At 41.5% G+C, this 144,179-nt stretch overlaps 1 protein-coding gene across 1 annotated transcript; it reads right to left on the reverse strand.

The window, feature by feature from the left end:
* Positions 1 to 38,899: 38,899 nt before the first annotated feature.
* Positions 38,900 to 121,503, reverse strand: FAR2 (fatty acyl-CoA reductase 2; the record flags this gene model as incomplete). Its single annotated transcript, XM_082308808.1, has 11 exons — positions 38,900 to 39,130; positions 40,693 to 40,820; positions 43,271 to 43,400; positions 48,427 to 48,598; positions 54,974 to 55,041; positions 57,340 to 57,458; positions 62,919 to 62,963; positions 63,875 to 64,052; positions 69,704 to 69,883; positions 72,569 to 72,744; positions 121,315 to 121,503. The coding sequence occupies 11 exons, from the start codon at positions 121,501 to 121,503 to the stop codon at positions 38,968 to 38,970; spliced, it is 1,548 nt and encodes a 515-aa protein (XP_082164934.1). The 3' UTR covers positions 38,900 to 38,967.
* Between the last annotated feature and the right edge of the window lie 22,676 nt (positions 121,504 to 144,179).

Genomic DNA, 144,179 nt, shown 5'->3' on the forward strand with positions numbered 1-144,179 from the left:
CTGCTAATGAGCCCTAAAGATGGGCCTTTACACTCCTATTTTATTTTTTTTTCCTTGAGGGGTTTTGATAGTATTTTTGAGACGTAATAGTTTGTAATTCATAAGGAAAAAAAAAATATATAGTCTCATTTTTACCCTGGCAGTTGGCCAATAATTAATATCAGATCAGCCTAATACTATACCTGCTTCAAAAGAAAGTGTGCAAACTTATTCTGGAATAACTGTTAGCTACTGCATCATTGTAATTGAAGCTCCATAATAAAGTTGCTTTTATGATCAAACATATGCCACATTGGCCTTGCAATGTGTGGATTAGGAGTGAAACTTGATTTCTGTATCTGATTATGATTTGACAGAAGAGGTTTACATATTTATTATTTAAGTACCTTTTAACTAAATCTCAGCTGTCCTATTCCTTAACGGCTCCCTTGCTCTAGCTTTGCTTCCTCCCCCCTGCCCCCCCCCCCCCCCAAAAAAAAACCCAAAAACCAACCGTATGGGGGAAGCAAGATTTTGATAAAATCACATCTTGATTGTGATAAAATCCAAGTCTGTAATGTTTCAGGGGCTATATCTGCCTAATCTTTGTTCTGGTTTGGCATAGTTTGGCCCAACATGTGACTTGAATGAAGTTTTAAGTTTAAAATGTGGGTGAGAGGAGAGTTAGCTACTGAGCTGCCTTTTCCTTGTGTGAAAGCATATTTAAAATGCTGCCCTAGCAATTGGTGATAAAGTGGGCTCTTGACTTATGCTGTCTTCCTTTTAGATGCAAACCATTCTGAATTTACATCTCTGCATCATAAAGAGGAGCAAAGTTGTGGTGCAGAGAAACATGAGACGGATCACTTGAATCTTGTTCTTGAAGAGTGTAAGTATAAAAAGGCTTCTAAATTGTCATACGAAGTATTTTTACATAGCGGGCATTAACATTCTCCTCTTTTTGTACAGTGAAGAAAATGAGGGAAAATATGGATATGCTGCTTCTGAACCAGCAAAGTCAGCTGCAGGTCCTGCAAGAAATTCAGAAACAACTGAATATACTCCTCCCAGGCAATGATCTCATTAATTCAAACGTCTATAGCTTAGGACTTCTGCTAGGGCGGCAGGCAGCTGCAGCAGCGTCTCTGTCTTTTCCTCTTCTTAATCCCAGCCGTCTCCTCCCTGAAAATGTCAGTCTCTTATCCCAGTCATCTGCTCCTGGAACTCTACCTACCTCTCAGCTCCCAGTCTCTCAATATCCTGCAGCTTCTACTTGATCAGCTTTGTGCTGTGAATGTGTCCAATGTAAACAAACGTGACTACTGTTTTGTATTGTTTTCTCACTCAGACATGTTATCTCTGTGTTGTAATGTTGAAATTGTAGTACCCGTGAAGATGCTGACCATACACTCAGACTTGGAAAGATAAATGCCTCAGATGCATCAGCAAACAGCAGTTGATAAAATCCACTGCCCATTCATTCATTGCAGCATGCAGACATTCTGGCCAGTAATGTATTTTGTCAAGGCAGCTCAAGATATCTTTATCACCCGGGTGTAGTTAAGTGCAACATCCATATATAAGATAATGCATAGAACTTAAGCATATTTTTTCTACTGATATGTCTTTAATATGTACTTGGGCAACTGGACTTCTCCTAATGAGCTGAAGTTAATGATAAAATCATCAGGGATGCTTTAAACAAGTCCTATTAAGTCTGATTTATATAGAGGTAAGCAACATGCTTATGTAAGGGTGTTCAATTCAACTGCACCTCTATTCCCACAATCCATTTGCAAAAGCTTCCTTCATTCAGTAAGGCTTTAAATTAGGTGACCTTAGCTGATTCTTAGGCCAGCATCACTACTAAAACTACAAAAAATATTTTCTACTTTTTGTTTAAAACAAACAAACAAACCCAAAAAACCCAACAAAACAACAAAATACCACCATTCAGGTCTACCTTACTTACTAGAGTTTATGAGGAAAATTGGTTTATAGGACACTTGTTCTTTTGTTCTAAGGTGAACTCAGTTGGGTCTGGTTTTAGATATTCTCTCATATCCTATTTGGATTATGACATGTTGACTGTTGTGTATTAGTTCATTGGGGGTAGGACTGGAGTAAATAATTACCATTTGAGGAGGAACACTGGGAAGCTCAGGTGCAGCGTCTTGTGAAGTCTGGGGAGGGGGAGGGGAAACTATTTTGATTCCCCCTCACCCTGTTCCTGCAGGACTCTGACAGAGCCTTTTAGGGCTAGTAAGTGCAGAGTTTTAAGTAGTGTTAGTCGTTTCTACCTCCTCGTTTCTGTCAGTGACACAGGCTAGTAGCAGTGTCAGAGCCTTTGAGCTTCAAAAGTGCAAAAAAGCTAACTATGACTTACCTTTGAACAGCTGCTGGGATAAAGAAACTTTGGGGCTTGCACCTATGCCAAACAGTCTTTCTCCTGAGCTGATGTTGTGTTTGTGGGTTGTTGGTTTTGTGGGTTTTTTTAATGATGTCTTGTTAAAAGGATGCACTGTTAGTAATTAATAATATATGATGTAGATTTTAAGAATGGGAAACACTACTGCTCTTAACAAGTCATCCTCTTGGTGACAGTGCAATGATGTCAGATTCTGGCCCAAAGATAAAACTCTGTGGGATCAGGTATGACTCTCCTTCTGTGTGTGTGTGAATACAGACTGAAAGTCACACGCAGTTTTTTATTATGTAGGATGTTGTTATTAGTCTTAACTCACTAGGATATTTGTTTAAGACAAATTGAGAGGCCTTTAAGGGCACTCCTTCAGTGTGAACTTGTACTGAAATGTTTGGGGTTTATTTCCCATCAGTTGAGCGTATCAGAGTCGTGTGGCTCGAGACTCAAGAGCTCCAATAAGAGTTGCTAACATTCTATGGAAACTCTGGGGTACTGTTCATAATTTCTTGGATGTTTAATTTCATTTTGCTTAGAAGCAGAATCCTCTCTTCAAAGCAATGGTTGAAGTTTGTATTTTAGTGTTTTTTAAGATGTTCAGTATTAAAATGTTGCATTTTTGTTAGAAACGAATCTTTGCTGAGCTTCTGTCCTTTATAAAAGAGCAGCAGTGTTTAGACTCTGATACCTGTAGTTCAGTTAGTCTAATGTATGTGCCTTCCCTGGCTCCTTCTGCTTTTCTCCTTCTATCTTCCCTTTTCCCTGCATCTAGGCATCTCCTTACATTTCTGTCTTTGGAAACTCTCGAAAAAGAAAACATAGCTAAGTCTTCCACTTCTGCAACTTAGACCAGGTAGGAAGAATCTCTGAGGGCTTAGGTAGGATTTTTGCCTGTCAGGAGGGAGTTTGTATATGTGTTTCTGTCTGTAGCTGGCAGGGTCAGGAGCAGTTTGTAGCAAACCTAAGGTGAGCTACATCCTTTTGCGTTGGTGTTTTCCAATGTGTTTGTTGGGTCCCATCTGAACGTGAGGATAAAGTCCTGAAATACCTCCGAACTGCAGGTGTGCCGGGGACTGGAGGAAGTGTTGATACAGAGGAGCACAGGAAACCATCATACTTCCTATTTTCGAGTTACCTCTCTCTCCTTCCACATAAGTGAGAGTGGATGCCAGACGTCTTTCTCCTCCTATCCTCCCAGGCACTTGGGTAGTTCTGAAAAGCACCTCTGATGCTAAAAAATATGCCTGTTACTCGGTGGGGTGGGGCTTGGGGGCTTCTTGCCCATGTTGGAAGGTATCTAGAATGCTTCTTGCCTCCTTTTCTTCCATGCAGTGCTCTGGCAATGATGTAAAAGGGTGTGTGGGGCAGTATGTGATAGATTGCCAGGGATACTGGAGAGCTTTGCAGTGTCCAGGAGTATGCAAGAGGATACCACAGGTGCTCTCCTGGTGAACTTTGAGTCTGTGGTCTGTGCAGGTGTATTTGATGTTGTGGACTGGACAGTGTGTAGATGAGTGAAAGGTAATCTGGAGGAGATGTGAGCTTCTCTGACAGCTGTCAAGTCCTAGGATTGGAAGTTTAGTATCTTAAATCATGTCCATCTGCTTCTCTAAGGCATGTTAAAAAAACCAACCAAACAAACAACCAAACATGTGTGTGCAAGGAAAGGGCTGGAATTCATTCCATACTCAAAATGTTGGAGTTCTGCAGGCAGGAAAATACAGTCCTTTTTACAGTCTGCTTTCCCAAGGAGAAGTCTATTAAAACATCCTGGTTTTAGCCATGTGAAGGAAGTGGGAGTCTAAGATCGCGTTTATCTATTTCCGTTCCATTTTCAGTTATCATAGCTCGGGAGTTTGGCACCAGTAGGAAATGTATTTGTAAATACAAGTGCTCTCACTGCTTTAGCGCTGCTCTTCTGTCAATAGCTTGCTCAAGGCCTGTTAGAGCTGGGGATTTGTATTTTCCTCCACCTCAGTCTTCTGTGATGAACTTGTGTGACTCTGCTCCAATCTTACCACTCCGGTCCTGCAATGATTTTTTGTTTCCCTTAAACTTTTGAGTTTTTCATTTAGAAAAAAAAAAAAAAATCTGGTAGTTGCACAACATCAAGCAACAAACTGGTACAAATCAAAATTCAGTGCCTAGAAGGGGGCAGTGCTGTTTCCAGTAAAGTATCAGAGCAGAGCTGCCATGCGTGTGAAGTCCTTAAAGAGTCAGTGGGCCCTGAAAGAGAGGTGTTGTGCTGGAGTTTAGAGACACCCTTCTCTTTTGTCTAGAACTCCTCCTTGGTGAAGTCCAGTGCTGTATCACCAATGTCACTAGTACCTGCAAGAAGGAGTGTGATCACTGGTCAGGTCTGTGCTGAGTGCGTAATCCCGCTGTACGGTCACGGGCAGTATGGGTACTGTCGTCAGTGCAGCAGAGAGCAGTACCTAGCTGATCGAAAGGTGTCTCTGGCCCTGTTCTGTGCAGGAAAGTATAACATAGGTAGAGGAGGTGACAAGAAGAATGAGAGACTGTGGGTAGGGTTGTAACAGATGCAGAAAGATAAGGCCAAGAAAAGTACCAAATATTGATACTTTAAAAAAATCCAACTAATTATGGGAAACAACATCTTTCTATTTGTCTGGTCATCTGGCGGCTTTCTTCACTGTGGGACAGCTCAAGAACAATCTCTGCTCTCTGGTGCTTCTTCTGGACTATTATTCTGGGACTATTGTGGGCCTTTTCTTTATTAAGTCCCGTTTGTAGAGTACCGGTAACATAATCCTTCAATCCCATTATCGGTTTCCCTACCAGCAAGTGGACTTGCCACGCCTCCTGCAATCTTAGCATGTTGCCTTCCTCCAGATATTTGCAAATTGCAGTCTTGGGTAAGTAAAGGTGATAGCAAGATCCTCAAACATGCCAGATTCTCTCTGGATGCAGAGTTACCTACTGAATCTGAATCTGAATTCTCTCAGTGCCAGGAGGCACACAAGGCGCGAACATCGTTCTTCCACTTCGATCGGTCTGGAGTGCTCTGGAGTCAAGGGCCACAGCGCAGTCTTCTGTCGGTTTCCCCCTCAGGACACGACCGATCCAGCTCCATCTCCTCCTCCTCACTTCGTTACCGATTTTCTCCATCCCCGCCATTTCTGATGCTCGTTGTTTCTGCAACTTTTTTTTTTTTTTTTTTCCTGGGAGGAGGTAGTTGGCCTCCTGCCCAACCCCCATGACTTGGAGGGCCAGTGGTTTTTCTGTCAGGGTGGCCTTCCCTTAGGCTGCGTTGGTTCACGGCACCTTCTTCAATTTTATCCGGTGCACCCTCCAGAGAGGGATCCCCTATCCACCACCCAGGGGACACGCCTTCTAGCCGTGCAGCCCCAGCCGAAGGCAGAGTTACCTAACAAGGGAAAAAATAGTTGGTTTAGCCCCAATGGTAACAGTTTTCTGTGATAAATTAATAAGTTGTGGAGTAAATTCTTAATAACAGCACTCTCACTGATTTCATTCCTGTAATCTGTTACTAAGATCAGTGGATAACTTTCACCAGCATTACACAATCCCTTGGTGACTTATCTGCAAATCAGAAATAACATTAACACTAACCTCACATCATTGCATGTCTACATTTTATTTGTATTATTCAGATGGGATATTTTTCACCATACTTAGTATCATGCTCACTAATAGTTCTCTGATGAAGGCAATGTTTTTGATAGGTGACTTGCAGATTTTTGCATCATCTGAAGAAGACAGCTTTGTTAGTCCATGTGAACTACGCTCCAAGACAGACATGCCAAAGTAGGTACCAGATAATCTTGAGGGCCTTCTTCAGTCTTATTTTCTCTAAGATTCCTCAAGAACTGCAACACCTTTGTCTTCGTCAGTGTCTGTCTTCAGGGGTTCTTAGAGGGGTTTTGTTGTGGGGTTTTGGGTTTTTTTCTTGAGTTACCAGACTTGATTTCGCCCTTACGAATGGGATGCAGGATATGCATAAAAACTCCACTAAATTTGGCAGAATCTTATCAGCATTAAACTATTGTAGGAGGAAGGTGATGCCTGTTTTATTATGTAACTTATTATTCTTTATAGACATTCTAGCTAGGTGTTACAGTGCTTTACTGCTGTTCCTACTACAGCAAAACTAGCAACCCTTTTTTTCTGAACTCTACTTAATAAAAATAGTAGTTCTTGTTTTGAAGAGAAAGCCATTCTTTACAGATTTGTAAAAAATCATGACAAATGAAGCAAATCTGGGAAAACATGCATATTCCCTGTGTGCACAAGGCAAAGAAGGGAAGTGAGGGAATAGGAGAAGGTAGCATAGGCAGAGCAGCCTCAAGAAGCTTCAGCTGTATTGGGAGAAACAGAAGAGAAGATGTATATTGCATCCAGACAGCTGAAGAAGGAAAGTAAAATGACTGTAAAGTATTACTGGCTGGGCAAGTACATACATTATACCTGCACTGATAGCGCCGTGTGGGTAGCCTCTCTTCTTGATTCCTGCAGGAGAGTTCAAGCTGTAGGAGGCAGCACTATAAGAAAGCCCTGGTGCTTTCAGCCTACATCTGCTTCCCTATTCCTGGCAGCCCCTTCCTGGTTCCCTTAGCTGAGCAAACAACCTTAATGCCTGGCCCATCTCTTGGGGTGCCACCAGTCCTCCCACTTGCCCCTCGTGTCCTTCCCCCGTGACGTGGCAGCCTGGATGGCAGCCCACAGGTACCTCTCTGTTGGTGCTCGCTTGGAAACACACTTCAGTGGGCAAAGCTCTTGATGATGAGATTGGGAACTGAAATGAGTGCAGAGCTCTGTGGTTTAACCGTGTCTCAGCCTGGGTATTAAAAAGCATGCAGAAAACACTTCCAGTGGAGGATAAGTAATCACAGTTTTCAATGTTCATTGCAACATGAAAATCACATCCTTTCTTCCTCAGGACTGTACAGAAAATCCTGACGATCTAACTTGTGAGGGTGCTAGGCATGAAGCATGTAGAGTGGAGAGTTAATTGAAAAAAAAAAAAAAATTAGGTGTTATAGTAGGCTATTGGCAGGATTTTATGCGTTTAGTTAGTGCTTGGATGCATCTGGTTTTGTTTTTTCCTGTTGACTTGGTTTCTGTACTTGGAGACCTACTGTTCTCTGAATAGAGTTCTCTGGCAGGTGAAGAATTATTATTTGTAAATACTAACAGAGTGAAGACATCTTTTATTTGTCTCCAGGTGTGTAGAACTTGTTAAAAATACTCTGTAGCTCCCCTTTCAATAATAAGGCTTAATTATTATCATTTAAGTATCTTCGAATGCAGACTTTAAAAATTCTAATTTCACTACTCTGAGGGCAAATATTGAAGTGCTATTTAAAAGACTTCCAAACAGACATATCTTTTTTTTTCCCCCTTTTTGTTGAAGTTTACATATTAATATAAATCAAAACTGTTAAACAATTTAATTTAAATTAATTCCTGTGGGAATGCCAAGAGGTTTCAAAATCTGGCTGATTTCTTCTAGCGTGTCTCCCTGATGGCTCAGCAATTGTTCTGGGATTTTGAGGCCCTCTAGCTCAGAGATCCATATTCAGATGTTCTTGTGAATTATGTCGGCCTCTTCCAGTCTGTGCAAATTTATTTTTAGATCCTCCTTCCCTGGTTATATTATCTTTCTTCCCACATCACTCGGATTCCCTTCTTGGCTCCCCAAGGCAACTTTGGGGTCCTTATCTTCACTTACAAGGTAATAAGGAATTTTAATTCTTATTTACTGCTGAAGCCTATGGTTGCAGCAACTGGAGGGGAGGGAAGGTGAGCATGTGCTTGGATACAGATAGAGATCTTCGTGCAATTATCACAGCATAGAGGCAACTGGAGTGGGTTAATGCATTGCCTTGTCCCTCTCCTAGGAGGCAATTAGGTGCCAAATCCCACCTGGAAGGTAGTGAAAGCTAGGTGCATCCTTGGTTGAAGACCTGGGCTTCCTTCTAATCTAGCTGCTGCTATGCTTTAGGAGGCTTTGCACCATTTTGTATCAGCACAGCTGAAGTGGTACAGCTTCCTGGAGGGGAAAAGTCTGTACTGAGGCTATGTTTGAGCTGTCAGATGGCCTACATTGCTATTCAGCTGCTGAACAAGCTCCTTAAATCCCTGTTGCTCATTCTGAGAACTTGCCTTGCAAGGATTTCTTGACAGGCCTTTTTGTATGAGGCAGCTGAAGTCAGTGACAGAAGATTTCCATTTTTGCTGGTAGCATTCACACAGGATCCCAAATGGTGTAAAGTATGCTCCATTTTGCCACTTCAGCTCTGCCCTTCAGCAGGGTTGCATGTGCATAGCCGTGGCATGCTCCGAACAAAGCGACTTGTGGTGGTCAAGCTCCTGCTCATTGAGTAAATGGCTACAGGTTTTGCTTTTGCCCCGTTTGTGGAAGTACTCAGTGCCCATATTCATTACTCTGGTTTACCATTAGTTTAGCTGATCCCTCTCTTCCACTTCTCATCAGTTCCAAACCCACCTCCTCTCTCACTTGCTTGTTGCTGTGTTTGCCTTGTAGTATTTAGTCTGTAAGGTTCCCAGAACATGTTTAAACAACTCCAAATAAATAATTGTTGACCATAATAACATCCTCTGATAAGGTTTTGGGGGCTGTTTTCTTCATCTTTTGTTCACATGAAATTAGTCCTGTTATTTCTCCTTTTTATATACAGTTATGAATCTATGCATGATGAAATCTTTAAAAAGTAATAAGAACTGCAAGATAAAAATTCATTCATTTACAGTAGCCTCTTGGAATCAGGCACAACTGAAAGAAACGAGAACAAATAAATCAATAATCCAATAGCAAGGATTGTCCCTTGTAGTATTGCCATGAAAGCAAATAGATCTTTTCCCAAAGAGCAATTAATATTTTAGCAACTGAAATTAGCATAGAAGCAGAGCTGAAGGAACTGCAAGCTTCAGTGAGAGAAGTTTGGATAGTCATTGGGAATCTCGAGCCTTAAACAAGCAGAGTAAATATCATCCCTGATAATAATCTTTCATCTGCAACACATTCCTCTTGCTTGTGCATGGTGGGGAGTGTTTTGGTTTTGTATCTGTGTGGTTTTTGTTCTTTTTTCTTCTTTTTTTTAATTTTTTTTTTTTTTTTAAGAATAGGTGGACCTTGAGAGTTTTAGTTAGGTCACATAAAAATCTAATTACCTATCACAGTCAGTCAGGTTTCACTTCCTGCACTTCTTTCATCTCTGAAGCCCAGCTGTTTATTGGCATCCATTGACTAAAGAAAAAAAAAAAAAAAAACTGCTTTCAGGCCTTTTCTACGAATAAAAAAGCAAAACAACACATAAATTCTGGTTTTATTCTTTTCTGCTTATCTTTAGAGATATTTACCATTTCCACCATGTTGCTTCACTCAAGTCTCATCTCTGAAGACACTGTTGTACTTTGTGTCTGTACTTTGTGTTGTACTTTGTGTTTTGTCACCTTTCCTGTGCATTAATGTTTCTACTTAAATGATCCCAGTACACATTTCATGGTCAGTGGAGTGCCTGAATACTTAGGGCTCAGGTGTTTCAAAAAGCAAAGCTATTTGAAAAACTCATTGTTTTGCCTGTGTTTTAACAAGGGCAAATCCTCAAGAACTTCTCCTTGAATATTTCCAGTGTTCCCATGTTGTGGAGCAGGAGCCTCCAATGTTTCCCTTGCAGCTCCGTGGCCCTGTCTCCTTGTCTAACACCTGATTCCAGTTTCCTTCCCCATCTACTCATTTTCTGTCCCCACTGCCCTTTTTTTTTCTGTCTTGGTCACCCCGTTTCCCTTGCAGGTTCTGAATTTCAGATGTCTTGCCTGACAGCTATCAGTTGTTCAACTTTCAATCACAGTTTATTTCCTTGCTGTTCGAGCTTCACAACATCAGTACTGCCACCTCCAAAGGCTTAGACTGAGAGGTGAGTGAGACATGGGCCTTTTGGGAAAGACAGCAGCCTAACTAGGCAGAGGTGGTAAGACTGCTAGAAGGAGGTTAGCGGAGCAGGGAAAACAGCAGGGTGCTGTTTAGACTCGGCTGCAGCAGTGGATAGCCTAGAGGACAGGTTATGATATGGTTATGCTCACCAGCAGCATCTTCAGCCTGAAGGACTGGTGGCATGTGCTGGCAGTGTGGTGAGACTCCCTCATCAAGTCCCCAAAATGACACTGATGATAAGAACTTTGCCAACCCTGGCAGCAATGAAGGATACCAGCTTTTTGGGCCCTTTCAACACAAATGTAGCCAGTAGATCCAGGGAAGTCATTATTCCTTTATTACTTTGCACTTGTTAGACTGCATCTGGCATGCTGCATCCAGTTTGGGGGCCCCTACTACAAGTATATTAACAAACTTCTGTGAGTATAAGGGGGGGTCCAGAAAGGTGCTCAGCAAGTGACCTGTGAGGAGAGGTGGAGGGAACTGGGCTTCTTGAACCAGGGGAAGGGATGGCTTTGGGAAAGACGTAGGAGAGACCTAATAGCACCCTCCCACTACCTACAGGGTATTGAGCAGATGAAGCGAGAGACAATGGTCAAAAATTGATACAGGGGATGTTTCTACTGTATGCAATGAAAATAATATCTCACTGGGATGATAACAAAGCATAGGAACAGGTTGCCCAGAGAGGTAGTGAAGTCTCCATCCTTCGAGGTTTTCAGGACCTCACTCAACAAAGCTCTGAGTAACCTTGTCTGAATTCAGTGTTGACCCTGCTTTGAGTAGGAGCTTGGACTAGAAACCTCCTGAGGTCCCTTCCAACCTGAATGATTTTGTGAGTCTGTGAAACAGAATGGGAACTCCTCACCTGATAGCTATGGTATATCCATTATCATAGTATCTTGAGAACCTCTGTAAAATAGACTTGGAGAAGACATTGTCCAAACTCTAGGAGAGGAGCTGTTGCAGCGATCTATTAAGCGAGTACTGGCACAGCCATTACTGGGGCTGGGATCCTTATCCCAGAGGGTCATTGCCCAGACCTGGGCAGGGATGTGATGATTCTGGGGCTATTGTTGGAAATGCTGTGGGCTACAGAAAATTCCTGACTGATCCAGCCACCCCAAGGAGTACTGTGCCCCTTCTGTCTTCTCCTGTGTTGGGCGATGGTGCACTGCTAGCCCTAGAGGCTGAACACGTTTAGGGAGCATTAAGTGTCTGGGTAATTCAACAGCACAGATCCTGGGGACGCACCTACTCTTAGAGGTAAGAAACTCCTAAGGTGTTCTGAAACGCAATTCAAAAAGACCTCTGGGACAGTGCTTTCTAGCTGGGTCCTGGTGGCTCATTCCATTTGTGAATAAAGGATTGTGGAGGGAGCCACAGTCCTTATCTCCCAGTCTCACAAGCCCACCTTTGCTGTGACAGCCTTTTCTGCCCTGTGGAATCATGTCTGATCCTTTCAGATTTTCTCTCTGTTTACGTACAAAACGGTGCCACGATAGGGCTATATGATGGGTATATCCTGCAGCGGAGTGAATGGTGCTAAAGTCCCTTCTGCTTTTAGTAGTAGCCGCTCCTTGGTGCTGCTCTAAACTAAGGTTATTGTTTTGTCCAGCTTCTGGTTTTCAGGGCATTTTCCTTTATTTGTCAGGATTAAGTCTGATTTGTGTAGGATGTGACTTGTTTTATGGCAGTCTTAGGTGCTGCTCAGTTTCCCAGCTTTTCCGGGTCCCATTCTGCAGTGGCTAATTCCCTGTGTGCTTTAAAGGATCTACGTATCCCATTCGGGGTTGCAGATACTACTTTGCAATAAAACTGAATTATTTTCCCTGGACTTCATAGTCTCCGATATAGATGGTAATGAGCTTGTTGCATTGAACACTATTGATTGTCAGTAGACCTTTATGCAGCATCCTAATATAGACTCCTGGAGCAGCTCAAATAAATCACATTGTAGAAGGGTCTGTTCTTCCTTGCGGGGAAAAAAAGAACCTTCAACATGTCTGAAGTTGGTGAAATGATTAATATTCCCAGTATCTAAACGAATCGAGCCTATAGGTATTGCAGTAATAAGTGTCACAGAAAAACAGATAAAGAAATGAATTATTTTGTTGGCTTAGCAGAATTTGAACTGTGTGGCATGATAGCTTGAAAGACCGCACATAGGTAATAGAGGCGCAAAAAAAAATCTTGAAGAGTTTTCTCATTCATCCATCAAGTTCACAGAAGAAACCAGTGGTTCTTTGTGCAAAAATAGTACCCAAGTAATTAAAAAGCCTGTCATAATGCATCATTTGGATAGAAAGCTTTGATATAGCATTTTATAATTTTAAGTTCTTGAGTTTGGAAAATTAACGATGTTCATTTGTATAAAATCCTTTCAAAACTATCTGAAATTAGCCTAATAATTAGGCTATATTAGATATATATATAATACATTAGATATCCATGTAATTATTTCTAATTTGAAAGACATAATTTTCACTAACTTAAGTAGTAGCTCTGTGTTCCAATTTAACAGGAATATTCTGAGTTCTAACTAACCCTGCCCTCCGCAGTGCTTGCAGCCTTCCCACCTTGTGGTCAGCTGCGGTTTTAAAGAATATACTCTGTATCCCATCATTCAAATCATTAATGAATCTGTTGAATCCTTAATTTCCCAGGTTAACATTGAATTGCAAATAAGTATTGTGATTTGTGACAGGTTTTGCCTTCATTTTATAGTATTCTCGCCTCAGCTTATTCATGAGAATAATCATGTGAGATAGTATCAAAAACCTTTTAAAGCATAGACTGTATGCCATCTTCAACTCCTCTGTTTTTAACAATGCCTCTCACTCTTTTGTAAGAGAAAATTTGATATGACATAATTTGGTTTTGCAAAACCAATACTGTCTATTATTCTTTTCCTTTTTAACTGCTATGTGACTGCTAAGTCTTGTTTCAGTGTTGTTCTTGTATTGAAGTCAGGCTCACTAAAAATTAGTTCCCAGGTTTTTCCTTTTCCTTTCGTTTTTCCTTCGGTCTGTCTTTTACAATCTTGCCCATCTTTCCTGAGCTCTCCATGACATCTACCAGCCTACCTCAGCTTGCTCAAGCCTACAGGTGATATTAAAGAATCTAACCTAAGTACTCTGTAACCTCTTCTCTATCTGCTCTAACCTGAGTTCTTACCCTTTTGTTGCTGATATTGTGTTGATTGTGTAGTTTCTGCAGTTCTTTCTAGCAAAGACACTTGATTTCTTCTGTTGATGCTTCCCCCATCTTGCTGAACAGAGAATCAGCTCTTCCTATAGTCTTGTCTTCCAATCAATAATATTATAGAATGCTTTCACACTATTCCACTTTCTAGTTACATTACCTTTTGTTGCTTGGCCATACTTGCAGTTGCTTTTTTTTTTTTAACATTATTTTACATAATCGGACCTATTTGTCACCTCCTGTGTGGTTCCTGCTTGTGATTTCAGACCAGTGGGGAAATTTGTGGCTCGTCATATTTATTCTCTTCATCTTTTGTCCTTCCTCTAGTTTGAGATAGTGCATACTTGTGCACTTAATGTCGTCTAAGAAACTGCTAATCTTCCCACTGCCTGTTCTCCAAGGATTTACTTGCCTTGGGATCTTACTGTCAGTTCTTTGAGACTGCAAGTATCTAATTTCTGGAAATACACTGTCCTTATTTTATCATTCTTCCTCTTTCCATTTGTTCAGGCACATTTCCAAATATCACCCAGAAGCTCTTATAATGGTTATAGTGTAGGCTTAAGAAGGGCAAATAGTACAGTCTTGTGGTGAGGGAAATGCAACCAATTTCATATGCCTTGGAAAGTGGCAAAAAAAAAATTCCAGGTAATTTTATGGTACAACGCTTAAAGACAGCATACAACTGTCTGTCTAGCAAATACAGCATCTAATAGCCAACTTCTGATACTTCACATGAAGACAGAAAATCTTTCCATGCTCTAGTGGTTTAGCAATCGTTATAGAAAGATGGAAATGAAATAATGTGCACTGGATTCTTTTCTTTAGATACATTTGCATTTTAAATATTTACTTAAAATATTTCCTGTGTTATTTCTCTGTATGAAAATACTGATGTGTGCTACATGTGCTATTTCCCCATATCCTTATTTGTATATTCATTAGCATGCAGCCAAGTATTCAAATGATAGCATCTTTAAATATATTCCTCAGGCATTTACACTATGTTATTATATTTAGAGTCACTCTACAGAGCATTTATAACACGTGTAAAATGTTTTCCTTATATGTATTTTATAGGGACCTTTTTAAAACTAATACACAATTTTTTCAGTGGCAATTTTTTTCCTTCTCCAGATATCTTTCTTAGTCTGTTTTCTATATGATCTGTAAGTATAAATTAAAAACAAAAAAAAGTTAGGAAAGAAGATAGGTGGCTGTCGTGGTTTAACCCCAGTTGGCAACGAAGCACCACACAGCCGCTTGCTCACCTTCCTGCCCCTGGTGGGACAGGGAGAGAATTGGGGAGAAAAAAAAAAGTAAAAGCCATGGGTTGAGATAAAGACAGTCTAACAGGACAGCAGAGGAAGGAAAAAAAAAAAAAAAAAAAAGATAAAAGAATATACAAAACAAGTGATGCAGGAGGCAATTGCTCACCACCTGCTGACCAATGCCCAGGCAGTCCCCGGGCAGCAATCGCTGCCCCCCTGGCCAGCTCCCCCCCAGTTTCCATACCATATGACATCATGCCCAGTATATAATACCCCCTTGGCCAGTCTGGGTCAGCTGTCCCGGCTGTGCTCCCTCCCAGCTTCTTGTGCACCTGGTAGAGCATGGGAAGCTGAAAAATCCTTGGTTAGTATAAACACTACTTAGCAGCAACTTAAAACATCAGTGTGTTCTCAAGGCTATTCTCATCCTAAACCCAAAACACAGCACTATACCAGCTACTAGGAAGAAAATTAACTCTATCCCAGCTGAAACCGCTGCGGTAGCAAAATAACCATTTCTACTAAACACACCTAAATTCTTTTCCCTTGCATTTTAAAACCACCAAAGGAAGTCAACATAATCATCTCTCATTGTTTTTAGATTCAAATAGATTGTTTCTATAATGGCCAATACTAGCATTGCCTGATATGTTCACAAACGTATGCAAAATCTCTCTTATAAATGTGAAATATAGCCAGACTAAGAAATACAGAACTGTCAAATCTTAGCTTTTTAAATACGTATTACCACAGATTGACAGAATAAACACCAACTTGTTAGTAATTTTGATGCTTCTGCAGGTGCCAGGCTCTGAGCTGTCAACCTTGGGGTGTTCTCGCCTGCTCTTTGCACAGTATACCCTCCTTTTACCATCCCAAACTGGACAGACTAACTTCTCAGAAAGCTGCTTTCTGTCCAGCTCTTCTTAAATGTTTTCAAAATGCTTTAGAGAAAACCAAAAGTAGTCCAGCTGCCTTTTGGTAAGGAAAAGCTACAGGAAAACAGCCCATCATGATTAATTTCCTTGCCCTTTTTATTTTGGCTTTTCTCAGTGTTCAGATCACTGGCTCCCAAGGATAAAAATTGAGATTGGTTTGAATTCCCAAGGTCTAGAATTTTGAATAAGGAAATTACAATTCTTTTTAAAATGTTTCATGCTTCACCCTCCCACCTCACTTCATAGCTTTTTTTGTTAAACACTTTTAAGTCCTTAAAGATATAAAACGGTGTTACTCATTTTTTAAAGTGCTCTTTTTTTTTTTCCACATGCAGTGCCACAAAGCCTCTGAGGCTTAGAAATAGCAAAACTAATACTTCCATAGCAGAAAAATGTAGTCTTATTTCATTCAAAAATTAAGATGCTTAAGACTAGGGAGTTCAGTGTGTAATCACTACTATACAAGGCAACATTATCTTTAAGTTAGGAATTACATCAAAATCAAACAATGTGAAATATTATCAATAAATTTCGATAATTCTGCAAGCCAAGTGATACATAAATTTCTGCAGAAATAAATACACACTACTTTTTAAAAATCAGCTAGGCCTTTTAAATGATGATCATTGCCTATTCTGTTGGCATTGTTCACGTTTTTGTGACAATGGTGATTTAGATTTTTGTTCACAGAGAACATTTTTGAAAAGTTCCTTCCACGAGCTATACGCAGCTTTTTAAAAGAAGAAAAAGAAGAATTAAAAAAAAAAAAAAAAGCACAATCACCAAATAAGTCTTGCCATAGACTGAATAAATCATGCCAAATTTTAAGATTCTGGAAGGCGTAAAGGACTGTCACATCAAAGACTTGATTCAGTTCACTCATTTCTCCTTTGCAGTAAGAGGAGGATGGTGAGCAGCCTTTGCTTTGGTGGATGCACCTTTTGTATAGCTCAGAAACATAATCCATTCACTGCTGAAGTTGGTGGGAATTCTGCTATTAAAGTGTAACGGCATTAAGTGTACATGGGCTTCTGATTACTTAGCTGCAATCTGGAGGAAAAAATAGCTTAAAAAAAATTAAATCTGAGTACCTTTCATTAGAAAGTTTGAAAGATCATTTTATATGTTTGCTTTTTATAGTAATCCTCTTTTCTGCTGAGCAAGAGCATGTCTCGGAATATTACTGGGATTAAAAGAGGGCTCGTGCTTAACTCATTTTGTAAGAATGATATTCTCTAGTCCTTATCCCACAGCAGTTCTCTGTATCACTAATGCTCATCAATCATTCTCTGTGTCAGCTGCTGCCCTTTTCTACCTTACCACAGGAAAAGACAACACGGCATTTTCCTATTCCATGGCTTTCCCGGGCACCAATTCGGCCACATCATCCATTTGCCGTGTAGCTAAGAGCTAATGTAGGAAATGAGCGTAACTCAATGTGGGAGTTTATGGAAATGTTTTTCTGGTGGTTCTGTTGTTTTGTTTTTTTAATGAAGTCTCTAAGCAATTTGCTTTTACCCACTCACATTCATTCTTGCATGGATTTCATTCACACATACTCTCACACGCATGTACTCACAAACACCAAAATACATGTGTCCAGGTGTGGCCTGGCCACAATCACATGTGCAGCATGGAGGCAAAGGGATGGCGGATAGCAAGTTCTCGTCATGTGTCTCGGGTTCTTCTTGAGGAGAAGTGAGGAATGGACTTTCAACTTGCCTTTTGTCCCCTGTGGCAGTGGATGTTGTCTGGGATCTTTTCTCTCGTTATTTTGTCTTGCTCCTCATAAGTCATAGGCAAAATTCCTGAATTTCACCGTTCTTCTGTTTCCTTATGATATTTGATGGATCCAGTCCTGTTCTCTGTTTTCGTGTTACCTTATCTGTAGGCAAAGTTTTTCCTCTTCTTTTTGCTGTCATTTGCATGAGAGCACACAGATGGCACTCTTTTATCAAAACACACTGAATGTAAAAGAGAAGGAGTTTTAAGGAAGCAAAAAGTGACCTAAATTTAAACAAATACAGGCATTTTTTCAAGTAATTTTTTCTAGAAGCAGAATCATGGCTTGTTACCATGCATATTTCTTTCTTTTCGTGAGATGGCGGCAGTATTAGCATGTAGCCTCAGGAGTGATGGAGTGATGTCAGTACAGAGACTTAAATCTTCTACTAAAGGGAACAACAGTTCTTGATGTAGTGATGAGATGTGCCCACTCTTATCTATTTATCTACATCATGTTGGTCTTCTTTGTGAACCTGGCTGGTTCCAACAAGTTCCTTCTTGCAGCTGCTTTGTGGGCAATACAATAGGATGATGAATATCATGAATTATATATATATTATTAAATACCAAGAATATCATGGTAAAGCAGGTGGATTTCTTTCTCAACACCATTAAATAGCCGGGTGCTGGAGGCAGGAGAATTGGGGTGAGTCCTAAGACATGTGGGACTCCTCCTTAAGGCATATAAATCTGTTAAAATCCTACAGCTGCTGGACAAGATAAACATCTACTGATCTGGTAACCAAGAAGCTGAGAAAAACCATGATGTCCTGGCATATAGAAAGAGTCTTCTAAGTGGGAGAGTTGTTAGATTAGTGATCACAATGTTCCAGTTGATTATCTGGACAACTAAACTGTGCAGCCTAGGTTCAGCATCCTGAACAGTGGCCTCCTCAGTCACCTTTCTCAGTGCAGGGCCATGTTCACAACCTGGTCCATTTTTCTTCCAAGGCTTTTTCCTGCCCTGAAATGTTTGCCAGTTATAAACTAGACCTGCCCCTTTCCACTTCCATGAGCAAGTTGGGTGTCATTCAGATAACCGGAACAGAGCAGAGTGTGGAAGTGTTCCCACTCCCTTCCCTCCCCTCCGTTCATCACGGTAAGTGTTTCTGGAGGAGAATAAGAAGATGGGGGTGTCCTCCCTTTGCTCCACAGCAATGGCACAGGCCTAGCTGGGAAAAGCAGCTGCTTATTTGGGACAGCTATCTAAGAGACTTGGGCTGACCAGCGTTTACTGTCCGGTGGAGGAAGCCAGTTACCAAGATCACCTTCAAGACAGAACCTGCTGAGAACTCCACACAGAAAACCTAGACCCTTTGCTGAACCACTGGCAGCAGAAAATGACAGCAGCAGCCAAACTGTCATGTATGTCAGGACAGCCAGGAGAGTCTACCCTCCACACAAGTTGCTGTGATCACAAATGCGGGTTAAGTAGGCTCTGTGACATAGACGCTTGAAGAGGGGAGCTGGAAATTCATGCATTGCAGTTCCTCTGCTTCCATTCAAGTCCGATGTCTTGGCAGGTCGCTGTAGGGCTTGAAGTGGGTGATTTCTAGACACGCTGAAATTTAGACATGGAACTGCCAATCTAACGTCCCTGCTCAGCAAATGCCTCAACTGGAAAACGCCTAAGCTCTGTAGGAAACCCATTAGGGAGTTACTGAAAAGAATGAATAAATAATAGCACAGTCTCATCACTCTGAGGTACCTGAAGCACTGAACCACCACATTTTGAACACCACCTCCGTTCTTCCCACTTTCCTTCCTTGCTTTTCCTGTGAATCCCTGCTGGTGGCATAATGAAACAGCCTTTCTTTAGGAATGAAATGCTATCCTATCCCACCCCTCGTTGAGATCAGTTGACAGGAGGTCATGTAAAGTGAGTTCATTCTTGAAATGTCATTACAGTGTCTTTCTTTGGGATTAATTCAGTCTTTAAAATAAATAATGATATTGGGTGGTCCTCGGCATTGCTGAACTCCATCAGTTGCTTCTAACGTGCTTTATCAGTTCAGTAGGCATGGAGTAGAAGCAGCAGAGCAAGAGATGACAGCATGTTCTAAGAACAATTAAAACACTGCAAATTTTCTGCCTAGGGGTGGATGATAAATTATGTACATCCACTTACCATATTTGCCATAATTCAATTGATGATAATTCAGCGTTTTCTTAGTGATTAGAGAAGAAGAGATGGGCTTTGCCCTGGATCAGTGTTCTTCTGGCAGTGGACTTGTGTGCTTACTGAGGTTTCCACCCGCAGGTAACAAAAAACTCTTTTCCTTGCACCTTCACTTCACTGATCTATGGGCAAGGTTTAATGCCACCCACTGCTGTTTATTACCATCTTAAAAGGATTTCTATGTTCAGACTGATTTTTTTTTCCTGGTTTCTTTACATTAAACTATTTCTATATTTTTTCATGCAATATTTTTATTCCATTATTTTGACTCTTCTAGTCAATAATTAATATTTCTAAGTAATATTGTTTAAAACTTAGTTCTTTGGAATACTTTTGTGTTTTTTCTTATTTTTTCCTTAGAACTTGTTCCTCAAACATCTATGGTTCTGAATTTATGTCAGTGAATAAGTAGAATTAGTGCCCAGGTAAGGAACATTTGCTTCCAGCTTTGCTAGGGCTAAGGATTTAAGGATTGTTCCCTCTTGCTTAGCTGAATGAGAAGTTGTGGACTTCATGGATAAATCATTTAACCAATTCTCTTTGCCAGGAGGAACAGGTAAATATTCTTCATGTTGTAACAAAATGAATTTTTGTTCTCTGTGAGGGAAACGATTCTCCTATATATGAGATGGATTAAATGTAATTTCTACAGTATTAGGTACATTAATTAAATTAATGTACCTAATGTAATTTCTACAGTATTAGGTACATTAATTAAATTAATGAAAAAATAATAGTGCAACCATGTATATGTGGACACTTAAGGCAGGAAAATAGAAAATTCATATAGAATATAAATAGGCATATAGAATATAAATTAGAATATCACATATTAGTCATATATAATTATTATTATATATCATATATAATTATTATTATATATCATATATCGTTATTATATAGCATATATTAGTCATATAGAATAAAATATAAAATTCATATAGAATATATAATAGTCGTATAGAAAATTCTGTGTGTAAAATAAGGATCCAAGGCATATGACTTCGATGATATTTTTATAGTGGTGACCGAACTAAGAGTCGTCTAACAGTTTCCATAAGTTTTACCAGAGTAATGTGGGGTTAGAATGGGTAATTTCTGCAGGGAAATTTGATTTTTTTTATTTGGAACACTGCAGGCTAAATGATGCTATAAAAAGTAATTAACGTACAAAGATCTTGCAGTTGTGCCACATAAAAAAAATAGAAAAGGTTTAGGTTGCCAAAATTGGTGTGCTGAAGTGAATTCCACTGTTATCTAGGGATAAATGTGTAATTAATTGTTTCATTTTGTAATGACACATATGAAATTTTTCATGAAAATGTGTAACTTAATTGCGCAGTTGAAAGGTGCGCTTCTGACAATGGCAAAATGCCCGTACAATGTGAGATGTAACGCCTGGTTCCCCAGGGTTGTGCCATTCAGCCAGGGCAAGTTTCATGCCCCCAGTCAAGGCTGCCCTGGCAGGAAAGTAAACATTCAGTTGTAGCATCCTCCGTCAGTACTGAGTGTGCGGTTCCGTGCTGTCTCAGGTTTGGAGATTGTCCAAGCCTGTAAAGTCATGTTACTTTGCAAATTCCATCTTGTAAGAATGATACTTAAATATGCAGTGCTGATGTGCTGAAGAAAGTATTGTTCAGTCATTTTTTGCTAATGACGGAGATGACCGGATCTTGCAATATTTGTGTGTCTCAGAGCCCAGTTAGGAAAATCTCATCCGTCTTCCCATTGAGAATGCTATTTCTGTCTCTCTCTGAATTTACCATGAGATCTAAAACTTTGCTCTGATATTTTAAGTGTGACTGGTGTAAAAAGGTGTGGGTAGTGAGTATCTTAACCTCTAACTTATGTTCCTGCATTTTTTTTTTTTGTGTAACTGTCTTGGTTCTTTACTTGATCATGGAAGACTGCCAGTGTGCACAGAGTCAGAAGGTTCATGGCCATTTTTGTTGCCAAGAAGTAAGTAAAAATTGTATATGTGTCTAGTTTAGTAAAACTTTTCAACGGTTCAGTTCCATATTTATCATAGAACATAGCACTTCCAAATAAAATGCCAATTGCTATAATAAAACAAATCCTGACAAACAACTTACCAGCAGAGAATTGCTGCTTTACATACCAAAACACATTTCCTATTTTGTATTGTTCATTAGCTGATTTTATACTGCTTTCTAAGGCTAAAGAATATCTTGATTAGAAGAAATACTAATAGAAGCTAGTTTTAATGCATATTAGATCTAGTGAATTCTTTTGCTTTCTTTCATGTTCTTTATGTTGAGTCAGTAATCATGCAAATGAAGCCTAGGAGAAATATTTTTTCAAAAAATTCTTTCTAGAAATATTAGACTCACCTTAATGCCAAAGATTAAAAAATAAATAACAGCAATGTAGCTATTGCTTTTATTATCCCGCCACCGGGATTGTCTTTTATGAAACGTCGAAGCTCACATTCTCTCTCCCACTTTTCTCCTTCCTTTTGCTATTACTCATTAAAGCTTTTCAGAATCTTGCTGATGGAGAGATTGCTTGGTCATGAATCAGGAAAATACCATCCCTTTCTTAGTTTCATGTTGTTATCTCTCACTTTCACTTTTTTCTAAATAAATCCTAACTTACAGAACTTTAAGAATTCCCTTTCTCATGGTTTGATTTTTAAGCATCAGCTGCTTCCATCCTAATCTTCAGCATCTTTCCATTCTCTTTTGTCCACTGATGTACAGACCATCTGATTGCTTTTCGACCTAACGGTATATTTTGCGCTGTTACCACTGACCCTCAGAAGCAGCATTCGTAACTGAAACCTAGTAATGGAATATTAAGTAGGATAAAATAAGTAGGATGTTGCTTTTGCTGAAGTTCTCACTGGAATAAATTAAAACAAAACAATGATAAACTGTACTAAGTTTGAACAAATCAACTGGTTTTATTTCTGATAAAATGGCTTGCTTTACCTAATGGTATTGAACCTGTTAAATGTTTGGCTGATAATTCCACAGTTCTTTTCATTTACCTGGTGGGCCTCAACTTTCACTCATACTTTGAGAATGGCTATTCATTGTTTCATATTTATTGTAGTATTAGGCTACCAACCTAGAACTAAGCTTGTTGTAGTTTGGCTGTACATTTTACTTTACCTTTACCTTTACCTTTACCTTTACCTTTACCTTTACCTTTACCTTTACCTTTACCTTTACCTTTACCTTTACTTTACTTTACTTTACTTTACTTTACTTTACTTTACTTTACTTTACTTTACTTTACTTTACTTTACTTTACTTTACTTTACTTTACTTTGTCTGTTTGTTTGTTTGTATCCATCTCGTCCCAGTGGTAAGCCAAAACCTACATGAATTGACTTAGATCAAATAGATTTAAGCAAAATCCAGACTGGCACTTGATTGCCTTATTAGTAAGTATTCTCCCAGAGCCTTTAGACTTTGATAGTTTTGATCATAGGCTAGAAGTCCTAGTTCGGGGTTCAGTTTTACTTTGTCCATCTCTGCAAACAGTATTTCAGAGCAGGTAAGACTGCAGCCAGTGTAACATCAGAGAAGTTCTCAGAACCTCTGAGGAGCAGGCTCCATCCATGAAGGAATTAAGCACAGTGTGATCTATTGATTTTCAGGCTCTCTGATGGGAAAGCCTTTTGATCCCTCAAACATTGTAATGTCATACTACTTTATATCAATAACTTACGCTGGTAAGGGAGATGCTGGATCACAGAGAGATAGGTAATAATACAGAATAAGGTGACACAGTAAAAAGACTAAAATGTTTTTCTGTCTTTTATTTACCAAAATAATATAAACAGGACCAAAAATGATTGCAGTATAAAGGTAAATGGTTGGAAGTGCAGTATTTTGATTTGAAGGGGAGGGTTAGTTATCCCCTGGTTATGCATTATGAGCATATTTTAGAAAATAGGAAGCTTGTGTTAAAAACTGAAGGTTGGAAAGAATATTTTGATAAAAAGATTTTTCTTGCTAAGACTTGAAGTTAAAACCTTCTGAAAGAGAAATTGCGTCAATTCCTGAAAAAAAAAAAAATCCTCTAAGGTTTCAGTTTCTGTTCTGCTATGGCTTGTACAAGTTCCTTAATTCAAATTCACATATATTTCAGCAAACTAAAGGAAAAAGGAAATGGAATACATTTTACAAGTGGTTAAAAACACAGACTTGGGAAAGATTTTAACCTTATTTCCGATGTCATTTAGGCATATGTTTTGACTCTTGCCTTCCACGGACACGGAACGACCTGGGTCTTTTTCTCGGGAGGGCTCTAAGTGACTGTGTAGGGCTCCACAAAGGGAGGGCCCGTGCGCGGTGGGTACAAAAGTTGCTCGCTGTGAGGCTGTGCTCCCCGTGACGCGCGTGGAGGAGATGTGCCACACGGCTGCCGAGCAGATCGGCCGGGCAGGGGCACCGGCTGAGCCCGGAGCTGGAGCAGGGCAAGCAAAGCAGAGGGCTGGGCAGTCCCAACCTGGTGCAGGCAGGGGCTGGCCAGGGAAAAGCCTTTTGTGCTTTTTGGGACCATTCTTGGGGTTAGGTCCTTATATGTTGGGAGAAATCCTCAGAGGCTGTGTAGCTGTTGGTTGTGCAGCACGGGAGCGAGCTTTATTTTCTCTGCTTTTCTGTTTCTTCTCTCTGCTGGCTTCTGCCTCTAGTGCCCTGGCTCATCTAGCCTGCCACACCATTTCCTTGCTCTCTGGTTGAACTGGTCACAAGGAGACTCTTCTGCTTGCACGGCTTTGCTGTGTGCGCATGTGGTGAGGTGTCTCAGCATCTTGGGCTGAACCACCATCCTCCCTTGTTGCAGAGGATGTTTAATTGACCTGAACCGGACAGTCAGCGTGTGTCCATCTGTACATCTCTTTGTGCTTGTGGTTTGAGATAGGACTGGTAGGTCTTCCTCAACCTGCTCCTTCCCTCAAGACAAAAAAGTTGTCCCCATCTCCTCAGCTACTTCCCACAATGTCCACTACCACTACTGCAGCTGCTCATCTCCATCCCCACCAGCAGCTGGATCACAGTCTCAGACAGCCCCACAGTGGAGGGCCCAAGGCTGAATGTGACATCTCCTGGATTCAGTGTGGTCCCCACCTCATGGCCGTGCCTTTTGCCATTCTCACAGTTCTCCGCTGTATCCCACTTTATTTCCCCAGAAAGAGACCTAACTTCCTTTACTGCTACTTTGCTCCCGTATTTTGTCCCTCTCTCCCTTCCCCTTGTTTAGTTAAAAATTAGCAAGGCTTCCCTGCCTTTTGTATTTATTACTTATTTTTGAAGTAGTAGCCATATTCCAACCCTGCTTTGTTTCCTCTGTTTTTGATTGGCAAATACTGTCTGCCTTTTGGGAGACTCTCATTTAGTGGGAAAGGGCAGATGCTCAGAGGCACACCAGAAGTTCACAAAGCTGCATCGAGCCGCGCCAGGGGAGTTTTAAGCTCGCCCTGCCTGAGGCTGGTCACAGCCCCACGCCAATGAGTGCAGGCAGTGCTGCTTTGGGAAGAGGCTCAACGCTTGTAGGGTGAGTGGTGGCAGGAGGGCCAAGGAGGGAGGCGAGGTGGGACGGTGTGTGTTCAGCTGTGCTGGCTGGGGAGGGATGCATCTGCAGCGGTGGTGGTGGGGCAGCTGCTTGCACCCGCGAGCAGCTCCGCAAGGTGCCGTCTTCTCCTATGGAAGAGAGCAAGGGTTTGTGCTTGGCCCATAGTGTTGGCTATCGGTAGCAGCTGAGCACAAGCTTCCCTGTGAAGGACATGAGGGTAAAAGGGGGAGGATAAGGGAGAAAAGGAGTGATGTGGGGAAATGAGAGGGTTTGGCGCTGCCTAGGAGTTTAATTTATGATCTAAACGTTGGAGTACAGTGTGTGCTTTTCAACTTTGTAGATGACATCAGGCTGGCAGTGAGAGCAGAAACATCAGAGGATATGATTAGAATTTGAAATGACCTTGATGAATTGGGAAGAATGCCCTGAAGACCTCGGAGATAATTCAGTACAGAGATGCTCAGGCTCGGTGCTGAGGTGGAAGTAATGAGCTGCACAGCTCCAGGAGGGGAGCAGAGGTAAGGAGGCCTGGCAGTGCCTCACGGGGGAGAGGGAGTATGTGACCAAGCTGGAAAGCGAGGGTGGTGGAAGGAGAGAAAAAACCCTGGAAAGGTGATTACAGTGTTTGGTGACTCAGGGTGACCTGAACTGAACTGACGCTAACTACTGTGCTTAGCTTTCATCTTATTTTCAACATATTGTCGCCCCATGAGCTTCATTTTGAAGATAAGTGGGACGGTAGATAAACTGAACATAAACTAAATCCTTTTGCAGGAGTTGTTGCACTATGGATCAGGTCGTATCACAGAACTCAGTTTCCTCAGGGTTTAATTTTCACCGTATAGAAATCTGACTGGATTTACAAAACACAAACAAATTTTTCCCTCACAGCAAAGAAACTTTAAGCCTCTGATGTCTTTTTCCATGGTAATGTAATTAAAAATATGAATCAAAAACTCAACAAAAACAAAACCAATGGAAGATTACAACCTATTTTTCAAGACAGCATGCTGGAAACGTGCAGCTCAGACTGCCCAGAAGCAGCCATTTGACTGACTTGTTGGACTAGGTACAAACAGATGTAATTTTCTTTAGAGCTGCTGCCTAGCTAGTTACTTATGCATGTGAACGTCTGCTATGTCCCAAAACTGGCTTGTGAGGTTTGTCTAAGGTGCTTCCCATCAGAGGATGCAGCCATATCTATGGAAAGACACTCTTGCAATGCGATGAGTAACTTTGAGTGCTTTTATACCGGCGCACTGTGGTGTTTCGGAAATGCAACCCTGGCTACTTCCCAGACTACAGTTAGGTGATGTGGAGCAGGCCACAAATAAAAATCTGTCCTGCACAGCTCCCTGGAGGTTCCTCACTTTGACTGCTGAGGCAGGCAGCTGGCTTTCTAAGAGCCTAAGAAATCAAAGAGGGTAAGGGCTGGAGGGATAGGCTCCAGGAGCAGAGCACAGGGTTTGGAGGATGTCTCTTCATCTTGTCTGTCTCTGTGGTACTGCAGGATATAAAGGTATCTGGGCCCAAAGGAGAAATGCATCTTTTCTAGCTCCCCTTACTTCGGTCAGCTTGGATGGAGGAACATGTCCAAGTTGCCCAGTAGTTCTGGAAGGAGTTGTTCAGATGAGTTTGGGACATGACGATGCACAAAATTACAAGTTGTCCTGTGCTCTGACTTGCTCTGACTTTCATTTGAAAGCATTATAGTTGGGTTAGCGCTCTGCCAAGCCAAGGCTAGGATTTACTGCCAACGGGACTGAGGGCTCTTTTAGCACTAGGTGGTACAGCCAGAATCACCCAGCGGGGTGGCCCTGCCTCCCATGGGGACTGCACGTCCTTAATCAACCCGTGCGGGAGCAGAGCTGTGCTTACCTGGCTGCCAGACCCAGGGTGGCTCACGTGAAGCACTGGCAGTGCGGCTATGGGGCAGATAAATCTGCTTCCCAGATTAATCATTACTTATGATTACAAACCCCAGAACTTTAAAGGTTTTGTTTATGACACCTTGCTCACAAGCGTCACAGCTAATAAAAGGTTGTCCTGCTGGGGTTATAAACTGGCACATGAAGTGAATCTGTGTTACCTGAGTTTAATAATAAATGGAACTGTAAGTTATAAGTACTATGGTTGGGTATATCTGCTTTCTTTCACTAGAGCAAGATGAAAAAAATTGTTTATTTCTCTCTTTTACTTTCTAACTTATCTTGCCCGGCCCTGCTTTTGTGTAATTGTTCTCCTGACTTGAGAGTATCAGATAGCTGACTTCAGCCTCACTTGCCTTGTCAAGCCAGTTTACCTTATTAGTCTGTTCACTGCTGAATTTGCCCTTGTTGACTTAATCTTTCTTAGTATTTTTCTTGGCGTATCCTATCTGGCAGCCCTTTATTTATCAACAGAGTTTACCCAGAGGTGGTAAGTGGTAGCAAACTTCCCAGAGACCTCCACAGGCAACTGACATTTCTCTTTTCCCAGACCAATTGTCACATTGGCCTCAGCAGGGAGTGGAGCAACAAAATGTGCCAAAATGATCGATAATCATGGATTGTGAAGACAGGACTAACTCAAGGAAAAATTTCCCCTTAAACTCAGTGTTGCATAAACATAGTCATTGCTGCATAAGTTACTGCCATTCACACTTCCAAGTAGCCAAACTTTTATGTATTACTCTACAATTGCAAACTCTAGTTTTTACTATCATCTATAGTTGTGAATTTTTCTTTAGCTCCTCAAGTTCTAAAATATGTTCATTTTTGAAGGCCTGAGGCAATGAGGAAGAATAAGATAGAGACATTTAAATCCGCCTTCCCTTCCCTGCAAGATTGTGCCATACTATAGCTTTCTATTACGTCCTTGTCAAGATTTAACTAGCAGAGGAACTGGGGTACTCGCTCCTTCTTTTGGGGGCTTTTCAGTGTCTTCTACAGAAAATACTGTCAGAAACAGCGACAAATAACAATGGCAAAGGATCAGCATTATAACTAGCAAAACATTTGCCTCGCATACCTCAAATCTTGCCTGTTTTCTGATTACATTTACTGGTCTAAATACAGGCACAACCTCTTCCTACAAAACTTTTTGCTATTTTTGCTGGCATTTTCACCAGCCCTGATTTCTCTAACCAGTTTATATACATTTAGTCCGATTAATTATGTTGCACTTTGGTAGCAGCTTTCCCCAAGTACCTTCCTAAGCCAGTGGTTCCCAAGGTGGTGTTCTCTCAGGGGCGGTTATGAGCCCAACAGCTCATTTTGGGAGAGGAGGAGTTTGCAGTGAGAAATGAATCAGAAACACAGAAGTTGGGTTACCAGCTGCGGTGGGAATTTCTGTTGAAAGCCCTCTGCAAAGCCCTCTGCACACCCTGTTCAGGGAGAATTGGGGAAGGGTGGATTTTGCTGAGCAGTGGTTTTAAAAGTCACTTTCTTCCCTGGCCCTGAACTGAGTTATGTGCAGACCGATCTCTGTGCAGGCAGATTGCCACTTGTATCCATGTGCCTGCAGTCCCTGTCAGTGGACCTTCATCTATGATGTTCTTTTTTCACTGCCTCCTCTTCCTCAGTGGTGCCTGAACACCTGTTGGTGTGGGTAGTGGGTAGGGATGCAGAATAATGGTGTTAAGGTCATTTGGTGTGTTTTCCCCTGTTGTGTTGTGTTTTGTTTTGGCAGCCTACGGAAATCACTACTAGGTGGCTTTTCAAAGGCAGCTTCAGAGCTATTGCCTTGATGCTGTCTTGCCTTCTTCATTCTGGGTCATTTTTATAGAAGATGCATTTCTTTGATGTGTACTTTCGATGCGGCTTTTGCATCTGGGTCTGGGTGAAGCTCACGTGATTAGCAGTGCAGCGTGTGCTGTTTCCCTGGAAGGAGCAAGTCACCTCTGAGATTGCAGTGCAGGGAGTTATGGGAATTTGTATCATCAGGTCACTTCTGGCAAGAGCAAGAGAGGAGCGTTTGCCCCTCTCAGGGCTCTGAATGGGACATTCAACTGACCTGCAGGCAGCCGTTGCTTCCTTTGCTTTGATATCCCATTCAATAGGTAGGGCGTCAATGCCGGAGTCCAGAAATCCACTTTATCACTGTGCCATAGCACTTTTCAGAGTCAAGTAATCCTGATTCAGGCAGTTATGAAGTGGGACCTGTGGGGTCTATTCTTAATGAACAACAGTAACTTCGGGTTGTCCTTAGTTGAGGGAGATGGCTGGGATCCCGCCCCTTGAGACCTGCTGCTTATTCTGTCATCTAAGCTATGGTGTATCAGCTAAGGATTGGTTGTCCTACATTACCTCATTTTCCTCCTCCCTGATTTGCTTCTCTTAGAAAATGAATAGTAATACAGTTTCCCTAGTATATTCAATTGATTATTTGGCTTGATAATACTATGTCATCAGAATGTCAGAAGAAAAGCTTTAAATATTGAAGTCTGCAAGTTGACCTTTAAGCCTTTGTTCTTTAGAATGAATTTGAACTTTCTCGCTGATAGCTTTAATTCATTGATACATCTTAATGGAAATTTGATTTTTTTTCTCCCTAAAGATCACATTTACATAAAAAAAAAAAGAAAATTATATTTTAAGAAAAGGTTTGCTAACAAAATGAAAACAATGTCTTTGATGTATGCCCTGGGTTTCAGAATTTGAAATAATTTTCATTAAGGAAAGGCTCATGATAATGCTGTGACTTCTTCTCTCATTAAACTCTGCTATATTGCAAGGAAGTGAGAGATTATTACTAGACATTATCTATTCTTGCTTTACAGAAGACCAACATCATGAGGTGTGTTATCTGTCCTTTCTTTTCGAAACTAGTAAGGCTGAAAGGCTTACCCTCTGTTTGTTCTCTATAAACAAACCAACCCCAGAAACCAACAAACAAAAAGCCTTCAACATCCTTCTTTTTTCTTATTGGACTAGGACACGTAGTATAAATCTTACAAAGCCTAGAGCGAGACTGGCAAAATGCTGTTCTGATGAAAGAGCATCATTATAAAGTCAATACCAAATGCCACTAAGACTGCCATTAACTTGAAAAGAAAAATGAAAAATTATTTCTTTCTAACCTGAATAGCATAGGTCAGAGTTTGTTTTTCACGCTAAGTTCTGTTAGGCAAGACTTGAACAAGGTTGTGGTGGCTGTAGCAGTAGCAGGAAGCTTATGCAAAGGTTGATAAAAACCCATGCCTTTCATCTGGAGTCTTTCAGTGCAAACTGAGGCAGCTCCCATCTTCTTTCTTTCCTTACTCCTACTTTTGCTTTAGCCTACATCAGTTATGGACCAACAAGTGGATATTCTGGGGACTGAGAAGCATCAAGCTCAGCCCTCTTTCTTCTCCTCTCACAGTGAAGCTGCGATGAGCCAGTTTCCTTCTAATCTTGGCCCACAGACACCCCAGGGCCTCTCTGGACCCTCTTCTCTTTCTTCCTCTTCTCTGATACAAAAGATACCGTTATCATAAAGAAATTGTAATCAAAACGTTTCAAGACATGTGCGTGGGGTGGGGAGAGAGAACAGATTGTGAGGAGAGAGGAAATTTGGGAGCTGCATGACTTCTAGACGAATGCAAAAAATGTAAAGCTGGGGTAGCAGAAGGATTATTGGGGTTGGGGACAACAGAACATGAGACAAACTGGCTGTCTTGGCAAAGAGGGGCCTTTGAGAAATGTGACGGTGCAGATTTGGCCCTAGTGGTGGTATGAGTCAAGTTCCCTTGCCTGCAGCAGTGGATTAGACCTGCAGAATTTGTGGTACCCACACTTCATATATATATATATATATGTATATACACATACACCCGTACACACACCCCCATATATGCTTGTATATGTATATATATACACACACGTACACACACAGACACAAGTGTGTTTATGTCTCAGCCTGTGTCATTGAAAAGAGGTCGCTATCTGTATTTGCCAGCGCTCTACGTGCTGTACGTTCCACGAGACCACTTCTACCCCAGTCTTTAGGAGAAATCGGCCAAGCGATGATGAGTAACCGGCTGCTTGCGTGATTGTTTACATGGCAGGAAGAAAGACTTCTCGTCCAGAATTAGTCATATGTGCTAGATGCCACCTCAGTCTTCCTGCCTTTTTTTCAGAGTTGGTCTGGTTGTTTCTTGTTTTGCTTTTATCAAGGTATTACTAGTTTTTCAATTAAAAAAAAAAAAAAGTTTTTTGGAGAAATTTAAAGGAAAATATATTTGTGATTTGGTGAAATGAGTCCAAGATGACAAACTTTCTACAACAAACATGATTTTTGGAAAGGAGTTAGTAAAATGATTTCTGACTCTTGACAAAAAATTTTTATCAATAATACATGGTGAAAATACTTCATAGTGTGCTTTTTGCTGAACAATTCTTTTGAAAACTAACAAATTTATAAGTTGTTTTTTTTTTTTTAATTTTATGATAACGAAATGCTTTTTTCTTGAATAGTGTTGGATGGAAACTGAAAAATACTCGTCCATCCACATCTACCTCCTCAAAGTCTTGGTCCCCCATAGGCCCCTTGGAATTTAACAACAGATATTTTTGAAAGGCATTTTAACTTCTAGCATTCAAAATAATGTCTGGAAATAAAAACCCAAGAGTTTTGGTCACTGAGTACGTATGATTTTAAAAATAAGGTAAGACATAGGTTACCTTTGTAGTGAAATTAAGGCAGCTCTGGCTACGTTTTCTGTTAAATCAGTGTCCCATTACATCCATTAGCAGTGCATAGTGTGCCACTGTTTACAGCACAGTTGCACCTTTCTGCCCTCCTGTTACACATAATTGTAATGGCAATCAATATTAAAACTCCATTCCTCTCCCTTTCCAGAAATGCAGCTATATGGGGATTTGACCCTACTTAGATTAAATCTGCCCTCTTTCCCTGCCTTCCAAAATTTTGTGTGTGTCTGTCTGTCTATGTCCACTCGTATGGTCATCCGCAGATATATAAATGCCAAATATTTTGGCCAGTCCTCAGACATATGTATAATATATGTAATTATACACGTATGTATCGAGGCATATATACTCGTATGTATATATTAAAAGTTTCTGAAATGAGATTATTGCAAGGTATTGCAGTCACTAGAATTAAAATGGAGGTACTGAAACACAGGATAATTACAGTTTGTGCTCAGCGCTCAGGGTGTCTGATCCCACTGTGCTCCTGCTGAGCACTGGAAGAAGCTGAGATAATCTCCCTGTCATGACTCTTCATGAAGTGTTGGGGAATGAGCCCAGACCCAGCAGGCCAGCTAGAGGAGATGGGAGCGGACTGGTGGTAGGCTGTGCTGGGCATACGCATTTGAAAACAGAATTGCTGCAGCAGCCAAGGGAATGGAGGTGTTTTGATTTCAGGTTCTTCCAATGCAGATAGCTGGAAACATTTGCTAGACTAAAGCTTTAATGTTAAAATATAAACACTTTTTTTTTCCCCCTGAAGAGCTGATGATAGCAGAAACCTCTGAGGGATGCGACATTCTCTTTGTCTACAAATACGCTGACAGAGTGCCTGAACTCAGACCTTGAGACAGTGTCTTTGCTTTGGGCAGCTGGAGATTTTTGAATATTGAAGTTCCCAACTGTGAAGATTTTATTTCAGCAAGGAAGATTTTGTTTTGTTTTTTCCAGAACTGGAAAAAGTAAGAACTATTCTACTTGTAAAACAAGCAAACAACTTTCTAGTTAGTCCTGCTATTTGTCAGGGTGATTTCATTACCTTACTGTGCCAGTGCTTCCAAATGGCCTCGGAGACATCATTTGAAGTACAGTGAAGTATTTGTCATAGAGTCAGAATGTTCTTGGCAATCTTGAGAATTGCTAGAGTTTACCCAACAGCCTGAAGCATTATTGTGTACACTTCTTGGAAAGACATATAAGCCATGATTATTTCCTACCCCCCATGCATGCCTATGCAACAACATCCTTAAACTTTTCTCGCTGTATGATAGGGTCTTGAAATAAAAACATACCATATTTCTCTGGACTTTAAAAGCTCTTTATGCCAGAAGAGCATTACGGTGTCAACACCAAGTGTAATTCAAGTCCTTACCTTGTAAAACTAAGAATTTGGGGTAATATTCTCAGGTGCAAATGGTATGTTGTTCAGGAAGTTGGCTGGGTTATTACCAGTTTGTCCTTGCTGAAGACCTATTGCTTTCTGGAAGACACTTATCAGAGATGGACTCTTCCAGGTCGTACGTATCTGGGTTAAAGTCTCACAGCCGTTACTTATAAAATTTGGGGTTTTCTCTCCCCTTGCCTGTGCAGCAGGTCCTTGTGCTGGCAGCTGCCTGTAGGTGGGGCTGCCGTTCCATGCAGGCCGCGACACCCGCAGCTGTGGTGCAGATGTGTACAGATGTGGTGCACATGCAGCCTGTGCTGAACTGCAATGGCCAGCAAGTAACCATCTCCTTTAGCAACACAGGCAATGCAAAGTGACCATAGTTTTAAAATATTTTGTTTTATTAAATGTTTAAAATAACATAAACATCATATTAACAATTTTATGGCTGAGGTTCTCATAATTTGTGACTTTACCATTTGATCTGATTTGAGAGCTCAAAAGATTACACCTTAACATTAGAAACTTTGTAATTAAGATTTATAACAGTAAGTTGTCTCATAGCTAACAAGAGAATAGAAATAGCAGATAGAACCATATAAACTTTGGACAGTGGGAGAGTACATGTTTTACTATAAACTGGGGTCTGCCAAGATTATGTAAGGACAAGAAACCTTTTATAAGCAGTTTCATCTTAATCTGAACAAACCAACTCAATTCGTAGTTGACTTTTAAGCAATAGAGAAAAGTGGGATAGTACATCTTTAATTATTCTCCAAATATGTTGTGTGTTTGTTTTTTTTTTTTAATTCTCTTAAGTAAGTCTGTACCACCTTCATACCGATATTTAGCACCATGTAATGGGATATTCACCATTTAGCTTCTGGGGAATGTACAGTATGTTATTTATTCTGCGCTAGAATAAAGGGTCCAATTGTAATAAAAGTTCATCCTTGCTTTCTGCGGTAGAACGTCAACGCTGGAAGAGCAACAGCATGCTTTCGACCATGAAGCTGTAGCTTATTTACAAACAAAAGAATGCCCCCCTCCCTCTTTTCCCAGTTGCTTATTCATGATGATGATTTGATTAATAGTACTACAGGTTAGATTTCCTTTACACTGGAAACGAGGGTGGGTTTTAATCACTTCGTCTTAAACTGAATTGGACCAGTGCATACCAAACAAGCACAGCCTGGCATTTCAATATGAGCTCCACTGTTTTTACCATCTCTGTTTGTTGTATGACGAGACTGATGGTGAAAGATATAACTATACACACAGGCATACATAATCATGTTTTCTTAGAAAATGTAAAATAACAAATTTCTCGAGGAGGTGGGTAATGTGCCAACAACCTGTAATATACCAGTATGTCTGTTACTGCCCCCCTCTGCCAAGCAAGAATTGTATTTTCTTAAAAAAGTTATTGGGATAGAGGGTGGAGGGGTGAGAAATTTTATTTTTTTGGTAACAGACATGCTGGAGATAAACAGCTTTGGTTGTTAGTCAAAAGGCAGTTTAAACTCAGATTAATTTTAGGGATTTGGGGGTTTTTTGTTATCGCAATTTAATAAAAAAAGAGATAGTTCTTAATTGCAAGCTTATGCCCATTGCTCTTTGACAGTGAAATGATATTCGGTGTTTCATTGCTTTCGCACAGCAGTTCATAGCTATAGCCTACAGACTAGTGTATATGCATAGTATTAACAAAACAGTGCATCGAGTTCAGCAGTGGTCTGTGTTATTTCTGTAGCAGCACTGCAGGCTTCTGACACTGTGAGGGGGTACATAACACTGCAAGTTCATAGGGTACAAACAATTACAGAGGATAATCCCATTATACTGTCTTGTGGCAGATATTTTCTTTTGTGGCTGTGCAGAATGACTGCCAATATTGTTCTCTATGCTGCCTGTTGGTAGCTGGGGGAAGGACAGAAGAGCCTTTTGGTTCATACATTTTATTACAAGAACCCAAACTGATAAAATGCTGATGGAGTTCTTCCCCCACTCCTTGGGAGGCAGAGTCCTCTGAGTTTGGCAGCTCATACTTCTCTGATCCCTTGAGTCTCCCTTTTCTCCTTGAGCTGGATGCTTTGTGCCTAGCAATGCTTCTGCTGCCTATGAGCAGAGGCTGCAGGAACGCTCCTCCTCCTCCCCATAGCACTGACCATGCTATCTCTATAGGAAAAAAAAGCCTGAGTCCTGCTTCAACCACAGGTATTACAAGCTCTAGCCTTCAGCCATGAGTAATATCTACTCTTGAGCTGTTCACGTTAATTTGTGCATGGTCGCCACAGGACCTCCGATTTAACTTAATAACAACTGTATGTGGCTTTTCTTTTGTCAAAAGCTTGTGAGTGTACACGAAAGAGCAAGAGAGAGAATAGGGAAGAAAGGAAGTGGCGGCCACTCGGTGGGTTTTTTTTAGATATTTTCCCCAAGGCTTGGGTTTCTTCAGAGCACATACAAATACACTGAGGAGCACACAGTAAAACATCAAAGATAAGTCACTGCTTGAGGTGAGAACAAGTTCTTATGTCAGGTCCAGCTCTACATGATGGCAGTCATGACTGGCACCCAAAGGCCACTGTCACGCATCAGTCTCTGCATTGAGGTTTTTCTGAAATAGTTCTGTGGTTCAATCACGTGAAAACATCTCAAGCCACAAGAAAACAGATTAAAGATTCGAGTTTCACTGCATGTTATCTCTGTGTTAAGAAGAGCTAGCAGCTTGATTTCCCCCCAGGCAAGGCCAGAGCTCTGGAGCCAGCTGCTGGCAATGCTGTGTGGGCTATGAAAGGTCTCCAGAAGAGCATACACCATCTGCAACAGCTGTGTTTCTGCAACATCTCAAGCAGCTCCTGCTGTTTTTTCAGGGCTGAGTAGTAGCTTTGGTGTGGCTGTTACCTTCAGCAAAATGCTGAAGAGCTTTAAAACGTGATACCACCATTGTTCTGAGTGAAACCTGAAGCATCTTTTTGTATGTGCAGAAAACGGGTCCGGATATGCTCAGGTGAGCAAAGGTACGTCTCAGACTTGTTGGGACAATACAGCCTGTGCAAATAACCGAATGCCTACAGGCATATGTGAGGAATGCATGGCAGCACTGGCATTGGGGAAGGGAAGGCAGGACACTTTACTCATAGTAGAACTGACTGATGTAGACCAGACGTTGTAGGTGTAGCAGGTCTGCAGTATTTGACTTTTCTGAGAGACTCAAGTTTCTGTCTGTCATGTGCAGAGCATAAGACTTATGATCCCCTAAGCTGTTGCTTCTCTTTGTATATAAGGCAGGCACTTAAGACTTTTAGGATATGAATTAAAATTCTTTCCTATTTTTTTAATGAAAGTTTGTTTCAAAATAATCTGCAGTTTTGTTTTGTTTTTTAGCCTTTCATATGAGAAGACTGGAAGCTGGCTGATGACCTGGTTATGTACTTGAGGGAATGCAGTCTTTCTAGTGGGATTCCTACAGCAACCTGCCTCACCCCACAAAGGTAGCCACAGTCCCTGCGTAGCGAAGTTAGCAAAGTATAATGCAGCTAACCTTCACCATATACACTGCTGTGGAAGCACTGTACATGAAATGTCTGGTCCGCAGTGCCTGAACCCATAGCTCCTAGTTTCCCAGGCAGTGATACCTTGCTAACCTGCAATGCACAGCATGCACTGCCAGCTTTCTGAAGTTGGAAAACACATAGCTAACAACCAGCATGGTTTCACTTTGAAAGTATGTTTTCAAAGCAAGAGCTTAAAAATTTGCATCTTTGTAAAGCGGGTGCTTGACCTAATTAAGCATAGATCAGAAGTAATGTGTGACAAACACAGGGGCCTTTGCTAGGGAATGCTGGAGCTCTGCCATTCTGGACACCATGTTTCTGGTCAGGTTCTGCTGCAGGCATCTTTTGGCAATTGCTTGAAACTCGACCTCTGGGGCATACGGGGGAAGATGAATTCCTTGCACCTTTAGAAAGACTTTTGAACTAGCTTTGAGGCCTAAGATATAAATATACTGTCATCATAATTTGCTCTTGCCTTCACTGCCAAAAACAAGTATAATTTTTGAAGAATGCCAGCTTTGTAAACACTCTGCTATTCTCAGCTCTCAAAAGAGCAACTGTGTCATTTTTTTGTGATGTAGCATTACTTTTTCAGACAGCTAGCATGACACAAGACTAGAGAAATGGATGCTGCATTGTTTAAAAAAACTAGCTGCTTTAAAGTCTGATAATCTTAAAGTGCTTATTCAGTGTTATCTGAATAAAAAATATTCCAGTATTAGATTTGACTGAAAATCCGAAAATTTGTTGCTGTTACACTAAGGTTGTCATTGCACCAGCTACTTTGAAGAAGGCTCGCTCCTTCTCTGTCCCCCCCACAGGAATTCATACTTCACTAGGTGAAACAAGTATCTCCAATAGCCATGAGCCTTAGGAAGATCCTTGGGTTCCTTTCTAAACTACAATGTAGGACAAAATGCATTACCTTCATAGTGCATGACTGTTTTTACACAGAAGTCAATGAAACCTTTCCTATTCTCAATGAAAGCAAGTTTCAGACTTTTAAATTCCTACTGACAGGAGTGGCAGCAGAACTGGACTGATGGGATTTCTTCCATACATGTCTTTACACTTTCTTTGCCAGTGGAAGTGATCAACTGCAAAGTGATTTAGCTGTAATGAAAGCGTGAAGGACAGTATCAGGCTGTTTTTGAGCTACAGGGAGAGAGGTTTTCTGCAAACAAATCCAAGGGGGAAAAAGACCTATTCCTCAAAAATAATAGTTTCTGAATTCTCCTTCAATCTTTTAAGAAGTCTTCTCTTCATCCTCAGAGCAAATACAGCATTTTTCAAGCCAAAAAAGTGTTCCAAGCAAATGTGATAAATGCAAGAATAGGGCTTTTTAATAGACTGCAACCTTAACCACAGAAAGAAAAAATACCTCTCCATAAGCAAGCAGCTTGTGAGTGAGTAGAGTTAACACAGGTACATGAATTCTATGTGTGTCTTCAGTTATGGCTTGAAAGTATCAGTCCTCAGTACCAAGACAGGATCTGAAAACTGTTCAGCGTGCTCACTGGCCTAGCGTAACTGATCTTCCCCCCCCCCCCCCCCCCCCCCCCCCGTAAGTTTTGAAAAACTGAAAATGTGAAATCATGTTTTTCAATAATGTACCATTTCACTGAATGAGAATGAAGGAACAGCCTCTTTAGCAAGACCTCTTACAGGTTAATTTCCTTGGCTGGGTCTTCTCGGATAGCATCCTTTTTTTTCCAAGGTTGTATGCTTTAAATTTGCCTCTTTTGAGGAAGAAGATGGGATTAAGATAGCCTAGGTAGTACATGGGAAGACAATGACTTTGGTTAATCCTTACTCTTGCACATCAGACTCTAGATGAACGGTTCCAGCTTGACCTGCTCCTAAAGCTTCAGTTATGGCTTTAAAAATTGGCCTGGTCCTGCAGAAGAAAGACCACCGTGTATTAAAGCATTAGTTAAAATTAAAAAGGTGAACATATAACAGTGCACAATAAATGCAGGCTGCTGTTGGAGGGAGTGGATTTTTCTGCTACTTTCAGACCCCGATGCCCACAGTTGCTGATTAAAGGAGATGGAGGTCCTTCTGGAAGAGGCTGGTTGCTGATGGACGGCTTCAGTGCCTGAGGGTGCTGGATGCCCTGAAGTAGGAAAGGAACTTGTAGCAGAGGCTCACCACAAAGTACCAGATGTTTCGAGCCATCTGTGACCTTGCAATGAAAATGCGCCAGATGATCACAAGGAGGGTGGTGTTGAATGCATATCGGATGTTCCTCAGCCTGAGAAAGAGACAGAGGCATCTTACGGAGAAAGACAAAAACAGCAAAAAGCTTACCAGCTTGCTTCATTTGCTACCGGTAATTTTGTAAGAAATCCTGTTTACAAGTGGCCCTTGGGCTTTTTTCCATTCCTATTTTAGTGAAGACACTGTGCCTAAGATGTCCCTACTGTCTTGCCAAGGACTGTGTTGAAGTTACGGTATAGTGAATACTTAATGGGATAAGTGGAATACCTGCATTGCAAGCCTCTCTTGTTCTGTGTACTCTCATTTCAAACCAGAACAGAAGTCATACTGAGAGTTGTCTCTTTATAATAGTCTAGGTCAAATACTTTCTGCTTTGATTTGGTATATTGGCTGTTTTTTACTTTGCAGGATTGGTGGCAGGCTAGAGGACCTTTGCAGGAGCTGATGAACAAGGTTCTGTTTGGGTGAAGCCTTGCCTTTAATGTTGGGAAATTACTCAATGATCATAAATGGTCTTCACTTTTGCAGTACTGCAGCACTGGGGGCTTGGGGGAGGGCAGAGTTTACACCATATATTTAAATGGTATTATTGGGTCTTTAAGATGCTAATCATCTTGTCCTCTTTCTGTTAAGCAAAAGTTTCTGCAGTTCTCTAATTCTCACTTTCACAGTGTCTGACCAAGGGAAGAAAGCTTTGTACCTAATGTCCCCAAGACTGGTTTAATTTTTCTAAGAGTCCTTTTTTTGGTAAACTTTATCACTGCACTACACCACACCGCCTGTTTAGACGATGAGGCAGTTACTGGCCTGTTACAGAGGTTCTTATAAATCCTTTAAAAATGACCCATAAACGAAGAGCTTGTTTAGGATTCCTTGCTATGGCAACAGGCTGTTTTATGCTTCTAGAATGCATAAAGAGTGCACAAGAATGGTTTTCTTAAAGGAAACAACCAGGCTCTTACTCCAAGAGAGCTGCTCCTTCTCCTTTTGCCTGCACTTCTCAGTAAAAGGGCTGGAGAAAGGAAGAGCACAATCTTTAACTGAATAGAAGGACAATCTCAAGCTGCTCATTCAGACTCTCTTAAACCGACACCAGGGATTGAATGCAAAAGTTCTCCACTCATTTTGGAGAATTTTTGCCCATTGCCCCCAAGGAATTAGAAACTTACTTCAACTTAAAATGAAATTTAAAATCATACAAATGCTTAAAGTTTTTATGCAATGTCTTTGAATTGCTAAAAACTTCTAAGAGCTCCACAAAATCTAAATCTGACCCATATTTTTGTATTGCAGTTCTGAATGACCAAGATCACCTGCATTCATGTATTCCTCTTATGTATTGTAACTTCCTTACTTGGTCATCTGCTGGGAAGGCATAATATCTAGCCCCTGATCGTTGGTGTCGTCAGAAGTCCTCTTTGTCTTACAGGATGGAAAAATGAAATACTGACACGCCTCTGCCATAAGAAATGAGCTATGCTATGTTCATCTCTGTATTATTCAACAATAATTATTGCAATGTAACTAGAATAATTTTCCTCAAAAGCCGTTCAAGGTAGCCAGGAGCTCTTGTTCTTGTCACTGGGTATGACTTACTTTCTTAAGTGCTGCTTTGCTGCTGGAATGCCAGCCATGTCCTCGTTTAGCAAGTACTTCTTAGCACCTAGGCAGTAGCTTTCAATGTATTCTGACCAGTGCAGCTGACGAACATCAAAGTTGTATAACTGGGATTTAAAGACAAAGAGCAGAAATTAAACGTCAGAGTTCAAAACAAGTTCACTTTAAGCATCAACTCTTCATTGACCTCTGTTCCTGGCAAGACCCTCTCTCTGAAGTTCTTAAAGTCACCAAGTTTCCAAGAAGACGTGGGCACTAACAGACTGTATTTCACAGCTGTCAATTAATGTCTTACCCAGCTACGCATGTGGGCAAAGCAAGCAGAAATTTAATGCTAGCTAGCGGAAAATAAAGGTAAGTTTGTCTTTCAGGTGGCAATTTTTGCATAAATACATATATTTGTACGTACACATACACATACACACACACACAATCGTGGAAGAAAAATGCCATCCCACTCAGGTGAATGGATTCATTGAAAACCTCCATGCAGTTTTTAATGAGTGACTTGAATTATATGTAAATAAATGAAATGGATGTTGAGTCAACAGGTGCCTCTGCATCAGTATTACTCTCTGCTGTGCTGCATTCTCTCTCAGCAGCTAGATCGACAGAAGTCCAAGAAATGGGTTACTCTGGTGTTTGCCATCAAAAAATCACATTGCAGAGCTAATTACCCCAGTTAATTTCAGATGCTTATACTGGAAAAATTGTTAGCAAGCTCTCAGGCGGTTGTCTGTCTATTAGAGCAAAGAAAGAATTTGTAAAGAAGAGGTTTTGTTGTAGAGATTTTTTTTTTTTTTTTTAAATGGATGAGTGAAGTGAATGGCATTTCTTATTTACAGGGTCTTAAAAGGCAAGATACTCAGAAAAATAACTTGCTTTCATCCCCATGCCAATCCAGGCCATTTGCTTTGGTGCAAGAGCTTTGGTATCAGACCAGCAATAACTTGAGCAGTGAGGGGTTAGCCAACTGTGAAATACAGGGGGTTAGCTACAGTGCGGATCCCGGTGTGTCTGTCAGATATGTACAGAACGTGTGCTGCCCATAAGCTATCTAGCTTGAATACTGCTCACAATGCAGCAGTGGCAACAGTGGATGCGGTGCATCTCACAAAGTTCTCATAAGCAGCTTGGTAGGCCTGAAACTCTGTCTGGCTTGCATTAAGTCCTTGATGCTGTAATTTTTTCTTTATCTGCCTCAGAACTAGCTCCTATCATACCATTTAAGTTCCCTCTACATCTGCTGTAGTCACAGCAGTGCCACTGCCCTTAGAAATCAGAACTTGCTGCATGCATTCCCTCTGCAGACGAGGGAAGAAAACTCCTGATTCTACTACTGGGAGTCTGCGCAAGAATTTCATGATGTGAGTGACACCAGTTTGATGTGAATGCCTAAGTATCTCTTTGCAAGGAGATACTGACTAAAGGTGCATTCAAGCTTATCACAAATCTACTCTTTGTATTCCTTCAGTCTTTCAGTTACAATACCATTCTTAAGGAGTAATATTTCAAACCTATAAAGACTACAGCAGGGCTTGACATCCTGCAAAGTAATTGCTCTCTGGGGACTTAAATCAAACAGGAACTTTTTTCATATTGTTCAGGGTAAGACACTATCTATTAACTAAGTAAGTTTCCCTGTGCAGTGCCCATTAAAGCCAGTGTGGATGAAAATGTCAAAATCTTTCAGGTAATTCCCGTCTAGATCACCCAGCAAAAGCTACAGACTGCCAGAAGAGATGAGGGAGAAAGTGATGTTGTAAAGGAGCTTCCCAGTTTTCCGAAAGTGAGACACAGAAAATTAGGATGAGAAGATATTGGGAATGCTACACAGTTTTTCAGTGATTAATTAATTACAATGAAATTCCCCATAGCACATATCTTTGCATTACCAGTGATAGTCTTTCTGGGGCCCCTCTACAGCACATTAGTTAACATGGTCATATCACCCCATGGAAGGGGATGCCTGAAATTCTCAGGGCCCAGAGCTGAGATGTGAAAACTAGAATTCACCTTTTCCTCTTAGAAAGAGAAATATTATGTGTCCATCAAAAAACTAACGTCCTTAGCTTTCCTATCCACTGGGTATTCCAGTCTATGTAGCAAACCACATGGGAGGTAGTAAAGTGGCCACTGTTACATATGATGCTTTTAACTAACTTCTCAAACTCAAAGGGCTGAGTACAGCTGGGTCACTGAGGATATAAAGTTATGTTCCCTTTGTACAGTCCATTTTGTCTGTGGAAACAAATCTAGAGTGTTTACAGGCCAAATAGAAGCCCGAGAACAAAAGGTAGAGAGGTGCCATGTTAACTGGAAAGACTGCAGTGATTGACCTGTCTCAGCAGAAAGAGCAAAACATCTCAGGAGAAAACATTCTCCTATAATAAATGGAAGGTTCCTGATAAGTTATTTAATAAAACAAGGAAATAAGTTATTTCAAGTTAAAGTCAATTCCAGACATCTAGGCAGATGTCATTCATAAGCTCAACAAAATAATTGCTGCAGATGAACAGAACTGGAGTTTAGCAATCCATATTCAGGACATACTTACCTTTTTGTCCTCTGTGTTAAGGTGACTCATTAACATATTCATATTATCTGAAGACCAATCCCAGGACTGGGTGGAGAAATACTGCAGGAGCATCATAGACTTGTGCAGTCGATTGATAATCTTCATCATTCTGAAACAGAGGAGGAGCGTCAGAGGTGGATAGGAAGTTTGACCTTATGCAAAAGCTGCTGGTTTGCTCTGTAGGTGTTTTCACCAATCCAGATGAATAGGTATGGCAATTCCTGATGAGCACTGCACTGGTGCTCACCAGGCTGAGAACTTGCTCAGCAAGTCTTAACTGCTCCAGCTGAGTCTTGAGCCTAACAGCTATCCAGCTTTTATTGTTGGCTGGAACATGGGTGCAAATATGCATTTCCCAGGGCAGGACTGATGCCTAACTTACTGGCTTGAACTAGCAAAGGTTGGAGGCCATATCTACATCACATACCATGTGTGAGGTGAAGAGCCCATCTGAGCTAGTATGAAGTCTGCACAGCAGATATTGCAAAACCACAAAGGTCTATTGCTTGCCTCCCAAGGTGGATACTTCTCCTTCTACCACACAGATGCTCTTCTGTTCTCTGAGTTGGCTCTCGAAGCAAGGCTCTGATTTTTGGAGTTAGCTCCAGTACAGAGGTGACTGCATCTGCAGAATCGACAAGCTTTGAAGTCAATTGCTCAACTCCAGTTTTCAGACAGAATCATAGCATGGTTTGGGTTGGAAGGGACCTTAAAGATCAACTAGTTCCAAACACCCTGCCATGGGCAGGGATACTTTCCACTAGACCAGGTTGCTTAAAGCCCCATCCAACCTGGCTTTGAACACTTCCAGGGAGGGGGCACACACAGCTTCTCTGGGTTCCAGTGCCTCACCACCCTCACAGTAAAGAATTTCTTCCTGATATCTAATCTAAATCTACCCACTTTCAGTTTAAAGCCGTTACCCCTCATCCTATCATTACACTCCCTGATAAGGAGTCCCTTCTCGTCTTTCCTGTAGGCCCCCTTTAAGTACGGGGAGGTTGCTATAAGGTCTCCCTGGAGCCTTCTCCAGGCCAAACAACGCCAGCTCTCTCAGCCTGTCTTCATAGGAGAGGTGCTCCAGCCCTCTGATCATCTTTGTGGCCCTCCTCTGGACCCGCTTGAGCAGGTCCATGGCTTCCTTATGCTGGGGGCCCCAGAGCTGGACGCAGTACTCCAGGTGGGGTCTCACCAGAGCGGAGGAGAATCACCTCCCTCAACCTCCTGGCCATGCTTCTTCCTATGCAGCCCAGGATACAGTTGGCTTTCTGGGCTGTGAGCGCACTTTGCCAGCTCATATTGAGTTTTTCATCCACCAATACCCCCAAGAAGTCCAGCATTTCAGGGCTGCTCTCAATCCACTCATTGCCCAGCCAGTATCTGTGTTTGGGATTGCCCTGACCCACGTGCAGGATCTTACACTTGGCGTTGTTGAACTTCACGAGGTTTGCATGGGCCCACCTCTCCAGCCTGTCCCTCTGGACAGCATCCCTTCCCTCCAGAGTATCAACCACACCACCCAGTTTGGTAGCATGCTTTTCATGTCTTTGGGCTTCTTTGATCTCTCACTCTTAAAAAATATATTTCATTTTTCTTAAAGGCCATTCCTCTCCCTGCATAATATAGTGGCAGTTTGGAGTGTTTTTTATGTCTTTCTTTATACAAGAAGGGTCTGATAGCATGCACTCCTGGTGGATGACCTTGAAAATCATCCAAGTCCATAGGCTTTTTTTGGGGGGGGATGGGGAACTGCTTGAACATCTTCCTGGAGCATGAGTGTCCTGGTAAAGATGAAAGCTGCTTCAGGGGCATGGCTGCTTAACAGGGACTTTGGAAATGTAGGTTCAGGTCTCTTGTGTGTCTTGGCCTTTTTTTTATTATTATTTTTTTATATAAAAGGGGATGACAGTAATGCTGTCCTACCTTGCAGAATTATTTTACAGTTGTCCCAATGGTCGTGAGTACAAAAGGCCTCTGGGAGGCAGTTGTTTTAAAGTGTGATGTACAGTGCTCAGTCAATTTTGAGAGAACACCACGTTCTCTCAGACTGTATAAGGGCAAGAGAAAGCATTAAAAGGCTGATTTCTGTGGAAAACAGAGCTGTTTTCATGAGAAATATTGAGCTGCCCAGAGGGTTACAAAGTCGCCATGACAAATAAAAGGTGGCAGTCTGGGGAAAAATGGTGCCAGGCTGGCCTCTCTCCCTGCAGATGTGACTGCCACAATGATAAGCACTAAGCACAGCAAAAGAAGACACAATGAGTACATCAATTCAGAGGAGAACTGTGCACCTTACCCAAAGCAAATTGAAAGAGCACTAAAACCTTACATAGGCACTCCTACTCAGAATTAAAGTGGCTTTCGTTTTAGAAGCAAAGCAAACCATCAGATTAAGGGAAGCTTCATTCTGAATAATTATGTGCACATTGACTGAATGTAGTTTATCTAAACTACTTTAAAACTACTTCAGATTAATCTTCCTGATTGTGCCTGTGGAGGCAAGTACTATGGGGCAAAGCTTTGTGAATATTTTAATACCTTTTAGGAACTTGGGAAACCAAGTATATGGCTAGATTGCAAAGATCTGAAGTTGCCCCTCAAACTGGCTCCCTAAAAGCCATCAGTATCTTTAAAGTGCTGATGGTTAATGGAAACCATCAGAAAATGGAAAATGAGAGTTAACTGTGTGTCCCTACTTATGTTTTGAAAAATAGGCCTCCTGTCAAGGTGGGCTGAATAAGCTCTGACTGTATATCTACCCAAAGCAACATATCTGAGTGGCTAGAAGTAAGGGTCAAAAAGAGAAATGAAGCATCTAAAGAGGTATGTATGAAAACTGTGGTTCATGCTGACTGAGCTCAAATGTTGTGACCACATTCAAAATATTTACTAATCTGGATGAAGGAATGGTCTACTGAAGAACGTCAACTGAGTAGAAACATTCTTTTTTGCAGCCTCTGAGAGGCTATGGCAAAGATTTCTTGTAGAAAATCTCATTCTCCACTGTGGAGGAACTGAAAGGAAAAAAGCAAGTACTAGCTGTCACTGATAGCTTTACTAGCTACACTTCAGAAATATGTCTTGCCTTCTAGAAAACTGTTTACAGCAATGATTTCTTTATTTGCTCCCACACTGAGCCTTGCATGAGCAGATTCTCAGGTGTGACAGATTGCCCCAAGAGACTACTAATGATATAAAACACATTATTTTCTAAGTCATGGATGGATGTGCAGCAATAACAGTAAGCCATTTAGGGCAGTTTTGCTAGACATCTGGCAATTTATGTGAAATGCGCTAATACTTAAAGTAAGCTTCTCAGGAGAGGCACTATATAAAAGTCTAAAGCTGAAGGAGATGACTCTTGTACCTCCCCTTTGGTAGATGGGATACTGCATGTGATAACTACAGGAGGAACTACAACTGAGTTCCTCTGAACTACCCTGCAATTCAAATCAGTGAAGGTCATAGGCTGACCCTGAATAAACAGTAGACTTGCAAAACCATAACCAGCTCCCAGATAACCTATTCCATATGATAACTCATCACCTCATGATGAGTTGAGTATGCATACAGTAGAGAACTGAAGCCTGAGTCTTTGTCCTGGCAAATAATTTTTTTCCTTTCTGCATGCAAATCTGGCATAGAGTCATGGAAAGAATCTGAGAAACTGCCGTGAAGATAGCTTCTACTTCAACAGATAGGAGTGGCAAGTGGGAAGAAAGTTAAGCCTAGGTGCTCTGTTTGAAGCAGAGGGAAAAATTAAAGGGAAACATTAAAGCAGGTTCAGTGACACATTTTTTTTTTTTTAATTTGATGTAGTTTACTGCCCTTAGACCATAAAGGTCTGATATTTAGGTAGCTGTGAAAAAAAGAAAGAATGAGCTGCTGCTATGCTTTCTACCACATTGCAGCAATACCTGCATGAGCTTAAGTATCACGTAAAAAGAAAAGGGGAATTATATTAAGAAAGAAAAAAAAAAGACTTGGTGAACTCACAAGTTCATTGCTGCACCCTGTTTGCTCAGGTCGCAAACCTTGAAGTTCAGAAGAAGATATCTTTCTCAGCATGAGTTCATGCTGAGCTCTATTTGAAATTTAAGTACAGTATTGTGGCCAATGTCCAATGGCTACTTATGCCAATCAACTTTATGAAAAGAAATGTCAAGTGTAATGGCAATGCCAAGATCTTACTGCTGCCTGTTTCAACAGAGTTTGGAGATTCCAGCCTATTCTTGCTCATATTCAGTTTACCTCTTTTTCTAGGGTAATTCTTGCCTCCTGGAAAACTGGACTTCTTTTTATGGGCCAATTTCCCTCTGTAGCAGAATATCAGAGAGAAATCAGAGCAATACATCAGCCAGGGATTTCCCTGCAAACAGCTGAAGCCAGCTTTCTAACTAGCAGAGCAGCACAGAGCAGCTGACATCAACACAGTGCTGGCATACCGCTCTTACATTGCACAATAAATTCTCCTCTGTGGTGGCAGGGAATGAAGGATGATGTTGGCTGAGTTATTTACACCATGGGACACATGTGCCTGTGTTCCTCCAAGCCATGACACTGCCAAGCCTCAAATACCAATTGTAATGGTGAACTGTCCTCGTAAATACAATTCAGAATTTATTCAGAATTTATTCAGAATTTATTCAGAATTTATTCATACTCAGAAACGTTCTAGATTTCAGGGTGCTGGGCCAGTGCTGGCAACTGCTAATTATGCATCTGATTTATGGGAAAAATATATTAGAATGTTCTAAATGTTGCCAGTCTCAAGTCCTTATGCAAGCTCCAGTCTTTACTCATGACAGATAGAGGTAATCACATCAGAAAGTTGCAATGGTGGAAATCTTGCTATACAGAGGACAATGTAACTATCAGTCCTCTTCTGGCTTGGGAACCTCAGAAGTGTCTAAAGCTGAGTTTAAAAGAGGTGCTGTCCCCCAGGTACTGGAAAGAGTGGGAACCCTAGGCTATACTTAGCTACAGCCATGCAGTTCCTTTTCTTGTTGAGCAGTCTCCTCCAGATGAAGACCAGGGACTCCAGGCTGAGGCAGCCAGTTCTCAGAACTTGTTAGAGATCTGCTCTCCGTAACAGTGGCAGGCGTGCAGGAGGCTGAGGGCGTGCGGTTTCTTACCTAGGCTTTCTCCCCGTGAGCCTCATGTACAGGTCGTAGAGTATGGCCGGTGCCTTGTGACTGACAGTTATCCAGTACTGGTTTATCAAGTAGTTGGACGTCAAGTGAGTGTTGGGTGTTCGGAAGGCCTGCTCCAGTGGGTTCCTTTTGAACGTGGACATGACATACTGCTCTGTAAGGGAACAGGCATTTTACTTAAAATCAGGCACTTAATTTCAGTTGAGTTGGGCACAACCATACCAACATGCTGCAGTAAAGCCCAGGTTATGGTGCTTAACATGTTTAACCTACAGTTCTGCAAACTATGTAACCAGGGGTTGGACAAGACCATCTCATGGTCCATTCTAGCATTACAATTAATGACTCCATCTATCGCCTATTTGAAATACAATCTGACTCTAGACTTAATAGCGGCAGACAAAAACTTCCTTATCAAAACGCAAAAACCTAATGGAAGAAAAGCAGGGACTTGTAGCCTGAAACACTTCAAACCAAGGAACTGCAGTTCTGCTTTCACCTGCAGCAGATGTAGAAAAAATTGATGCGTTAACATATCTTCAGATCACTGAAAGCAAACTTTGATCTGCTAGCATAAAACAAAAATGACATTTCTAATTTCTGACATTTTCAAAAGGGCTGGTGTCAATACTTACACATGTAGGGTGCTGCTTCTAGAAAGACTTCATTATACCCTTTCAAACCACATCTGACCCACAACACCAAATACCTCAGCCTGTTGTCAGAGGAGCGCTGGTTGCACTAAAGCAGCAAACTGTCTTGCATTCTTAACTTGAAAACTAATGATAGGGTAGTAATCTTTCATTCCCTTTGTATGTGAAGGGACAAAATACGTTGGGCCTGATTCTGAGGTCTTGCAACGGCACAGTGCCAGAGAAGTGGCATTGAGATGTGCATATCTGGGGCATTTGCATATTGCAGAGACTTAACAGAACTGCAGTAGTTGCATATAAGACTATCATCCTAGGGACTGATAAACAGATGGTGCTCCTATTCCTGAGCACCAGTGAGCTCAACAAAGAAGAATATATGGGCTTTTTTTACTTTTTTAAAAATGAATTTGAGAGTTACGACATCAATCTGTGCTCATATTACAGTTTACTCTCTAAGCTTATGTTACAAATAGAAAATCAGATGAGAATTTACAAGTCAGAAGAAATATCCAGATCATCCTTAGATAAGCAGATTCCAATCATAATATTCAGACAGTGCTCTCGTCTATCTGCAGTCAGCTCATTACTGCACTTCAAGTAGTGATTTTTGCTGTACTCATTCTAAGTAACAGCAACTAGAGGAGACTTGTTAGACACTTAGCTGCTAAGTTTAGACAACACAGACTTTTAAACTAGTACAATTCAGTTTCAGTGCAAGTTCACTGTTAATTTGCGTGTCCCGTATGCTGCAAGTTTAATGGCTGAAGGCCAGTTCTCCTGAAACTCATCTTGCATCTGAATAGCTAGAACTGACTGCCATCCCTTCTGTTTCACGTAGCCACACTGCAATGATGTGGTTATCTTGTGGCCATCCTGTGGGCTGCAGTAGGGAAATCTTACCCTTTGCAGTATGTTCTCTCACTGACATAAATGAAAGGTGCAAGTGTCCAAACTGTTGCTATATAATCCGAAGTGACATTTTCTAGAAGAACAATTTCCTTCTGTCTTTTCTCTCTAAACCCCACAGGGTTCTGCCCCAAGCCCCAGCTCTGCAGCAGCAGGTTAGAACGTGGATTAGTTTTTTTAAAGAAACAGAGAGTTTATTTACTGTTGTAGCTGCGCTCACCACATACAGGACCCACAGCAATCTAACGGGAAGAAGACCCGGTGGGCAGTGGAGAGGCTGCCTCCATGCTGCGAGCACCCACCAAGAGCTTTGATACCCCAGACACGCTGAGCACACATATCTGCAGGAGAGCACCTGCGGAGGTGAAGCACAGCATCAGCCATGCTGCCAGCCCCGGGAGGGGGATCCACGCAGGGTGCTGATAAATATGTCAACAGCTTTGCCAGCTGGGGAGAAGCTGCTCTTCCCAGTGGCAGATTTACCACCCGGATTGCCACCTGTCCCAGCTGTGCTGGCAGAGCTGTACATACGCATGCTCTGTCAAAATGGCAAGGATAAGAAAAAACTCCTATTTAAACTTCCCCATGTAGTTGTGCCTGGCAGGGAGGGCTTGCTGGACTGGTTTTACTGAAGATTTGGAAAGGCGTTTACTCCTGGCAGCAGACTGGCAATAAACAGTTTGGGATGGGCTACTGGGAAGGAAGCCGCTGTCCTGGCCTAGCTCTTGGCAGAGTTTGTGTCTGGCTAAGCAGTGCGTGAGGGGTTTCTTCCCTCTGTGTTACCAGCATGGCCATTTACTACAATTATACTGTGACAAAGCCCTAGTGGGCTTAAACATAGAGAGATCTGCTCCCAGTCTGGAGAGGGCTCTGTATCTGTGCCCATTCAAGCAGCTCATGGATCAGGAGAGCAATCGCATGAACTCTGCTGCTTCTCCCTGTAAGGAAGTTTCTCCAAGAGACACATTAAATCCAAGTTTACTTACAAACTCTCATCTGCTTATCAATATTTAAGTTGACTTAGCTTCATTCGGTCACTTCATTTCCTAACAGAAACCTATCAGTTTCACTGGGAACCACTGATATTTTGGAATTGTGATAGTTTTGATATTTTCTCCAGAACACATTTATGGCTCTGTTTATTCAAATCCTGATGTTAATATACTGCAAATCTAGTTTTCAGCTTTAAACTGGTTGAGAAGGTTTCGCTTTGGAAACACGTTAAAGACATTACTGCCTTTCTTTTCTCTTTGCATTTTTGGCTCTTTGGTCAGGATAGCAAGAAAGAACTAAACAGTAAGTGGAAAATGCAGCCCTTGCCATTTCAGATCATCGGCCATAGACCAAATTCACACGAATCAGCAACACCCTTATCTTGGTTACTAAAGGCTTGCAGAGGTAAATGCAGCTGTAGTAAAGCAGCTGCAGTATTATGCTGTGATACTACTCGGTGCGAGAAGCACATATGTCAAGAACAGATGAGATATCTGCTGAAAACTTGAGAAAAATTCTGAAAGTCAGGAATGAAAGTGGTTTTGCTTTAAAATGCCCATACAAAGGCAGTGAGACCAACGTGAAAGACTTACTGGAAGGAAGTCAGGAAAACACCAGTTTTGCGTAACTTGGAAGAGTTAATGCTATGGATGGTTTTCTTCATGAACCTCCCTTACCCTGGCTTGCACTGACTCAGCACTATCTCCTAATTTCTGGAAAGTGTTCAACTTTGCAAGCGTAGCAAGCCTCTTATGCTCTAACAGTTTGTTTTGGAGAGAGAGAGAAAGAATCAGATGGGCAGACGGGTCAGGCAGGCAGAGAACCCCGAACCAGAAATACATCACCTCTAGGAGCTACTGAAACGATTTAGCGGGTGGTTGGTCTTTCCCTCTGACCACAGCACAAAACCACAGCAGTAAACTCTACAACTCAAAGGCAAATTTAGCAGGGGGAGAATCAGACACCAGTCTTGCCTAGATAGACTGTCACGTATAAATTGAAATTAAATTCTCCCACGCTGAACACCATTTTAAAGCCTGCTTTGACATTTAGTTTTGAGCAGAAATTGCAAAATGTACTTCACAGAGTCAGACTAGCAAGACTTACATTGCAGCCAAGCAGAATATGCTTCTTCAGATTAATACTCAGTTGTCTGACCACATTTTGTTAATAGCAGCGAAAATAACAGCAGTAGTGGAAGGCAATAAGAAAAAAATCCCAAGGCATTGGCATCATTATTTGGAAAAGAAAGAAATCAGTTAAGGTTCCTTTTAACACTAGAGGTTTGTCTGTATCTGGAGACTAGTAGAATAAACTGGTCTGCAATGGATGTTTAAGCATAAGCTTTTAACTAGACTTACATATTTTTCAAATAACTCTCTTCTAGAGTCTCTTTCTCCTCCCTCCCTCCCTTCAAGCTCATTACCTTTGCATTCAAAATCTCCCCATCTCAGTCACTTCTGTTCCCTACCCAGGGCGTCTTCAGCCCACTCCTGTCTCAATTTCTGTTTGATCTTTCTCTCCTTTCCTCCTCTCCCCCTGAAAAATCCCTATTCTGTTGCGTTGGCCTGTCCTTCCTACAGCTGGCCCTGGTGTAAGTCTCCCTAACCAGGTAACCCAGGTCCTCTCCTCTGCAAACCCCATGTTTGATTTGCACTAAAATGCTCGGTCCCACGCCAGATGACTCCCATTCCCCACCCTTGTTTCTCATCAGCCCGGTCTCACTCTCACAACCCTCCACCTCGATGATCGGTTACAGACCCTGTGCCAGTCCGGCCTCCCCAGACTCCTTGATCAGACTCTCTTTCCCTCTGCTGATCCTGTGTCTCCTGTATGTTTGCATCAAACAGCTTCTTTCACGCTGGGGGAAAAAAAAATAATTCTGAAAAAGCTGAAAAACCACTGGAGGTAGACACGTGGCCTCAACTATTTCAACCTGAAAGGCTGGCAGAGCTAAACACAGTTGGAAACAGGCTTTTGAAAAGACAAAGTGACAACTCGAGTGGCAGATGCTGCCCCATTGCGAAGGAGGGAACTGGTGGGTGAAGTTCAGTCCTTCGGTGCAGGGGCTGGGCTACTCGGTGATAGCTCTTATTTCAGAGAGGTCATGGCTCTGAAAAGCCTGTTGGAAGTGTGTGCCATGAGACTGGCTGCCTAGAAGCCAAGTAATAGTGAGCAGACAGAGAAAGTAATATGAATGGGTTGAGAAAGTCTGTCATATATAAAGAAGATTTTAGAATTGTATGTATTTACCAAAAAGAAATTGGTAGAAGACTGAATTGAGAATTCAGACTGGATGGCTGCAGTCCTAACATCCTAATGTGATAAACCTTTCCCAAACTCATTTCTTACACCATGCAACATCTTTAAGGGCAAAATTTTGCTCTTTGATTCTCTGTCCTAATTCCTCTTTGTGAGTCTATACCTAATATCCCTCTGCAGCCTGCTGCTCTCGGGAAAACTGTGGATACAACATGTGGTAGAAAGAGCTCCACAGTGTCACCCAAGGAGAAAATTTTGCCTTCAGTCCCATCACGCAGCTGAACTGCTTATGCAATCTTCTGTTGCACTCAGATGATTTCATTGCTAAATCCACAGTTATGAGCAAAGTCACAAAATAAGATCAGTTACAATGCATTAATACATTGCTCTTTTCATCAGCAAAATTACACTGCAAACGGGTTAAGAAAGGCAAACCTCAGGTAGTAATGCTATGATGGCTGTTGCCTAACGTAGCAGTCTGTGAAGAGCTTTGCATTTACTCCTGTGTAAAAGAAGATCTGACTTTACATGTTATGAAGATTGGTTACATTCTCCAACAATCATCTATGAAGCATCACCTATTCTCAGACTGTGACAAACCACAGTGTTAGATTTCCTCATAAAAATATGTCAGGAACTTGGTGTGATTTTCTCACCACTCAGCCAGTTGCTGAAACCTCTTCCCTGCTAGATCACTTCATCAAATCTCATGGTAGGACATTAGTAGGATGTTCAGATAAGCCTTGTTCTGAAAATGCAATTATGGTCTGACTCTCTGCTGACTTAGAGTTTGCCACGTAAATAATGCAAAGACAAATGCAAAGCAAAAGCTGAAAGGTGAAACACCACAGCAGTGATTTGCCAGCATCCTGTATCTAAAGCACGAAGATATGAATTAATGTATAACAGAAAGCCAATTAGGCCCCGTACATCTGCCCATGAATGTACTGACTGCATGTAATATTTCTGCTGCTTGGCTTCAGTGTGTTTTCCACTGCAAGGATGTCAGGATTTGTCTCCCTTTCTTTCACTCCTATCTCAGAAGCACACCCACTTGAAGAAAAGTCAGCCACGAAAATAATTTGAATTCTTCCACTGACAAAATTCACGAACAAAAGGCAAAATGTTCTTGAAGCACACCTGTCATTTCAAGGCCTGCCTTCTCAAGTCTACACCAATCATTTCTGTTTAGAATTTTTTTCACAGAGAGAGGAAGAAAGGCGGCTCTACTTCCTTAATATACTGGTTTTCTGTGTTCTGAAAGCTAGTTTCCTTTATAAGAATACAAGATTCACTATCAAGGTTCTCCAAGTTCTTCAAAGCACAAAAAGTACCCCAAACCCAGCAACCCCAGCAATCGGAAAAGGAAGACATCCTGTTATAGCTATGCAGAGCATCTTCTCATAGAATGAAGGGACTGGGTCTCTATTCCTTTTTCCATCACTTTAATACCTCAGTGCAGCAAAGCACGTACTTTGCTGGGTTGTTACGTGATTACACCCACGATGAAAACTGTATAGACGCTTTCCTGAGCTGAATGCCCAGCACCAGGAGCTTTTGCTCACAGGACCCTCACTGACTGCAGCTGGGCCTCCCACACGCAGTCTGAATGGCAGATGCTGAATGCCACCTAACTACAGGGAAGCACCCTTTCAAAGCCTGCCTGAAGAACGCTATTGATGTTTGACACGTTCTAGGTTTAAATTAGACCTTACCCATTTCTCCCCAGAAGAAAGGGTTGATTCCACCTGTTGTGCAGTTGTACACCAACAGGTTTTTTGGTCTGGAAAAGAAAAAGTAGTATTATTTTAAGGTGTGAAGAAAAGCACCCAAAGCTTTATTAATGGAGCACGAAAGCTAACAGCCCAAGAAACAGTAACATCAGCTCATAAAAAAAAAAATGCAGAAGAGGTCATTTTTCATAAATATGAAAATATAGTATAAACCACAAAGTTTTAATAAGATTCAGTCAGATTCTGAAGACCATATGAAGTTAATTAAGACAGATGGGGTTTAAGAAAAATCATCTATATATCACGTATCAAAAATTATAAAAACAATAAGAAAAGCATGCATACTAACTAAATTCTGATTTTTTTTTTTTTTTAATAGTTTCTCTTAGTATACTGTAAATAATTGGCCCAAGCCAACCTCAGGGACACACTGTGTATTTTGCAATCGCTTACTTAATGGATATGATTTGTGTTACTTTTAAACTCCATTTGTCCGGGTGGTGATTAGATATCAATCCATTTCAACAAAATTCTCATTTTAATACCAAATAAAGCTTGGCTGTTATTTGCACGCGGAACCAAACATAGATCATACTTGTTTTATTTCTTCCTTTGATACAAGGCAAGAATTAGTCAAACAGCTTTTCTGATCTAAGCCTGCCTTGCCAAGGGTGCAAGCGAGGCCATCAATACAGCATTTTCCTTACTCCGCATTAGCAGCTGGAGCCATCTGCTGAAATGATAAAAGAAGTGAGATCTGGCCTTGAACAGGGGACAGGAGCTTGGCTGGAGGACACAGTGTCTCAGTTCTCCCAGGGTGCCTTTCTCCACTGGGGGAGGCTGGCTATGAGGAGCTTTTCTTTTCAAAACTCCTGTGACCGAAGAGACCAGGAGATAGAACCCCTAAGCCTGGGACAGAAAATCTCACACAGTAATACTTGAAAACTGCATTTGGATACTGCACAGTTTTAATGGTGCTTTTTTTAATAATGCTTTGAAATCACGGCATTTGACTGTGTGTTATCGTTATTACTAACCCCTAGCAGACTTCTACGGATGGTTAGGACTAATAGACATGTATCACGCTCCGAATCCATGATCTCCTGTAACTCTTAATTACTGAGTAGAAGCCTGATAGAGTGTTAAACATAAAAATGCACAGCAGCGCTTAATGTAGGGAAACTCTGCATTATGGAAATCAATACGGCAGCTCACTAAGGACTAAATCTGTAATATGTGCCCATATAGAAAACTCACCTAGTGCTGAGCCACATACACAGCCTGTTGCAAAGTGCACTGAAGTGAATGCATAGACTTCCACTTACTCCAGTGCGTCAGGCCCATTAAACACCAATGAAGAGGATTTCTCCATTTTCCCAGCTTCCAGTGAAGAGTCTCTCCCTGTTGATTTTTTTCTATTCTCCGCCCTCCAGCTGAGTCGGTGACCTTGGTAGAGTGTAGAGCTTTGTAGAGCTTCTACACTATGTAATGAAGATTGCAATTCTCTGCTAAGTTTTAGAATTTAATTGCCCTCAGTAATGTCACCTGCCCTGAAGGATACTTTCTAATTAGACGATTTGGAAAAAAAATTTAAAAATTTAAACCATACATGCTATTCTTGAAGACAGGTTACATATGCAGCTCTTCTCTACCCTCAGCTCAGAGGGCTTACTCTGTCTTTCAAAGTAAAATATTTCTGCCTTTTATTTGCCTGGTGTTGGTTTCTCAGAGTTGCATAAACCTCCAGAATAATTCATGTGGTTTACTCTGTAGCACTTCCTAACTAATGATTGAAGGTCAGAGCCAGAGCTTTACAGGAAAAGATCTTAAAACCTTAATGTCACTTACACATACCCTTCTCAACAATGCAAAGAATAGGGTTTTTTTTTAGATCATCTCCCCTTTCATATGAGCCCATAATATATTTATATTGTGCAGTGTTTTCGAAGGAAAACATGCAGAGCATTTTCAAAACTCTAGAAGCCACTTGAAAAGCGAGTCAGTGTAGCTGCCCGAGAAAGGAGGCCCAAAAAACAGCTGCTGCAAAGCTGCAGTAAAGTTCTTGCACTTCAGAAAAGTGATTTCTGAAAGACAGACTTGTCAGCTGAGCTTACATTGTACTGAGAAACTGGTCCCACCTGTAGCTTTAGAGATTTCCTAACTCTAAAGCCTGCCTTTATTGCTTCTGCTACACTCTTAGTCCTTGCCAACCTGGGGAAGAAAACACGAACCAGAAAATGAATCAACAAGGCCCTTGCACAAGTTCTCAATTAGTATCTGGTTCCCTTTAAAGTCCAGGTGCAGGCAGTAAATGCCGAAGTCCAGCAGAAACGGGGGTGCCTTCCCACCTGTGCACAGCAGTGTACCACCCGGCCGCGAGGGTGAGGTTGATGGCAACATCTACGGGAATCATATCTGCCACTGCTTCGTTGTTGGCGATGACAGTCCGCAGAATCCCTTTGCCTGCCTGTGGGACAAAGGAAAACAGTCACTGATGTAAGGTTTCATCAGCTTGGATTGAGGACAGACTGTCACGTTAACACTTTTCAAGCCTGGCATCTGCTGCAGAAGGTTATTTGGTTTCTGTGAAAACAAAGATGGATCTCACATGGATCCCACTGCTCTGCGTTTTCAGAGGAAGTCTAAAACATGATGACGTCTGTGCTGTGTGTAACAAGAAAAGCTGTGACTCTTAGTTAACTCAATACCTTAAAAAAGAAACATACCTGAATTCACTGCAGTAAAATTCCCTGTGATACCCAAAGTTCCATTTTCTTAAGTGACCGAGGCAGACAAAGGTCTGAGTGTCCCTCAAAGACAACAGTCACTTTGGAAATGACATCGATAGGCTTTCTGAAAAGCTGACTCCTTTTCCTTTGGATGTGTTTGCACCCTCTTGTTTTCCAAAGCTGTGTCAGTTAAGCACAAAGATACAGTCAAGACGTGGCCCCTGCCTTGAAGAGCTCACCACCCAACGAAACGCAGGAAATGAATGAGTGAAAATACAAAGTATTGAAAACCAAAGAGAAGAGGTAGGCAAGAACAGAAGATTTTCATTTTGCTTTGGTTGGAAGTACATTTGTCAGGGGTCAGGCTCCCCAAAATGTATATATTTAACATGAATGCTTATCAAGGGGTTTCCCTGATGACCAATTAGTCTTTGGAGGTTCCACAGGAGAGACAAGGCTGGAAGAGGCTTACATGAACAGATGGCACCGTGGCAGACTTAATTAGTCAGGACAATTCAGAAACACAGAAACCTGGAGGTGAAATGGGGTGAAGGAACTTAACCTAGCGTGCCAGGTATGAGGGCTGAACAGAGCAATTAAAAAAAGAAACTCCAACAGCCGAGTCAAAGTTGCAGTCAAGTTATCTAGTACATGGGAAATAAAACGCGATGAATTTGAGTTTGAAGTAGAAGCTGAGGGCCCACTGAAAGAGCTGGGAAGATAAAAAAGCGCTAGTGAAGCAAGGAAGGAAAAAAACTCTTATAGTTTAGATCCATGTAAAACCAGAGGGAAGGACTGAGTGAAGGGGCAAAGGAATACGCTCTGCAGATTCAGGAATATTTAGAAGTCAGGGCAAAGGAAATTTTTTAGTGAATTTTTCTTTTCTTCCAACCTGAGACTCCCATTTCATCATGAAATAGCTCTCCAGCTGTGAAAGATAAAGTTTTGCTACAGCAACTAGAGAGGAAGTGCCTAGCTGCGCAAAACCACTTGCCTGAAGTCTGGGGAGAAGAAAGATGGGATGAAAAAAGCATTTAAGGCTTGATAGTAACTCGTAAAGCATGTGCCATCGTCTAATGGTAATCAGTGGATTTGCAGGGACACCACGTCCCCTGTTTGGGAGGTGTTTATCTGGGTTATTTTGTTCTCTTTCTCCCCCCCTCCTTTCCCCTTCTATAGTCAGGTGGTTTTGTTACATTTCACAGCTTGCAAGTAAGGGAAGACCACTTACGACTGATTTAATTTTCATAAGCGGTTGCGTCTCATCCTTGGTGCAGCTTGCAGAGGGATCACAGACAGCCAGACTCAGAGGCAACCGTGTAAGCTTCCCCACATGACACCAAGCATCCTCCTCAAGCCCATGGCATGCAGTTTACCTCTGCCACCCTATGCGGAACCACGGTTATGCTTAGACATTAAAACCTTAACTTGAAACACCCCTACGATTTTTTTTTTTTTTTGTTCCTACTACTGATTTTTCAAGGGAAAAAAAAGCAAAAAGAACTAAAGGAGGCAATCAAGCTCAGCTATGAATTTTCCACTGCTGTGAACACATGCCCCCAGGAGACCACTGCGTGATCAACTATCACATTTTCATAGGTACCCTAAAGAACTTTTTGAGGTCAGGCTTCAAAACTAGGAGGTTTGATGGATGTGCTGAAAATATGCCTGTATTCAGAGCAGCTTGTGATGGTCATATGCACATGAATTAATTAGATATTTAATATACTGTGTATTTAATAAAGACTTCAGGTTTAAGTGTTTTAAGTGACTTTTTACATTGGAAATTATTTGGTACATCTTTATCAGGTATGGCTTGATTTCTGTTTGCAGTTGCTGACATGTTTTTCATGAAATAGAAGCTACTTTAGCTGAAGCCTCTGAAACCATTTGGTGGTCTGAGTCACGTTTCTGGACAGCCTCCCAGCTGAAGCGCTTTGGGGCCAGTCACTGTCCAGAACATGAATTAAACCACGGTTCTGCCCTACAGCTTCACTGCCTTGCAGGGAGGAAGGTCATTACACGTAATATGGAACAGCGAGACAAAATGCCTCAATTACAGTCCAGCGGAAATGTAATTAATTTAATTTTGTTTTTCAATCAACAAAGCTTCTCCCCACAGCAGCTGGAGCAACTGTAGGTAAAAGAAACATGATTAGCCTATCAAGAACAACAAACTCCCATATTTTACGAATATTTAAAAGAAATATATCTATTTGTGGAATGAAATGATCAGACTCAAATATTACAGTGATGACTGAGGGGAAAAAAGAAAAAAAATCTTTGCAAGGTTTGGAGTTCAGATTTTGCTCAGATGATCCCAAAGATCACCTGAGCCAAATCTGAATCTGGGGGTTGTTCTCCATATAGGATGAGCTTGGGTTAGAAGTTGAAAGTGAGTATTTTAGTATGGGGGGACTTTAAAAAAAAAACCAAACACCACGAACACCAAAACACTTCCCTTTTGCTTTTTCCTTCCTTAATTAAGGCTAATAAAGCTACCTGACTAATAAATACACTTTGAAATACAGTTGGCCAAGACAGCTGGTTGTAATCAAACAACTTCCAGGTAATCAAACTAACGCATAACTCCCATGTTCAAGGGTTAATTTTCAAACTATCAAACAGGATTTACCAATTCACCATATCCAAGTACATTAATTCAAAACGTGTATTTATTTTTTCCCCCCCCCAGAAGACCGAAAGTCTCTTGGGCTCCCTAATAATAAATACCTTTCACTTCCAGAAAACTAGTACCAGTCCAAATAAGTTCAGTAGCAACTGGAGACGGCACCAGACAAATTCTGTCTGTCAGCACTGGCAATCCCCCCTCGCTTCTCCACACCACAGAGTCTCTGCTCCTGACTGACGGCAGCCAACACTGCTGCCCATGGGGCCAAAGAAGCATTGGACATGGACAACCACCTCGTCTCTACACCCTGCACCTACTGTAATTGCTTTTGTCTTTTTCTTGGTTAAGTCTTGATATAGTTACATATCAAATCCTCATGTTTAATCACTGAAGAGCTCAGTGCAGATGACACAAATTTCATTGTCTCTTTATTTCCTATATTGAAGAATCTCAGAGCTTCAATCCTGAACTGAAAAATACCATCTCTATTTCAAAACTATTTCAGTACAAATCAAAGCTTTTATATAAAAGGGAAGTTATTTACTACAGTGACCCTAGAATCTCAAAATCTTTACTTTCCATAGAGTTAATTTGGGGATAATGATACAAGCTGCCATCTGTGTGTGAAAACTGGCCTAAGTGAAACCACCATTAGGTTTGCTGTTGTATTCAATAGGGCTACAAGTTTTTGCTTTGAAGAAAGAAAATATTAGTTACTGGTATGAGTGGCAAAGGATAAGCATACAAACTATATGCAAGCTCCAGTGTAAGTTCCTAAAGTGGACACTATTAAAAAAGACTGATATATGGGCAAAAGTTCCAAATACTTGACCATTAGGTGTTTTTTACTTGTTGACAGATGAAAAGAAAAGAAAAAGGAGAAAAAATGCTTTTTAAATTGCAAAAGACTTGATGGGCATGTTTTTATATGGCTGAAAGCACATAAATTTGGCCTGTGTTTCATAACATACTAGCATATGATACATGTATGATAGCAACTTGCTGTAATTTGTGACTTAGGTTCACTGGTAAGGAATAAAGAACAATGCAATGGAAATCTTTTGTATAACGTCTTTCTTGCAAACTAAGTCTGGATAAATTTTTGTGATAGACATTTTTAATGCTGAAAAGTAAACATAAAAAAACCAAACCTCATGGATATCGTTACAAAAGTTACAACCTGTCACATCAAAATGTAAGGAATGGATCTGCAAAATTAAGGAACTGCAAAACCTTTATCATGGCAACGGCAAGACGTCATGCAAGAACACAGAAAATGGCACAAGATGCTGTGAGTAGAGCAGAGAGAGGTAGTACAAGCTTTATGAGCAGTCATCAATGAGTAAAGGGCTGAGAGACAATTATTTTAAAGAAACTGTGAGATGAATAGGAGCTAATAACACTTTGCGAACACAAATGATGCATTTGGGGGTTTTTGAGTGTCTCTGAAGTGTGTAACTGGGGTTTCAGATAAAAGCATTAGCTGGGATATACCCACTAATTTCATTAGTCCTGTGGATTTCAGAAGTAACTGTAACAGTTTCTATTTATGCTCTACTTCAGGTACAAATGAGCTTTTTCAACAAGATGATATTTGGATTTTATTCTGCTCTCCTATGATTGCAGACTACTAATCCTTTTATACACTGCATCAGACTGATTACAATATAGATTTTACAAAGTAATCAAGTTCGACAAATCATACATGAACAAAAATATCTGCTCATAGCTATACAGCGTTATGCATTGACAAATAGACCTAAGGCAGCGATTTTAGTTCAGAAAAAAAACTATAAGCCAGGAGAAATGGTATACAACTTTACTGTTTTCATATGTTAAATTGTAATGATTGTTTTCATATTACAGGGAATATTTTATCAAGTTATTAATGATTTATCTTGGGGGTTTGCTCCTCGCCATTTTGCACAGTAGTTATTTACAGCAAGGTTAAGCAAGAATATAGTGAATTATCCACGTGACTAGCAGAGTCTGAATTGATAGTTACACACATTATTTAGATGTACTCTGCACATAGAGAATTCCTGTACAAAGCAATGGCAAACGAGACCCAGAGTCTTTGTTACTGTAGAGTGGTCACAAACTATAGCAGTGGACTTAGAAACAATACATATGAAAATAAATCAAAGCGTAAGTAATGCTGCCACGTAGCAGTAATCCAGCCTGTAAAATTAAGTTCTAAGATTTACGCTTTGACATTTGTGAGTTACCCCTAGTTTTCAAGGATGCATCTTTAGCCCTTTCTTTGAAAATCTGGCCAAATTTGTCCAAAAATAAAAAGTACAATTCACGTTTAGTGAAACAACACCACAAATACTCTTTCAATGTCCTTTTTTGAGCAGAGCATAAATACACAGTCTTCTGGGTCCCACAGGCAAACAGAGGTATGGCAAGTGTGTGACATCTTTCTACCAGATTCAGAAAATTTCTATGATCCTTTTTTGCACACAATTTCTAACAGGGGCTTTAGAGTAACTTTAAAGTTGCTATTTTAGTAACTCTAACTCCACTTTAAGGGGAGTTTAAATGGTAGCATATATAGACATACCGCAACAAATATTCCACTTGTCCCATTGAAGCTGTCAATCCAACCCTGCAAAAAAGAAGAATGATTATCATTTCTTTCAGTGACACGTTGCTTACACAGGCTTCGAAATGGTGAAAGGGCTACAATGCTGTGGTGTAGACAAAGAAGCAACGAGACAACAGTTAAGGTGTATGCCAGCCTACCTGGGAAAGCTGCCAAGAAGCTAACCAGTGCGAAGTACCTGATTGATTTTAAATAGGGGATGCATTGTATGATACCTCATACTCTCTGCAATTTACCCATCAACAACAGAAACAAATTTTGTTTTTAGAAACCGCTTCTTTCTTATAATAACTTGGTTACAGGAATAAACTCTGGCTTCAAACACTACAGTGTCTTGGTGCTGTCACTCTTGCTGGAAACAGTCTGTGTGTCATATACCATATGACATACAACACGCAGATGTCACTGAGACTGATTTGATCCAGTTACTAGGTAACTGCACATGATGTTATCATATGCTTTCAAGGACCACGTGAGGTCTAGGGTGCTCATCAGGACCTCATTAATAGGCTCACTAGACCACGCAAAGACTTGAACCAGAATGCATCAGGACTGTGACCGACCCTCAGATCTCATGTTTCCCCAGCTAGTACAGAAACTCCCCTGTGTGCCTGGCTGGACAACTGTACTTTGCAAGTCCAGCATTTTGTACTATTATTATCCCAGCTCTTCTTATTATTGCTTAAATGTGTTCTTTCCACTTGCAGGCAAGAGTCTTTCCTGAAGATGCTGAAGAACGCTTGCTGTTCTACTCCAGCACAGGTCCTCCATCTCTTCCATGCACTTTCCTATGAACTGTAGCACTTGTTTCTCAAGCAGACACTGCTGCAAGTAAGGACAAATTCCTGACAGTACTGCAGCTACAGCTGTATCAAAGGGCTTTCAGTAGGGAATTGCAATGTATTCACGCTTACTGGGAAAGGCTCATGCCAGCTAGCTCCCACGATGGATGGCCTGATGATAGCGATGTTCAAGTTTCCTTTCTCTTGCTGTATCAGGTATTCTGACAAGGCTTTGGTGTAGGTGTAAGTGTTGGGCCAGTCCCCAAGCAGCTTGGGTGTGATGTCTTGAATGATAGATTCATCCAGCCACCTACAGAAAACAAGGAGAACATCATTATCCACCATGCAGAGAGAGAAAAGACTGAGGCAAAAACCAGTGAGACAGGAGCTCTCCCCTGAAACAAAGGATAAGCAAGTCAAAGTCATTTAAGACAAAGCAAGGAGCAACTGATTTGGGTTTAGAACAGCTCTCTGGAAGAAAGGTTACTTTTGTCTTCAAAGTACAAAATAACCCTCGGTAGCCTCATGCTATGATGTCCAGCTCAACTTCAGGTATCTATACAGTCTCATTCTAAAGCAATCTCTTGTGTGCTTTACACTTCACCGCAATCTGTAACGCAGATATAGCCACGGTCTACAGATTGATGGAGCTTTCCAACCTAGCACTCTCACTAAGTAGTGCTCATCCTTAGCCAACACAGTCCCTATATACTCCCGAGTACATTTCAGGAGATTCCTGGTAACCTTGAGTTACTGAGTTGAGTAGCATTACAAAGGTCTCAAAAGCTAGAACAAGGGACTACTGGTTTTCCACTGGCTTGTTCACCTAGGAAATTAAGACGCTGTCAGTGTTAGTGGCTTTAAGAAAAAAACCCACCAAGTATATATATATTTTTTTAAGGTATTCAAATATCTAATAAATCAGAAGTAGTTACATATATACCATTAAAAAAGTGGCCCTTACCACCATGGTGCTGCAGCAAGGGCCTAAGGCTCAAAGGCTCTTCCCTGGCACACCATCAAGACATCACTGGTCCTGCCAGCGTTTGGGTCTAAAGGACAGGAACTGGCTGTACTTCCAGAGCCCTTGCACACCGCTGCCAATCCCCAACAGGCTTTCAGCAGTCTGGCGTTACACCGCAGAATCAAAGATTAACTCCTCTAATCCAATTTGTAATTAAGTCAATGGACTTATAGTTCAGACTGAATGGGTGTGCTCTTCCCAGGGGCATTGCAAGGATACTGTTTCCTGCAGATCCTTGCTTCACCCCTCCTTATCTCCAAATTCAGAAACAGGTGGAGGTCAAGGGGAGAGGAATAAGGTGGAGACTGTCACACCTGCAGAATTACTTGATCATATCAACTTAAACATGAGAACACCTGATGGCTCAGGTGGCACACAGTTCTTCAGATGGCTGTCATCAGACAGATGGAAATATTACAAGAAAAGTGTTGTATGAGAAAACACTGATTCACTGAAACTGCAAAACAGTTTGCAGGGGAGGGTTGAATTCAGTGAATCTCTAAGTTTTGGAACTAGTTAAAAAGAGTCTGACAGTTTTTAGTGTATAGCAATTGGGTTTTTTAAATAAAAAAGCCTTATGGAAGCACAAATACTTTCCTTTGCAACCCTAGTCCCATGCTTCAGAAACAAGGCAGAAAATATGAAGTTGAACTACAGAGAGGCTATAAGCAGCACACAATATTGACTTAATTTACAAAGCCTGTTTAGGCAGCCACTGAACCCAGCCTCCTCAGGGTCCCACATAAATTGCCATTGTTTGAATCTGTTGATTAATTAATTACCAGCCTACCAAAAGTAGATGTGTATTTCTGCAGAGCCTGGAGGAAGACTAGGTTCATTTGGGAACTCAGATTAAGTTGCATACAAGTCTCTTTTCCCTCCTCCTCCTCCCTCTTTTTTTATTTTTATTAATAGGGGCTTACAGATTAGTGTTTCTTACAAAGCAAAGACAAGTGTAGAAGTACAAGGAGAAGCAATTTCCCCTTGCCCTCATCCTTCCAGACAGGCCTCTGCACTACTTGAAGTGGTCATCACGAGGACCACGCTCCTGCCTGTCTCAAGGGTACCATCCTACCAGGTGATTTGATCTACCAGCATTACCATCACAGGAGCACTGAGCTGACCGTTCAGGAGGCAAACTGTTCCCACTCCTCTGTGACCTACTTTGAAGATTCTGAAATGCTAAATCACAAAGCTACTGCTTTTTCTCACTGCTGCAATTGCCCCATAAAAACAAGAGATGCAAATTAAACAATTAGAACAATTAGTAACCTCCTCTTTCACCACATATACGCACCAAATTGCTCTGGCATAGGAAAACATGACTTTCAAGTGTTAATCACTTCGCATTAATAAGACTCTCTTTCTTGTAAGTGATGATGAATCTACATTTTCTGCAATAATGAAAACAGTTCTGTTTCAGCCTACACTTCGCTGTGCACTGTGTTCCTTACCTCAGTGCACCCTTCAAAGCTGATCTCCCTCAGCTTTAGATTAATGCAAACCTTGCTTGATGTGGCAGATTATGTTTCCTCTATTGGCCTGGCAGCACTTAGAAGCGTGACTTCCAGTTTACACAGATTAGGCCTAAGGCTTTACTTGCAGGTTAAGTATCAAGATACTGGAAAGCAGGAATATAATAGGAGGATAAGAACAGAAAAAGAAACAGCTGGGAGTCCTACTTGGGATTTCAACTGAATAAAGAATCATAAGCATATATCAATTGCATGGCCGAACGCATCATTAAATGGATCTGTTATTGCATCCGGTTGTGTGATCATGCCTCTTAATGTACTTGCAGAAAAGCACTTTAAGACAAGGGTTGTTTATATTTCCTTGTCTCCTTTTTATATTTCCTTGTCTCCTTTTTTTCCTCCCCTGCCTTTTTGAAGGTAACATTCCAATATCTGTTAATCTCCTGTCTCTGAAACCTTCCTTACCCAGATATCTACATATTATTTCTTCCACTTACACGGTAAATAATAAAAGGTGTATCTCTCCCATCTCCTTCCAGCCCTGCTTTGTCTTCTCTCTCCACATAATCCCCTTCACAGTCTCTCAGAGTTTTCTCTCTCCCATTCTGCCTGTATCATGTCATCCCAACACCACAGGGACTTTCCCCGTGCTGCTCTTCCACACACTCTGCCACCCTATGCATCTCTTTCATATATTGCCTTTGATTTGCAGAACGCCTTGCAAACCTATGACCCCGACGACAGTGATTTTCAACAAGGCCCACCTGATTTCAGTGCCTTTGAAGGCAGTGGTTGTCTTTGCTGTGAGCAATTATAACGCTGCCTGCAAACACTGTAAAGAAACAGATGCCATCCTAGCTGAGGGCATGCTGTGACTTCTGTCTCACTAAAAGTACCAGAAGGTTGTGAACTTCTGGAGTATGGGACATAGGAAAAACTGTAAAACAAATTCAAAAATGTAGTAAAAAAACCCCCCCATCTCTAATCCTGTGGCTAAGAAAAAACAACCAAACACATCAAAGAACACATCTGAAAGCCCATCCTCTGTCGCTCAACCTTGCTTTCAAACATCATCCTCTCTGCTGCACAAGCAAACTACGATAAATAAATTCTTAGTGTCTTATATGAAGCAGCTGAAGTAGCAACCTCTGGGGTAGCCAGGCACTTCTGCACGTTTCTGATTAGCATTCAGTCCTTTGCTGGAGTCTTTTTTATCTGAGCCATCAACACTAATTCTTTCCAAAGTTGCAAGTAATGGTAAGTTTTTTGGGGCAATGAAATGTAATATTGATAGCGATGAACTCCAAAGGACGTTGTAAAACTGAGTCACTGGGCAAAAAGGTGGCAGATTAGCTTCACTGTAAGCAAAGGTAAGCTAATGCATTCAGTGAAAAGCAGTCTAAACTGGTCTTAGAGGTTGCTGAACTCAGAACTGGAAGTTGCAGCTCAGCAAGGGCTCTTGGAAGCACAGCTGACAGCTCTATGAAATCTCCAAGTCAATGAGTAGCAGCAGACAAAAAAGTCAATGAAATGTTGGATATCATCACGTACCGAGAACAAGAAAATGGTGTCATTTTGAAGCTATTTAAATAAAACTTTGCATGACCACACCTTGAGTACTGCACGCAGTTCTGTTTGGCCCCTGCGTCTCAGGGAGGGAGCAGAGTTAAAAAAAGGCAGAGAGAAAGGGCAATTAAAATCATCAAGGTGACAGATCAGTTGGCATATGAGGAGACAGTAAAAATTCTGGGACTCTTCAGGCTGCAGAAGAGAAGGCCCAGGGTGAATGCGATATAGATTTACAGAACTGCAGAGGCAGTGAATAGGGCAAATACTGCAGATACTGCAATGCTGCAACTACGGGACACGCAATGAAACCATTAGCATGACAGCTGGAAAGAGGTAAAAGGAAGCTCGTCTTTACGCAGCAGTTAGTTACTAAACTTCTGGAATTTGTTGCCACAGGGGACTGCAGAGGCAGAGTACCAGAAAGTTCAAAAAGGGATTAAACAAATTAATGGATTAAAAAATGGGTCAAAAAATAATAGGATGTAACAGCCCTCATACTACAGTTCTGGTTTCTGGGAGGCTACAAGGGGAACGGCTTGCGTAGTTATCCTAAACAGCATCTCCCAGTGCCACTGTTGAGGGCAAGATATTGGGCCAGGCAGCCCACTGCTCTAATGCACGGGGACATTTCTCGTGTTTTTTTATCATGCTCCACTTGCTGAATAAATGATAAATGATAGATGACTACTAGCTGGAAGTAAACACATCCAAGAATATGGGCTACTGGAAAAACTAAAATAAGAAAACACTGATTTGTACTAAATTTTCTGGAGTAGTGCTTAGCCAAGATTTTTTTTTGGCAAACAATTTTTTGATGTAAAACCTCAGTGGTTCTCCTGCTGGACGTTAATTCTTCTCATCTCCTATTACCCTAAATCAAGGAGAAGAAAGATATTATACCAGCTCTTTGGGTTACTAGTTCACAGGTCAGTTGCTTGTATCACACAAGTGGAATAGCAATAGAAAATAAATGAAAACAAAGTTACAGCTGTGGGAAAATTCTTCTAAGGGGAAGGTGTCCTGGGGCCTTTATCAGCAGATTTTGTTATTCTTTCTAATTATTCTTCATTTCAGTAAATTCAGTTAAACAAGACTTTTTGTTTTTCCCTCGAAGTCCTGGATTCTCACATTGAACTCTTTCTAAAAAGGCCTGTTTCTGACTCATCCCCATATAACCCCAGTTTAATACCACAGGATTGTTGAAATAAGTGGAAACAACATTGGGAAGCTGAAGAGATAAAGAAACGAATATAAGGTATATGAAGAATTTCAGTTCTTACTGAGGTAGCAACAGAGCTGAATCTTACAGAAAGAAGCATCACAGCTCCATTCCTGATAGTAAATGTACTTGTACTTGTGCATAACTTATTCAATGCTGAGTGCTCATGAAATCACACAGTCTTTTTTAAAATGGTACATGGAAAAATATAGAGGTAGCTGAAATCACAGGGTTATTAAGTGAGGTTTATGCTATTTTCTAATACTTTTGTATTTGGAGAAGTATTGTTAGGCTCAACCAAATATTTATAAAGTGTGGCTTCACCAGCTCTTCAGATAAAAAGACTCCAAAACAGAGTCTCTATTTCTTCTCTTTTCAAAAAACGTCAGTAAAGCTAGTTTCAAGAGAAAATCCAGAAAGGACAGACCTACTGAATGGCATTCTGTGGAAAGTACCCCTCGAAACCACCTAGAATGAAAGCTCCCTCTTTCCTTGGTCTCGCTGTTATTATGGCCAGCATTTCTTGCTGGCATGGTGCACATAGACAAGGCCATACAGCAATAACAGCAACTATGACCAGAAATCCCACAGGACAGGTTATACAAACAATTCAGAGGTCTTCTGCAGAATGAAGCAAAACCAACGTTGGAAGAGGCGATGCAGTTCCTACTTACTCTACTAAATCGAAGAGCTTCTTGGGTTCAGCTGGGGGTGGGTAGATGACTTCGTCTATGCATTTCCGGACACAGTTTGCATAGGCGGTGGAGATGTGGATGAAGGCCTCGAGGTTCTGCATCTGCCGGGCCAGCTCTAGGAGCCGCTGCGTGCCCATTGCATTCAGTTGCAGGGCATGTCTAAAGAGGGCAGGGGAAAGAAATAAAATGCATTTCACTGGAAAAAATATATCAAAGCTGAGCATTATCCAAACCCCAAATAATGAAAATGCAAGTAAGGGAAGAGAAAGGGTCACAGCAGAGCGGAAGGCTTCAATGAAATGCAAGGGCTAAATCAGCTTTCAAAGCAACGCCGTTGGATTCGCTGTTTTGGCCACAGAATCCCTCTCAAATATTTTTACTCAATTCAAAGGATCAGAGGTAACATTTCCCTAACATCTCTACATCTGACATATTTGCCACCCCTTCCTGGAACAAATATTTCCAACACACGTGACCACTGAGGCATTATGGTTCCTATGGTACCCATTCAACTTTCTCCTTAAGGGACCATTGCTAAACCAGATGAACACATGGTTTCAGTAAGCAGCAATGGGTCCTTGGGCCCAGAAAAACAGATTCATACTGAAAGAAGACACAATTACAGATAACAGCTTAAATTCTCAAGGAATGGAGAAGAGAATTGATAAGCATAAGAGAAAAAGAGTCCTGGTTATCAAGGTTGACCTTGAAGCAGCCAGCATAGCTAGAAGTTGTCCTAGAGACTATCTGCAATGGATCTCAGTGAACAGACGTTCAACTTTGTTACATGCTCTGTACTGGAAGAAAGACACTTGCCTGCACAGAAGGGAAAAGGCTAAGGAATATGCAATCTGTTCAGCCCGGGAGTTGAAGCTTTCAACAACATGTACACGATTATGAATAATGCTATTAAGTACAGTGTACACTAAAGAAATTAATTACGCTACCGTTGAAGAGAAATTGTAAATAGTCCAGATGAATGAAGACAGAACCTAAGAGTATGATTAATGTTTGGATCACAATATCTAAAGCCAGAGATACTTTTTTTTTTTTTAGCATGCTGCTATTAAAGAATAGCATTTTCTATAGATTTCTATTTCCTCCTGCCCTTCTAGCAGGATGAATACGTCTACTTTATCCACCCTTCATATGAAACTTACTCTTCTGTGTACATTTCTATTCGATTGTACCCATTTTGAGAGTGGGTAAAGAGAATTGCGCTCGGAATACGGGCCCAGCACGGATTTCTGCTGAGACGTTCAGAGTTCCTTTAGCCTTCTAGGGGAATATCATCTAACCGTGGTGATTTGTTACTCTTTATTTTTTCTATTTATATTAAAATTGCATCTACTAGTATTTCAATATAACACAGTTTCTCAGATTTCTGCCCTCAAGAGTTCCATCTGGAGAATTCCCTAAATGTACTGCTTGTTGATGCCAGTAAGTCATTTAGTTTCTCCATTGCTGCTTTTCTAGTATCTTGATAGCACTGCTTTTGCACCTCCCTTACCTATCGGCTCTACATATTCTGTGGTAGGATTTGGACTTCTGCTGTGTTTAAAAAATATTTTTTTTTTGTGTGTCATTAGCAAGTTGCTGCTCAAAATTCTGACTTGAGCAGCAATATTGTGCTTTCACATTTAACTTGCTAGAACTTTAGGATTAATTTGATTTTAACAACTTCTCGTATTTTGCCGTTTAATCATGCTGGATTTTCCTTGTTCTGTTAGAGAGATTTTAACAGATCACATGCAATCAGCCTTTAAATGGTTTCTATACTGCCTGCAAGCAGATGACCATTTTAACTTTTTCTTTTAACTTCTTTCTAGCTATCCTCCTCATTAAAAACGTAGTTTCCCTTTGATGTTACATGCCACTGCAATGTATTTTTATAGCATGTTCATTTGTGTAATGATTTAAGAACATTTATGGCTATTAATGCAGTGCAGTGCTTTGCTACTTATATCTTGAGCCAGGTTCTATATATGGCTCAAGATTAAATCAAGAGCTGCTTCCTTTCTGACGGGTTCTCTAATCAGTTGTTGCAAAAAGCAATTATTTATGGTGGACACAGTGGATATCTATTTAGCCTACATACGAGCAAATGAAGACCAACATTAAAAATTGCATTTTCTACTCTCACAGATTTAGTGTTTCTCAAAAAACTGTAAAGATCTGGCAATCCAGATCATCCACCTCGGTTTGTTGACCTTTACAATTTGCAGAGAAGCACTTACACATCCAGTCTTGGTTTAGTGGCTTATTTCTGCTCTTCTTTCTTAATGGAAAGCCTGCCTGGACAGGCACTCCCAAGGGAGCTCCTTCAGAAATTAAGCATTTATTTTAAACAGTTAATTACACCGAGTCTTGGGTATTTTAAAGCTTGTGATAGGCTATTTCCTTCAACAGTATCTCGTTTCCCTCTTCAGTTACTCACTGACAAAGAAAGGCCATTAACACTAGCTTTAGAGACAGACACAACATAGTTTCACTTCAAGCTGTCTCCAGCTAGTTCTGCCAAAACATCTCCCTCTTGACCTAAAACGCGCTTTTCCCTATCCCAATTTTAGGTCATACTTCACTCCCTTACTGTATCACAACCCAAGCTTGCAGTACTTCCTTCTGTTCCCATGGAAATCTGCCAAGATACTTCACTTTTGATGCACATATGCACATGACATTTTCAAAGCATTTACATTGCACATTCAGCGCAGAACCACATGTAGCATGAAAACGTGAATGGAGAATTATTACCACAGCTATACAAGAGATGCACTGAATGGTGTCCTATGGGCTATCGTGCATTCTGAATCATGCTTAGCAAATACAGAAAGCAGGACGTACTTCAGGGGTTCATCAAAGCGAACCGTTGCTGCACAGTGGAAGACAACATTGACCCGGGTCAGAAGCTCCTCCTCATCTTCAGCACTGATGGCCAGCTTGGGCTGAGTGAGTTCAGCATTAATAGGCTTAATCTTCTCGTGGAAATTAGGGCAATCTTCTCGGACCCTGTCAAAGACCTTGAAGCACAAACAGAGAGAGATCAGGTACAGAATTAGGCTACTGAGATCACTTTGATTCGTAGCCAGTTGGATTACATCAATCAATGAAACTGGCACAAAAGAGAACGCCTGGTTCTTTCAGAGGGAGGTGATAAAATAGTTAATTCACTTGTTCCCTCCCATGGGAAAATCTCACAGGGGAAACAGAACAAAAATATAGCAGGTAAGGCATTGCCCTGAAGAGATGAATGAATCTTCTCGGCACCACTCGTTTCCTGGGACAGCCACTGAAATTCCTGTATCTTCACATCTCCTGCAACCACTTGCTATTTGACCTCAAAGCCTGCCTGTAGGACCATAACAGGAGCTAAAAAGGAGGGCAGGGTATGGAGTGGGAAAGCCTGTGAAGCATTAGACTCAAGCAATTTTCTTGATGGTTCTACAAAGGACTTGAGGAGGGGAGCAGGGCACATTCTGGCTCCTCCTCTTCCTTTGCTGCTCCTTGCCGACTGTCACTCTTTGTTCATGTCAGATGAGTCCTGCAGGGAGCTGCCTTTGGGATGGAACGATGGCGAACCTCAATAACCCATACTGCTAAGGCTGCTGACTGCCACCAGCAATTTTGCATGACTGGGCAAGTGTGCAGCTAGTTGGCCTCTCAAGCTGTCTTCCAGCCCTTTTTTTCCTACGTCTATGATCCATAGCTCTTTCCAATACGAGTTTTCTGCCCAGTCTTCTGCAGAATGACAAGACTGTGCATCTGTCCACTAAAAAAATCCCTACATTTCCATATACATTCTGTCTGATGACTTGTCCAAAACCAGCATTTGGCACCCTGCTTTGCCTAAGATCCAAGATAGCAGGTACCCTGAACAGCAAGACAACTGTGCATAATCCTTCTGAAAGGAAAAGGAAATCAATACTGTCATCACCTGAAAAGTGTCTGTGTAAAAACAGCAGTTCCTCAGTTCCCATTTTTACTCTGTGGGTAGCTCAGAGTCACTGATAACAGTATAGCAGGTCTGGGTACAGTTCTGCTTGTGCCATGAAAGCAGACAGCTACTGTAGGCTCCACCTGGAGACCTTTCATTGGGTAAATCTCACAGGCAAAGAAGATGAAGTCTGAATTTCAAAATGCTATGTGAGTTTGCTGGAGTAAGATTTGAAAAAATCATCTTGAGTTTTCGAAGTGTCTGTTCTAAAGGTTTTGTATTGCTGGCCAGCATTATTGTATTTGAGCAACTTCAACTGAAATAATAGTCACAGTGAAGTCCAAAAAGCTCCTCCCTTTTGGGGGCAGAGTGACAACAAGAAGGGTAGAAAGAATAAATAGAACAGAGAGGCTGTGGGATCTGAAGAGGTATCATCTAGATTTCAAAGGATAACCATACTTCAAAGGTAACTAGCCTACTGACGGGAATGACGAAGTACTGGGACAGATTGCGGGTGGAAGCTGTGTGCCACAGCCTTTGGATGCATTTAAGAACTGTCTAGATAAGCAGTGCCAGGAGAGGCAGGGAATAGCTGATCCCGCCTTGGGGCAGGAGGATGGGCCAGCTGGCTTCTCAGTAGCTTTGTGGTTTTTGGTTGTTTCCTCTACTCTGTAGCTTACTCAACGGTAACACAAAGTTTGTAAAGCTCCTTACTATCACGGTCTCTTGTTTACCTAGAGGTTGTTCTGTCTTTGACTTGCCCAGTGCTTATGTAAGAGCATGAATTGTGTGACATAAATTAAACATACTAAAAAAAAAAGACGTATGAAAGATCAAATTGGTACTAATAGCAATAGTTTCTTGTTTGACTAAGGGATTACCATCTTTCTGCTTATCTGACAACCAAATCTAGATAAACCTTGATGTTCTTAGGGATAAAGAAGTGATTAGAAAATCATCAGCCTTCCCCACTATGCAGCACACTGTGTACTTGACTTCATATATTTTTCTTTAACACACAGCTGCACATCCTTCCTTCATAAATCTAAAATTTGAGCAAGTTAACAAAAGTTAGGACATGAAAACGTCATTTACTTTCTCTCAGTTGCACCCAACTACATGCGTATTTCAGCAATGTACTCTAGGCCGGACAATACATATCTAGGCAGAGAAAGCTAATCATGGACAAAGATGTTGGTGAGAGCCAGCTGGACTGTAGGAACTCAATTCCCAATGACTTATGTTCACAACTGGGTACTAGCAGCATTAATGTCTGTAAAAAGCTTGCCTTCTAACAAGAGGATGCTAGAGTGGCTGTCCAAATATGCATCATCTCATGAGAGACTGCACACAACCAAACCCTGATGAGACACAAAATGGAAAGATTTTTCAGAGAACCCATGTAAGACCAAAGCTATCTCTTAAAGAGTTCTAGGAACAAATCTGCATTTGTTTGTTCTATTGCAAAGAGAGTGTAAAACTCCACCCAGTGAGTTATTTTGTACTTGTTTTACTTTGGCATAAATAATGCAAAGGCAAAGAAAGAATGAATCAGCCCTTTCTCCATTTCAGTCACGGTATATAAAAAGAAGAGTAGTATTTCCGCAGTGCCAGCCTTGCTTGAATTTGGACAATTATATTCTGCCTACATGCCATCTCCTCCTGACATTCCCACTGCAGATAATATTCCTTTCGGTATTTCTATGCCTACTGCTAGGTATTGTCAAATACCACATGCTACTCAACAGCTGTAGTTTTTCACCCCCTCCAATGATTCACTGCATTTCTCCGAAGGATGAAGGCAATTTCTAAATGCAAGCTCACAAATCGGCATACTGCTTAGGAAACCTTCTGGATCACAAGAACATTCAGTTCATCGTCACCATTAAATCAGATAACAGGAGCAGCTGTTTAATCAAAGTCTGCTGCCTCTTTTATGGCATCTGAAGATTTCAGACTTGTCAGTGCCTTACAGGAAAATGTAAGAAGATTTAAAGACAAAACAAATGCAGCTTATTCTATACTGTTTCCTAGAGCTCAAGGAGTGTTTAACATAAACATGATGCTTAGTCTGCAGGTAGACAATAATTGCATCTCTAAATTCTGATTAACTCACCCAGAGCATATATAATAAATCCCCAATAACTGCCTGAGGCCTAAGGATTGTTCTATCTTTTCTTTTTAGAAGCCATCTGCCAATACAAAATATATTCAATGGATAGAAGTGGGCTGGCGTGCTGTACGGTTGGAACTGCATGAAAACACTGGCCAAGTCAGCAATACTCCAGAAGCGATACACAGAATTGCCACAGAATTATAGTGAAGAGAAAGGAAAGATGTTTGATTTCAAGTTGTCTAATATTAACTAAACTGCGGGAAATCAGTATCCTGCTTTCAGTGTCTTTTTGAGCATCCTAATGCATTCCAGGGGGAACACTGCTGCCTTGACCAAAAAAGAATAAATGAACCTAATAGCTGCTATTCTCATTTTAATCCTCAAAATAGGATGCAAGTTCTCCATAGGCTGTGCTGTCCCTCAACAGAGGTGAGAATTTCACTCTGAAATTTGCTGAATTTTTCTTATGTTATAATCAGGCGATTCCCATTTATTATAATAATCTAATCTCTGTGATTTCAATTTACATTGTCAAGCACTTATTATGAAAACAGGACATCTAGAATTTCTCCCAGTGTTATATTTGAGTGTGTTTGATGGGCATCTCTTTCCTTATTCCTGCCCACTTAAGCTTTGATCTCCCTTCCCGAAGGACATCTGTAACTCACTGTTCTCTGCTCTTGCCTTAAAGCATGTAATTGTTCAGAGAGATTTCTGCCCATCAATTTTTCAATCAGAAATTTTTCCATACCACAAAGATACAAAAACCTCAAAGAAAGGGCAAATTGCACATCTATGGAACAGTGCAGCTGAAAAATAAAGGCAACACTGAACAATGTAAAATGCCAAAGGCTTTGCTTCTTTCTCAGGAGACATTTTCAGTGAAGCAAATACAAAATAACGAAAAGTAGAGTGCCTAAGCCATGGTCTACTTTAAAAAGGAACTTGCATGAGTTTGGTCTTATAACTGCCTTTCAGAGAAGCCTGGGTAGTCCTTCCTTTTTTAGACCTATCAGTCCTCAGCCCTAAAAAAACAACTTACTGTAGCAGGCAGCATGCAGGATGGCACTTCACTGAGAAACACAAGTAGGAGAGGAAAGAGTTCTCCTGTTCGCTTGGTAACGTTATTTATTTCTTGTGCTCTCCCCTGATATGAAGGATTCATCTGCTGAAGCGCTGAATAAACATGTCCCACCAATGCAAGCCATGGTGAAGGTGGGCTACTGCTCTTCATCACGATACCAGTGGCGTCTGTAACTCGCTGTGGCTCCTTTCTGCAACAGACTGCCTCTTCAGCGATAGCACACACGGCTCTCCCTCTGCTACATCAGGGCCGAACACCTTGGTGACTGACCCAGAAAGCATCAAGTTTTTACGTTTGACCTAGAAAGGTAACCTTTTTTCCTCCTGTGGTACAAAACCAATGATCAGTCCAAATCACGCAATTTTAACCAGATGTTGCCAGCTTTTTCTTTTTTTTTGGTAAGACCAATAAAAAATGGTCTTCTCTGGTGCACAGTAGGGCCAGGTGTGTTTAATACGCACTGGGATATTAGGCTTCTCTAGGAGGATTAGCAAAAGATGGTAACTTACGTTATAGTATGCAGATTTCAAGGCATTACTGTACGAGAACATTTAAAATGGAGAAAAATCAGAGAATTCCCACAAAATGAATCTCATATATGAGGAACTACTGAGAAGATTAAGGTTGAGAGAGTTCAATTAAAAAAAAAAAAAAAGGCAAAAAGCTTCCGTCCTTTCAGATAAAGAAATGGAAGGGATTGATTAGCATAATTCAGGAGAATATAAGCATGAATTGCTTCGGTAAAGGAAATATAATTTATTCTAAGCAAGACATAAGCCAAGGGGTAAAACATTGCGGCAACAATTCCTTTAAAGAACAAGGTGTCCCATTGGGTGTGTGGAATAATTTTAAAAAGTCTCTTCTGAACAGAGTGCTGGTGTATAAATGCTAGGGAACAGCCTATATATAGATACACAGAGTAACACCCTGGTGCATATAACCCTCTGTGATTTCAATGGCAGTATCACAAATGGACATCAGTGACCACTACAAATCCAAATTACTGCAGGTACTAAAGTAATGAAAATAACTCTTTAAAAACACCTGATCTCTGCAGTTTTATTCTGATGAAAGGTGTTATCCCAGTTGTGTTTGCCACTGATAAAATCCTCCAATACAGCCCTAAAGGAAGGTACATAACTACTTTTAGAATTGCCATTGTAGCAAATTTGAGAAATAATTGGGCAGCTTCTTGACATAAAGTAATTAGCCTGCAATTAATTTTTATCCTGGTACATTTCCAGCAATAAGCATCAGGATTGCTCAGTCAAGAAATGTGTGAAAATGCAGCTCGGGAAGCATTCATCAGGCTAGAGCCTTTTTTTCCCCCTTCTGCGCGCTCTGCCTCATTTCCTCTTCAGAAAGTTGCTTTTAAGTATGGTTCTTCTCAAGGCAAACAAAGCATAATTCATTTAATCAGTTAGAAAGCATGCAGCAGAGTGTTCCTCATTATGGGAAAACAAATGGCTTATGCTTCAATCTAGAGCTATTACTTTCCCCTGAGTAGAGCTAATGTAGTGGAAATACAGTACCCATGACCAACATCTACTAAACAAAGCAGCTGATTATTTAAAGATAGACTACAGAAACAAAGAGATGACAGACAGTAAATTTCAATATAGGTCAGCTAAGGCTAATATGTATAGCCAGCTACTTAGGATGTGGTTTTAAACAGCCAATTTCCTTGAAAATTGGCTGCTGACAAAGCCAGCTGTTTTCTAGCAAGAACACTCGGGTTACGTGTCAGTTAATCTGCAAGAGTAAAGAAGCTCTTTCAGAGACAGGCGTTGTAGACAAGAGCATTAGGCACTTGACAGACATGGAAAAGCTTTCTGTGGTCTCTAGTACCATCTCATAGGTGGGCGGACAAGTCACAGACAGAATATGGAGTTTTCCTACATTCATCACAGACGTTTCTTGTGCCCCTGTGTGGTACTTAGACAGATAGCACTACCAGCATTTGATGGTATGCTTGACATTTAAGATAGAGGAAAAAGTTAAGTGCAGGGAAGGAGGATGGTAACACTTGGAGCTTTTCCTACAGGAACCATTTAACATGTTTTTTCCCCTGCATTTTCCAGAACTGTTTTCATTCTCATCCCTTCTCCATAGCTATGTCCCAATGTGGGCATAGGTGCAAGGGGAGTCAGTTGCCAAAGGATGGCAGGAGCACTAGGCTACGACCAGAGTCCCGTCCATCTCCCCTTCCTCAATTCCTTCCATGCAGAATTCACTACCGATTTCTTAAAGAATCACTGTATGTACTTGGAAATGTTAATAAGTACAGAGTTATCCAGACACAGGATCTGAATCTGCTTTTCCATACCCATTGCATTAATTAGAGATCTTTGAAGTTTCACTGCCAGATTTGCTTGGGCACCAGGGAACTTCAGGAGTGTTTGCTGAGTCCCCAAGGCTAACCAGCCAGCAGTAAAGGCTGTGTCAAACATAGATGCCTACTTCTTGGAGACATTTAAAGAAATGATCAAAAATTACTTTCCCATTTGAAAGTTCCTAACAAAAATCAGGTTGATTTTTAGGAGTCTATGGGGATTGGCATAGCAACTAGACAGTGTGCTCTCTAATGCATTCTCACTTACAATTACATTAAAACATGTTATTTATCACCAGTGCAGAACTCTGAGGTTCCTTCCCTCTGAAAATATAAGCTTCATGTGTATGGTCATGCAGATGGTGTGGAGTGGGGTTTTGGGGAAGTGAGGGGACCCCATGTAGATAGCAGCTGCAAAGCGTGCTTTCAGATATGACCCCCTTTCACATGGAGCCTGTCCTGGTTTCAGCTGAGATGATAAGAGTTAATTTTCGTCTTGGTAGCCGGTATGGGGCTGTGTTTTGGGTTTAGGATGAGAACAATGTCGATGATACACTGATGCTTTGGTTCTTGCTAAGTAGTGCTAAGCTGTCTCTAAAGAGGTGCTAAGTGGCGCTCACACTGGTCAAGGACTTTTCAGCTTCCCATGCTCTGCGGGGTGCACAAGAAGCTGGGAGGGAGCACAGCCAGGACAGCTGACCCAGACTGGCCAAAGGGCTACTCCATATCGTATGGCATCATGCTCAGTATATAAGGCTGGGGGAAGAAGAAGGAAAGGGGGGGAAGTTCGGAGTGATGGCGTTTGTCTTCCCAAGTAACTGTTACGCGTGATGGAGCCCTGCTTTCCTGGGGATGGCTGAACACCTGCCTGCCGATGGGAAGTAGTGAATTAATTCCTTGTTTTGCTTTGTTTGCGTGCACGGTTTTTGCTTTGCCTATTTAACTGTTCTATTTTATTTTACTTCAATTATTAAACCGTTCTTATCTCAACGCACGAGTTTTCTCCCTTTTACCCTTCTGATTCTCTCCCCCATCCCACTGGGGGGGAGTGAGCGAGCGGCTGCGTGGTGCCTAGTTGCTGGCTGGGGTTAAACCACGACAAGCCTTAGTAGGGAGAGACGGTCCAGACAGAGCTACCCGCAACTACACATCTGGCTGACCAGGTATGCCTGGCTCATTAGATCACACAGAAGGAAAGAAGACACAGTGCAGCCCTGCAAATGAGTGAGATGCAGTCCTGGCTGCAGAAGAGTCACTCTCAGTTGAGAAGCTTCACAGGACGGAATGATGTGAAAAATGAGGTGGCCATCACAGACAAAATACAGCAGGATGGCATCCTCGGACAGCTGCACAACGGCTGACCCAGCACAACACCATCGGCATCACCTCTGTGTAGTAGTCCTTGTTTATACAAACGATCATACCCTCTGATGGCTGGAACTGGTTGAGCCCCATAGAAGTGTTAGGGTCTGCCTGGCGGTGCCTCTGCTTGTTAGACCGCACAGTTAACTCACAATGTCACTTTTTAGTGAAAAAAGAGCTCTGCCGAAAAGTCACTGAGGGATGCCCACGACTAGAGACATTCAGGCAACCTTATCTCAGCCAGACCCTGAGGGTACTTCTCCTTCTGCTACAATGCTGTTTCCAAAGAGGATAACCAGGCACATTGGCTGTCACACAGATACAGCTGAGGCAACCGGCACATAACCTGTATAATACATAGAGACGGTACGCAATTCAAAATTTTGGTTCAAGGACAACTCCGTGGATGCATCTGGGCCCTACAACTCCTGTAAGTACATCTGGGAAAGTCTTGAGATACTCCGCTCTGAACTTGGGCCCCACCAAAGAGCTCTTCCAAAGGAATAACTGCAGCAGTTGTGGCAACCTCGGGTGGATGTCCTGCAATTCCATACTCACTTATTTAAGATCCCTGACCTCTTCCTGAGGCATAAAGGAGAGAATGCCATCATGAAGAGGATCACAGGTAATGTGGGCCTTGATTAAATTCACCTTGATTAAAAGTGTAAGGGAGACAAAAATCCCCCCCAAAATCACATGCAACAGAAGTTCAACAAATCAAGACAAATGCATCAAATATTTAAAGCTACTCAAATAGAAAAAAAAATATTTTTTAAACATTGTAGTGAGATGGCACTCAAGTGTAGAGAGCTGGACATCTGAGAAATGAGTACAATCCAAGAGTAAGTCACTCTTCTAGCATGAACCACGCTAGAAGAATCTGAGATGTGAGGAGCAGGCAGTCAGCAAATGGTGAGAGCCTTGTGCTGACCTTCCACTACCCAAGAGAGCCAATTAATTCTGTGGAAACGTCTATACCTGGAAATTAAACTGTGCCAGGTTATGCCCTGGGCACAGACACTCAATCATCTATATTGCTCCACTGTTAGAAGGGTCTTAGCACAATTTTGGCCTGAAACAACTACCAGAAAGATGAACAAGTCCCTGGTCACAAGTGAGGAGTTAGCATGGGACAGGGGCTTTTCCCAACAGATATCCCACATGTGGCCATGATGTTTTGGAAGGTAAGAAAGTCATGCCAGCTGGTCTCGGTGCCTGAAATTCATCCCAAGAACATTCAATTTATGGATGTTGTCAAACAGTACAATCACTTAGACATGGAAGTTTTGCATTTACCTAGGACAATTTCTCATTTCATCATTTTTCTTTTGTATTCATGTCCAATACAAATATTTCAGCCTTCTTATGCCATTCCACATACAGTTTTGTTATGTTCATCATGACAATGTAATTTTTTGTTTGGTGCTTAAAAGAAAAGCACTACACCCAGGTACCTCAGCCTGTCAAATATCTGCTTCCTTTGCCTGCTGTCACTTAACTATAATCATATTCTCATAGTAAGGCTACATGCAGCACACACAGTAAGTAAACAGACTGGAAAATTACTGGGAGATGATCAGAAGGTAATACAATTTATGACACTAATAGGAAGAGCAGGGACACTACAAGAAGTGAAAGCACTTGTGAAAAAGAGACCAAGTTCAGTGAAGAAGAAAACAGTTGAGATTCTAAGAAAACATCTAAGAAAGGATGACTTAACCATTCTAAACCGATTTTCTGTAGTGTCACTATTCCAAGCCAGCAAGGAAGTAGAGAGTTACAAGTAATCCTTCATTTCCATCCAAGAAGCCTACAGCTTAGGGAATTTAAAACTTTAAGAAGACAGAACCATCTGTCCAAATAGTGTCCAGCTACTTACAAGGCAGTGTAGCTCTGCAAGTACCGCTCTTACAGGAGACCAGCTGTAACTAATGCCTCTGATTATGGCCAGTTCTCAGAAGACTCCATGGAAACCCTCCAGAAATGGTTGCAGAAGCCCACATGTGAGCCTGACATCTGGATTCACAGCTCAGACTTTCTCTCTGAATCCAACCTCTTTACATGTTATATAAAATATGGACCATTTTCTGTATTCAAGAGCTCTTTTGACAGTGCTTGGATCAATTGGTTCTGCCCATAATAAATATTCTTAAAATTCACCTCTTCCTGGCATGGGTATAAAAAAAAATATAAGCAGTCCCACTGAACTGTGTCAAATTATCCTGATGTAAGGAAAAGGCAAATTTGGCCCATGAAGTCCATACCAGCCTTTTAGCATGTGTACTCCCTTTTCCACTAGCTTGGGTCTCATCGAGCAGGACGCGTAGTCTTGTTTCAGAACGAAGATACCTGTTGTTAGGAGGGCCATTTAATGTCAGCTTGTGATAGTAACACTTCTACCAGGAGCAGATGTCGCTTGCTTCCCAGTACAAAGATCAGAGCACTGCCACAGATGGCTCAGTTACACCATGTGAAAATTTTCTCCCTACCCTGCCGTTGCGGTTGTACCTGACTAGAATGCTCTGACAGGGCTGATGGTAAGAGACAAGCCAGATGATGTGTCACGCACCCTGCAAGACTTCTCCTCTATAAGGCGGTAAAAGATAAGAATGAGTTTTGTTTGCAGTCAGGTAGGAGTTTCTCTTTCTTTTTTTCTTCCTTTTTCTTTTTCCTTTTTTTATTTTTTTTAAATGGTAGAGAAATCCAGATATTTTAGTATGGAAGGAAACACGCATGCATTTGAAAGAGGATCAGGAAAGCCGTAAGTGTCCTTCAGCCAGGCTCAGGTTTTAGCTCTCTCTGGCATCTCTCAGAGACTGTTGAAGGGTAATCAGCCATTACAACCCCGACTTACCATCTCTGGCACTCCTATTAATTGTTCCAGCTAAAGCCATAATGTTAAAACTTTCTGATCAGAGGATCTGTGACTCAAGACATCTTTCACGCTGACATGCAGTCTTCATCTCACTCACAAAATACCCCAAATACTGTACATCTATTAATAGAAAAGTTACTTCTTTCTGCAAATATATTTTCAGCTCATACTCCTTCCAATGGAGACCAAAGAGGAGAAATCATGTAAGCTGAAATGGCATTCATGTTTTCATTTCATGCCCTGCCCTTGGCTTCTAGATCTAGATTTCACCAATTAATTTTATGCTACCCAGTTCATACAAGGCAGAAAAATGAGCACTGGGGCTAATTATGCTTCAGGTGTAACTAATCACTTGCCCATATGCCACCAGAATCAGCAACATTTTCAACTAGGTTGAAAAACAAAAAGTTGTTTGTACACAAAAGTCTCCCCATCTGTCTGAGTAGGGATTACCATTAATGAGCCTGTGTCCTTGGCCCTAGTCCTACGAAGTTATAAATTACTTTAATGCTTTAATCTACCAGTGAAAAACCCTGGCTGAAGGAGAGAAGAAGAAACAATCAGAACATACCACAACCAACTACCCCTACTGAAATGGACCTCTCATCCCGCATAGTGGTTTCGCAAATAAGAAATACACAATGTTCTGCAAATACTACTTGCATGAGGCTGTACATTCTGACTATATATCTAACTAAGGGAAGCAAAACTCATCTCTACGTTAAGTCTCCACCTGTTCTGCCATATTCGGTAGAGGCAGCCCATAAATTTCCCAGATTCTCTGGGGAAAAAACAACACACCATGTGTATTTTTAAAGATCTGCCCCAAACTACGTGGCCTGTAAAGTTAGCATTCTTAGGGCATACAGCTTTCTGTAGATATTACTACAGAGCGATAAGTTGTAAGCAGGAGGTCCTGATGGAGCACGAAGCCTCATAACTAGGTAAGGCCTCTACTGGGAATGAGGAAAGAGATTAAAACAGTTCAAGTACAACAAGGCTACATGAGCACAAAACCAGAGTGTGAAAAACATGTTCCTCTGGTGCTGTGGTATGCAGACTATGCACAAGATAAGAAACTGCTTGTGCTTAATTGGAACTAGGTGGAAGAGTTAAGGCGAAAATGAAATGATTTGTCTTAGTGAGTGTATATGGTAACTTAGTGAGTGTATATGATGACACTATGAACTGGATACTGGTAGGGGAGTTTTGGGGTGCAAAGTCTTGCAAAGTCACCTGTACCGAGGCAACCATATAAGTAATACAATACAAAGTCAAGATTGCCTAAGTAACAGCACTGAAAAAAACCACCAAACTTGGGTATGGATGCAGCAGAAATGGGACCAACTAGGAAAAAAGTAACTGGGAACAGACTGTTTATTTGAAAGGAGTTTGGATGGAGAAGGAGAGGTGCAAGGGTGCTGAAAAGATGCATCCAGAAATAGAAAACTGGGAGATAAGATATAAAATCAGGTACAGCATAAAGGAGGACAGGATTTTTTTGTCAGTAGGAGTGTGGACACCTACAGATGGTGATGAAGCTGACCTTTCAATCCAAGTCCACAAGGATGCCAAAGGGACGCCCACTGGACAACCTGCTGGAGTCTCCATCACATCTTTGTCTGAAAAACTTGGTGTGTTAGAGTGGAAAAAGGAGGGATAGACTTGCATCCTAATTCTAAATAGTGGGAAGGGAAGGGAAATAGAATTGTAATTCAATAGTAGCTGGGTGTGATTCATAAGACTTAAGAATGATCATTAGTAGCTTTATAGTTGTGTGTGCCTTTGGACTAATTATCACTTAATTGCTTTATTAGTCTCTTAGTAGTGCATTGCTTAATTTAAAAACATCATAGTCTCTTAATTCAGTTATGCCTCAAGCCTGCAACCTGAAGGGGAGAGTCAGACTCATAAAGCAACATATGGGTACCACTTTTGGCTCACCAGCCTGAAAGACCAGCTCTATCCATTAATCAACAGGGGCAGCCTTCACCCTGTCTTCAGATGGATGCTCAGACTCCCACCCAACTAGTCTCTGTCTCCATCCTCCCACCAAATGACACCTGTAATTCACAGGCTCCAAAGCACTTTTAAGAGAGTAAGAAAACATTTACCTTTGTGTTCTCTGACTTTGTGCTCAGCTCATGACACTTTTCTTCCTCACATTTGTATAAAAAAATGGCAAGCCTGCTGTTATATTATGATCTTAAAGAGTTTATGGAATGGCTTCATGGTGTCATCCCTGTCAACCTGAGGAAACCATGGCAGCATGAACCGATCTTCTCCACTGAATTCAACTGTGATGGAGTGACTTGTGGGCTAACAAGGACAAGTGTAAGGTCTTGCACCTGGGAAAACATAATCCAGGAGTGCAGTTCAGACTGGGATCCACCTGGCTAGAGAGCAGCTCCGTGGAAAGGGGCCTGGGGGTCCTGGTGGGCAGGAAGCTCAACATGAGTGAACAGGGTGCTGCTGCGGCCAAGGCGGCCAACAGGATGCTGGGTTGCATCAAAAAGGGCATCACCAGCAGAGATAAAGAAGTCATTATCCCTCTCTACTCGGCGCTTGTCAGGCCACACCTGGAATACTGTGTACAGTTTCTGCTCCCCGTTATACAAAAAAGATGTGGACAGGCTGGAGGTGGTCCAGAGAAGGGCCACCAAGATGATCAAGGGTCTGGGAAGCCTGCCAGATGAGGGTAGGCTGAGAGAGCTGGGTTTGTTCAGCCTTGAGAAAAGGAGGCTTAGAGGTGATCTCATCACCATGTACCGGTACTTAAAGGGGAGCTACAAAGAAGATGGAGACTCCCTTTTTACAAGGAGTCACATGGTGAGGACAAGGGTACAAGTTACTCCCAGGGAGATTCTGATTGGACACAAGAGGTAAATTTTTCACAATGAGAACAGTCAATCATTGGAATAATCTCCCCAGGGAAGTGGTCTATGCTGAACATGTTTAAGACTCAGCTGGACATGGTGCTGGGCCATTCTTGTTTAAATTGTGCTAGAAAGGTTGGACCAGATGATCCGTGAGGTCCCTTCCAACCTGGTATTCTATGATTCTACGATATGATGACTCTCTTACTCTCTTGGTCCCCTGCCTTCCCTCATGCTTTCCTTTTGCAGTACCTTTTTCTGGTACTGCAATATCACTTACTTTCCGCCTCTTTGGGACCCCAAGTTCCACATGCAATTTGTGATCCCCTGAGCAGCTATATGGGGTGCCCAAGCAGGGAAGTGGAAGTACTGCTGTGCTATAGCTGCAGAAAATGGCCTCCGAGATAGCACATGTCCTAATGGTGAATTTGTGTCCTGGATTCTCCAGTTGTATGCAAGCTAATGGCCAAGTATCTCATATATGGATTCCTCTAACTTCAGAGGTATGCTGTTTTCAGACTCATTTTTGCAGCAAAAGTGGTTTTAACTCACCAGGCTAGTGGGGCTCTGAAGAAAGAAGTATTGGGAGGAAAATCCCAGTCCGTGCAATTTTCTTTACATTGAACATTTTATGGTGGCTCATCCCTTTCAAACGAAAAGCATTCAGTTTTGGCATCTTCTCTCCAAGGATAATAGCACAGCTATTATCTCTCCATCATTTACTCAATTCATCACTCAGAGCATTGCAATTTTATTTAATTCAGAGAGAGTAAAAACATACTAAACCAAGAATATCTTCCCTTTTACACTGGAAGAGATGACTCTCTAAAACACTGTGTTTCCTTCCCTTCCACATGCCTAAAAGCAGCTCCTGAAGAGGCTCAAATTATATAATAATATCCGATCATCACTCTTTGAACCAAGAGAAATAACGACTAATGAACAATGACACTGAAAATGCTGGAGCCATTTACGTCCTATGAGGTACGGATCAGCAATGTGCCTTTATAGAAAAAGAAGCTCAGGAGATCATATCCAAGATTAAAGTCCACTTCCGAAGGGATGCATTTGGGGTTGCAGCCATGGAGATATGCATTTCCTTGCATGTTGCTCAAAAGACCTTGCCCAGTTTAGAATATGATTTTACAAGGCCAGATGCCAATTCTGAAACATTACTGCAGGATGTTTTGTATGGGTAGCCTTTAGCTCTGCAGTTAAATTTCAGTTATTGTAGCTAAGAATGGTTCAGAGCACATACAGTAATTTTTTTAAGAAATGGACATTTTTACTGTAATGCCAAAGGGAAGTAGAATTGAGTCTCAGACTGTTTAGTACTGCTTCTATTAAACTCAAGTGAAACTCTGCCTTGTCTGCTTCATATTTAGTAGCAGCAGCAGAGTTATCTTGGACAACTGGTTTACAGGTCTGGTTGAGAATTTCCCACTACAGTCCGGCCACCTCTAAATTAAAAAGTTCGCTATAGATTTGGACTTCAAAATTATCTCCCCCTGAGCTGTGCTAGGTCTGCAGGGCTAATAGACCTGAAATTGCATTTCAGTAAATATAGCGACCAAATGACTCCTGAAAAAATACTGCCAAGTAAGACGGGGCCACTTATTTAACTGCTTTCAGTTCTCACACTGATAAAATCGAGATGCTGTTTATCTAATTAATTCCCAGCTGGTGGGATGGTTAAACACCCTGAAAATGAAACACCAACGTATCAAATGGCTAGCAAAGCGCTCTTAAGAGATTACTCATGACTGAACAAGTAGTCCACAGTACTGGGTACTTCTTTTGTAGGGGAAAACCTCTTTCATGGGGAGAGACTTTAATCCACCCGCTCAGCAACCTGGTGTCAGAAATTGTTCTGTATTGGTTATGAAAGTCATTATCGGCACTGATAATTAAACCATGACCTTTAAGGAATAAGCACGTTTTTATTAACACTAGTGGACTGAAATTAGCTTAACTGAAGAATTTGTCCGTTTTAACTGTACTGGGTCTACAGGATTATGTTTTTGGGAGTCTTTCTTTATGCAAACTACCACCTCCCCAGGGAGCTGCAGAGGGGGGCACTTCTAGCCTCACAGGCAGGCAATCACTATTGCACCTTTGCGGTTCCCACCGCTCTGCAGCAGGACACATCTGGGACAGCCTCCTGTTGCTTTAATTCCTCCTATGTTTGAGGATCCACGTAACAGGGCAGTTGCCTAGTGACCTGCTGGTCATAGAAGGCAGCCCAGTCAAGGCAACACATCTAAATTGCTACCAGTGGCTCAAAGGTACCTACCGGTCATCCCCTGGTATAGTTTTTCACTCTGTTTTTTTTTCTCAAGACCTTTGGAGATACCGTGTAAAAACTAGACTTACGTTGACCTCCCTCAGAAATTCTCAATGGTTTCCTACACTACCTTCAAGCAGATAGACGCAAATCTGTGGAGGCAAAATTTCTGCTAGTGCAGAATTCTTTATTTTCATTCCCAGTTTCAAGTGCCTGGTTTTCTGCCCTCCTGTGCTCAATGATAAATACATCAGCATTTTAAAAAGAAACAGCTCAGAGAATCCTTTCCATAGGAGAGCTATTGAAAAGCAATTTCTTTACCAGGGAGAAATTCCACTGTCAAGTACACAACAGGCAGCCTTGCTTCATAGTTCATTTTTGTGTTTATATTATGGTTATCTTTCACATTTCTATTCTTCAGCAAATCAGCTTGATAGATTCATTCTTTTTTGAGAGTTGGTCTTAGTCACTAGAGTCTGTTCATCAAGAACCATCTGTTCCCCAAGATTTCCCTCCCACACACCACAGTAGAATTACGCCTACAACGAGTTTCTTCTATTAGGAAAGAAACGACTATAACAAGCTATGTGACATGAATCCCTAGGGAGACAACACAAGTACTCATGTCTTTGTTCACAATTATTATAAAGTGTTTACGTGCAATACCCGTTACTCAAGGACTGACTTTGGAGGGTAAGTGAACCTGTCTACCCTTCCCTCTGAGAGTCAGAATTTAATCCTAGAAATGATGCTCTAAGCCATGGTGGTATCATCACAAGCAACAAATGAGGAAATCTGTCCAACTTCTGTTTGTCAGTCACCTGAGAAACGTTTAGGAGAGGAAACACTGTTTTTCTATTGTTTTCCCCTTCATGCATAATGGAGACAGTCTGATCACACAGCCTGGGAATAGCTCCACTGACACCATGTATTTCAGCTGAGGACATAGGTCTTTCCTTTTTTAATGTGAAAGTTCATATTGAAGGTTTCCTTGCAGTAAAATATCCATGCTTCAGGTAGAGAGGGCAGCTGACCCAGAGGTTAACACACTGTCCTGGTTTCGGCTCGGATAGAGTTAATTTTCTTCCTAGTAGCTGGTATAGTGCTGTGTTTTGGATTTAGGATGAGAATAATGTTGAGAACACACTGATGGTTTAGTTGCTGCTGAGTAGCCCTTACACTGAATCAAGGACTTTTCAGCTTCTCATGCTCTACCAACCGAGAAGGCCGGAGATGCACAAGAAGCTGGGAGGGGGCACAGCCAGGACAGCTGACCCAAACTGGCCAAAGGGCTATTCTGTACCATATGATGTCACGTTCGGTATATAAACTAGGAGAAAGCTGGCCAGGGGGCCACTGCTTGGGGACTGGCTGGGCATCGGTCAGCACATGGTGAGCAACTGCCTCCTGCATCACTTGCTTTGTATATTACTATTATTATTATTATATGTCATTTCAGTTATTAAACTGTCTTTATCTCAACCCATGAGTTTTTTCACTTTTACTCTTCCAGTTCTCTCCTCTGTCCCACTGCAGGGGCAGTGAGTGAGTGGCTGTGTGGTGCTCAGTTGGCGGCTGGGGTTAAGAGGAAGAACTCATAAATGAGATGGTAACCACCCAATACCTCTCTCTGCGTGAACTGCGAGATATGAGAAAAGATTTCAGCTGTTGTCCAGGCGAGTACATTGCCACCTGGCTGCTCCAATGCTGGGATAATGGGGCCAGTAGCCTGGAATTACAAGGTAGGGAAGCCAAGCAGCTGGGATCCCTTTCTATGGAAGGGGGCATTGACAAAGTGATTGGAAAACGGGCGCAAGTCCTCAGCCTCTGGAGGCGACTCCTGTCAGGTGTGAAGGAAAGGTATCCACAAACCTGCCAAGGCAAGTGCTACGTGCTTCCAATGGTGGAAGCAACCACCAGATGGCTGGAAGCATATCCCGTGCCCCATGCCACCTCCCAGACCACTATCCTGGGCCTTGAAGAGCAAGTCTTATGGCAACATGGCACCCCAGTCAATTGAGTCAGACCCCCAATTGAGTCAGACAACAGAAACTTCCAAAACAACTTTATAGACACCTGGGCCAAAGAGCACAGCATGGAGTGGCTATATCATATCCCCTACCATGCACCGGCCTGCGGGAAAATTGAACGATACAATGGACTGTTAAAGACTACACTGAGAGCAATGGGTGGGGGGATATTCAAACACTGGGATACACATTTAGCAAAGGCCACCTGGTCAACACTAGGGGATCTGCCAATCAGGCTGACCCTGCCCAGTCAAAACTTTTATGTACTGTAGAAGGGGATAAAGTCCTGGTAGTGCACATAAAAATATGCTGGGGAAGAGAGTCTGGGTTATTCCTCCTTCGGGCAAAGGCAAACCCATTTGTGGGTCTGCTTTTGCTCAAGGACCTGGGTGCACCTGATGGGTGATGCGGAAGGATAGGGAAGTCCGATGTATACCTCAAGGGGATTTGATTTTGGGTGAAAATAGCCAATAAATTACATTGTATGATGTTAATTGCTATATAACATCATATATCATCACTTCTATAGTGGCTGTATGCCATATCAATGGTATTACAGTAAGAATCACACAGATTAATGAAGAATGAACTTGGATGAAAACTGAGCAAAGCGTAGTGATAATGGAGCCAGAACTGGCTTCAGCTGCAACAATCCAACACCACACACTGTCTCTCCTGCCCTGAAGGACTATTATGACAGACGGAGCCCAAAGTCATGGACTAAATGAACATAATGAACATTTTACAGGGATGGCCCATAAACTAAGGGAATGATATCTGTGTGTATACATCAAAAGAAAGGAAAAGCGGTGGTGATTAATTGGAGTATATTGGAAAGTGTGAGACCTGAGCATGACCTAGATGGTATAGAATAACACGTGGATACTCAAAAAGGATTGTCGTGGTTTAATCCCAGCCAGCGACTGAGCACCACACAGCCACTCACTCACTCCCCCCCCAGGTGGGATGGGGGAGAGAATTGGAAGAGTAAAAGTGAGAAAACTCATGGGTTGAGATAAAGACAGTTTAATAACTGAAATGAAATATAATTAAGTATAATAATAGTAATAATAGTAATAATAGCAATAATAATAATAATAATAATAATAATAATAATAATAATAATAATAATATACAAAGCAAGTGATGCAGGAGGCAATTGCTCACCACGTGCTGACCGATGCCCAGCCAGTCCCCAAGCAGTGGCCCCCTGGCCAGCTTTCTCCTAGTTTATATACCGAACGTGACATCATATGGTACAGAATAGCCCTTTGGCCAGTTTGGGTCAGCTGTCCTGGCTGTGCCCCCTCCCAGCTTCTTGTGCATCTCCGGCCTTCTCGGTTGGTAGAGCATGAGAAGCTGAAAAGTCCTTGATTCAGTGTAAGGGCTACTCAGCAGCAACTAAACCATCAGTGTGTTCTCAACATTATTCTCATCCTAAATCCAAAACACAGCACTATACCAGCTACTAGGAAGAAAATTAACTCTATCCCAGCCGAAACCAGGGCACACACTGACCTGGGATTTATAAATGGATCTACCAGCTTCAGCTCCCCAGTCTGTCCTGCTTGCTGATTCGCACTCTCTTGCTACAGTACCAAAAGCTCAAGACCTGTGCAGTAAGTGGGGATGGAGAGAGAGTGAATGAGGCTGTACCAGCCCTCCTTCCCCTTCCAGAGCCTGGGCCCTGATTTCATTAAATGTGTTTATGTGCGAGTTAGAGGTGATGCCCCTCAAATTCCTTCCTCTGCCTCTGACCTTTTCATGATCATGCAGGAGTCACCTAATCTTTCTGACTCAGACTCATCCCTTCTACTTTACCTAAGTGTCTGGGAGAGTTTAATCAGATTAAACTGAAAGAGCTAATAGATCTATAGTGAAGGTATCATCTCGCATCAAATCTGTTACATCTGCTAAATAATAACAACAAAGTGTGGGCCTTATCTGGGGGGCCTCATCCAAAGTGCAGGATGCAGACGACAGCTGAGAAGCTAGCCTGCAGCCTGTGCTACGCGTTCATGCCTCACCAAATACCAGGATCAAGTGCACCCTGGGTAGCTGTCACCTTCACTTACGTCACTCAAGCAAGAAGACAAAATGCAGTGGAGAAGTGAGTGAGTAAACACATGCCATGCCTGCACCAGAAAACAAACTGGGAAGGAGTGAGAAAACTAATTGCTCTTTTCAGGTTAAGGAGGATGCTATTGAAGAAACAGCATTTCTCTTGCACTTTACCTATACAGTATTTCCACTCAGTTCCAAAAATGACCTGCTGAACCAACCCCCTGAAGGCGTGCTGCTGGCCTTAGAGAAAATCTAACCTCTTTTAACAAAACGCTGAAGTTTTCAGAATAGAAATGGCATTTCTTGGATCTTCCTCTTTTCAGTATTGCAGCTCAGGAGCCCTGGCATCTTACAGGGGCTCAGCTATGCCTTTCGAGCTGAAATCGATCTAGCCTTGCTCTTTGAATGAAAACTAATGAAAAGAAGGGAAAAAGGGCACTGCGTGCATTAAACGCAGCTCCTGTCAGAGGACAGGAGCACAAAACAAGGTGTAGGCAGAGAAATTATCCAGGAGCACAAGAACTGCTCCATGCAGGAGCAGATCCGAGGTGTATTTGTTCTTAGCCCCCATCTGACAACAGCTACAAGGGATGTTTCAAAGATGTAAGCGTTCTGCACCAGGCAGCCAGGAAATCGCATCTTCCCAGTCAGGTCTCATCCTGGTTTATAGGAGGAAGGGATTGGTTTAAGTGTTTAAGTTACAACAGTGTATTTCTATATATATTTTACTCATAATATATTTTTATCCATACAAATGTTTAGTACAGCTTGAAACCTCATTTCATTGCCTCAATAACAACATATACAATTAATTTCAGAACCCAATTATTCTTTAGTAACACAGTCTTTTTCAGTGTTGAACTTCGTTTTACTTTCACTGAATGTCCCCTTTGCCGGGCACTGAGTTTATCTTATTTTGGTTTTATTTCTTTTTAGCATAGATGGCTTTGGCCACTCTGATTTCATGTTGTGTTGATTCTCCTGATGCCAGGGATTTGAACATCTATTAGTGCATGAGCAATCTCTTGTCAAGCATACAAAGCTGACTGCTTTCCTAGAGAGCATCTGCATTCCAAGGAACTCCCTGTTTCCATAGGCACACGGCCCACAGAAAGCAAATTGAAAGAGGACGGTCTCAAAGTTATGTGAGTGGCTGAGGAATGACACTGATTAAATGTCCCTGAACCTTCCAGATTAGATTTGAGGCAGGAGGGACAGAAGGGTAACTAAAGGTCTCCAGACATATCTTTTGGATTGCAAATAGGTTTTTTGATTAAATATTCCATTAATACCTAACTATTATGTAGCCTTTTTCTTCACTAAGTTCTTTACAAAGAAAAGCCATATAATTTTTCAGGGGAGGAAACCGACACATAGATTTGAAGTGACTTACCCAAGGTCACATAACTAAGCAGCGGAAGAACTGGGAGGAGAACCTAGCTATTTTAAAATCCTTTAAAAGGTGATACTCCTTCCTTAACTAAGTGCTTCTTTCCTGAGAGCTGCCATTTGTGTGCCAAATTAACATTAAAATTATGGCACTGACTCAAAGTCAAACTTATGTTTAAGAAAAAAATACAGCACACACATTTTAGGATTAGGAATATTCTCTCTCTGATACTGGAGCATAAGAAATTGTCTTTAATAAAGGCAGGATACATTGGGGTGAATAGTGACAAGCTCGGGTGACAGGCCTGTGAAAGAATCTATTCTTTTTGTAGGTACCGTGTGCTCTCCTCTGTCACTGTTCCTTGTTTTTCTGTCTGGCTGCCAGGAGACCCCAGGTCCCCAGGGAGAAGGAAGGGGGAAGCGCATGGGTGAGGCAGAGCAATGCCAGCCCCAGAGGGTACCAGCCCTACGGGAAACAAAGGTGGTATGAACGGGAGAATGCCTCTGATTGATTGCCTCCAAGCAGGCTGGGAAGATCACTCTTTCCAGCTCCAAGATTACAAGGAAAGAGGGTACAAATAACTGCTTTGCTCTTCATGGGTGTGTGGTCGTCCCCCCCCACTGTTTTTGACCCATTCTGATCAGGAGCTAACATTTATCTGGAGGAAAACTGCCTAGAGGTAGCAATCCTAACATGTCCTGCAGAGTCAACAAAGGAAATGTGGAAATTGCCACTTGGTGATCCAGGGGTTTCATCTAAACAACAGGAAAGCAGTGAAAACAGTCCTCAAAGGACACATCTGAGAGGGACTGAGGAGTGGCTGATGTGAGACTGAGGCACACGCTGGCAAATGACATAAATACATGTATAGCAGCTAAGGTAGAAAATCAAAAGAATCTCCTCTGCAATTCACAGATCAACAGAGAGGCAGCAGCGTCAACTCTCATTTGATACAGTACACATCCCAAATCAGTGCTGAAGCCGGAGTGTAATGGTACACAAAAAACATTTACAGAAGCATCTCAGATCTCAAAAGAACCTCTTCAAGAGCTTTTCATATTGCCCATTTTGTGTAAATGGATGGATAACATTCAATTGCACTAGGCTAAACGTATGTCACTGCTATGGACAGCAGCAGGGAACCAGTGCTTTAGGATTGCTAGAGCTTGTGTTTTCATGTCCCCTTCAGCAGGAGGTTAATCTTTGCACTTTCTTGCAGACATAAGCAAGGCTTCAGTTTAGCCGCACCTTTGGGCCTCTAGCATCAAAAATGTTTGCTTGCTCTTGCAATAGTTGCTCAGCACCCCACCCCCCTCCCCGGTTAATAAATGAATCCAGCACATTCTCTAAAATATCATTTTGGAACCTCCCAAGGAAACTAACCATACATTTTATTTTGACAAATTACATACAAATGCATTTCTTCTGCAACTGATTCAGTCTAGCACAAAGGGTAACTTAACAGCCTGTATTTCTGTGTGAAAGTTGTGACTTCTACTTAAATTATTTGCTTTCTCCTACTGTCACTGGGGAAATGTTCACCTTTGAATCAAAGACAATGTACAGATTCACAGAAACACAGAAACATGCTCCCATTTATGTGCATCTACTTCAGGTTATTCACTGCTATTTAAAATACACAATGGCACACAGGGAGAGTTAATATCATGTACAATTGGCTTTTCAGTTAAATTGAAAATTTAATATGACAGAATTTGGTTTCCAGCCTGGTTTCCAAGGAAACATTTCCAGCTACTATTGCTGGAGGTTACAGGTTCACTGTCAAGCCCACGATTTCCTTTGTTCCTGGTCCATCAGTTTGATTTCTTTTATCATCTGTTCTTCCCTACTGAAATCCATGCTAATACAGGGGGAAGGGTTTCTTAACGCCTGCAAAATAATCACTATTTCCCAAACAGCCTCCCCAAAAGAGAGACACTTAAAAAGCAGTAGCAATGATTAAAGGAGAATAAATTAAATGAACGTATTCGAATTAATTTCAAACGTGATATCCAGATTTGTATATGTACAAGTCTGCGCAATGTTGACAAATATCTACTGGAGATAATCTACAATTTTACTATTTATCCCTAACAAGCAGATGGGCTCCCACATTGCCATTTCCAGGAGCACAAACACATTCCAAAACCAAAAACGAAACAAGGAAGAGTTTAAGAATACCTGTGCAGGTTTTTAATCAAACGTGCCAAAGGTGAGATTTTATAACCCATTAGGATACCCGCATTTTCTACAATTACAGCATTAGAAGGTGACGAGGACCACAAAAGATCAATCACCAATGTCATTGCTTTTTGAAGACAAGGAGCAATACAGACTGGCGTGCATAGAGAGGACAGAACACAGGTCCCAGCCTCACGGGCAGGCGCTGCCCTGGGCCAGGGGCACGCTGCCTTGGCCTCGTCCCTTCCTGGCTTTGCTTCTTACCAAAAAAGCGGTTGGTACAGAGGAGGAGAAAGCAGCTGGATATTTTCATGCATACTGAAATGAAGCCTTGCTTGTAATGCTTAATGAAATTACACAGACTCACAGATATATCACTGCTGCTGTTTCTGCTTTTGTCCTTACTCGTGTTTCTGCTCACTCTTTCTTTGTGCCTTGGCGAGGAAAAATATGGGGAATCGTGGTGGTTCCCCTCTCCTTCCCAGGACCCCCTCTTCTTCACAGGACATTCACATGAGCCCATACTACAGTATTTTTGCTCCTCTTTTACCTTTTCCAAAACCTCTGTAGTGCCTGAAGGCTGGGTATGGCTCTTTTTAAGGACACTACTAATAATATCCTTCAGACACTAGAGAAGATTTCTAGGAGCTATTCCCTCTCTGTAACACCCAGTTTCCCTCCTAAGCCATGTCAGTCATAAAATAAGGACATACAGAAGCGTGTTGGTTTTTTTAACGGCTATAGTTCGTCTTTCCCTGACTGCAATATGCTCTTCTCCATAAGTGCCATGCACTGCAATTGCCCCAGCCCATGCTTTCTCTACTCCTCTCCTCTCCTCCTATTTAAACTGCATACTAGTAAACGCCTTCCTCTGCTGTGTATAGAGCACTTCTGTGTACATTTGATTAAAAAGCTCAAAATTTCTCTTCTTGGGCCATGCACGATGACTCCAGTGTCCTTCCATCCTACTTTCCAGGATACCTTCAGCTCACACAACCCTGGAACGATCGTGGCAACCAGGAGCAGAGATTAAAGGACTATGCTTTATGTTAATAACTGGGTGATGAATCAGGCCTAATAGCCTCAAAACTGGAGTGAGACATGCCTTGCTTGTGTAAAAGCACAACCACTGACACTGCTATGAGCTGAATCTGACCTTCTGAAATGGCTGCCTTGATTCCTACAGAGCAACACGCACTCTGTGAATTTTCTCTTTCATAATTTAAGAAAACAGTCTGCTATGACAATTTCCCTCAAACTTGTGATCTAATTTTCCATCCCCTCCTTCCTACTACACATAAACAGATTTAATTCCTTCCTCTGTGGTCTACACTGAAATTAGGAAAAGAATGGAAGAGGAGAGAGGATGATGTTTATCTAATTTCTGCAAAAAGCTGATAAAGAAGTCTTCCTCTGAAGACATGGTGCTAGGCACTGAAGGCAACACAAACAGAAATGATGGGTGCTCTCAGGAGGACGGCTGAGAACGAGTGCAGGCTGGAGGTGCCAAGGGGTTACCTGATGTCGGCGCTTTGTTTCACGGGATGATGATGGAATTAGCACATCACTGCAACTTTGACAGCAGAGAGCCCGCATCTGGAGGCAGCGCTGAAGGAAGGCTGCTTGTGACCTGGATGGGGACCGCTTCATGGCACCACTGTTCCCACCTTTTACCCTCCTGACCTGCACAGGTCCAGGACACTGGGAGCTGACCAGTCCCACCCCTGGCACTTCCCCAGTGCCACCCAGCCAGGTCCCTGCCAGCAGCAGCTCCTGCAGTGGGTGGTTATTGCTTTTTTTGTTTTTGTTCCAGGATACTCCTCCCTTACTGTCCTTGTTACTGCTTTGTTTCGGTGGTAATAAACACTATTTTATTACCCATTTCCTTTGCAGCAGGTGTGTGGTGGTGCTGGGAAGGCACAAGAGACACAGATGCAGGAGGGCTGGAGCACAGCAATGATGTGGCGTTAGACATTGCTCCCAGGACTTAACGGCACATGGTCTTGAGGGAGACAAAAGCAAGGGAAAATGTCCGATGGGCAGGATGGTCTATGGTTCGCTGAGATGTTGCTTAGAAACCTCTTCTCTTTTAACTGGCGTCCTAATGTTATCACTGGCAGCGCTTAAAGCTTGTTTTACCCCTGTTCACATAATGAGTTTTAAGTAATCTGTGTGGGTCTGAGGGCTGATCTATCAAATTTTGACACAACGTCATGGCAACATAATTAGAAATAGAGGTCCTGGTAAATTCTAACATTGCTCTAATTTTATTCTAGTGTTAATCCACTTAGATTGATCCAATTTAGATTACCTGGGAGAAAGGTGAAACTTTTCCAATCATGTCATCCAAACAGGAATGTCAGAACATCATAAGGGTTCACCTTCCTCTCCTGAACTTAACTACGTGGAGATATTACAAAATTATAAAAAAATTGTGGATAGGCTAAGAGCAGTATAATCATTTGACACTAATCAACACTGAAATTGCTAGAGAAAGAAGAAGCTGTCATTTTGCTTAAAGCCTGCAGCAAAATTCACTCAGTTGATAGCAAAGTGAACATTACACAAGTTCATTTATTTTATGCATTTCGGTTCTCAGCGTGACATGCTTTATATCCAGAGATGTGAGTGTATTTGCAGTGTATCTCAGGAGATGGGAACACGTCCACAACAAATTCCACTGAAGTTTATTTATGGTTAATATTTTACAGCAAATTAACATTAAATACACTCCTCTCTGATAACAATCTGAGGGAAACAGCACCTCTTTCAAGGCTCCCAGTAAAATGATAACCTTTGAAACATGTCAGCTGCCTGATGTAGGAACTGAGAACTGTCTCCATCAGGCAGTTTAACAACTGATCTATATCTTTGTGACTACAACTTCTCATTATAGAGATATATATCGCCTAAACCACTTCCAGAAAGACACGAGCAAAAGTGAAAAAGTTATTCTAGGGCCCCAAGTGGGGTTCGCTCAGCATATCAAGATACTGAAGTAGTTCTACTGGAAAGTCTTCCTGGCTGGACAAACCCTAAACACATAGCATTACTCTGGTTTAGTAGCCATGGGTTGCATGGCTACTATATCCGCAGTGCAATTCAGCTGTGTATTTGACTTGCTGTTTTGTTGCTTTCCTTTTTATGGGGCAGTAAACTTTACAAGTTCTAGTTCTCTTTTTTCCCCAGAACTGCTAAGGACTCTCAGATTAATATTATGGCATTCAGGTAAGTGACTCAGCATCTTACACGGATAGACTGCGGACTCAGTGTGCATGTGTTCTTTCAAAAAAAATAGCATTGTTTATCATTCACAGATATAAATGAAGAAAAACAGGGTTGGAAGCAATCTCATAAGATCATCCTCTGCCCCAGCGAGATACCAGATTCTGACACTGTTGAATATGGGGTTCACGTTGCAGCTGCAGTTGGAAAATACCAATGTACTTAAGCTGGTTGATTTGTTGAGATTACAATGCTAGTTCAAATCTTATTCTACTCTGAAACATCAATTTGGGTGCCTGTACTCTGTAGTGAAATACCTGAAAACAGGAGATAACCAGTTCATACAGGTTAGGCAGCCCCAAACCAAAGTAATTAAAATAGGAACTAAAAGAGAAGGATGAAAAGGAAGGTGAGAAATAAGTTTCTAGCATGGTTGTCCAGGTACGAGGAAGAGAGGTGCACAGAAAACTCTTCACCTGAGGGAGGAAGGAAAGGACAGCAAATAGTTAATCCCATTTGGAAGAAGGCAGGCATTCAGGAGTAAGGGATGTGTATTATGCTGAGAGGAAGAAAAGACATACAAAGGGGTATGGAATAAAGGGCTTTGCTTCCTAAAAGGAGATGGGCTTTAAGGTCAGCTGGCCAGGTCCTCCTGGACAGGCTGTTATAGGGTACCTATCTGATCAGTATCCACGAGAGTAAGCACGAGATGAGTTAGCACTGTCTTATAGAAGATGCCTGATATAGCTGTGTGCTGGTTTTGGCTAGGATAGAGTTAATTTTCTTCACAGGAGCTGGTATGGGGCTATGTTTTGGATTTGTGATGAAAACAGTATTGATAACACAGGGATGCCTTTGTTATTGCTGAGCAGCGCTTACACAGAATCAAGGCCTTTTGTGCTTCTCACCCCACCCCACCAGCGAGCAGGCTGGGGGTGCACAAGAAGTTGGGAGGGGACACAGCTGGGACAGCTGACCCCAACTGACCAAAGGGCTGTTCCATACCGTACGATGTCACGCTCAGCATATAAAGCTGGGGGAAGAAGAAGGAAGGAAGGGGACATTTGGAGTGATGGCATTTGTCTTCCCGAGTACCCGTTACGCGTGATGGAGCCCTGCTTTCCTGGAGATGGCCGAACACCTGCCTGCCCATGGGAAGTAGTGAATGAATTCCTTGTTTTGCTTTGCTTGTGTGCGCAGCTTTCGCTTTACCTATTAAACTGTCTTTACCTCAACCCACGAGTTTTCTCACTTTTACTCTACTGATTCTCTCCCCCATCCCACTGGAGGGGGGAGTGAGCGAGCGGCTGTGTGGTGCTTAGTTGCCGGCTGGGGTTAAACCACGACAAGCTGTAAAAACACTGTTTTAAGATTTTGTTTCTAACAAGAGACTGCTGTTGAACAACTGAGGTAATTCCCCCCCTCTTTGCTTTACTCAAACCTCAAAAGATATCAGTGGAGATAATGCTTGCAAATTAGGCTATTAAAAACACTATTCAACATTCGTCAGGGCATGGGCTAGCCAAAGGAAACAGAGTACTGCAGTCTCTTCAGCAAGGTGGACAGTGTAGCGTATATGGACCAGGGGACAGCACACTGCCCAGCACCACATTTAGTGGCATCTCTCAGTCACCTCTTTTCAAGCGTGACGTACATCCGGACATATGTGCAGAGTGCACCAGTTGAGACAACTGCCAAGTTAAGATATAACCAAACATTCTCCTTCTGAACATCCTTGGCCAGCAGCCGTTCCAGCATATCAAAGAGTCAGGAAAGCTCTTCGGGGAACCCTCTGGGGCAGGCACACTCAGACTGGCTATTCTAAACTAATCAGCAGTGGCTGTGAAAGCTGTCTAGCTGGGAGTGTTTCAGGCAAGCTGCTTTATTTCAGTTCTCCAGACTCTGCATGCGAGTGAACAAGCAGGTGCAAACCATCAGCTGTGTATGATGAATAGCACTCCCCAGCCCAAATCCAACATACAAGATGTACACCCATTTCTTCCAACTTTCAGAAAGACTGCACTTAAAACTCCGGGTTGCTGATAGGAAAGAGTGCAGCTCTACCACCCTGTTCAAAGTGTGACCTCTGAAAGCACAAGCGTTGTTCCTAGTGGGAAAAGTGAGCCTTGGAAGTGTAGGTTGGTGAGGAAAGAGAATTGTTGGCCATCACCCAAATGTGGTGATGGCTCACTCTCCACAGGAACACATAGTCAGCAGGCCCTGAACCTCAGCAAATTCACCTCTAATTTTTCCCCTTTCTGCATCTGCAATGTTGTGCTAAAATGGCAAAGAATTTACTTACTGTGACTATAGTTGCTGGGGTACATGGGAGGGACAGGTGACCTGACAATCCTGGGAGTTGAAGGAGGTATGTGAAGAAGGAACTGATGGTTGTAATGCTCTACAGATCATTAAACAGAAAATACGAGAAGAGCTGGACACGGGATTTGGTTCAGGGTTGACTTGGAAATGTAATGGTGCAGCCAGAATCGCTGATGTTAGAGTGATGTTGCGATCAAAACTTCCCCTGGAGATTTCTGGGGCTAGTGGAAAGTGGGGAAATGGGTTGCTAGGCCCCAAAGCAACAAAGCCTGCCTGTCAGAAAGAAAAGGAAGAAGCAATGGGGGAAGGGCGGAAAGAATGATAATCTTCCAAGCTTCGAAAGGAAAGGCTACAAGGAAGAATTCTGGAAGGATGACAGAATGATGTACTGCTTCCATGCCCTATTGAAGATCAAGGTCTCTGTGCTGATAAGAATGGTTACTGTCCTCTCACTCAATGTACTGTGCACATGGAAAAAATCTGACAGAGAAGAATCTAATTACCATTCCCTAAAGGCTCAGAGACTTTCCATTGATAAAACTCCTTCAAAATCATACAGGCACTACATTAACAATTCTGAATTGCAGTAAACTTGATTTATTCCTTATTTCTTTGGTATTCAGGATACAGCATATAGAGTTCTGATGTCCTTTGGACATCACTACCAAAACTAGAACACTGACTTTGATCACAGTTTGTATTTCTGCTCATGCTGAAACAGAAACAAGCAAAATCAGCACTCAGGATGTGCAGCAGACATCAAGCTTTTAAAGGATCAGATATACTGGGTTAAAAATACTAGAATGAGAGTAATATCTACAGAGAACATGTCACAATGTATTTTTAGCATATATAAGTCTTCACATACAATAATTTTTTCCCCTTCTGAAGTTCCATGCCTTGATCTCTTGTGCACCCTTTCTTAGTGTAAATCTTTCAAATGTATTACATTTAAAGAACTACTTATTTGATGCTTGGAAGAGATGCTAAAGCAATATTTTGGCACATATTTATAAAGCGATTAAAATCTTCTCTTTATTCCACACAGATTAAAAAAAAAAAGATGGTCAGGTATTTTGATAATTGATATGAAAAGGTAAGGACTAGTACTTTAAATCAGTGGAAAGATAAGAATCAAAACCTGACTGTCCTTTCTTTAATGGGCATAGCATGAGCCCCGTGCAGAGACAATCCTTTTCTTGAAGAACTATAAAATACCAAGCACTACTTCCACAGAGGAATCCTTGAGTAACTCAGAGAAGGCATGCTGTGGGTTTAGGACTTAGCTCTCAAAAGGATGCACTGTTCTCCTAGTATCACGTATGCGGAGAGTGTGTGACATGGTAGGTAGTCAAGTGATAACGATGGTAATATTTTACAAGTTACTAGCTCACCTCCATGTTCTTAGAAACTTGGGTAACATCCTTTTAATAGTGTACCTAGAAAGCTGAGCTGCATCTTAGGTATGAAGTTTGATTGAGAAACCTGCTGGCAAGAGCATATATGAACAAGCAGCCACATGAATGAGCTCTAAAACACATTCTGTTTTTCTTTGACTGTGCAACGTGGAATTCGGTGGCTGGGTAAGAGCTTTTACCGGCAGCATAGGAAAAGACATCATGGCTTAGTATTCTTTCATTGGCATATTCCTCTCCATGCCTCACACACCTAGAACATCTTTTCTAGCTTTAGGCATTCAAAAGCTAGGCATTCAGTCTAAAATGCTGCCCAGATCAGGCTAAAGAATTAAGACTAAATGCATGTGTACTTACCCTCTTTCCTTATGAGAGCCTAAGTCCCACTCCATGTTGCCACTGACAGTCCAAGCCTCTCCCCTGCCTTCCTGTCTGCTGCTACCAGTGTTTGATGGCCACATCAGGAGCTGACCTGGTACAGGCAGGAGTTACATCTTCAGCCAGAGGGTGGGTTTTTTTGGTTACTGCTGCCAGGTTTGGGGGCTGGTTTTTGTGCGGGGAACAGAAAGGGTTGCCTGTGAGTTTTCAGTCAGACCAATTGCTTACCTGATTTGTTATAGCTGCCTATAAGGGCTAACAGCAGCATACGGGAAGTATCCAGATCATGTGGCATGTGGTGAAACCATCCTTTTTGGTGGAGTCACCAGGGACTTTGATTGGCTCACGTCAATCATGAAACTGCACCCTTTAAGTAAATGCCTCTTTTAGAAGCTAAAGCTAGGGAAGATTAACCCTGCTTTCAAAGGTCTTTGGGTTAAAGCCACAAACCAGAACTCAAGAGACAGAAGCTCCCTTGCTTGCTTTCCACTGACAGGTGGTGGAGCTTGACACAGGTCAATTAAACCTTGCTTCAGGAAAATGCCTAAGCAGGTATTTTATTTAAAGTACCCTCGTTTTAACGGGAACTCACTACAAGTTTCATAATAGGTTGGCTTTTGCCACACTGGGTCTGGAAGCTGTACATCTGTTTTGTCCCTCATTAAAACAGGGAAAATAATATTAATTTATTTGACAGAAGGGGTAGACTGAAATTATGATTCATCTAGATATTTAAGTAGTTGTCCTGAAGGAAGAATACGAAGTTCTGATATGTATCTTTCACATCTCCAAACTAAAAGAGGTGCACACTCCCTTCACTGAATCAGAGCTTTAATTATACCAGACCTTTAATCACAGCAGGCCTCCAGTACGCCATTGACACCTTTGGTTGGAAGCTACGTATTAGTATTGTTATTGGCACTGCATCTGTTTCAATCCGTTTGCTGCCAGCTGCTCACTTGCTTCACTATCACCAATTGCAGTAATTCCTGTGACTTAAAACACCCTGCCAGGATGCGCCTGATGCACTTGGAAGCGCTTATTTGAGTAAGGTTTGTTTAGTGAGTGACCTCTCGCACACAGAAACTTCCTTGTACTGAACACTGCACATCAGTGGCAAGAGAGTAAGAGCCAAGAGATGTATAAAAAGACCAGGGAAAGCTACCAGCCCTCAGGAGCACAGAGATGCAGAATAGGTTATTCCTCTGTTTCCCCTCTCCAGCTTCCCAAATCAGATATTTATGAAAGCACAGCCAGATATCAGTAGCCTAGCGTAAAGAATGCAGTATAGCCTGGAGATACATTTTTTTTAAGGTATTAAACAAGACAGGTCCCCAGATAAACCCCTTGGGAATTCTACTTATACCTGGCCTCCAGGCAGAGCATGACCAATTAAACCCTTGCAGTCTGACTGTCCAGCCAGGTTTCTTTTCCCCATCTTCACTGTAACATCCCACTCTGGATGTTGGCATACTGTTGGAGACTATGCTGAAAGCTTTGCTAATGTCAAGGTAAACAATATCGATGGCTTTCCCTTCATCCACAGATTGAGCCATTTTATCACAGAACACAATCAGGTTGGTCAAGGCAAGGATACTTGCTGACTATTCTCAGTTACCTTCTTCTCCTTCACGTACCCAGAAAAGTGCTCCAAGAAAACTCAGTCCATGATTTTTCCAGGGACAGAAGTGAAACTGCCTTGTCTACAGCTGCCTGAATTGTCCCTCTTGATCTTTCTGATGATGGGTGCAACATTTGCCTTTCTCCATAAGTGCCCTCTAGAATCTAGAAAGCCTGGAGGCTTCTCAAATAAATGAAATATATAGTTTTTCATACTCTCTTTGCCCCTGTGGCAAAGAAATTTGCTGCAAAACATACACACATACACGCTTTTAGTAATGTCAACTTTCTGGAGATCATAGCAAGGACAGCGGCTTGGGAAGTGCCCACATACAACGGGGTGACAAACATCAGCGAGACAGTGTGCTTTCCAGCATGGATACAACACACTGGGTAACAGAGCAGATTTTTTAAAAGGTTATTTCCTTTAAGCAAGCAACCTCCCCAAACAGAAATCTACACATAAATGTGTTTTTCCTGCTCGAATTATTCAGATGGTTAATTCCTCAGGTGTCGGTGCACATGCAATGCCAGAAGCAGTACAGTCGTATTCACCTGGTCTTGTGAAACATGACTTTAGCAGTTGGTTCAGAGGTAGTCACTGCAGAAAGCAGTATGATAAAACCTTCTGTTACCCTACTGCACCCCTACTGTATGTTCTTGCAGCCTAGTTTACACTCAAATATCTTGAATAGAAAGTGAAGTACTTTTTAAAAGGTTTAAAGAGGTCAGACTGAGACGGTTTACAGACAGGATCATGAAGCTTTTGAGTGAGGAGTCTAACTACATGCTTACTGTGTGTGCTACACACCTTTCATAAACAAATGTTAGTTTAAACTTGAGACTACTACAGAGCCCTCTGGACACCTAATTTTTCAAGATGCTTTCACTATCAAAGAGAGAACCTATAGAACTTAATTCTTGCTTGAATCAAAGGGAAAATTTTCAATGAAATGAAACGAAAATGTCACCGACTAGAATTTTTTGCTGTAATTTTGAGCCCTAGTTCCACAATTTTAAAAATAAAAAGCTGAAATAATTTTCAAAGTAAAAATATCCTTCTGAACCAAAAATGTGACTTGTTATTTTAGAACAGGTCATCCCAAAATATTTTGGGGCTTGTCTTTTTTTTTTCCTCTTTCTAGGGCCCTGGTGTTGGAGCTCCACCAAAGCAATCCAGGTAATTCAATACAAAAGTGCATTTTGCTCGTCCTTATCCATGTTTTATTTGCCAAAAACCATTTGGGTGGGCATTTTTTTTTTCCTTCCCTACTAGAAAGATACTGACTGTTCAGCATAAATATTTGCTTATCTTTATGCAATACTTGTCGTATTATACAATTTTAATGCCTAGTAATGCCCAGCTTGGAGCCAGATTCAGGCTCCTGTTCTGCTGAGCTTAGCATTAGTATGAAGGCTTGAAAACAGAGTTTAGGGTTTTGCAGATACAAAACCAAAGTAAGAGACCTTGCCCCTAAACTAATTTCTGGAACCCCACTTTTAAGACAAGGTGGCAACAGAAGGAGACAACTAGCAGAAAGGCAAGAGAGATGAGAAGAAAACACACGATAATGCAGATCAAATGTACACGCACAGTTAGCTAGTATCAAAGGTCTGTCTGGCTTTTAAACAAGCAACATGCCATTGTTTGGTTTTGCTATTATTATTTGCTATTTATATTGCAGCAGTGCCCAGAAGTCCCATCCGGAAAAAAGCGCACCAAGCTCAGTCCCTGCCTTTAAATCTTGGTGCAATCGGACGTGGACAAATGCAAGTTACTAGAATCAGTAATTTCTCCTCTCAAATGCATGCCCCCAGCAGACTGGGAGAAAAATGATGACCATAGATTTTTGGTAAATTCTGCCAGCGACCAACCTTTTTTCTTTTTATCACAGGTACAACGTGCTGTGCATTGCAGCATACGCCTGCCTTGGTCTCAGTCCAGAGCCTTTATCCTTTGTTAACTGCCCTTGGTGCATCCTCTGGGCCTCTGCTATTCTCCAGTTCTGTGTTTTTATAATTCTGTGCTCTTTTAAGCATTTCAGTGTGCTGCCACTGTGGGAGCAGATTAGCACTGGCATCAGCTGGTTTGCCAGTTCTCATTTTTCCTTACTGCACCTAACACTAAATAAGTTACCGATTCTCCAAGCTCAAGCTTTCGACCCGACGAATTTATTTTTGGGCACATCTGAACTCTTCCAACACCACTGCCCATCACATGCCTGCTGGGATATTTTAGGAACTCACAGGCAAACTAGTTACTTAATCCAGCGATTATCCCAAAGCTTAATGTATGAGAAGGAGATCATTCTAAATTTTCTCTCTCATCTAAATCACGCCTGTAAGTAATGAGCCATACACTTGGCAAAACTCGCCCAGTTCAGTCTGTATCAATGCAAGACAAGACTCTGTTAACTCTTCAGTGGCACCTGCTTCCACACAAGCTCCTTGAGTTTAGGATAAAACAGACTCAAGCTACAGCACAAGACTGACGCACCCGTGAAAGACACACCAACTTCCTTCAAAGAAAACGAATACTGCAAGGCTCGTAAAATATTTGTCATCGCAATACCCAGGCTCTTCTTCAGGTACCTCAGCATCACAGCCTCCACCAACACAATCCGTGTCAATAACCACAGTAGCCGTAGGTTAGAAGCCACTGTCACTTTGCTTGCTGCAGGTTCCCAGCAGATTTGCAGGTATTTTAACTTTCTGTGGTAAGGTGACATAAACACGCAGGGCAATAAAAACATGGGAAATTACGTAATTCCATCTCAGGAGAAGTACGGGCACAAGCTGTGACAGCCAGGCAGGAACAGAGATGCACGAAACCCTGTCAAACTGACACAAAGTCCCACCTGGCATGGTGTGGCACTCGGTGCGGTGATGTAGGAAAACATTCAATCACAAAAGTACACCTTGGAAGCAGTCATCTTACAGTTAGGATTTTTAAAGTGGAAGCTTATAGTAACTAAGCAAATATAGGATTAAAAATCAGTCTAATGATAATTTTCGACGAAGTGCATAAGGCATGCCTTGATTTTAAAAATATTTAGCTAGACCAGTAACCCTTTCCCTATACCAACTCCATATCAAACACAAGTCTGGTCAGAAACAACAGGCTCTGGACAGCCACCTCCACGGTGCAACTGCGGCAGTGAATCATCCGTGTTCACAGCATTAACAGGGTTCTCCTCCGCAAAATCAGACCAGCTTACTCTGAATGTTTGGCTGCAGTCAACCAGTTGCTGTTTGTAATCACACCATCATTCACATTACAACTACGAACGGAAGAGCAGCTTTGGCACAGCAGTTTTTCTTTCAAGAAGTAAAATCAATTTACAACAGGCTAACACTAATAATACCCCCACCCCAGGCTCCCTTGAAAGAACACAAAAGGCCTAATACAAGTCCCCCAGAAAATTACCAAAAACCAATTTGCACGCTTGGGTTCCTTGGCACAATTCAGACATTTTGATTTGTGTATGCAATGATGCAAGTCAGAACTTCACATTTTTTAAAGCATTCTCCCTAATATACTTGGCAGTCCTAATGGGCTTGGTAAATGAAATAAAAACAATAGGCTGGATTTGTTAGAGTAAACTGCAGTCGAAGGTGACCTTCAGCCAACTTTCAAGCTGTCTGATGTTCTGGAGGATCAATTTTGGGGTCAATTGTTTGGTACGTACTGCAGCAGTCAGTACTTGTACGGCCTGATGACCAGCTTCTGCAATCATGGCGTTCTGGTATACAGGGATACCCTGCATCTGTTCTCACTCTTCCAGTCATAGCTCCATGCCAGGGACTGGGAGAAGGATGATGTGTGAGCCAGCGACCCCTCTTTGCAGGCAGGATGCCTAGAAGATCAAATGCTCTGGACTATGCATATCAAGATGTACTGTGTCACAAGTGGGAGCTCTCTCTTACGGGTCCTAAGGCTCAGAATATTCCCCCCACCATCTCCCCAGTATTTTAACAACCTTGTTTGTAGAAAGTACTACCCAGGGATCAGGTCTGAAGGTTTTGACTGAAAAGTCAAAATAGAAGACTGAAGACTCTGCCCCACTATATCTAGGATTTCTTCTTAAACTGCAATGTTTTGTTTACAACAAACTCCATTTCTTTGCAAGGTCTTCTGACATAAAATTGGTTTTAGCTTCCATCATTCAGTCATAGTCAGCTACCAGATAAGAAAAAACACAGGTAAGGAAGGCCAGGGTTAAATTTAGGAAAACAGAAAAGCTTTCTTTAAGAAATATTGGAAGAAGCAGCGGGGGATAGCATGTAATAAAATTGGACATGACGGATGAAACATGACTTGACTTAATATTTTGTTGAATGACCAAATAGCAAATTCTGCTCTTTGGGTGCTGGCTGATAGCTCCATTACCGACCCACTTAACAAAAAGATAAGCCTCCATTCTTAACTATGATTTGCAGGCCAAGTTGTTGCCTGACGTTAGGTGTCCTTATTCAGCCCCAGTTCAAAGCAAAAAACCCAAGCCCGCATACAAGCTTTGGTACATGAGCAGCTCCATCGGCGTCCAGTGGTTCTGAAGTGCAACAGCCCAAAAAGGAATCGTGCCAACTCGCACATGTCAAGAGCCAAGTCACAGGCACCAGCAAAATGACAAACCTTGTTTAAAAACATGTTTGCTGAAGGCCTTGTTGGTGAACAGGTCACTTGGCAAAACTGTGAACAAAAAGCATGCTGTGCAGCTGCCTAAAAGCTCAGCTCTCCTGTGTGCCTGAGCAAAACTGGGATACAGGAGAAATCAGAGTGTTACAAAGGATGCCGAACAGGACTTGTCTAATGATGTTACTCCATGGCCTTGATGCCAGCAAAAGCTGCTGGGAAATAACTGATTTCTGTTACTGATGTAAACTCCCGAGCCTGTGGAGTGGAGATTTTCTCTTCAATGCTCTTTGTACTTATCCTGTCCTCTTTGAAAATGCCATGCTGAACTCTTTACCCTCATTCTCCCCTGCGCCACGTTTCTTCCATACCTCTAATGCATGCTTTCTCAACTTCCTTGGCTTTTACCGCTTAGGATACGCAGACAGCAGTGGTGGCAATGCTGAAAGCTTTCTGCTGGCAAGGAGATCAACATCCAAAAAGGGATGAATTTCTGGATGAAGACATCTCATGACTAGCGTAAAAGTGAATTTTGTGGAATAGAGAATCTAAATCTTCCCTTTACTCGTAGATGTCCCATCCCTGGAAACATTCAAGGTCAGGCTGGATGAGGCTCTGAGCAACCTGATCTAGTTGAAGATGTCCCTGCTCGTTGCAGGGGGGTTGGACTAGATGACCTTTCAAGGTCCATTCCAACCCAAACCATTCTATGATACTACTTACATTTCCAACTTCACACACAGGGTCAAGCTCAGATGCAATCACACGGGCAAAAGAAGGGGGTGAGAGTCAGCAGTACCAATAAAACTGTTGTTTCTTGCTTTTGGTAGCTTTCAAACCCAGAAACTGTCTAACTTGCTTATCCTCCAAGGCAAATTTTAGACTGGAGTCAGACAGTATTGGTTTCCCAGATACAGAAGAGTGATTAACTGCATTTGCATTCCTGAATCAAGCACTTCTTACTATGGCTAAATTGCTATCATCTGTAAGTTGAAATATTGGCAGTGAAATAAAACTCATACACACATTTTTGCTATAAGAAACAAAATATCCAGAGCAAAAAGAAAATCTAATGCAATGGCATATAACTGAAAGGACGACTGTAAGTTATTATTTGGGCCCACCTTCTCCTTGAAATCCACCCTTCACAAGATACTCAACCAAAGCTAAATGAAGATACCAAGAGAAATTCCACTAATTTCAGGAACTGGGCCTTGGCTGCAAACCAGAAAGCACATAGGCATAAATGCAAATTCAAGCAATGTTATGAAGATACTTTAAAGTTGTGACTCAACTGCAATCTTAGTTTGCTCATTCCCTGATGAGATTCCCTCCTTCTTCTGTAAGACACCCTTGCATATTAAAGAAAAAATACCGTTAAGTAGATACAGTCTACAAGCGTCCCAAAATATCACTGCTGAAGGAGAACTAAAAATGCATTTCTTTTTACGTACAGCAGCAAACGCAGCATGACTGCAACCTCTAGGCTGTTATTGACAAGAGAAAAATCTTATTTTTGAGGGTTTTTTAAATCGCATCATTCTAAATATACTGCCTGCTCATTTGCTTCAAGGGCTGAATTCTTCTTTATTTTGTCATTTATCAGCTGGCAGAATTCTTCACTGCAGACACCATCATTAACAAACTAATCCCTTGGCATATCCGCCATTAAATAAAACAAAAATGGCTAGCTTGAAAGAGGCTGCCTTTATGCATATGTGTGCATTTGCATTTGTGTGCAGAGCACAGTTTTGTGTTTACTGCCTAAGAAGTTTGTCTATAATGTCCCTTGGATAAAATGAGGTTCCTGGCCATCAGAGTTCTCAAAGAACTGCAGGAAATTAAGCATGGTATCTTTACAAATTTAGCAGAATACTTGAATATTTATATTTAAATTTGTGCACATCTCTTATTAGAGATCTAATGTGAAACAGAGAGATTTCTGCTTTCTTTTCAGCTTTTTTTAAAATTTTATTTTATTGCATTAGCAACAGATGCATTAGCATACAATTGGCTAGCAGGATTTTTCTGGAACCTTTATATTTGAGGCTCTATATTCTCCCCTGGAACTGTTGCTGTTTAGATCATGATCTACTTAACATCATGAAGTGATGTTAAATAAAAAACCAACCAATCAAAATACCCTTTTGAAATCTGATGATTTATTGTGATTCCAACCCAGGCCAAGGAAAAGTTGTATGAAACCAAGAAGTAAAGAGAAAAATGAAGGCCAGCTTTTACATATCATTCTGTAGGTGGTGGGTATTTGTGTGGAATAATGACATGCAGGACAGAAACCATTAACTCCCTTGCTGTTGCAGCCAAGCAAGTAGGCGCATAGAAAGCTGAGCTCCAGAAAAAGATCTTGCTAGACCCTTTGCACAAGATATATTTTCTGTGCATGGACCTAGCAAAGATCACACGCACCTTGTGATAAGAGGCTGGTAAGAGAGATGGGGTTCCTGCACAGCAGGGCTGCAAAGCAGCATTCTGCTGAGGTGGCAGCTACTGCCAGGCGGGTGGCCTCTGGTCAGACAGTGATGGTGGGCCACCGTACTTCATGCTGGGTTTGTCTTGCAAGTGCCTTAGCACCTGGACAAGTATCTGTGTTGCTGTCATTTTGCTGGTCTCTGCGGATGTGCCATATCAACACCTGTAACAGCTGTTTCTAGTAAAAGATGAGGAAACCGATGTGTCACGTTTTGACACCAAAACATTTTAATTCACAAAATGAAAGACAAACACTCTTGAAATGAATTGTGAAGCATTTCTGCTTTCAAAAAATTACTCATCTAATTCGTATTGATTCTACAGTTTCATTTAGCGCTGTGTCCTTGTTTTTCATTTAGCAGTTTATGTCAGTTAAACAATCTTAATTTCACTGTGATTTATTGTGTAACTATTGCAAGCAATGTATAATGGGAGAAAATTTTAAACTGCAGTACATTTAAAAAAAGAAACACAAGTTGACTTTACTACTGCAAATACCCACCAGGAGCTGAAGTACCACAGACAGTTGGCAAAGCTGGAGCACTAAGCTGTGAACTCTCCTCGGCGGTGACAAAACTGAGGTTTGTATTCTGGACCACCTAGCAGAGCTTGTGACCAGCAGACAAATGGCAGGACCCACAGTTTGTCTGTATTTCAGCCATATCGCTTGTTGTAATAAAAGACAACACATCATACAGTTAGGTCAATCCCACCTAGAGCTTCAAGGCACTGCAAGTTCTACTTTTAAGGGACGGTATCAGCAGGAACCATTCTAATAATACCAGAGAACCGCATCTGTAAGTGACCAGAGCCTGACATTTCAAGGAGAGATTCAAGCAGGCATACAAGGAGAAGCCGCCTAATGAGGGACCCAGCTTCTCCCAGTGAGAAACGCCTTTGTGAAGGGTCTAGAGCATGAGTCCTATGAGGAGCGGCTGAGGGAGCGGGGGTTGTTTAGTCTGGAGAAAAGGAGGCTCAGGGGAGACCTTATCACTCTCTACAAGTACCTGAAAGGAGGGTGTAGCAAGGTGGGGGTCAGTCTCTTTTCCCAGGTAACAAGTGATAGGACAAGAGGTCCTGGAGTCTCCCTCCTTGGGGATATTCAAAACCCAGCTGGACATGGTCCTGGGCAGCTGGCTCTATCTGACCTGCTCTGAGCAGGAGGTTGGACTAGACAATCTCCAGAGGTCCCTGCCAACGTCAGCAGTTCTGTGATCCTGTGAAAAGCTGCAGAGAGAGGAGTGTGAAAACAAGCTAGAAAGGAAGGAGATTTGCATTTTCGAGTTCACAAAAAAACTAGCTGAAACTGCAGTTAATAGAATTATTATTTTGAAATAATAAAGGACGCTACAGAGGTTTTATCATATTCCCTACTGATTAAAATAGGAGATGAAATTTCCTGGAAATAGCTACTGTACTGTGACAGTATCAAAGATTGATCTTAATTAGAAGACAAGAAGGAGACTTTATTTTCCCCTGAAACTGGAGAACAGTACCTCTTTCAGACTCTTGATATTAGTGGCGGGGAGGAACAGAGAATTACTCAGGCCACAGGGATGTCTACATGATGTCATGACACAGGTGGAGAGCAAGAGAGAAATGGACTATTTAACTGGACAAAAGAAGAAGGAGTTTAGAGCTTGTTGTGCAAAATAAAATAGTAGTTCTGCATAACTGTCAGGAACTGCGGAGAAGAGAGAACAGGATGGGCGGTTCTCATACTTAACCTCTTCTATTCTGCAACACAATTAAGACTGAGGGGTAGAGAATAACCTCTGTGTAGTTCAACAGATATTCATCAACAAATTACTTTGCCTTTTCAATAAATGACCACAAAAAAATTTAAAAGTAACATCTAAGTGAAAGATGAAAGACTTCTTTTACAGACTGTCTTAAATGAGGCCTAAAAACTCCTCTCCCATACTCCTAAAAGCTCAATGAAGATTAACATATTTAACAAAATTTGGGATAAGCAGGAAAACATTGTCTGATCACTTTAATATAGGAGAAACAATGAATTCAACAGAGCTCTAAGACAGACACAAGGGTTTCGGCTTTAAATCAGGCATAAACCTTTCTATAATTCAAAAGTCATGGTATTGATTCACTCCCGTGGGCTCTCTGATCACCCTAAACTACTTCTCCCCTTTCTGCTCATGACCTTACCAGGCTTTTCATTCAGACTGAAAGACTTTCTGGACAAAGACCTGTGCTTGCATAGCTATGGCTCCTGAATGCCAACATAAGGCAAATTAAATTTATAATATATCAATACCAGAAAAGAAGGTTTCGTCTTCTCCCTCACTCCTAACAACATCCTTTTCTAGTCCTCCATTACTTTTTTCCTCCCTCTAGCTCCTCAACCCCATTCTCTTCCAGACCCTTGCCCTGACTTTCACCAGCGCTAATGCCCTACTCCTCACACGTTCCTTCTGATGCTTTTTGCACACTCTTTTTTTCCAAATGTTATCTCTGATACCATCTGCAGACCTGCTGTCTTCTCTTTTTTCCTCTAATTGCTTCTTCAGGATCTCTTCCTAAGGTTTCATATTATTGCAGCCTTTTATTAGTCCTTTTATCTTCCGTGTCTGTACTGTTTTTCCTCTATTACTAAGATTTCCACTGGTGTCACCATTATGTCATAAACTTATCCCCTTATTCTTCTGTTCTTGACCCACTTCTCTCTCTCTCTCTGCCATCTTTGAACTTAGCTGACATCTCTCCTTTTGGATGTCTTGATGTTCGTTGTAACTTCTCATAACCAAAACATAAGCCCTTTCTTTAGCAATATCACCAACTCATTATTTAACTACTTCCTCTCTCTGCCCCGGATGTCTAATTTGCATCACAATCCTGTCACCCACGTTTTCTCTCCAGCTTCATTAAAAAACTGAGGGATCATCTTTCGAGAATGGTGTATAGATACCTCCCCACATTTCTTTCATGCCTGCTTTTGTATGTACATAGAACCATACAGAACAAGTCTGTGGTCCTAAAAAAGGACGATGGACATAGTGTTCTCAAATATGCAAGCGTTTTCAAACTGACTATTGATCTGAGGTGCTCCATTTTTAACATTTATAAATTAAAGTATCCTAAAGGGAATCAGTCTGTGAAAGGGCATCGAGATGAATCAGACTCACCAGACACATTGGAAATTTTTAGCGAAGAAGTACATTATATACAGAAAAGTGTAGTTATTATTATTTCTAATACTGTCATTAGTCACATGTAAGTGTAACAAAACACACACAGCAAAGATTCAGGGTTGTTCTAAATCCATAACTCTGAATGCATCCCTGATCAACTTATGCAGTGTGTGAAGAAATTCTAAGCTACTGTGCAGCATCCATGTATACTAAGTAGTGATGGAAACTGCAGTATGATTATGAAACTGTGCAATGAACCTTTTTTCTCTGGGAATTGTCTCAGTCACTCAAAGACATTCTTTCTTCCTCAGCAGACTGCGGCCTGAATTTATCTGACTGATGCAACGGAGGACACAATTTCAACCACCACCTTTCTTTCCCCATTGCTCTTACCATGGTTTCTTCTCTGACATCAGAGTGTGCATTAAAAAAAATAAATTAAAAAAACCCTGCCATTTCCACTCAGCTGCCCTTCCAGCACTTCTGCAGAATGCAGTCTGTGCTGACAGCTGTGCAAGTGCAAAGGAGAAAGGAGGTGTAGGAAACCAAGTTCTGCTGATGCTAACTGATAATAAGATGGGCCTTTGTGCTTCTCAGCTTCTCCATTAGCCTCCTGGTAGGCATGGCTTTGCACGCAGAACAGATGAAAGAGGAGGCAGGGCTGCCAGATCTCCCAACTTAGCTGAAAGCTGACGGGTGAGATTCTACACCCTGAGTTATGACATGGGTTGGATGTCCATCAAATGAGGAGGAGCTGTCACCATACAAGGCTGCAGCTTTGGCACAGCACCCAGAAAAGGCAACACCATTGCACTTTGCTTGTTCCAGATGCCCATATTCCAGCAGAGCCTAGATCCAAGGGGCAGCAGCAGCAGCAGGGCTGCAAACATCCAACAGCAGAAAGTGACACCAGGGACATGTGAGTGAGTCTTGAACTCAGGACTAATGGTGGCTTCTTTTTTTGTCCAGTGTGAACAGTTACCTTGCTGGAAGCACTAGCTGTCTTGTTGGCCTTTCCTTGTGCTGTAGGAAGCAGGCTATGAGCTGATAATATATACAGCAGAACATTACCAGCCTTCTTCAAACAAAAACACAAACTGAAGAAAAGAAAGAAATGAAATGGAACAAGGCAGCAGATGGTGTTAGCTTCGGAAAGAAGCACAGAATGGTTTGAGACCCTTGCCTGCATTTCTGTCAGTTATGCTACCATCCTGGAGATTTAGCTCCTCTCTACCACACGGTTTACAAATCATGGGGTCAAGTAAGAAACAAGTTTTTGTTAAAGTGACAGATTTGTTCCTTTGGTACACAAATACCACAGTTATGTCTCATAATCTACTGACAAAAGTGAGGCAAAATCTAAATAAATAATAGAACAGAAAACATCTTCAGCTCTGTTTCACTCCAATTAGCAGTTTCCAGACCTCTTACTGAGCAAGTGGGATCCTGTTCCATCAAGTAAAAAAACTCATTACTCTGTTCTGAATACTGATCTATGCACCATGGCAGTGGTCACAGCAGATTTAGAGGACACTGTTCCAGAGGGAGTGACACTGCACTGGTTTGGCATGGAGAACCTGTGCTGCTTATGGTGATGAGCAAGACGCATGAGCAAGGGAGTGGAGAAAGGGACAGTCAAGGCAGATGGAAAAAGAGAAATCTAGCATGATTTGGGGAAATTTATAGGGCTAACAGAGGGTCTTGCTGTATATTTACTGATAAGCATCGCACGCTTGACAAAGAAATACTGAAGGGGCAAAGGCGTCTGATAACATTGGACTTCTGCTGTTTTCAGTGGTCAGTCCCATCATAATGTCTGGTTCCAGACAAAGCCTTGCAGGGAAGAGAAGGTCTATCTGTACCATCCACTGTAACTATAAAGGTTAACCGTAAGGGTTAACTGTGGTTGGACGATATGAAAAAGCAGTAGCATTTTACAGTATTTCTGGTCACACCCAGCAATATCTGCTCCCCACTTTCAGCAGCCTCCCCATTTTCTCTCTGAATTACCAGAGACATTAACAAGTCTTTTCCAATCCCCACTTTGACTGACCTTTCTAATTAGGAGCACTGAACAAACAGATCTGAGAAACAGCCTGGCAGCAGCGAGCAGCCTTGGTTCACTGCACGCAGGCCACAGAAAAAGCTCTGCTCTCCCTGCGACAACGGGAAAGCTACAACCAGTGACTCAGCGTTAACCCAGTAACTGCTCTCCAGGGAATCCGAGACAACTGCTTCAAGCATTCCTGCCTATTTCTGCATGCAGAGGGATTAGACAACAAAAAATAATCCTTGAAACAATTTCCTTCCTCTGATAAATATACACCTCCCATCAACTAACAAGTAAAATAGCGCTGTCAAGCTTTGTCTTGTGATCCACATCTATGGACACATCCAGGGTGAAGCGGACGATACTGAGATGTGGTTTTTTGTGTAACAAACAGCTCCGTTTTGTGCTATGCAGACATGGCATTTCATTAAGCACAGGCTAATAGCTTGATTCCCTTAGGGACTCGCTGTTGGAAAATAGAACATCTCCTTTCATAAATAGGCAAGGTCACCATGAGCCACACGTTCCTCAATGCACACGTTCATTTTGGAGTTGACGCTGAGATAATTGAGTATCTGTTCATTATACGTTTTGCATTAATCCTATAACATATCTTCATGTAAAACTAACTTTACAAGATCTGAGGAAAACCAGCATTATATTACATTTCAATGCCATCTGTTCAGCTACTCCAGAATACAGTGGAAGAGTTCTGATTTATGCCCAAATTATTTTTTGTATTTTACTCTTCATGTTGGATTCAGAATTTGAAAAATTGCAGATAAGAAACATTTTAAAAGCACAAACTAAGGCATTTTGCCCCTTCACACCTCTTCTTAACTTACAATTGCTTTTTTATTTAACAAGAGTAATCTTCCAGCACATTTACGTGTACACACTGTGAACAAGACAGTTCATAAATGTGACATCTCAAAGTTTAAAACCCTGTAGATATGATAGAAACCACAAAAATTTCATAGATTGTGCTAAGAGATATACGAAGAGAGATCAAAAATGATAGGCAGTTTCTTTCAAAATATTAAGTACTACCAAAAATCAGGAGTCCCCAGGGGACCTTATCAGAAGAACCTAAGCATTATGCAGTGCAACTGATTCCTGCCAATCTACTTCTCTACTTTCATCTTATTTCATCCCAAATACTATTTTTGTCTGTTTGTCTAGAATATTTAGAAGCTGGCAACCTGTTTTTCTCTGTTCCTGTGGCTCCTGGGAAACTTCTCTTCTGGATGTGAAAATGAGAAATTCCAGAGGATAATATCAGGTCAAGGCATAATGCGAAAGAAGACGAGTTACTTTCAAAGCGAATGTGTGACTGGTCAGTAGAGAAGATTACATAGGGTAGAATATGAAAGTAGAAATAAAGTATTTTCTCCTAAAACCAGATACAAACACTGCATTGCATTAAATCCAACAGTTTGTGGGGGAAAAGAATAATTATGCCATGGAGATTAGAAATTTATATGTACACGTAAGGAAGAGAAGGGATTCTATTCTGAATTTTCCTGTGCATACTCAAATATATGCATTTTGCATCAGAGATTATGATCAGGAATGTCAAATGCAAATGTTGCCTGAAGACTTGGAACAAGCTTTTGCTGCATTTTTTATTTGTTATATAGCTCAGGGGTTTCCCAAACTGGAGAATACAAACCACAACTGTAAATGGAAAGCAGAGTCTCTAGATTGTGAATGACTGATTATTTGGCTTAAAGACATACAGCAAACTTAACTGGAAACAATCCGCAAAAATGTTAAGAATAATGTTTCTTGCCCTGTTCATCTGCCATGAAATTAACAGTTACTGGAATTAACAGTTTCACTTCTAGAGAAGAAACAAAGGCTGTCAACATTTTCACATGGAAATAACCTTGAAGAGTTAGGTTTCTGCCTTAGGGAAGTATTTTTGCTTTATTTTAAAAAGAACCGCATCAAAAAGAAACCTTTTTCTTTGAGGGGACCTGAATGAATTCTGAGCATATCCTTAGAGATTTTTTTCTTTTCAAGGCTGCAGCAACCTAAGTTAGAGACTTGCCTCCTTCTTTTGTTCATTTGAAACACACTGAAGCAGGCTTTCAAAGGTTCAGGGAGAGGTTATCAAGTCCTGTTTGCTGTTGACATGTCTAAAACTTCTGACACATGCTAGGAAAAGAAAGGCTACATTTAGTACAGTTGCAACAATAAAATAGCTACTAAGGAACCTCACCTATAGCTAACACCACCACTAAGCTGTGCTGGCCAACTAAAGGCTTAAGCCAGTAATATTCATGCAGAAAATGCAAACAAAGCTTACAGAAGTCCTGAAAAATAGCTTGGATTGCCATTTTCTAAGTGACATAAAAAAAAGGCAAAAAACCATGCCAACAGACCACATTTGGGATTCAGTCCCAAGTCTTCAGTGCTGAAAGCTGTAGAACCAGCTGAAAAACATTCATTGAAAGGAAAAGTAATGAAAAATTGTGCACTGGACAGACTTGCAAAAAGCAACCAATGTGGTGGTTTCCTTTTATATCACAATTTTTCCTGAACAGGAAAATAACCTACCCTCTGTTGAAAATACCAAAAAACCAAACTCTGTTGTTGGACATATTCAAGATTTTCTAGCTTGATGCCTAAAAACATTAGGAGGAAAAACACAAGCCTTCTCCAGACCTACTTGTCTCTAAGTAAGTTATCTATAGCCCTATTTTACCTCTAACTCCAGTAGAACTAGGAGGAGTACTCTTCCAGTCAAGCCTCGTTCAAAGTTTTAGACCAATACTCTAAAGATACATTGATCTTTCTCGGATTAATTCCAAGTAATTCTTTGCCTACTAGGGCCAGATCTGTCCCCTCCCCTCATTTCACATCGGCTATGTACAAATTCACGTTGGCCGTAAGCATTAGCTTGAACTCTGGCACTTACCAGAGCTGGAGGAGGCTGAGCAAGTTCATGACCTCACCACTGGCCTAAGCTCCTGAGGACCCTCAGGTCCTCAGGCCAGCTCCACTCTAGATACCTGGTCTAGCAACGTCTCCTTACAAATCTTTACATTCAATACAGCAAAGGGCTTTGACATCCTTCTTGACACTAGAGATCTGGTTTTCCTCACCAAAACAAGCCACACAGGTGGAGGTCATACAGGTCTGTCCTTCAACTCAGAGGGCTGTCTTAGCCTTTGTGTTCTGCTGCAAGCAACTTCAGAAAGCACCCTTTTCAAATGCTACAGTATTTTGTCACTTCATAAGTAAGATTAAACTGGAGCTGACATCAGAAGATGGCAGATGCTCTACTGTTCTGCAGCAACGCACAGCCCACTATACCTTGCCGCTAGGCTCTGTCTTATGAAAGGAGTTTAATGCCCCAATAAGGGAATGGAGTCGAGAGTGACAGACTCACAGTTTTACTTCTGAATGTTCGAACATTATGCTTTGAAAGCGGGTGAAGGAAAAGAGTTCATGAGAGCAAAATGCTAGTCTTCTTGCAAAAAGGAATTTCTAAGAATATCTTTTTGAAAAAAATAATTCTCAACAAGCAGAAATGCAGAAAAGAAGAAGAATTACATCACTACATTGAAAAATCCTGCATTACCTGTTAAAATAAGATAGATCCAGGTGCATTCATGTATGATTTGTTTGTTTGTTTGTTATAGACACAACAAAAATACACAAGTTACAGTAGAAGATGGTATTTTGTTTTTCATGAATTGAGTACAACAGGAGTCCTCTGCTTCACCCAGCTAAATGGATTTCAGATTAGAATAAAATATAGAAACTTACCTTGCATTTCAACATGTTGGCCACTCTCTCTTGCATTGATTGTCCAGCCTTTGGCCTCACAAGTATATAAACTGCTTTTACATCAGGGCTGGACCGCAGAAGCTTTTCCACCAGTACTTTGCCCATGAAACCTGTAGCTCCTGTGATAAGTACCGTCTTTCCATTGTAATAAGCTGAAACTGAAGACATGGTGCTTTCTTGTTCTGTCCTTCCTTTAACTTCCTGCAGAAGGTACCTGAGAAGATGCAGAAATAAAGCTTTAAAGGCTTTTGAGTCAAGACACAGATCAGTTATTTGGGAATTATAGTCTGAGATAACCTTTCCCAGTCAGCTATAGTAGCTCACATTAGGTCAATCAATGGCAACTTTAAAGGTGATATTTTTAAAGGCCTTTATTATGAAAATAACCCACAAAAATTAAAAAGCTTAATCTGAGAAGCTTAAAAAATCAAGCTCGGCCTCATCCTCCATATTATACCATAGTTGTACCCAACAGCCACAGTTTAGAACATAGCTTGTGCTGTTCAAGACCCCCTAGCAGTAGATGCTCACTGCAGTGTTGAATAGGATTTGTCTTGTACACTGTAAGTGGCAGCCATGAAGGTATGCAGTCATCCCTACAAGACAAAGTAGAAACAGATCTCCTCACAAACACTACAGGTAGAAATTAAAGTTTTCCACTTTAATTCCACTGTTCCAAGCAGCTCCTTTTCTTGTCAGCCACCACTTTGCAACGTGCTCAGCCTTTTCCTCTTGTCTTGGAATAAATCCATGAAGAAAACTCGCCTTCATGGATGATACAGTGCAGTGACATTGCTCTGCAAGACTGCAATACCATGCTCCTGTGCGTCTGTCATCACCCATTATTGGCTGTTAAGCCTCAAATTCATCCCACTGAACTCTAAGGAGCATAGATGTCATATGCCTTCTCTGGAGAGTTTAGGTTGTTTGAACTGCCCTTTGGAGATGCATTGACTATATAAGGGGACTGACATGACTAGGCTCCCACATGAAGTGTCCCAGTTAAGTATTTTAATTAGATACAGTGGTTTTCAGGCCTACATGTCCCCAGCCATCCCAACTCAAACTCTAAGTTGATTAAATGACAAACATCTTTCTCTTCCTCCTGCAGAAGCTTCAGAGTCTCTGTTGGCCATTTCAAGTTTCTCAACATGACATGAGTCAACTGCATGTTAATAAAATGCAAATATACCAAAACAGAAATATAGCATTTGCTGCATTTTTGCAGTCTGCAAAGATTCCCTGTTCTCACTAACAGTCTTGCATTTGTGAAACCTAATAAACCATTCTGAGTGCACCCTCAGTAAGTCTGCAGATGACACCAAGTTGGGTGGAAGTGTCGATCTGCTGGAGAGTAGGAAGGCCCTACAGAGGGATCTGGACAGGCTGGATCGATGGGCTGAGGCCAAATGTATGAGATTCAACAAGGCTAAGTGCTGGGTCCTACACTTGGGTCACAACAACCCCATGCAACGCTACAGGCTGGGGGAGGAGTGGCTGGAGAGCTGCCTGGCAGAAAAGGACCTGGGGGTGTTGGTTGACAGCCACCTGAACATGAGCCAGCAGTGTGCTCAGGTGGCCAAGAGGGCCAATGGCATCCTGGCTTGTATCAGGAATTAGTATGGCCAGCAGGACCAGGGAGGTGACAGTGCCCCTGTACTCGGCACTGGTGAGGCCGCACCTCGAGTACTGTGTTCCGTTTTGGGCCCCTCACTTGCAAGAAGGACATCGAGGGGCTGGAGTGTGTCTAAAGAAGGGCAACGAAGTTGGTGAAGGGTCTACAGCACAAGTCTTACGAGGAGCAGCTGACGGAGCTGGGGGTGTTTAGCCTGGAGGGAAGCAGGCTGAGGGGAGACCTTATTGCTCTCTACAACTCCCTGAAAGGAGGTTGTAGCCAGGTGGGGGTCAGTCTCTTCTCCCAGGCAGCAAGCAACAGGACGAGAGGAAATGGCCTCAAGTTGCACCAGGGGAGGTTTAGGTTGGATATTAGGAAAAACTTCTTCACCGAAAGGGTAGTCAGGCACTGGAACAGGCTGCCCAGGGAAGCGGTTGAGTCTCCATCCCTGGAGGTATTTAAAAGATGGGTAGATGTGGTGCTTGAGGACATGGTTTAGTGGTGGACTTGGCAGTGATAGGTTAACGGTTGGACTTGATGATCTTAAAGGTCTTTTCCAACCTTAAAGATTCTATGATTCTATGATTCAGGGACAGTGAAGAAGCCTAACTTAGAGCAAAACCTGCAAACCTTCATAGAGAAACATCTTATATGAGTCCTTGGCTTGGAGCAACGGAAATGAACAACAGAAAAGAGTTTAAAATACTGTAAGAACCTTAGCTACACATGATGATAGGTTAAATTCCCTTCATCGCATGCGACTGTGAGAGAAATATAGCTTGTCCTACAGCCCATGCCTTCCTCAGGGTGGAGTGAAGTATCTTACCCCAGAAAACTGACCACCAGCTATGTGAATCAAGAGAAGTACCATAGATCAACCCTTACAAGGTGTACTGTGTTCATTGCAATGCTCAGGAATGTGCTTAGCTGGACTGCAATCCCCAAGCCGTTACCACTCACAATCGTGAAAAGGAACTCACAGCCTGTGTTAATGTGCTGTCATTATCTGGGTTTACAGCTGATGCACCTACCCAGACCTGACTTTGCATTCATATCAATTTGCCAGTTTTCACAATCACTGTACTGCTACATGGAAATATTGAATGCATATTTCTAAGAGGCTATAGCCCAGACACATAAACTAGGGACTCAAACCCAACAAAATATTGTTCTTCTTTCCCAGTGCTGCCTGGGACTGCAGTACATAGTATCGAACAAATGAAAATCCCTGAATTTCTTTAGCCGTGACAAATCATCAGGTGTGCCATCCAATTTAGAAAGTAGGTCAAGCAGAAAAACTTCTGAAGGACACTGTTTTACAAATTAGTAGCTATACGTATTCTGGCTCAGTGAATTTGGGTATTAGCCTACTTTCAGATATGGCCTGGAACACAATTTAAATGAATGTAGCAGGCTCGTCTAGGCCTATTAAAAATCTGTTCTTATCAAAGAGCTAGCCACTTGGGAAGTTAAACAAACAGGTTAAACTATTAGATAATTAACTTATATATAATAAAATGTCACATCTCATTCAGGTGTGGAAAAACTGAGTGATATTGGAAGACAGGAACTTGCAGAACCTGGTGTGTAAGTCCAAAAGTAGGTATTAGTTTAGCCAGATGAAGACGTAGGTGGCAAAAGACTTAAGAAATTTGGTACGACACATGCCCTGCAAAGCAGAAAAATTAATGAGAGAAGTCCTAGTCACTAGAGGCCATACAAATTCTACTGAACATAAGGAAAAAAAAGATGAAATATAAGACCTCTTGCAGTGACCGGATACTTGCTTTGAGCTCATATTCAGAATATCGTATCTATTTAACCTCACTGAATATTCTGCTAGAAAAATGGTACAATTATAAAGTACTTTGCACCACAGACTTGGATATTACCACAGTGTTTAACAGGAATTAGTCTCCTTCCCACAATTCAGTAGTACAGAACATTTCCAACCTGCATCACTAAACATCAGTGCTTTGCATTATAGTTGTAGACTACTGCAAGAATAACTGTTAAGATTTCAGAATGTGGACATAAATTTTTTTATGTTGTTTCATTTGGGTTCTCTCTTTGAGTTATCCAAATGGGGCTTAATTTCTTTTGTCCAGATGTTCCATACCTACTAGAATAGTTTAAAAAAAAAAAGAAAAAATCACAGTACTTTGAAGCGTCCCTAAAATTAGCCACGCAGCCAGATTTCATTAAGTATTTCTGGCAAGGACTACACACGCATAACTGACAGTTTTTCCCCATGTAGTCTGAGGTCCAAGACCATTTTAAACATTTGTCTCAAAAAAGTCAGGAAAACAATTGCATCTTCCAAACCATTCTGGTATGATGAAAATGGAAGCACCAAACACAGCCACAGAAAAACTGAACTAAGGCAATCTGCTGTTCCTCTTGATTACTGGCTTAACCTTATAGGGTTAAAAGACAAGGTAAGAAAAAACACATCCTTTCTGTTTTCTATAATAAAGCAGTCCAAGTCAGGCAGCATATAGTTCGCAGGGCCAGTTTCAGAGTTGGATCTGGCTGCTCAGGGCCTCATCCACAATAAAAAGCCATGAGGAATGAGATGGTGTTTGCTTATTATGGGATCAGCTTCGTGTCTCCTTGCAGTACTTTTTCCCCCCTTTCCTAATTTAGAAGAAAATGCAATAATCTTGCACCCATCTGATGCCATGCTAATTATCAGCAAAGAAAATCTGTTTATTTGTTTAATGTGCACAAACAAATTGATGTTGTGAGATCATGACACAAAAGCCACAATGCTGCAATCCGCGATATGAAGACAGATCCCTGAATCTCCACTGTCTAAGCAAATTTCAAGAGGCTTTTACTAGGTTCCAAATTCAAAAACAGATTCCCATTTATATTCAGGATATGCCCTTACAGAAAGTGCTAAGGTATTTTCCTTTCAACTTGGTTTTTATATTTTTAAGAGTGTGATTTTGTAACAGAATTTATTCTTCTCTGTTTTAATTGATTTTGCTTGGCCTTTGTAAAGAAAGCACTGAAGAAGTTACGGAGATTTTAATGAACCAAAGGATTTCTAAGGTCAAAGGGCGTGATCCAAGTAATGCCTGACCCTTTGGATGTCTGCTTCAAAATACAAAGAACTATATGCATTCCTTTTTGACTTTTTACACTCAGTAAAAGTTGTTTCCTGCAGAAGCTTATACCCTGCTTTTCATTTTAAGGGATAAACAGTCAATACTGGGCATTAACTATTTCCCAGTCAATTAAGCTGCAAAGCATTAAGCATCTGGTAAGAGAAAACTATTTGAAGTCTGAACCATGGTCAGCAGTTGCAGCGAGTTGACCCTTATTGGGGTGAAAAAGGATAAAAACTATTTCTGAGCCTGAGGTTCCCGTCTCTTCCAAAAGTGACTGGAGGGAAACTGAATGGTGGAGAAAAGCCCACACAAGGGCTTCCTGAAGCCCTGTTCAAGTGATTAATTACAGGCAACTGATGGTTTAGACACTAATTAGAGCAGGAAAGTGATCACTGATGCCATCTGAACTACTGAACACAGCGTCTTTGCAGCAGTATAAATCTCACTGATGCTGACTCATCTCCAACCGTCGTGTGAAAAAAACACTCTTTGGACAGCCAGCCAGGAGTCACACCGAGCATCTCTGCAGACACAAGTACACAAGCTGCTTTAAGGGTAAAGCTCTGTTACTGATGCCTGTAACAGTCTCCTCTGGATCAGTCCTAAAGGACGACCTACAGCACTGCATTACGAAGCCACGGTCTTGTGCCAGGGGCATATGCCAAAGCACAAGAAAAAGGAAAGGTGGGAATCCTACCAACCTAATATTTTGCTCCTGCAAAAGAAAACCCTCATATCCCCAACAGAAGAGTAAAGCAGAGCTTCCTCCCACCAAGAACAGATACAATTGCACTGATATTTAACAAAACAACTAATACACTGTCCTCATCTTCCACACGGTTCAATGATGCCAAATCTGCATTCAGTTTACAATGATGTAATCCCAAGATTTAGCCTGCTATCAAAGCCATAGTAATGGGAAGGGAAATGTATATCTGAGCCTCATCAACTGCTGCTACTGCTGCTGCCCGGAGCAGATCCATGGCTGCAGGGTGTTAACAAGAGATGGCAAAATGGAGCATGAGCAATGAAGGATGGGTATACTGGAGGCTGTTAATATTTCACTATGGTTTGGACCACCGCTAAGATTTCCATGCCCTACTCAACTAGGACAGCAGACATTTCAGAAGCTTGCCTGTTGAGATATTTGCCTTTTCAACTCAACAGCACAAATTGAAAAAAGAAAAAAAAAAAGAAAAAAAAGATATTTAGTTGTATGCAAGAGCACAGGACTGTATGCTTGTATATATATATGTAAATTCACAACAGCCTCTCTGGCATCTCTTTCTACCTAGTCTGGTTTTGATGAATTTTCTCGTATCTGGTGCATTTTCACAATTTTATGCAGGGATGTAATTTCTGTAAACAAGAGGATCAGACTGCTCAGATGAGCCTTTTAGACATCATATTAAATGTAATGAACCAGCTTCAACTAAAATTACAATTAATGACAATATTTTTTAAAACAAAAATACAGACAGCAAGAGTCCTTTAAGACAAAACTATTTTTGGCCACTTTCTGAATATAAATTTTTAATCTTGGGTACAAATATCCAATCATACACAGAACAGTTTTCTTTAATCAGGATTCTGGAGGAGTCATAATTAACCTGGGACATGCAGAGAAAGAAAAATTCCTCTGTTGCTTCAGAGAACTTGTACAGCTGAAGTCAGAAGCAGCAATATAAAGTGGTCACAGCCTATTTCAATCTCATCGGTTTGCTTCCTCAATGTATTAATTATTTTATGAGGTTAAAATGGACTGAACACTGGGCATGCCTGAACAATGTATCTTCATATAATTCTCTTTTTTTTTTTTTTTTTCCCCAGGGTGTGTGACAGAGACTCCACAAACTATGCACGTAATTACAATATATAAAAGCAATTCTTTCTAATATGTTTTCTTTGCCTGAAAGCATTTGTGTATAATTCCATGTTAGTTAATCATCAGCAAGTAAATAATCCCATGATTATGACTGTAGAACTTAGGAACAACCCGATCTTTTCACTTTGGTGGCCAGTAGAGGTGGATACTTGAACAGCAAGCAGTTTTCCTCCAACGCTAATGCATATGCAACAGTTGTATGGTTTGACGCAAATCAGTATAATCCAAGGAGAGCATTTGCATGGATGAGTAAGCGGGAATAGTGTTAGAAGTTCAACACCTGCACACCAGCACACCTATGGAGCAAAGTCCAGCCTGAAACAAAGCAACTTTCCAACCATCTGATTCCTTCAGTAACAGAATGCTCTGTTCCACGCTTAAGGAATAAAAATTACAAAGACAAAGGAAAATGTAATAAGCATCTACATGTTTCATTTATGTGCTTGCACTAGAAACATGGGATGTAACAGCATCCATCAATTCACGTCTCAGGCGTATGCAGGTGCATTAGTCGTGCATGCTCTGTCATTCGAGATACTTTATATGGATGTCAAGGTTTTGTTGTGCACCAAGCTCTGCTTCAGAGATTTCACAAATTATTTTTAGTCCCAGGACATCTGGAAGTAATAGAGCATGCTGTGGATCTTAGAGTCACAGAGCAGAGTCCCACACCATGCATGCTAGCAATAGATGAAGTAGTGACTTGCTTTTCATCACAGTGACTTAAATCCTGGCTTCTCAGTAACACTGGGAGCAAGCTATGTCACTCAGCTCCATTGATTTAATTTACTGGGCCAAACTCGCAATCAGTGTATTTCCACTGCAATGACCAACGTTTCAGCTGCGATCAACGTGAATTAGTTTAGATTCGAGCCTTTATATTTAAAATGCTTTCTGCGTTTTCAGTAATAAATAACAGTGACTCAGACTGTAGTTCAACACTGCACGACATTTTTGACAATAGCGCTGCTAACATGAACAAGCAGACAGAACCAACAAGGATGCACTGAAGTTATGTAATATATTTTCAAAGGCCTTTAGGCACATAAAGATTTGTGTAGTACATGATGTTTGGGAAGAGGTAGGGGAGACTTTACTGATGGCAGAAAATGAAGCAAAGAGGATGTTAAAATGGCTGATCTAAGAACAAATTAAAAGATCCTTATGGTTTGCTAAACTTCCACAGTTATTAATAGCGCGAACAACCTAACAACAATAGCAAACAGGCAAAGATAAACCTTCCCTCACTTAGCTACACAATTAAAAGTAAGGTCATAATCCATCCTTTGTACAGGCACTATAGATGCTAATACAGCTCAAAGAAATAAAATCCTGTGATTCAAAGACGGGCACATTTACAGCCAGACTGAACTCCTGATGATAATCCTCTTTACAAAAGATATTTTGCTCCAAGCAATTTACACCGAATACAAATGTTGTTGCTAGCAGCCTGAAGGTTAAATCACTTTTCTCCAGCTAATATACTTCAAATAATTTTTTGTTTGCCAACAGTACCGACTCAATTCCATAACAGCATACCCAAATAGTGACAAGCAAGGAGAAACTCTCATTGCTCCCAGAAACCCTTCATGACTTGAAAAATGACACCAGTTTTGCAATTCATTTCCATTTATAACAGTTAAATCTAAAGAGACAGTGCAGCGTGACAGCATAATTAAGAGTCAGAGACAATGAGCAGCGTGCACAGCCGGATCCTGTGAACTGCTGAACGTTACACGACCTGCAGACAGAAGCTCTCAATCCTTTGGAAACCACTGGGAGTTGTGGCTTCTGGGCTAGATAGCTGCCCACAGAACAGACCCGCATGTGGAGAAAAAGCTTTGAATTTCAAGAAAAAGCTTGAATCAGCTTCACAGATTGGCTGACTCTCCTAAGTAGTCTCAACTGTTTGATCACTGTTAAGAATTAGAGAAGAATGAATGAAGCATAAGGGCCACTGATGTAACCCAGGAGCAGCCTCTTGATTTTTCAGTGAAACCTGTTAGTCTCTCTCAGTCTCACTCTGCTCTCTCTAAAACTGATGAAAACAAGCCTATAAGCGTTTTAGGGCTAAGACAGGGCAATTGTGCTAAGGACATACCTACATATGTGACATAGGATTTTAAAGAACAAATATTTCTCAGTAGCTCGAATATGAACATATTCTGCCTTACCCCTGCTTAGTTAGCCTACTGGTAAGAACGGCAGCTCCCAGAGACATCAAAGGAGCAGCTTCTGCAGGCTCCCTTCTGTATCACACAGGTCAGCATCTGTACCCACTCTCCCTTTTAAGCAGCGCTCACTTAGAGCTAGCTGTTGCAAAGCCTTTGAGCAGGTTACACAATCAAAGCCTAGGGGCTGTGCATAGATCAGGACTAGAAAATAGTTTTTGCTCTGCCTCAGCATAATTAAATACAGACATCCTATGTCAGAGCATTTCTGCAGGCAATCCTTTCCCTTCTCTTTCCACCAGCTCACTCTTCGCCTTGCTCTTTCTCCTTTTGCTGTGACTGGGATCTCTACAACCCGCAGTCCTCTTCCGAACCCCTAAATCAAAACCCTTGCATTGCACACCAATCACACTGCATCTTAGCATGGCAAAAGGGACGTCTCGGTGATTAAGTCAAAAGTCTATGAATCCCTCTCTGGTATCAGGGTGGTCTGGGACATTTATTTTCTTTTAGAGATCTCAGTTGATAACTTTGTATTAGCATCCAGCATATCTTAGCACAGTATTCGAAGACTTCCTGTCCTTTTCCACCACTTGTTCTTGCCCCTCATCAAAAATAGTGGCACTATCATTTACAGCATTTGTGGGAAGAGTTGGATTTGGAGACACCAAGTTGGGTGGGAGAGTTGATCTGCTGGAGAGTAGAAAGGCTCCACAAAGGGATCTGGACAGGCTGGATCGATGGGCTGGGGCCAATTGTATAAGGTTCAACAAGGTTCAGTGCCAGGTCCTGCACTTGGGTCACAACAACCCCATGCAACGCTACAGGCTGGGGGAGGAGTGGCTGGAGAGCTGCCTGGCAGAAAAGGACCTGGGGGTGTTGGTTGACAGCCACCTGAACATGAGCCAGCAGTGTGCTCAGGTGGCCAAGAACGCCAATAGCATCCTGGCTTGTATCAGAAATAGTGTGGCCAGCAGGACTAGGGAAGGGATTGTCCCCCTGTATTCAGTACTGGTGAGGCCGCACCTCGAGTACTGTGTTCCGTTTTGGGCCCCTCGATACAAGAAAGACATCGAGGTGCTGGGGCGTGTCCAGAGAAGGGCAACGAAGTTGGTGAAGGGTCTACAGCACAAGTCTTACGAGGAGCAGCTGACGGAGCTGGGGGTGTTTAGCCTGGAGAAAAGGAGGCTGAGGGGAGACCTTATTGCTCCCTACAACTCCCTGAAAGGAGGCTGTAGCCAGGTGGGGGTCGGTCTCTTCTCCCAAGTAACAAGCAACAGGACGAGAGGAAACGGCCTCAAGTTGCACCAGGGGAGGTTTAGGTTGGATATTAGGAAAAAATTCTTCACTGAAAGCATTATTAAGCATTGGAACAGGCTGCCCAAGGAAGTGGTTGAGTCCTCATCCCTGGAAGTATTTAAAAGACGTGTAGATGTGGTGCTTAGGGACATGGTTTAGTGGTGGACTTGGCAGTGCTGTGTTAAAGGTTGGACTTGATGATCTTAAAGGTCTTTTCCAGACTAAATGATTTTTTGATTCTATGATTGATGCAGTTTAAGAACATCTGCATACAATTTGAGGGTAACAGGAGGTTGCAGTGTTTTGGTGGTTTTTTCAAGCCCCACTTCTGGAACAGTCCAACTAGCACAGTTGCTGTGAAGTCCAGCACCAGCAGCAGCACTGCTACCTCCCTGACGATTTCTACATTCCAGCACTCATGGAAAACCATCCCTTAGTGGCACCAAAATAGACTGGGTGACTAAAACCGAAAGTATTAAAAAACTGCCTGCATTTCTGTAACAAATTAAAAAAAAGTAGTGATTGATAGTAGCAATGCAAACATTCATGTGATTACAGCAACCATGTTCTTCACAAAGGCACTGTCACGACATAAAGAATGGTCTTCACTCATGATTTTGAGATAGCAGCAATATTGATCCAAGTAAAGCATTATCTAGTAAGTAAATCTATGTCATGTAATGATGGATAGAGTACCTTCTTGAGGGATTCCTGCTTTACCCCTAATTCTCCCTCTTCTACTGTCACTCCATCCAGCTCTCTTGCCAGGTAAATACATAAGCACAATGCTTAAAAGTCTTAATGAAATCAAATTGAACTGCATTTAAATGTTTTTATAACAAAACCTAAAAAATGCAGAAAATAACAAAAGAAGAAGCTGAGTAAAGTGTACCAGGAATGTGGTCACAGTGATGACCCTCAAATGACTATGTTTTTAAAAAATGAACACTTGTCTAAGCCATGCTACCTTCCTATTGTTACAACTATTTTACAGCTATGTCCAGTAGAAGCTGCAAATAAAAAGATGAGTAGCTTTGTACTCCTGTGCAGATTTATCAGAATACATACATATTTTTGTTTGTTAAGCTCCAAAACAAATGCAAAATATTTAATAAATGACTGAATGACACTAGCTGCAAAAAAAAAACCAAACAAAAAACCAAAAAAAAAAACCAAAAAAAACCCCAAAAAAACAACCAACCTGTAGGGATTCAAACGTACACACGTTTACCCTCTCTACTTTCTGATGACCTCAGAGTCCTCCATTCAATTTCTCTGGATTTTCCAAAGCATACAGGCTTCTATTGAAGAAGACTTTTCTTTAGTAATGTGTATGCACATACCTGTGTTTGCACATGCACGCATGCATAGAAGACCATTTTTAGGTTGTAGACACAATAATCTGTTAACTGCATTTCTCCTTGAGTCGCAACCATTTTTGGGTCATCAAGACCAAAACTATCTTTTACATGCTAGTGGCTATAGAATACCTCTTACTGTAAAGTTTTATAAGCGGTAATGGAACAAATATTCCTTTTCCTCCATCCCTCCATAATGTCCAAATTTGCTAATACTTCCCCTATAAGACAGAGGAAACTACTTATCAGCTGAGAAGCTCTTGACATGTTGTCAGTGAAACCTCTTGATGAACTTAGATAACATAGTAACGTGGTGTATGCTGCTTAACAGAAAAATGTGGTGACTACACTAAGTAGTCTAGCAGTCCTGTGACAGCAAGCTAAAATGAAATTTCACACTTTAGATCTCAGATCTAACAGAGTGGAAAAAATTACCTGCTGTGTTCGGCCTCAGATTTAAGGTTAATTAAATAACTGTAATTATTTCTCTTTCCAATAGAAAGCTAAGCTCAGCAGTCTGAGCAGTTTTATATTCAAGTTTTATTAAGAAGAGCAGCCTAGAACCCTACTCTTGCCTTGGATGGAGCTGAAATACAAAAACGCTTGGAATATTTCCCATTAAGAGGATTCTTCTTAAAATGACGACCAGATGGACGTGAGAGCCTATACTATCAATTTCATAGCAAAGCATATATAAATATAGATATACGTTTTCAAACCCAAATATTTAAGATACCATCAAGTCTTTTTTTTATATTGAAACCTAAAAGAGAGCATTATCAATGGAAATACCTCAGTTTTGCCTGTACATCTTCTACTTCATCATTGCATCAAAACTCAGGCTAAATACAAACAAAAAGAATTTTTTTTCCCATTTCTCCCACATTTCTCTATTGTTCAAGCTTAGAGCATTTGATGGCACCTAGCAATCCATCAGACAACAGCAGCAGTCTCATTTGTTGTGTCCAGCCACTGAAATAGGACAGAAGCTGTCCAGGCTTCTGCCATGCAAAATTCTCCTGTCAAGTGAAGTTCTCCACAGACAGAGCAGGATCAAGCCCTTCAGCAACAGGGAAGAAATGCAGCCAAAGCTTATTTTGTTCCAGGAAGTCTGCAGGGAATTTTACGCTGCTTAGTGCATGCGCTAGCTGGCTTAATTCTGCAGCAAGCCAGAACACCAGCAGCAGTGACCAGCTCTCCAGTAATTCCCTGCATCCCATTTCTTTGAAGACAGTTCTGGCACTACCTGAATTTGAACCGCGATACACTGACATATTTGCTGCCAGAGCCCTTGGCACTAAAATAACAACCTCGCACAGGCAGCGTAAGGGTGTGTACTAAGGCAGCTACAGCAGCAGAGCTGCAGCTGTTTCAGAGTTTGGCAGGATGCTGCCATGTCACGATTCTCACTGTGCAAATGTGATCGCCTGACAAACATCTCATTCTCCCCTTGGAAATGCACAGACACCACAGCGAGGAGAAAGCAGCAAGCCGCTTCCTCCTCCAAGGACCCACGCGTGGAGCGCTGGGAGGCGGGCAGTGGAGACACCAGTATGGGGCTTGCCTATTTCTGAAGAGAGGGTGAGGAAACGCAACAGCAAAAAAAATACTTAAGACTTTATATACAGAATACAGAAAAAATACAAAGCATCCTAGTTCTTAAGACAGAAGTCAGCGAGACAGAAGGCATTTCGGAGAGATTCAGTGGTGTTTCTGGCTCTCATTACACCTCACCGTTCTGGGTAGACTTTTCCCCTGCTTTGCCTGACTGTCCCTGTGGGGATGCACTCCCGACCTCTTTAATCCTTGATCTATTGCTTCTAGCAAGACGAGAGATACACAGAGTTACAATGCACAGCTGACTACCGCTGCTGCTGCTCCGGAGGCTGTAGGATAGCTTGGGGCCAGGGGATGAAAGCCTCAGAGGCTACAAGTGCACAGTGAGACTACTAGTTTTGCCTCTGCCCCTTCTGACAGCAAATGTCATCTTAAGAGCTCGGGCGTTTTTTTTCTTGGGATCAACAAACACAGCACACAAGCAGCATGAGCAAGAAGGCTGCCTTCTCTGGAAACCTGAACAGGGAATACAAAAGAAGCCCAGCTAAGCCAGAGGCTTCACCAGCCATATGAAAGCAAGCAGTCTGTACTAATAGGAAGCTCCAAGGTAGCTGCTAGGATTTTCAACAGAGTAAACCAGTGTTTGATCAAAGTGGAAAACTGAAGGAAATCTACTGAACATGGGTAGGCTGAGGGTGAACGTATCTTGGATGCTAACTACTACCAACAGAAAGATGAGACTGCTTTGCAGTCTCACGTAGCTTCTTTTTTTTAAAAAAAATAAGAAAAAGGCAAGAGAGCAGCAAAGAGAAGAGTTTGTAGGATTCTGTGATTAGTATCTGTTTGTTTATGGGGGATTTCCCATTCAGCTTCTACCAGTAGACCTACATCTCACAATGAACCAAGTGTGTGAACTCAAGAGACTTCTTCACTGGGCTATGCCCAGAACTACCCAGAGCACCTTAAAACTTACAGTAATTCTGTGATCTCTAAACGCACTGAGCCAAACTACTCTTGGGTGATATCCTAGTGATCTTCAACACTGATGACGTGGAAACTGAACTTTTCCAAAAAATAGTTTCCTTAAGACTAAGAAGAAACCAACGGCTGAAAGAAATGAAAAACAACTTACAAGCGTCTCCTCATGTGCCTTGGAAAATTTATACTTCTCATGGAATTTGCCAACTGGCACACTGTGGCTAGCTGGCAATGGAGTCTGCTAACACGGATGCCGATCAAAACTCGTGAAGAAGGTGGGCTTTTGTCAAGCAGCAGCTAGTTCAGTAGGAACTGGACTGAGAGCCTCTCATTTCTTGAGATCTGACAACTTAGTGTCAGTCCCTAAGAGATCTTCATATGCAACAAGCCAATGCCGTAATATTTTGAGATAAAGTTTAAAGGTGCAGCTCGTAAGAAGGTATCAACAAAATGCAGAAATCAGTCTTATTTGCTCTTACAAACATATTAAAACTTCTTTTTCTAGCTCACATCAGCTCTTCCCTTACTTGAAACCGAGTTACGAGCAAGCAGAACTCATGCTACTAACAGCGAGAAAATCTTTCATAATTCAACTGACTGCAGTCTTGATACTATAACCTTTACTTAATTTCTGAGAGTTTAGTTACTCTTCAGCTGGTGGATGCTATCCTTCAGTATTGTGGGAAAAGAGATCGAAGAGAAAGGTCATATATAATGCAAAGAATCCTGTTCTGGGTGGGAAAGGAAAAAAGCTTGTATTGTCATTTTGAAATCTTGATTTATTTGCTACTAATGTCAGCTAACAAATTGGTAACTGCTTTGCAGGGAAATGGAGAGACTTGAATATTCTTCACTGCCTTATGCAGAAACAGTATTTTTAGTGCTTTGTTAAGAAAAAAAAAGATTAATTAGCAGAATACCTTTCTGGCCACTTCCTTTGTATGTATTGCAGTGTGTTACTGTGCAGAATTATCTGGATCCTTTATGTTTTGTGACCTCCTGATCCTCATCAGATGGCTTTAAGGATTTCCAAGTGTTCTAATTAGTACATCTCTCCCCCTTCTACCAGGATAAACAGACTGAGAAAACAGAAATAAAACTAAAAAGCAAATGTTAAGCGAGCCTGAGTATGCTGTTTTAAAACACAGAGATAGGTGCAATATTCTAAAACATATATACCTCCAGCAAAGACTACAGATTTGCTGCATCCCAAGCCCTTTGGGATGGGAACTCTGCAAGTGCAATAGTATCAGTCAGATCAGGTCTCTGGTCACAGCTGAGTCACCTAGAAGTTACCGGAATGAAAATATTTTTTCTGGATTTGTGTATGTACATGAGTAATATAGCAAACACAGCATAGCAATGTTTATCCCTCCCTTATGCTGTTAAGAATTCTTTCTTTTATTGTATCAGTGTATTCGCTCATACCCTGTTTTATACACATTAACTAATGATTTCTGAAATACCCCTGAGAAACAAAGTAGATGTATATTTTATTATTCCCATGATTAGAAACAAGGCAATTCACAGGGTCTGTTAATGAATTAATGATGCAGTGCCAAGCTGCCACTTTTTTTCTTTTTGTGAGTTGTGTTCAGTTCTTTGAAATTGCTTAGGTCATACTAGAACAAGAGTCAGAAGTAACTCCCATTTCACAAGCCAAAGAGCACAACAGCAAGAAAAACCATATATGCTGTAAAATACATTGATTTTATCAAAATAGTTATTGCAGTACTGCAATTTCATTGGTATTATGTGCATATGTAAATAAAAAAAGTCTTTAAAAAAAATTTTGTTGGTGTTTTTTGTTTGGTTTTTGGTGAGTTTTCGTTCGTTTTTTGGGTTTTTTTGTCAGGTAGTTATTCCTCTCGCTCAAGAGCACACAGACCAAATTGTGGATTCAGGAGGGAAATGATAATTATATGTGGAAGAAGCCAAACTAGAAGATCAAAATAATACCATTCCAAATTAGAATTTCTCACAAACTGCAAGGAAAATAAACTCCTTAAATCTCCTCACTCATTTTCTGTGGAAGATAGGCAGCACAGTCTACAGATTTCTCTCCCCAAAGTTCTCCAAGAAACACAAACATTTACTCTTCAGATAAAGGGAAAAGAGCAGGAAGAAGAAACTAAAGAGAATTCCCTAGGGTTACTGAAAGCTGCATTAAGGAACTTTGCTCAGCACATCGCGGCTCTGCGTAACGAGGCAGCAGAGAGCTTTGCAGCACTGGGAGCCTTTGAAACACACTTCTCCAGAAAGAAGAGACAATAAAATGTAAATAGAAAATGCCTCTTGGCTGGCACATACTGGCACAGAGAAAACTCTTTCCTCCCTTTCCACATACAGGGACCGATTTTTTTCTTAGCCCCTTCTCCAATATTTAGATGACAAGCTGATGAGAGATGACAAGGCACATTTATAGAAGTTCAAAAAAATCTAGCATTGAATAAACGTAAGTCAGGCTGTACTAATGTCATCTAATACATCCACTGTGCATTGAAATGCAAGGAGGGACTGGAAAGAAGTAATTCAATGACGATTTGGTTCTAAATGTTCATGAAAAGTTTGAGCTAAGTTTAAAGCACTTGAATAATCCTGTTGTAATCAGCACCAGGTTCAAATTAGTGCACATGTTTTCCTGGATCACAAATTACCTTCTCGTCCGTAAGAAACTGCATTCAAAATTTACATGCTCCTATATTGAATAAAGTTTTTTCATTACTTTTTTTCTTTCCGTTTTTGTTCAGTGACTGACTAGAAGTTAAAATCTTAATTATCTGGTAAAGAAAAATGTCCATAAATTTTGCAATGCTGGCTTCACCCCCTCCCACCCAAATCTCATCCTACCATGATCTGTAAGATAAAGAAATTCTTCCTACTTCCAGGGAATCCCACACAGTCCTCTTACAGTCAACCCACAGTTTAAATTTTGGAATAATTTTAAATTAGGTTAGTGACAGACCCAGGAATACATCCTGAAAACGAGATACGTGCGCTGACTTCACACGGCTCATCAAGTACAATCCTGTGGACCCGCACCCAGCAAGCCTCCTGCCACCGCAATGATCCTCACCCCTCAAAATACCAAGCCATACAGCCCACCTAGCGGTAGTGCCTCTGGGCTGATTAATACCTACCGGTCCTCAAAATGCACAAGACCACACAAAGTTGCAAATGGTATATTAGCATAGCTTCACATAGCAGAGAGAGGTACAGGAATACATATGCAAAGGCATACGACATGTTTCAGATGAAGTCAGGTATGCGCCCAGATTTTTCTGTGCAGCATCCCATCTACACACGTGCTGAGCCTTACAGGCAGCTGTCTGTCAGAATGCGGCCGCTTGCTCTCTGGCAGCAGTCTTCTCTTAACATAGATGCGGCTACTGATGTTTCAGAAAGTTAGTAACAAAATATACATGAGATGCAATATCTCAAAATAGATGCGAGTCAATTAATTACATTATGCTAGTATAAAACACTGCAGTAAATGCTGCGCTATTGTGCGCCAGTGATTTCAAGCTTAGGTACAAATACAGAGTGTTGGTGACTCCTGATTTTTTTTTTTTAAGCCTTTTCCTCTCTTGTAGAGACAGGAAATTGCTATGTTTCAATGTAAAAGTATTTAGCTGTGTTGTGAGTACATAAGCATTAATGTTTGATCAAACATAACAGAAATAAAGGGCCACTGAGAACCCTTCTAAAAGGATTTATCCATATCATTTAAGAAAAAATAACTTATGACTCAATTCCTGGTTATTTTTTTTAATTATGTTTTCCAAGAAATAATGCTGTTTTTGACTTTTGTACGACCTCATGGTCTTGGAGACAAAGCTCACAGTCTGAGGTTATAAATATCAAGCAAACATTACTAGCTCTGAAATGGAAACACTACCAAGGTGCTTTGGTGCTTTTAGCTCCGTTGCACTAAGACACCCAAAGGAGGCTCACTCTATCTTACATCTCTCTATTTTGTGCACTTAAAATTTTGAGATTCAGAATAAGTTCAACCACCCTGTTAATTAATTTGTGCCAAGCAGAACACAAAAGATTTGCATCTGAAGTCAGGACTCTCAGGCTCTGGATCTTTGCAATGCACTGAAAATCCCAGGCGGGTTCAGAGTCTGTCCTCGGCCCAAACCCCAGAGATGTTGTGACAATAAGTGTCAAGGGACTTGGTATAACAACATATGTGCATGGCAGGCACTATTCACCTCCAAGACTTGCAACATTTGTTGGATATTCTCCATCTTGGATTTTTTACCGCTAATCTTTGGTCCAGATAAGAGTCCTATTAAGAAGGGCTGAAGTGAGTTACATGCAGATTGCCAGGCTGGAAATTCATTGCTAAAATACACAGCTTAACTGGGCAGGGACATAACATGTAGCACATATCTGCACTATGCTTGCCACAAGAAAGAAAAAGTTATATTATTAACAGCCAAAACACATGCTGACCTTGCAAAAAAGTAGTCTTTGAGGCAGGACACCTCCTGCAATACAGAGATATTTACCCACACGTGCACCCAGAGTAGGGCTCCCGCTCAAGTACATCTCTTAGGGAAACGAGTAGTAGGGAACAAACATGCCTACAGGTAGTATCAATCAATTTTTCTCTCCAGTTTAATAGCATAGAAGTGGTACTGCTCTGTTGCTTGTGAAAGCAAAGCAAAACAAAACAGGAGAGGTGCTTCACTCTGCTCAAAATTTTATTTCTTTAAACCTCTGTAGCATAAAATCCTATTTTAGGAGAAATGTCTTTTTCCCCTGGCAGTACAAAACAGCCCCAAACTCAGCATATTTGGCTTCCTGAGAATTTTTCCTGGCTGCGTAATCACACTCTACAGAGGCTCTCAGTTATAATTTTTGCCAATTCCCTTTCTTGGCCCCTTCCCAATAGGATGACCAGAGAAAAAAGGTGGCAGTCAGAGAAACGGTATGACCCAAGGATCCTCAGTTTATCAGAAGGGTGCTTGAAGCCACAGAAAACAAGGCACTGAGACAGCCTTAATTTGCACTGGAAGCCAATGTAGGTTTTGGGAGGTTTAATGGTTTCGCCACCACATCCATCCTCTTTGATCTTATACTGAACACACACCAAGAAATCTGGATCTTAACAACTGAACAACAGAGATGTCCTGCAAGAGATGCAGTCCTAAATAACCGGAGGGGAAAGAAATCGTGCCTGTGAATATAGAGTGAGTCTTTTGACAGAAGGAAGTTTAACCATAGATACAGTACAGACATGGTAGGTGATTCATGCTTGGAGAAAAAAATTAATTTACATGACACTCACTTGCAACTTATTTGATCTAGTTGAAATCTTCTAACAACACAGAGGATGAAAAGGTTGCTGTCAAGACACACATTTCACATACAAGCGGAGGGGCTGAAGAATAAATGCAATATAGTGATCCTGTGTACCCAAAACTCAAACAGCATAAAGAGATCACTTCTAAAGAGACTGAATGATCTGTTTCTTACAAATAAAAGTCAGTCTTTTTTTTTAGACTTTCAATTCAGGTTAGAAAGTCATAGTGTTTAGCAAGAGAGAGAGAACTTTAATCAAGTATTTCACAGAACAAGTAGATCATCCTTAGAAACAGTGACAGAAAACTAGTACCTATGACCTAAAAGATAAACGATGAACTGCAAGGGAAAGTAGAAGAAAGGCACCTTTGCCTGCCAGGCTTCCCAGCCAGCTGTGAGATGTCAGGTTAGCCAGGTGTCAAATGCTCCGTAGAAGCTATTAGCGCCACTGATCACTATAGAGCACAGAGATGCCCATAGGTGATACTGAAGCTCTTAGATCATCTTTACGCTGCAGCAACAATTTTTTTATAGCAGGTTGATCCTTCCAAATTTACAACACCTGAAGTTTAACTCCGAGGCAGAGCCTGGGCCAATTAACTTGCTAAATCTGAACAATCATAAGCCTTAATTGCAACATTCCTCAGTTCTGACAGTAAGACTGAAATAATCAATGTGCTGCATTTCACGGGGCAAAACCATCACTAATCTTCAACTGCTCTCTTTCATCAATCTCTGGAGTAGCACTGTGGCTAAACGCAGAGGTTTTGGCAGCAGCTTTAAGTTTTTTTAGAAATTCTTACCTTTAGCAGCTCAGGCCGTATTTTTCTTGCCCCTTTACTTGTGCAGGAAGAATTTGTGTGGGATCAAGTTGTGAGTTAAACAAATTCACTGGACTGGTTTACAACACGGCTTGAGGAAGAGTTGTGTCAGCACCGCTGAGGGCTTTGTGAGACAGTGGTGGGATGAGAGGCAGCGGCAGGAAAAAGCAAGAATTTGTTTCTCCTGTATTGTTGCCAAGGCCTTCACACTGGGAAACTCTGGCCTCTTGGCAAGAACATTTAATCTACCTTTTTTAGGAAGTACTCCAATTTTAAAATTTAGCAATCATAACAGTTACAAACAACTTTCCTCAGGACACCCATGAAGTCTCACCTGAATAATTTCAGGCCATCTTTTAAACTCCTCGTGGGTGCTTTGCTGTTTCCCTTCAAAGCCCTTCTGTCCAACCTGCAGTGCTGTCTTCTAAACTGGGAAGCTTATAATAGGAACAGATCCTCCACGGTCACCAAACAAGGAGGAGTAAAACAAAACCTTGGTAGCCACCGTCAGCCTTAATCCACCGCTTCTATGAGCAAGTCCCAACTGAGGAGATGATAACGGAGAAGTGAGGACTGGGAATCCCAACCCAGCATGGAAGAGAAGGTCTATCATCACTTACAGAGCAAGGATTTAGGAACATGGCTTACCTGAAAACATCAGCTCTTACAGAAGTTTATCTGCCTGCAGTTAGTTTAGTCAGGAAAGTCAGCCAAACTCTCTAGCAATTTATAGCATAGGACAGGGATCGGCTAAGTCCCTCCTTTCTATTTGCTATAAGGGAGGTACTGTAAGGTTTGCAGGAAGTGGAGAAGTCATTAGTTATTAGGAAATACAATGGCTCCAAGATAACGTTGGACACACACAGTCATGGCATACTATAAAACAGAGGAGAAGAATTGCAACAGCTACAGACAAATTGACACAATAGCTAAGATGAGGCAACATGACCAGTTTTTTATTTGACAGCTCTTTCTAGAAGATATAGCCTGTTCTTTGCGCAACCAATTTAGCATTTTTATTAATTTTCAGTTGAACAGAAAGATGAGTCACTTAATCACAGAACAACTCCATCATAACTCAGGTTTCAGTCTGTGAGAGCAGAACTGCTGTGCGCACAACACAATCTATTAAGACAATTTAGCACTCTTTTCCTAATGCCTAGGAAAAAAGCCTCCTATTCCAGAGTTCATTATATCTTCATTTCCACTGAAATAGCCTAATATGATGCTTTCACGTTCTTCTCCGCATATCAAAGCAAACAGGTTTCGGGCTGCAGTTCTTCCTTATGCCTTATCCTAGAGCAAAACCAGTCAGTCCAGCAGGAAAGCACAAGAAACTCAGAATCAAAATAAAGATTACTTTCTCTCCCCACAGAGGATACACGTATCTCAGCTGCATCCAACATATTTTCTTGAAAAGCTTTATAAACTACAAGTGAAAATATGTATGTTTTACTCACGTAACTTGTCCTGCTGCTTACAAAGAACAATACTGACACAGTCAAGACACAGTAAAAGCAACAAGCTTTTTTATATAAGCACCTTAAACCACAATCCTAAGCAAACAGACTGAGTATCTACTAACCTCCTATTGAAACAAGCCTCCCTTGACTCACAGGGGACTGTAGGCAGAAAGATGGGAGGAGAAGGGCATGAACCACCTCAAAAAGAAAGGAGCTCAGTGATCCCCACCCTGGGTCTCCTGTTTGTGCTGCCCATCGGCACGGGGAACCTCCCGGCTCAGAGACCCGGGAGAGGCCTTTGCCTCCTGCGGGGCTCTCGGCAGCTGGCTGAACGCTGGTCCCCTCGAGCAAAGCTGTGCATCGAGGGACCAGCTCTGACCCGTCCGCACGTCATTATTCCGTATCCACTGCAACTTCCATTTCTCGTGCAGTAGTCACTTTAGCCTACAGGGTAAAAAAATAATCAAATATCAGTTTGATATCTTTGCAGCGTAACACCTGAAATGAGCTAATTGTTTTCCTTTCCTGTTACTGTGACTCCTAGAGCAGATGTTTTATAGACTGCCAACGAAGACAGAAATTTGTGCGAGCTACTGCGGAGGCCTTTTCTTCCTCAAAATTCCATAAAGACCATCTTGATTAAATACTATCCCACATGAATAAATATCCCTTTCACAGAAGTACTCATTGCAGGGTAACAGCTGATGGCTGTCGTACAACCGATGGATGAAGTACACATGCTGATCTGGAGATCTTTGTGACACAGCTGAATTAAATCTGATATAGTGTTGCATAAATGTCCTGCTTCTCTCTCTATAAAACCTGCTTTTCATCTCAATAAGCTTCAATAAAGTATCTATTTTACCTTCCTTTTTGTACCTAGACCACTACATGTGCTGCAGTTTTCCTTTGAGAGCACACACGGCTTCCTCAACTTGTTATACACAACATGTAAATATTTCATCATGTCACAACATACAATAACTTTGCTGATTCTACATTTACATGGGAAAGCCAGTTTGGGGATTTATGGGTAATTTTCTCTTTTTTTTCTTTATTTTACAAACATATTTTCAGTCATTTTACTGAAATATTTAGATTATTTCCATCAAAACTGCTGAAGCAAAATGTTTCTCCTGGAGCCAAGGTCACTCAGAATCTACTCGGATTTGTCATTTCGTCAAATCTTGTCTCACTTTGACATTGATCTGCGTCCACCTGTATTGCCACTGTGCCAAATGACAGCTCTAGCTTACGTAGCTCTTGCT

This window comes from Platalea leucorodia, assembly GCF_965183815.1.
Source record: "Platalea leucorodia genome assembly, chromosome: 4".
NCBI classification, from domain to species: domain Eukaryota; kingdom Metazoa; phylum Chordata; class Aves; order Pelecaniformes; family Threskiornithidae; genus Platalea; species Platalea leucorodia.